Source organism: Oryzias latipes, chromosome 7 (genome assembly GCF_002234675.1).
Source record: "Oryzias latipes chromosome 7, ASM223467v1".
Taxonomy (NCBI): Eukaryota; Metazoa; Chordata; class Actinopteri; order Beloniformes; family Adrianichthyidae; genus Oryzias; species Oryzias latipes.
The window spans coordinates 26,326,095-26,450,488 of NC_019865.2; the positions used below are offsets into that span (position 1 = coordinate 26,326,095).

Here is a 124,394-nt window from a genome sequence, read left to right on the forward strand (position 1 = left end):
TTTGATCATTCCCTCGTTGTACGTCCTGTAATGTTATTGAACACTAAGTTGAAGCGTTCTCCTTAGCCAAGTGACATGTGTGAATGCTTTATGAACACTGCAGCCGAGTCGTTTGCAGAGTACCCCCACCGCAAATTAGCTTAGCTTTGTTTTGCTTAGCCTGTGCAAGTTGTGGCTGCCTGTGAGTGTGAGTGAAGTTCAAGCCGGTGTCGGTTCAAGCTAGCATCTATAGCCAATGATCTGTAGGTTGTTAACATGATTCATAAGGAACTAAGGGGAAAAGCATGCCGGATTTACAGCAGCAAAGAAAGTTTAATAAAAAGTATTGATTTGGAGACGGGGATTTGTTTAAACACTGATGCTATGCTATGCTAACTAGCTAGTTGTTCCGTGTGCTGCCTTTATGTAAACGCGATCCGGGTTAAAGTTAGACACAGCATTTTCACAACCCAGACTTTAAGACTGGGTGGATATGTGCAACAAAGTTAATTCATATGACATTCATCATGAAAACGGCATTTTTTAAATATAACATACATGAATCCACTGTTGAATGAAAGAAGCCTCATTAAGTTTCTAACGTTAGAACCCGTATTGTGCTGACCAGCCCTGTGAGATTGTGTCAGAGTGACAGCCACTAAATTCCCCGTATCTCTACTTCCAATGACGTAATGACAAGAATCCCAAACATTATGTTTTTAGGCTGTTTTGTAGTCGATAAGTAGTCACAGAAAGGGTGGATGGGAGAAATCAGCTGTCAACAGTGATTTGAGTAGAAGTTACTGTAAGTATTACACACAGGCTTCCTGTGATCAGTGTCTTGTCTCTGATTTTTTTTAAAGGTGTTCTTTAATACAAGCTCAAGTAATCATAGCAAGAGTGTTTTAAAAAATTCCCCTTTCATATATTTGAAAATTATGTAATTTAAGATCAGACAGCTAAATTATCTAATCCATGTTTGTTGTGTTTTTATTTATTCTCTAGGAATTACTGAAGCGTGACAGCGTGACAATCTTTTGTTCCTCGTGCCATCAGGCAATACGACTCTCTGGCAGGGCATCTTACAAGTAATTTCTTTTAATTTTACCCACTGATTTTCCAATTATTTACCTTTTTTTATCAATCTTTTTATTTTGTAATATTTCTATTTGTAATGAATGTGTGTTTGTGTTTTTTTTAAGATGGCCATTTAAAAAAAATTTCCTCAGGGATTATTAAATACCCTTTTATTCTATTCTATTTCATATTTTATCATCCTATTGTATTACTGTTTTACCTGTCAATTGGGAATTTAGCATTTTTGCCGCTGTAAATATCTGTCAGTTGAAAGTATTTGTACTTGTATTCCATAGATCTTGTACCTGAGAAGATAGCAGACAACAACTGTGCAGACACCCACTTGGCCTTCTTCAGTGACGCTGTGAACGTTTATGGCTTTCCTCTGAGGTATTCATGTCATTCATAAAGAAATATTTTATTCACATATCAGGCAGTATAAGTACTTGGTTATTTGTACAAAAATAAAATTACTTTTTTTAGACTCCTCTCCATAAACAAAGGCAACTCTAAAACTTTCCCCTCATGAATAACATTTTACCCCCCCTTAACAGTCTCTCTCACCTCCTTTTTTTCCTCAGTGATACATGTAACCCACTCCTGCAATTTTTTTAACCTAGAAATTCTACTTATTGGCATCATGCATAAGAACATTACATTTTAAACTGATGTGTACCGTATTGGCGATGCATTTGTAATTATGTGTTTGAGACATGATTTTCATGTTATTGTCAGGGTGAGAGGAGATCACGGAGGAGAAAATGTGGGCATAGCCGAGTTAATGCTCACAGTACGTACAACTGACACAAACGGCTTCATTGTGGGAAAAGTGTACACACAATCAACGGTGAGTTGAACCTAGTTTTAGAAGCTTTAATATATACACAGGGCTCCAGACTGCATCCATTTGGTCGCATTTTGCGACCAAGATTTGAGAGTGTGCGACTGAATTTTACACCCAGTCGCACATGTGCTACCAGTAAATTTGCCTCCCCCACCCTCCGTATTTTTTATACATTAAACATGAAAGGAGCACGTCAATGATCGATGAAATGAGAGATGAAATCATCAATGAGACGCGAGCGAACACGCACGCAGGCAGACACACACTCGCGCGAATACTCATGAGACTGGAGCACACGCGAGCACACACTCGCGTTTCATTGAGTGATGCCTGAGGCGGCCAATGCGTCTGAGAAGAATAGGGAAAGTCATTGCAAGTGGCTAAAATGTGTGGAGGGGCGGGGCCTAGAGATAATCGAGCGCGTAAACATCCGTGGGAAGGAAACGGAGACAAATATCATCACAACCTGATATGTGCGTCTGAGCTATGAGCAAGCGAACTATTGATTCGTTCTTCCGACCTGCAGCTAGTGTACCAGTGACAGAGTGTACAGCAGGGGTCTCAAACTCGCATGAAATCGAAGCTGCAGCGAGACTGAAAGAGACCAGGAATTAGGAATTGTCCTTAACATTCAATTTCGTTTTAATATGCCTCTCCCCCTAAGTATGAGCTGTCTTTTATAATTATTTTAATGTTTTGTAATGGATGTAGCCTTTTTTTAATCAGTTGGTATTTTAAATTATTTTAATTGATCGGTGAACTACAAAAAACCCATCAGGACGCATGTCCCATAATGCATTGTTTTTTAGTCTGTAGGGCAACTTTTAGTCAGTTCAATACTAAATTTCCAGCTGCATTCGCTCTGATTGGGGTCTTGCTTCCACCCCTTTCTCGTGATATTTTTGTTTTGATTGACAGGTGATGTTGGAGCAAAAACAAAAATATACGTCACACACCAGGTGATCTGTGCAGCGTTGCGTCCATCTGGGTGATCTCAAACACGCTTATTGTGCATCTTGGCTGCACCTATTTGGTGTCACCAACATGAATTTCCATCCTCTAATATTTACATACATTTAAGTATTATTTGAAACTGTGAAATTACGAAAGGTTACTACGGTAATCACTTGTTACTAAAAACTTTTTTTTATTCTAAATGTATGGTATTTTTTTTACTATTTTTACTTAGTTGTACTGTCGTGACAGCGATGGTGCTGTCAGTTTACCTTCATGTTGCATCTTCAAAAGTGCAGAATAAAATGTGACACTGAATTAGAAACAGCACATTGTAATTTCTGCATCTATTATTAAAGTATTTATTAGTAATACAGTGGAAATTAGTAGATTTGGTTAGAATGTTGATTTACGGTATGCGCCCCTAAATTTTCTGGTTGTGCCCCTAAAATTTTCAGTTAGGGGCCACTATGCTCCTAGTGACAAAAGTTAGTCTGGAGCCCTGATACATAAAAGTGAATGATGTATTAAAAATAAATCTGACAATATAATATTTCTTTTTGCTTTTTTTCAAATACAGGATTGAGCTCCTCTGGTGTGATGTCTTCATGACTGTTACTGGTTTATATTACAACATCCTGCTCTCTCCTGAGGACGAAGACTTTCTCAATATCAGTCACATCACGTATTCTGCTGCCATTACATTTTTCTACCATGCATTCAGGCCAGTTTGGATGTCTTTAGTGACGCGTGGGACAGCCATCCAATCAGGACGGAGCAAAGCATGACACCAAATCAGCTGTGGCAGTTGGGCTTGACCCAGAACCCTGTTTCTGATCCCCGGGTAAATGCTTTATTTAATCTCACTGTACTGGACAACTGATTTGTGTGCAGTTTGACTAAAGTGGAAAGTATCAAGAAGAGTATCATGAAATCATAATGACTACAGTGAATTTTCATCGAAAATGAATGAAAAGGATTATTGTTGTGTGGTGCAAACAATTTCCCTAAATTGTTTGTTTGTAGGAAGAATAGCACATCTGCAAATTCAAAATGCATCACAATGCATGGCATTATGAGCCATCAGATGTACTAATGTCACTACTTTGTTAAGGTTCACTTATTTGCAAATTATAAACAGTTATGGAGATATGAGGTCTGCCTGCCAGCAACAATATAAGTTATTATTAGTCGGTCACTGTTCCTACATAATCTAAAACACAAAAAAAACAGTGCTGTTCATAAACAGTATCTTTTTTTTTTTTGTCAGGGTATGCTGGTTCCAGAGATTGAATGGGAGGAGAGTGGATCCATGACTGAACCTCATCCTGGGATCAATGTCTTGGTATGGGACAGTCCCCTTTTGGGTCCACAAATGTTGGAACTGCAAGACGACATCAATCCATTGTGGAATTCAGACCGTTTGGGAGTGGACCTACATCTTTACTGTCCAGTGTGTTTAGAACTTAATTTAGGCGACATAATTACATACAGAAGAAGAGAGACTGAGCGGGGCAAGACAGAGTTCAAATCAATACTGCTGTATTGTTCAAGGGACTTCATTGTATGTAAGGAAGTTATGAAAATTAGTTCCAGTTTAAATAAAATTCAAATCAGTAGAGATCCCACATTTGCTTAAATTTTGATGTTTTAATCTGTCCATGTTTTCACTGAATTTTACTCTGCAATAAAGGGTGAATGTTTGCACTTTGTTGTTCTATGACCATCTTTTGTTGTGTAGTATTTAACCAGCTATAAAACCCAGAGAGATGAGGATCTTTTTTGCAAGGGTGACCTGGCCAAGAGGTGTATATGTATATGGTTACAATATAAAATCAATGACATTTGAGTTATTAAAAAAATAAAATTAAGGTCAAGCAAAGTGACTTCGGGCTGAGCAGGGGAGGTGTATTGGGTATCTGTGATTGACAGTGAGATGAACTTGAGGTAATGTAGTCCCACTGCGTGGTACGGAGCAAAGTGATGCCAGTTTCTCCACAAAACCTGTGGAAGTTGAAGATTTTTCTCCTCCACCTTCATATGATCAAAACCGTGTCTGAGTGTTGAAATGACGCTAGCATGAAAGCTAAGAGAATAACGTACAATCCCGAGTGAAACATTCATTTTAAATCTCATGACCAGTACAGAGTTCGATGGATTCAATGTCAACTGCATTCAACCACTGTTGCCTTGCTTCCAGGTCCACTGAAAAGTTGCACAAGCCAGTAATTTTTGACAACCGAAGGCAATAAACCGACAAGCCATGCTAAGACTAACACGCTAACGACCGACTGGTACAGAATCAAATATGGGCGGGGCTTTTGCCACCCGCAGAAAGCGTAGAGAAAGTGTAAGGGGCCATTCGATTGGCTAAAAGCGAACCCGCCTGCTTTGCCTATGAGTTTGATTGACAGATTCACTAGCCAATGGTGAGATTAGTTGACCCGCTCCGTCAGATGAGTCTCAATATTCACCGTAGAAAAATCTCTCACACACACGGGGAGATTCACAAACGAGAACGGGATTTTGAATGCACAGTCTGCAATTCGAATGATCTGTGAGTTCACATCACATGTGTACCTAAAAATCATGTTTGTGAAGCACCTACTGTGTATTTCTGATACATTTATTGTGAATTTCTAAAATGTTTTTGTGAAACACAGTGTGCACATTTGTGAGAAACACTTATTGTGCATTTGTAAAACATTTAGTGTGCATTTGTGAAACACAATCTGTGTGTTTGTGAAACACAGGGTGTGTATTTCCGAATTTATTTTTCACGTTTGCATAAAATGACATTTGTGAATCGGAGCGTGTGCATTTGTAAAACCGGTTGTGTGCATTTCTGATTATTGAGACTGAATTAACTCCATAGAGAGTGAACTAAAAATGCATTTCTACAGAAAAACTTAGTTTTCTCCTGCATTTTAATGAGAAATGATCTCTTCGTGCTTTAAATGCAGACATGCAGCTAGATGGCTGCAAACGGACAGGATCAGATGATCATCTTTGTTGTAGCAGGACAACAGGGCCAGGGCTATTGAGCAGCTTTATTATAAATCATATGGATAAACATTTGAAATAAACATATTAGATTAGATAAATGCGTTCTCCGCGACGTTCCAGGCGACAGCGCGGCGGCTCGCGGCTGTGGCGGACTCAGCCCGCTGAGGAACGGCTGGCCGCTGACGGAGCGAGGGCGTAGCGTGTCGCTGGTACGCGACACCGCGGCCAGACGCCGAGCTCCGCGGAGGAAAGAAGAAACGAGGATCCCGCTGACCGACGGCGGAGCACGCCTGTCGCTTGCGGGTGCTCAGCGCTCGTCCAGCGGCATCCTCGGTCTCTCCTATGGCCTCTCCTTCCTCCGCGGACCTCGGCGGCTGGCAGCGGTGTGACACCGCGCTATATATGCCCTCGCTCAGCGGCCAGCCGCCGAGCTCCGGAGGAAATAAGAAGCAAGGATCCCGCTGACAGACGGCGAGGTCTACGCCCTCGCTCAGCGGAGGAAAGAAGAAGCGAGGATCCCGCTGGCCGACGGCGGGGCACGCCTGTCGCTCGCGCATACCCAGCCGTCGCTCAGCGGGCTGAGTCCGCCACAGCCGCGCGCCGCCGCGCTGTCGCCTGGAACGTCGCGGAGAACGCATTTATCTAATCTAATATATTTTTTTCAAATGTTTATCCATATGATTTATAATAAAGCTGCTCAATAGCCCTGGCCCTGTTGTCCTGCTACAACAAAGATGATCATCTGATCCTGTCCGTTTGCAGCCATCTAGCTGCATGTCTGCATTTAAAGCACGAAGAGATCATTTATCATTAAAATGCAGGAGAAAACTAAGTTTTTCTGTAGAAATGCATTTTTAGTTCACTCTCTGTGTTCATACAAAATGATTGAGAGACTTGCTGTCACATTTGAACGTTTATCATAAGAGTTATTGAAGCAGGAAGTGTGAATCTGTGAAGATCTTTCTAACTTGACCAAGTTCTCCGAATCCAGCACTCTGATTGGTTGACTCCGTCTCCTCCTACCCTCCCTCCCCCCCTAGTCCCATTATCGGACACAGATCACTTTTGACTCAAGTTTCTCGCAAGGAATGTGTCAGAAGTCAGAGCACAGTTGTAGCACACCTGTGATTTGCGGCAGCAGATTGGAGCACACGGAGAAGCACATTTGAGCAGTTGGAATCACAGATTTGAAGTTGTAACTCTAAATGAACACATGCAATTGGAAATTTGTCACTTCACAGCAGAAGATTTTTACACACAGATGCAGATTTTTGATGCACAAGTATTCACATTCTATATTACAAGTTCTCAAATCAAATCTACAAGTGCGTTCTTTTTGACACATTTTTACCTTCATAGCCACAGACCATCAGTGTTAAATGAACAGTTGCAGCTAAAAAAGTCAGTTGAAAACGTGTTGTATCTTTGGCGCCCCCTGCTGGCGCAGATGTCACAGACGTTTTTATACTACACAGAGTTAAGAAAATATTTAACCTTTTTAGTTAGCAGACGTCTTTTTAAACAATGCTAGTGTTCCTTAAGGTTACTAAAACTATTTTTTACTCTATAATATGTACACAGACTGTCTTGCAGTACGGCTTAAATGCAAGCTAAGTTAGGTAACCAAGAGGGAGGAACTTTAAAAAATAAAAATTAACATTATAAATTTGATATAAGAATTGAAAGTGAGAAAAAAATGTGGACAGAAATTTGATGTTCAAATAAGCTAATCACAACAAAGTAAAGTTCAGCTATATTCTACACATCTATTGAAAAATGTCAACAGCTTTGCTTGAGGGAATAAAAAGCTGTTGGTTGAAAACCCTGGAAAGTAAAGGTTGATCAGCGCTCTCAAATTGTCCTTACAAAAAGTCTCTAGAAATACACTACATTACCAAAAGTATTGGCTCACCCATCTAAATGACCAGAATCAGGTGTCCTAATCACTTGGTCTGGCCACATGTGTTTAGAATCAATCGCTTAGGCATGCAGACGGTTTTTACAAACATTTGTGAAAGAACGCAACAAATCTAGTGGTGACATTTCCTCGCTCCTAAATCTTCCACAGTCAGCTGTCAGCTCTATCAGAACAAATTGGAAAAGTTTGGGAACAACAGCAACTCAGCCACCAAGTGGTGGACCATGTAAACTGATAGAGAGGGGTCAGTGGATGCTGAAGCTCATAGTGCAAAGAGGTCAAAGACTTTCTGAAGTCAACTGCTACAGATCTCCAAACATGTGACCCTCAGATCAGCCCAAGTACAGCACGCAGAGAGCTTCATGGAATGGGTTTCCATGACAGAGCAGCTGCATCAAAGCAACACATCACCAAGTGTAATGCATTGGATGCAGTGGTGTGAAGCACACCGCCACTGGACTCTAGAACAGGGGAAACACCTTCTATAGAGTGATGAATCATGCTTTGGTTTGGAGGTTGGCAGGAGAACGGTACATTTCTTACTGCATTGTGCCCAGACTGAAATTTGGTGGAGGAGGTATTATGGTGTGGGGTTGTTCTTCAGGACTTAGTTCCAGTGAAAGGAACTCTGAATGCTTCAGGTACCAAAACATTTTGGACATTTCCATGCTCCTGACCTTGTGGGAACAGTTTGGAGCGGGAACATGAATGTGCATCAGAGCACAAAGCAAGGTCCATAAAGACATGGATGACAGAGTCTGGTGTGGATGAACCTGACGGGCCTGCACAGAGTCCTGACCTGAACCCAATAGAACACCTTTGGGATGTATTAGAGCAAAAAGTGAGAGCCAGGCCTTCTCCACCAACATCAGTGTGTGACCTCACCAATGCACTTTTGGAGGAATGGTCAAAAATTCCTATAAACACACTCCTCAACCTTCTGGACAGTCTTCCCAGAAGAGTTGAAGCTGTAATGGCTGCAAAAGGTGAACCAACATCAAATTGAACTCTATGGGTTAGGAATGGGATGACACTTCAGTTCATATGTGAGGCAAGGCAGGTAGTATACTTTTAGTAATATAGCGTATGTTTATTAGACAAAGAAGAATCTCAGCTATAGTATAACTATCTTTGATGATCCAACCCCACCCCCACCCGTTGACCTGACACCTTTAGGACGGCGCTACAGGTCGATCAATTCACACTCCAACACACTCCCAAACAGTTTCTTCCCCTGGGCCATTCAAATGCTAAACCCCCCCAAATGATCCCTCTGTAAAATGGACAAACACTGAACACATAACTGTAAATCACCTTTTCCCTAATTCTATTTATCAATTCATTTCTTGTATTCTATCACCATGTTTCTTGCCTTTCGTCTTGTGCTGTCTCTTTTTTCTTTCACTCTATTGCCCTGTGCACTGCTGCTGTCAGACCACCCACAGTTTAACTGCTGCTGGCAATGATGTTTCTTCTATTCTCTTCTATTCTCTTCTATTCTCTTCTATTCTATTCTATTCTAAGCTAAATCAGGAAATTTTATTTTACAATCTTATTTTACAAACGGAGGAAATCCTGATGAAGGCAAAGTTTTGTAGTTTTACAAGACAGAGAAATCTGGCACAATACTGACAAAAAAGTCAACCTAGTTCGATGATGATGACCACATCAGGGACCTCTCCTGCATCTAACCCCTGTTTCATCCAGTGCAGGACTGTCATAGGCTATAAATGATATAGTTACGCCGATTTTTCTGTGTCACAGTCGTGCAGCAAAAACTCCTTTTTCCTGTTTTAGCCAAGTGTTCGCTGTCATTTGCTCAGGCGTTGGAGGTGTGTGTGGTGTTGGAGTCTCCGGGTAAAGAGCCTCTGTGATGAAAGCTCCCCCGACAGAGCAGCAGGCGGAGCTCAGGTGAGACGCTGCTGGAGAAAGCGGAGTAGATCCACGGGTTGGTGCACGAGTTTAGGCTGGCCAGCAGCATCAGCAGGGTGAAAGCTGCATCTGTTGGAGGAGGAGGAAGATTTTTGTCTTTGGAAATAATAATAATAAACAAAAATGTGGAGATTTGCATGCTACTACAGTTTTTCTCATTTAGTCATTTGGGCGTAACCTAGTGGCAGTTTCCTGTTCATTTCCTTCAACAGCAAATGCTTTTGGACACAAAGCAATTGATTAAGTGCAAATCTCTGCAAAATGATCTCTTTAGACTTGCTTTGGATCACCATTCATTTGCTTTGACCACGTGTGTCAAAGTTAACTGTACTTGTTCAGGCTGAAAAGTCATTGTTTATACAACTAATAATCTTAATTTTATTGCTTGTATCATTGCACACTAATGTATTAAACATGTTGTCTATTTTTTTGACATTCATTATAAAAATATTTTTATTTTTTCCTAGAAAATTTCCATAAATAACTCTTCTAAGGTGAACTGATGAAAAGGGGGGTGTGAACTAGCAGTTGAAACAGATGAGTAATTTGCTTTTTCTATGAATATGTACGGATCACTAAAGAATACAAATGTGTTTCTAGGTTTTCATTCTTCTCCTTAGAGTTATATTTACTTCAGAAATCCTAACAAGTTTAGAAAGAAAGAAAAGAGATAATCCACAGCTTCTATAAAGTCCCACTCTAATCACATTTTAATCTAATTTCTAAGCATTCCCCTTGTTTTTTTTTCTCATTAGGATTGGGCCATTTTTAGCCAAAATAAAACAAAAAAAAATGTGTTGTTTTGTTGAACATAGTTTCTGCAGAGCAGCAAGAGTTCAACTCTGAATTGTGGGCAACACATGGATGATAGGAAACAGTGGCAGGCTTACTCCACGCCAATGGTCCCGTTGGCGTGGAGTAAGCCTGCCACTGTTTCCCATCATCCATCTGTTTAGACTCTCTCCTGTGAGCTTCCAGCCCCTCACAGCCCCAACCTAACATTAGCAGTGCAACAAAAATGGCCATTGATGTTGGAGCTTTCCAGTCGTAGAGTTTTAAGCCAGATTCCAGCTCAGGCGAGGAAAACAAAGACGTACACGGATCTAATCGTCTACAAATGGATGAATCAGAATGGAGCGGAGCAGCTGTTTGTCGGTACGACGTCACAACTATAAGCTTTTTCCAACCACATATTGCATCTGCTTCTGATTCATGAAGATTTGATTAAAGAAAAACTCAGAACTGCAATTTTAAGCCTAAATATTTTGAATTTATGTCCTCCACCATGAGAAAAATGCTACACGAATGTGTTAAAAACAACAAAAAACCCAATTTTCATTGGAGTGGGTCTGTACATGTGAACTGGACACAAATTTGACAAAGCTCAAAATGTGATTTAGGTTATTCCATAAACAGTTTTGGGTAAGAAAAAAGAAAGTTTACTTATCTTTGAACTAAATTGAAATAAGGTGCAGCGATCACGTATTACTGGATGACAGCAGTTGCTCAGTGTTTGCTGAATAGCTGGTCAAAGCTTCACTTTCCAGACCAAGCAAACATGATCTCTTATGGAAAAACAACGTTTTCCCCGTTAGCCGTCTGCTGTTTTCAGATCAAAGTTTAGAGGGTCTCACCTGTGGAGTAATTCAATGTAGAACCCCCTCTGCCTATATTGCTCCTAATAACAGGCAAATGTTAGGTTTTGAGCTGAAAAGGATGCTTTTCTGCAAAAGATACGCCAGTCCTTTGTTTAATCTTTTTAAAGTTAGATATTTGTACAACAACATATGATTTTTTTGTTTTGTTTTGTTTTTTGGATCGGTTTATTTCATAAAGAAAATCCTGTCAATTTTAAAAATCTACACACAGTAGAAACAGGCGTGGGGGTCGTGTGTTCACACACCTCTCTGGGGGGGGTCAGGGTACCAGGCGGCCCACATCTGCACGCTAAAGAAGGGCGCCCAGCACACCGAGTAGACCACGACGATGACCAGGGTCATCCTCACAGTCTTTGACATGGCAGCCGTCACCTGTCCACCTTGGGGGGCCTCAGGTGGGCGCATGGAGCTGGCAGCAGGGGGCGCTCTAGGGTCAAATGGCAGGACTGAAACTGACAGCAGAACTTGTGTTTGTTTTGTGTTTTCAGGCTTCTATTTGCTTCATGCCTAACTAACAGAAGCTGGATATTTACATTTCTTGTATTTCTTATATTCATTTTGCTGTATCCCATTTAAAATACTTGAACACCAAGTTACCTAAGGGAGGAGTCTCAGTCCGTGTGGACCTGCGTGGGCCCATCGGAAGGTGTTGTGAGGTGGATCTTGGGTAAAAACTGTCAGAATTCCTATGATCTTTGAACATAAAAGAGGAGACACCGAGGGGGAGGCAGAACCTCCCTGCTCCTCCTCCCTTTTCCCGAACATTTCTGCCTCCTCTGTGGGATGGGGATTTCCTGGACGGACGGCTCTCTGATTTCAGATACAGGTTGTGATGAATCTCTCTGAAGATGCGCACCTGAAAAAGAATTGAAACTTGTATCGGAAAGGGAAAACACATGCTGATGAAAGGGCAGCATGTCCGATTTGACAGCGCACCTGACAGAAAGCAATGATGAGGACGGGAAGGAGGAAGACAGCCAGGGTCATCCAGGTAACGTACGCTTTCAGCCCCCAAGACTCAGCAAAGTTCCCCCAACATTCATACACACCTGGAGCCACTTCTGAACGGGAGAAGATGAAAACCTGCACAAAGAAACAAATCTAAATCCTTTGGTCTGATTATGTGTTTGTGATTTTGACACTGTTTTGTTGTTTTTCTTGTTTAGTGATCGACTGAACGACTCTGCTTATTCAAGATTTTGCCATTAGACTACTGCCTCCACATACTTTAACAAAAACTCCATCAATCAATCCATCTCTTACGGTTTGGATGGATTGATTTCCTCTTATTTTCAATCACAAATTAAGAGAAAATTAAACACAATTTAGTGCTTGAAAAAGGAGTGGGTAGAAAAAAAACATGATAAATTCCCATCTCCTAATCTTTCCTATTTTTACACACACACTTTAACACATTCAACACATAATCGTTATTCATATGACCACATAAAGAATTTGAAAAAATTAAACGTCAAGGTATCAAACAATGTCACAAAGTCCTGATTGTCCAAATATTTTCCCATTAAGGCTTCTCATTTTCTGATTTATATCTTTTAAAGGGTGTAAAATCTTAAAACCACAGTTTGTACTTTTTAAAAATTGTGTCACATTTGTACTCATTTTGATAAATTTCCTTCATGTTATGCTACAAACTCACCCCACAGACAGAAACGCACAGGCTTTTTGTGTTATTCATTTTCTTTAAAAAAATTCTTCTCTTACCTAAGACAGTTTTTTAATGTGGAAATGTTTTTTTTATTACAAATTGTTTAGATTGTATTATATTTCTCAATGACAAACAGGTCCAAATCCTGTGGCTGCAACAAAACCCAGAAATCATCATCTGTTCCACCTCATTAACCCTTGTGCTGTCCTAGGCACTTTAACATTGGGAATTGGGTCATCTAGACCCACTAGACAATGCACTGAACCAGCTTTTGCTCTTGATTAATAATATTTAGGGAAGTGTTGCATATTTCGAAAGAATAAAGGAAGATTACCACATTTCATCAGGTGATTTTCTTAAAATTTAGATTTAAACACTTTTTGTCACTTTGTGACATTCTCGGTAATGAACTGATGCTTCAAAGAACAAAAACATCATCTAAGAGTGAATTGTCCCGGGGCCGTGTGGTCCTACCTGAGGCAGACTGAGCAGCAGTGACAGCCCCCAGGCCACAGCTATGGGTGTGTTCCACCTCTTTGTGGCCCAGCTGCGATGTGCCTGCAGGGGGCAGCAGATGGCATAGTGGCGGTCCACCGTCATGGCTACTATCATGTATGAGGATGCAAACATCCCGAGGACCTGGAGGTATTTCACCAGGCGACACAAGAAGTCAGGACCAGGAAAGCGGCCCTTGGCGTCCCACACCAGCTGGGGTAACACCTCCCAGAGAAAGAGCGTGTGAGCACGGATGTTACATAAGTTCTCACCAGTTTTGTTGGAATCAAACGTAAAAGCACACTTTGTGGACAGGGATGAATTTCATGTAAATATTTATGGTGTTGACAAATGTGTGTTTTTTACATGTTGCATTTTTCTGATGATGGAGGACATAGGTAAAGAAATTAGGCATCTAATTACATTTCTGAGTCTTTTTTCATTCAAACCATTGGGAATCAGGAGCAGACGAAAAAATGCATTTGAAAAAAAAACAACCTAATATTTGTGAAGCAAAGAAAGCCTCCCCATGCTTCAGTTCATTCTGATGAATCCACTTGTAGACAAATAGATCCATGTACGTCTTTGCACGACTGGGTAACTCCAATGTTGCTCTCCAGTTTTGTTTTGTTAGATTGGGGGTGGGAGGGGCTGTAAGCTAGAGGGAGAAATTGTAAACAGGTGGCTGATGAGAAGTGGGCCAAGACTGTACCCCTAGACTCAAATGGGGCGCAACACACAACTCAGAGGACGAATTTATCACAAACTACTGCTGTTTGGCAGAAACGATGTCCTACAAAACAATGCAGTTTTTGTAAAATTAATTTGGCAAAAAATGGCAAATTCCTAATTAAAAAAATCACTGGGAACACTTTTTAGATAAAAGCTGATCGGAGTGGGACTTTAAATATATTTCAGAATTACGTAAGTCCTAAAAGATTTAAGTGTGCGCACAGACTCATCAACACACCAGCAATCATTGTGTGTGTCTTTGTGTGTATGTCTGTGTGTTACCTGGAACAGCGCCACCACCAGGTCAGCCACACAGAGGTTGAGCATAAACTGGTGCAGCGGGCTGTGACGTTTCCCCCGCCGTAGCAACACCATCAGCACCATCCCGTTGCTGAGCAACGCCATCACGAGGATGACAGCCAGCACCACCACCTCAGCCACGGCCAGCAGAGCGTCCCGCTCAAAGATTGTAGCGTTTGAACCCACAGGGGTCTCTGGGATTGCTGTCCCGTTCACAGATGGGTACCTCTGTGTTGCCATGGAAACAGGCACGCTAGCTAAAGGAGGAAAAGAGATTGTAAAGGAAACTCTCCAAAGTTTAGCATCTAATTAAAAGACTTTATGATTTATAATATTATATGGTCGCAAAGTTTTCTTCGTATTTAATGTGAATGAGGAATTTTTATTATATGGGTTTAAAATGTAAATGATAATTGTAATAGCAGGTTTATAAAAAATTGATTCTGATTAATATTGAAGGTGATGAAGGGAAGAAGTTGAGGGTAAAATGTTTTTAAAAACTCAAAATGCGGGGGACCCACGCAGCCCCCGTCGTTGGGGACCCTCCTGGTCCGGGGGTCTCCCCCTCTCTCCTGGTCTGGCTGGTTGGGCTGGGGGGGATCTGGTTCCCCTATACGATCACATGGTTCACTTTGGCAGCGTGCATGTAGCTCCACCCCCTCGTGCACGTGCACACTGCTCCCTTTCTGCTTTATCCCTCCTCCCAACCCACAGTGTATCAATGGACAGATGTCTTCTGCTTATCTTTGTGTCAGAATTTCACGTTTGGAGGTAATATTTGTCTTTCTGCAGATCTGGTATAAATGTTACACAGCTTAAAATAATAACCTATTCAAATTAGCAACTCTGCACTTGTATCCTTTCACTTTCTCCCCCTCCCTCTTTATTTCTTTTTTTTCTACTACCCCCCCCCCACACACACACACACACTTTCCCCTCTCCCTCCTCTTTAATAAAAAACTTAAAACAGAAAATGTACTGAATAAATTAAAAAAATGTAAAAAAAAAAAACAGAAAAGGGGTTCATACAAATTTATGCCCTGGTTATCCGACGATCCATAACCTCTTTATGTAATAGTGAAACCTGTCCAACACAAAAGGCCTTCAGCTCTAATCTGTTTGCTCAGTTGTTGGACAGATGAAGTTTAAAAAAACAAAAACATTCTTACTAAATCGTATATTCCAGCCAGAGCAGTGAGCTCAAATTCTTAAAAACGTTGGCTAAACATTTGAACAAAAGGAAAACAAAAAGAAATCTCATCAAAAACAACTTCAGTGTTGCCACTAGAGCGGCGCCAATCTGCAGAAATGCAGAGAAGCTGCAGCTGTCAGCTCTTTGTTTCATAATGGATGTGTGTTTTTGCAGACAGAGAGGACAAGGTGCCAAGTTTACATCAAGCTAACAGAAATCCAGTACAAACACATCCAGTGAGGGGCAAACAACCTGATTGCCTCAAACAGAGAGGTGACTGTTCCTGCCTGTTTTGCAACCCTCGCCGAGGCAAAAAGCACCTCTGAGGTCACAGCATGGGGGGAGTTCACTCCAGGAAACTGGGCCAAACAACACAGTGGGCAGATTACAGCTACTAATTGAGGCACTAGTTAGGAAGGCTGTCTAACTATGAGTGCTGGAAAGTAATTATTCAGCATCCGTTCTGGACGGAGCACAAACAAGCCTTTATTTGGAGGCAGAGTTTAAGCTTAAGTCATCCGAAGATTTTGTCCCGGTGTGCTCTGACTTGACCCCTCATATTAGGAGGGGAATCATTATCACCTGGTTAGCACTCATTTTTTTTCCATCATTTAACAAATGTATAAATGCAGTATAACTTTTCTATTTAAAAAAAGCCAGAAACGGTAACCATCCTTAAAATAGCTTCTAGAATGATGTTCATCCAGACTGGAGTTGATTACATTTCAATTACCAGACGACCAAAACACGGTGGAAATGGAGAAGGGCTTTTGATTGGGGCTCATTGAAATTCTGGCAAACCTTTCGGCGCCTCTGAAAGGGGGAAGCGGTTCTCTGCCAACATTATACAACGCTGGTGGTGAGCTTCTGACCTCGACTGAGGACATGGTTGAGAGGTGGAAGGAATCATTTGATGATCTCCGAGGCGGGAGTGGGCCAATCCATCACCAAAGCTGAAGTCACAGAGGCAGACGAAAAGCTCCACCAGGAGCAAGAACCTGGAGGAGCCCTGAGTATGAAGTCTCTGGGGGTTTGTTTGACACACCCTTGTGGCTTTGCATGGCGCTCAGAGAAAGTGGCTGAGTTGGCAGACGAGGATGGTGGTGTGTTGAATGTCTGCTTCTGGACACCAGGCAGGAGAATTTGGCTGATAGTTGATTCTCATCGGGTCAGCTCTACATTTTACGGAAAGTGCTGACAAGTTCATGGGAAATTGCCAATTGGATCCACGTGTTTTGTGGATTTGGAGAAGCATTCCATCTTGTCCTTTATTCTCTCTGTATAACCATATTGGGGCCTTGTGGTTTGAAATGCTGGCAGTAAGGCCTCAGTCACATGCACCCGTCAGGGTGCTGCGGGTTTTCGGGTTAGGGGGTCATGAAGAGGAGCATAGGTGTGTCTTGCAGTTCCCTGGAGGTTCGTACGACCACCTCAAAGGACATCATGAAGATGGAGCGTACCATTGCTGTGCGTGTGGTAAGTGCATGAGTGATACTGACGTACGGTGTCCATACGTCACACTCTAGTTGTTAGTAGGGTGAGACTACTGGCTCCTTACTGACTGCACATATAGGACACCTGTAGGATGTTCACTACACTCTGATTGTCCAGCCTTTCTTTTTAAAAATGGCTACTGATTTTATTGCTCAGCCTCTTACAATACTTTTTAATCTGTCAATACAAACTCATGAAATTCCTTCCATCTGGAAGTCAGCTTTTGTTACTTCTCCACTTAAAAGGAGGTGACCCAGCAGTTTTAACCAACTACAGGCCAATCTCCAATTTGTTTGTCTTGTCAAAAATTCTTGAATCTCTTGTATGTGATCAACTTAAAGAATTTTTATACTCAAATGAGCTTCTCTCAACATTACAGTCGGGCTTCAGGAAAAAGCACAGCACCATTACTGCTGCTACAAAAGTGATAAATGACATTCTTGTTGGTCTTGACAATGAGCAGTACTGTGCTGCACTCTTTATTGATTTGTCAAAAGCTTTTGACACTGTGGACCACGTCGTGTTGAAACAAAGACTTATCAGTTTTGGCCTTTCATATCGTGCAGTCTCCTGGCTCACAAATTACTTGAAGAACAGAACCCAATGTGTTAGACATGATGGTTTGTGTTCTGCATTCTTAAATGTACTCAAGGGGGTGCCACAGGGTTCTGTATTAGGACCCTTCCTATTTGTCATGTATATCAATAATTTATGTCAAAATGTGTCTCATGCAAATATGCATTTTTATGCCGATGACACTATTATTTATTGCTATGACCCATCCCCTGCCACTGCTGATAAATCTCTGCAAAAAGCTTTTGACACGGTACAGTGTACAGTGTAGAGTATACGGTACATTTCTCCAGCTAAAATTAATGGTTAATGCAGACAAAACCAAATTAATGCTGTTCTCAATCTCAAGAACAACACCACAGGGTTTCCTTACAGTTTCCACTCTGGAAGGAAATGAAATTGAGTTGGTTCACGTGTACAAATATCTGGGAATCTTGATTGATGATGCACTCTCATTCAAGCCCCACATTGAAAATCTTGTTAGGAAACTGAAATTGAAACTGAGTTTTTTATTTCGAAACAAGTGTTGTTTTTCATTAGGGATTAAAAAACAACTTGTCACAGCAACTTTTTTATTCATTTTAGATTATGGAGACCTTTTATATATGAATGCGACAGCTCAGTGTTTGAGTTAGATTGATTCCGTGTATCATGCCGCTATAAGGTTTGTAACAAACTGCAAGGCCTCGACTCATCATTGTGAACTGTACTCTCGAGTGGGATGGTCTTCTCTGTCAACCCGGAGGTTCACACACTGGTGTATTTTTATTTACAAATCACTTCTTGGACTTTTACATTCCTACATTTGCAGCCTGATCAAGCTGAGGACTGTGTAATCATACGGACTGCCCTCAAATGACCATCTATCGCTCGCTGTTCCATTTGCTCGTACAGAACTGGGAAAAAAAGGCCTTTGTCTTTTCTGCCCCCTCCACATGGAACACTCTACAAAAAAGATGGAAATTAAAAGAACTCATTCCTCTGAATATTTTTAAATCCAGGCTGAGATTGGAGGAGAAAGTGACTTTTAACTGTACCTGTTTTACATAAGCTCTCATTTTTATTGATTTTATGTTTTTAATGTTGACATTTTTATTGTAAATGTAATTTATTGTTTCCCCCTAGCCAAGGCTCCCTTGAAAAAGAGATTCTTAATCTCAATGGGACAATTCCTGGGTAAATAAAGGTGAAATAAAATTTTCTGAATTCTAGCAGCCAAGTTGAATCCATGAAGCACGTACTTATTACTTGAACAGCACTAACAGGCTCTTTGCGCATTCCGCTGGATTTCGACGGGGCGTAAAAAATGAAAAATCTGTACGATGTGCCTGCGTCTCATCTACTTCACCCTTACTTACCCTTGCATGTTGTGTAACCCTTGTGCTATCCTAGGCACTTTAACATTGGGAGTTGGGTCATCTAGACCCACTAGACAGTGCTCTGAACCTTTTTTCTTCAATGATTTGTGATCTTCACTGGTGTCCATGGATTACATGAAATCTTTCCACCTTTATCCACCTTTGTCATGGTAGGGAGAACACGTCAATGTAAGGGTGGGGTCATCTAAGATAGCACAAGGGTTAAGTGTTCGCTATGGCCTGTACAAAGGGGCTGCCTGATCAATGCAAAGGTGAGACCCTGTGGATACATAAATTGTTTTTTTTTTTTGTTTTTTTTTACTGGTGCAGTTTTAGTTCTGCTTTTCCAAAACTATATAATAACAAAAATATATAGTAATTGTATATTGATTTAAAGCTGTTACATCCCATTCCCCTCACACTTTTATCACAATTAAGTTTTTTTTTTCTCTCTAACACTGTACAGCACTTCGGGTCTCTATGGACAATTTAAGTGCTTTATAAATAAAGTTTCTTAGTATTACTGAAAGTAAATCCGATTTTATTGCTGTATTGATGAGTGTCTGTTAAAAGTCTGTGCAATTTTTTTCTAATTACATTTCATTTTCAATTTTTACTTTCAGAGCAAAGCTCTTTGAGATTTCCTGCCAATATTTGCATCAATAACACATTATTGGGTGATATCTTTCATTTTATGGCAGAAAATTTAGTTACAAGTGCAGATTAATATTACATTTAGAAATAAAACATCAAGTGTTATAAAATATTAACAAGTGAATATATTATCAATTTCTGTGCAATCCAAACAATCCATCACATTGATCAGAAATCCTCAGAAAAAACAAGCAAACACTAAAAAAGTCACCCTGTTGCACACATCCCCTTAAAATATTGTAAACAAAACGACAAAAGGTAAAATAATCCAATGAAGGAGATTCCGCCCGCCAATAAAATAAATATTATGTAAAGAACGTAAAATATGGAAATAAACCAACAAACAATTACAAGGTTAAGAGAGAAAAAAAAAGAGGGTTAACTAAAAAATAATGTATATTATGTCACTTCACGTAAATATCTTACAAAAACATTTTAGTTTGACTTTTTAAATGTCCACAGAAGCAGAAACCCTCAGACCCTCAAAAGGAAGCGAGGAGCACATTCATTCACATTCAAAAAAGCAAATGATTTCACTTTAGAACAGTCTGGGGGCTGTTGGGGATCCGAGACTGCAGTAAGGAAACAGGTCTGAGCAAAGAAACCTATTTTTATTCATTCAGAACTCAAATTCAAATGAATCTGACAACATTTTCTTTACATAAATACACTTTCTTCACATATTTAAACAGTTTCCTGATGAATAATTCAGGCCATCTGAGTCCAGACTTGACAAAATCTGCGTAAAAATAATGGCGTATGATGTGTTTGCAGCCTCAGGCAGCCACTGCTAAAAACGGACAGGGCAACACTTTGACTAATTCTCTGGTTGGCGGCCACTTAAGACGCACAAACACATGCTCTCATGCACAAGATCATTACTTTAATCATAATAGGACCCGTTTAGGTCTCCCATTAACTCGCAACAACAGTTGCTATTGAGGAACCTCAAACCTGGAAAGGTTAAATTATTAGTTTTTCCCTAATGAAACAGTCACATTTATTGACTAAAAACCATTCTAGGATTTAAAGATTATTAATAAACTAATATATCTGTTTTAATTAACTCTTTTTGTTGAGCTGTGTTTCTTCGGTGAGACATGATTTTTCATCACCGATACCAGAAATTCAAGATCCTCAGATCCTTTTTTTTTATATACTGCTGATATATTTTCAACAATAAAAACACGTTTGAGTGTCTTCTTGTTGTTTCTAACATTACGTTGAGCATTTTGGGGTTATTTAATAGAGTTGAAGTGAAAAACATCTAGAAGCAGATGGGGCTCACTCACCTTGACCTCGGGGTCCTGTGAAGGGTCTGAGGGATGCAGGACAGCGTGCTGCAGCTGCACACACGAGCTGCATCCATGCTGGGCTTTCCATTCACTTATTTCTCTCACGGTGACCTCTTCCAACTCTCACAACCCTCTCCTCCCCTCAGCCACCCCCCTCGTCTCACATCCCCCCTCCCACTTTAATCTGTCCAGTTCGTGTAAAAAAAATAGGGTGCAACTGGAGCTGGAACCCATATTGTGATGAAGGTGTGGTAGATTGATTCCCTTGCTGAAGGTTTTGATGAAGACCACGTGCTGCTGGTTCCACTTTGATGAATGTTTGTTGTCGGCCCTTTTTAAAACCATCAAAGAGCAGCACGGATTTAAACGCACAATTGCACGAGCGGCTGATGAAGACGAGTGGGAGGACTGGGAGGCTCAGATGCTGAGGCAGGTGTGAGGGGTTTGGTAGAAGAGGAGGATGTTGAGCCCCCGTTTTTCCTCACCCCCCATCTCCCTTCATGCGTCTGTCCCCTGCATTCCACCTCTCCACATTGCTAGATCTCCCACAGGGCAGTAATCTGTTTTCTCCCTCTTAATCGCTCAATTAGAGGAGCCAGTAATTACAGAGGGGCCTGCAGAGGCGTCTTTAAGCGTGTGCACAGAATCAGAGGCTCGCTAGCTAGGCTGTGCTCTCTCTGAGCCGTTCAAGCCCCGTTCAAACAGGAAGTGCTCTAACCTGAGACTTTCTCCAACAACGACTCTCTGCTCCCACAGCTTGGCCATGATTTTCACAAACACAACATCACTTATCATTTACATCATGCCAGCAGCAGCCAGCCGTTGCCTCCCTCTTAGTCCCAAAAACAACTCGCGTCTGTCCAGAGAAAGACAGCCTCTCTGATGTTGAGTGTTGGACGGCCAAGTTTCTGCTCCAGCGGGATGAAGAAAGTCAGAAGCTGTGGTTTTGGTCTCACTGAGAACAGCATGAAATTTACCAGCTGTTTGGCAGATTTGCTGAACTCTCCAACTCAGCTTTCCATTTTCATGTTAGTAGAGGTGTGTCATGTTCTGAGGTAGTAAAAATTATTTTAAACATTATATCAAAAACTACAAGATCATTTTTTATTAATAATAAATAATAAACTAATGACTAAAATAATAATAGTTTCAGGTTACACACCAAGAAATGCTGCAAATATATAACTTTCAGTAACTTTTTTAAGTGGAATTGAATAATAAAGGACAAAAACTGAAAAAGGAAGCAGAAGAGAAATAATAAATTTGGGGGGGGAAAACTGTGAGAAAACTTAAAATTTCCCTTTTCAAGAGGGTCAGTCAGACTTTCCTCTGATGCATGAAGCTAAAAGGTTGCAGGAGACCAGGGACCGCTTGAGAAGCAGAGCCGCTTTATCAGTTGTTTTCACATCATGTTTCTGGTGCTGCCATGTCTGGTTACCATGGTGACGTGGAAAGGGAACCATTCTCATCTGTATCCTGAGATTGTTAAAGTTGTGTGACTGCATCACGTCTTTCTAGCCTAAAAAGTAACTTCTCTGGGAAGTCTAGGTTCAGGAATCAGAGGGATCCAGCCATGGCTGGTCCTAATCTTCGGTTAGAAAACCTCTTCTCTGAAAATGACTTGACTTGGATCGTTTTGGTTTTTTGGGGGGGGTGGACTGAAGGAGGAAAACAGCTCAAACTAGAGAAAATACTTTGGAAGAATTTAGTCTTTCTGGTCTCAGAAGCACCATGACTTTGTGGGGTGACTGGGTGCCCTATCCCTGAACTGGGTGGGAGTGCTGCAGGGGCATCTGGGCTGGGTAGAGGGGTGTGGGCTTCTTGGGGCATCAACCTGGCAGATAGCTTGATACTCCCCGTCCACCATGTGTGTGTGGCAGGTCTGGGCCCCACTGGCCCCAAACCCGCCCAGAGGCCATTCACGCCGCCCGCAGGCCGCCAATCCTTGCCCCAAGCCCATGTCATTTGGGTAGGGGGTCGGCCTGTGACAGACCCTGTAGGCAGACTCTGCTCCCCAGGTTCCAGAACGGCGGCGTTCCCCCACTCCTGGTTTTAAAGTGTGCATTAGACAAGTAGGGTTGTGTAGGTGGATGCTGGAATACCACAAACAACAAACAGGTGGTGTCTAAACCTCGCCCCACCCAATAAATGAAATGAATCCTTGAAGCATAGTCACACTTTATTCCAAACGGTGATACACTCACAGCACAGGGAGGTTGGCTGTTATAACTCAAAATAAAAACCTTGATGTTGAAATAGATTTAATTTATTTAGACAAAATGTCAGACGTGGGAATTCAAAAAAGAAATATTCAGAGTTCTTTTTTTTGTAGTTTTGATTGAAAAAGATTTTTATGAAATGAAATACAGACACACTCAAACCCTTTCAGGGTCACTAGGTTCCTGTTGGGCACCCGTTGGGCACCCTGAACAAAACACCCTGAACAGGTCTCCAGTCCGTCGCAGGAACAAAGTTAATCCATATTTAAATGTGAAGAGTCAAAATGGCCGCCTCTGGTGTTAAACCTCTAGAGCCATTTTTTGACCAGTGAGAAGTTTTAACAAAATTTAAACTTCCTTTAGGGAAAAAAAATATATATTTGAATAAATTCCTTGATCCTCTCATTATTTTCCATTTTCAGTTTATTTATCCAGCCCAATATTTACAACAATAGTCATCTGAATACTCAATTTATGTGCAGATCTTAAAATGTACCCATAATATTATTCCCTACCACACATCCTTGTGAAGATGTGTGCTTCAAGCTTGAGCTTCAATCTGACAACACAAAGTTACACAACTGTCAATCTTTTATGACAGTAAATTCATGTAACCCGTGTGCTATCTTAGATGACCCCACCCTTACATTGATGTGTTCTCCCTATCGTGACAAAAGTGGATAAAGGTGGAAAGATTTCATGTAATCCATGGACACCAGTGAAGATCACAAATCATTGAAGAAAAAAGGTTCAGAGCACTGTCTAGTGGGTCTAGATGACCCAACTCCCAATGTAAAAGTGCCTAGGACAGCACAAGGGTTACAAGGCCCTCTCAGAAATGTTGCTGTACATCCGTCCAGTTTCAGACTTAGCACTTTGGAGGCCTCAGGTGAACAAAAACACGGGGCCCTCTGTGGCAGTTGTACTAATCGCTTGAAAAAATCAATTGTTTACCTAAAGGATAAAACGTTTGTCTGATAATGTCTATACTGGTCCACTTTTAGATGGCATCAATGACAAGAATACGTATGTTTTGATAAGCATTTAAAGGCTGAAATCACATTTAAATGTTAAAGAAATGTATTTATATATTTTTTTTTACCTAATAAACGTTGAATTTATTAAATAGACTAGTTTGTTATCAGTTTCTAGTAAGAACAAATGAAGATCTTCTGTCTTTATTTTATTTTGTCAGGTTTTAGTAAAGAAGAAAAAAATGAAAATCTTAAACGGTGGAATAAAAAAGTAACCTATGGAGTGGCGTCAATGACATTTTTTGATACATATTCTCAAATTTACCATTTTCTGTCCCTCTTTTTGCTATTCCTCTCCTTTTCTCATTCTTGACTTTCTTTATCTTATTGAGTTCCTTTGTTTATATTCTTCTTTTTCCTGTTTTGTCTCCTTCCTTCCTGGACATTAGTTTTGTTTTTGTTTAAATTACATTGTTAAGAGTTTTGGTTGAGGTGGTTTTCATTTTTTTATTGCATCAACAGTAAAATGATAAGGATCATTTTCACCGCTTCATCTTCCCGTGTTTTTTTTAGGTTTCTTCAAATAGTTTTTTTTCTGTCAGCCAACTTGCTGTTGACGGAATATGCCATTTCTGCGGACGGATGGGGGAGGATGAAACACATGAACAGTCTGATGCCATATTTTTTAAGACAGAGTTAAATAATAAGGGGTGTGGAAATAATTTTAGATATTTTAAGCAACCTTTGCCTAATGTTAATTCTACCCCTGCATCCGTCTTCAAGCTGCTCTTATTAGGACAAATCCAGCAGCAGAACATATCGGTTTTCCTTCTAAATGCTCTTTTTCTTTCTTCATCTGTGTGCTGAAGCCTTTTATGGCTTTGCTCTCACTGCTGTAGCAGGATAGTCTCTGACATTTAATGAATGGATCGTCTCTGTAAACTCCAGGCTCTTCTGATGTTCTAAAACATGGCAGGTTGATCCATTTTTGTGATCCCACATTGTAGACAGGAGTAATCTGGAACAGCTCTGTAGGTGTGTGTGTAGGTAGAGTAGATCTAATCATTAGCGAAATAAAGAAGATTGTTGTCTCTATAGACTGTATGGTGTAGCTCCAAAAACATTTCTGTTCCTCTGGTTGGTTTTATTGCAATTCCAAAGACAAAATCTGTGCAGTTTTGAGAGTAAAATAATTTCTGTCATCAGGCATCACATCTACTGATGCTGCCATGTTTCCTGTGTCCTTTTTAAATGAGCCATACTTTGGACGTCTAAGGTTTGATATTCATTGTCTTTGTAGAAAACACAAATAGGAAATTCTGTGTAAAAATGTTTTTGTTTCTCATGTCAGTGTTGCTTTTAGTTTTGATCAGCGTGTTGTGCTTTTCTACAATCTTTGGTACCAACTGGCTCTCCTCCAGAGAAAGTCTGTTATTGTAGGGTCCCTTCACAACATGGCCTGTTGTGTGCAAACAAGACAAGTATGCCTCACTGTGGCTCACAGAAGAAAATGCAGAGCTGCACACTCACACAATCACACATGCACACCGAGGGACAATTTAGAATAACCAATTAACCTATGAGGCATGTGATTGGACGGTGGGAGGAAGCCGGAGAAAACTCACACATGCACTAAGGAGAACATGCAACATGGAGACAAACACTGTCTCACCATGGACAACAACACTATTTCTGCACATTAAGGTTTTATCCTCTAGCTCTGTTTCAAATGGAGATGGTCTGAACCATCAACAACCTGCACCTGTTTGAAACGCAAGTTTAAAAATGTGTTTGGGTTGTGATAAATCAGGATCATTTACAAAGGCTCAAAGAGGACGAGTGCAGCAGAGCCTCGGTTCAGGACACAAACACACTTCCGAGCAGGGAACTCTTTATTGACTCGACTGTTTAAAACTGTTCAGTTCTCAGAAGGAGAAGAACGTGCATCACTTCAGCCAGAAAACAGCAGATTTTATCATCAAAACAGTCAAACAAGCATATCTCCTAAAACAGAAACATCCACCACACAAATAAAGAGAAAACAAAATGACTGAACACAACAACTATTAATCTGATTCTATCCCTGATTAAAATCCAAACCACAGACACCTATAATCTTTAGCAGCTCCTTTCAGCTGCTCCCTTTATGGACGCCACAACCAATCACAGGCGTTCATTTCGCTCCTCTGCATTTTCCTCACTCCATCCTCGAACGCCCTTTTTGGTCTTCCTCTAGCCTTCTTCCCTGACAGGTCTAACCTGAATGTCCTTCTCCCAACATCATCCCTGTTCCTCCTCTCATCGTGCTTCTATCTGCTTCCCTACGTTTATCTCCAGAACATCTACCATGATCTGTTCCTCTGATGGATTCATTCCTGATCCTGAACATCCCAAAGAGAACCTCAACGTCTTCATCTCTGCTGCCTCAAGCTCTGCCTCCTTTCTCTGTTAGAGTTTATAAATCAACAACATGAATGCTCTCACTACAGATCACAATGTCATCTGCAAACATCATGGTCCACAGAGATTCCTGTCTAACTTCATCTGTCAGTCTGTCCATCACCATGGAAATGAGAGCTGATCTTTTGTGCAGTCCCATGTCCACATAGACGCCATCGTCAACACATTTTAAAAAAACTCAGTACAATAGTTTCCATATTCAGTTCGATTTCAAATCAATTGTATTTGTGAAGCCCAAATTCACAACAGCAGTCATCTCGATGGGCTTCGATCGGTCATTGAAAAGGTGAAACATAAACTCAAAAGGATCATAAATACATAGAGTTCAATAGGAAAATACTAAATTGAACTAACAAACTGACTGAGCTACACTGGCATCCCTGCCCTTAGACCCTCCTTCGCGGCATATTGATGGATAGTTTAGGTTAAAATGACTTTGATCTTTGTACAATAATTCCTTGCAGAGATAATTTCCCAGAGGAAATCAAAGCCCTTGAATCTGGCTCATTGAAATAAAATGAGCCGTTTTTGGATTAACTTAAAAAAAAAAAAAGAACCAGATCTTTAAGTAGGCAAATCCCACCTGCTATAACCACACACCACTTCTGTTGACATACTTGTGCTGCTGCACTCACATCAAAGTCTCAGTTTTAGAAAGAATCTTAATAGTTTTTTAAAGGGTTAAATTATCCAACACTCATAATGAATGCAAGCTTGTGTGGAGACGCTCATGTTTGATGCTACTCTTTTCCTGTGTGCTCTACATGTTCAGCGTTTGGGGTCCCTCCCTCTGAACAGCATCCATGATGGACTGAACCACGTCAGAGGTGGAGCTGTGGCCTCCCAGGTCAGCCGTGTGAAGCTGAGGAGCAAGTGTTGGACACATGAGCAAAGAACTCAAAGTGTCATAAAATGGTTAACTAATTGAAAATGTTGTCTTTCTGCATAAGAATGTGTTGTTGCGTGGTTTGGTAACGTGTCTTCAGTCGTGGCTCACCCGGGCCTCAGATAGAGTGGACAGGATGGCTCTGCGGATGACCTCGGCGTAGGCGTGAAGCTTCAGGTGATCCAGCAGCAGACAGGAGGCCAGCAGCATGGCTGTGGGGTTCGCTTTGTTGCACTTTGCAATGCTCTTTCCAGTGTTCCTGGTTCCCTGTGTAAAATTAGAGATATTTTTTATTTTACAGTGGGGCAAAAAAGCCAACAATTGTGCAAGTTCTCCAACTTAAAAAGATGAGAGAGGCCTGTCATTTTCAACATAAGTTTACTTCAACCACAAGAGACTAAATGAGAAAGAAAATCCAAAAAATCATATTATCTGATTTATAAAGAATTTATTTATAAATTATGGTGGAAAATTGTTATTTGGTCCCCTTTAAACAAGCAATATTTGTGGTTCTCCCAGACCTGTAACTTCTTCTGTAAGAGGATCCTCTGTCCTCCACTAGTTACCTGTATTAATGGCTCCTGTTTGAACTGGTTATCTGTATATAAGACTTCTGTCCACAACCTCAAACAGTCACACTCCAAACTCCACTATGGCCAATACCAAAGAGCTGTCTAAGGACACCAGAAACCAATCTGCTGACCTGTCAGGTAATGGGGTCAGGGCAGTTTTTTGTTAGGCTTTGTGTTCCCTCTCCGGGGGTTGTTATGCTTTTATTTAGTTGTTTCCGGTTCTCCTGCCGTTCTACCTTTTCGCTGTCTTTACGTTCTCCCATCTTCCTCATTGGTTTCACCTGCACTCCCTGATGTCACCTGTTGTTAATGACCGTTTGTGTATATAACCAGTGTCTCCCCTGTCTTTGTCACTGGATCGTTCTATTTGATTTACTCTCGAGTGTTACGAGTTCCAGTTCTTCCACAATTAAATCAGTCATTCGACTATAACCTGCTGCTGTCCTGCGTTTGTGTCCACGCGATCGTCCTGACATGACCTGCACCAGGAAGACTGAATCTGCAATAGGTAAGCAGCTTGGTCTGAAGAAATCCACTGTGGGAGCAATTATTAGGAAATGGAAGACATACAAGACCACTGATAATCTCCCTCCATTTGGGGCAAGTTCTCCCCCCGTGAGGTCAAAAGGATCACAAGAACGGTGAGCAATAATCCAAGAACCACACGGGGGATCTAGTGAATGACCTGCAGAGAGCTGAACAAAAGCTACCATCCGTAGCACACTACGGTGCCGAGGGGACTCAAACCCTGCAGTGCCAGACGCGTCCCCCTGCTAAAGCCAGTACTTGTGCAGTTTGCTAGCGAGAACTTGGATGATCGAGAAGAGGACTCAGAGAATGTCCTATGGTCAGATGAAACCAAAATAGAACTTTTAGGTAAGAACTCTGCTTGGTGTAGAAAGAATGCTGAGTTGCATCCAAAGAACACCATACCTACTGTAAAGCACGGGGGTGGAAACATCATGCTTTGGGCCTGTTTTTCAGCAAAGAGACCAGGACGACTGAACCTCCTTCCATCATCAAGGGCATTGAAGAGTAAACGTGGCTGGGTCTTTTAGTATGACAACAATCCCAAACATACAGCCCAGGTAATAAAGGAGTGGCTTCATGAGAAGCATTTCGAGGTCCTGGAGGGCCTAGCCAGTCTCCAGATCTCATCTTCTAAATCTTTAGAAGGAGGTGAACTGTGTTGCCCATCGACAGCCCTAAAACACCACTGCTCTAGAGGAGATCTGCATGGAGGAAGGGGCCAAAATACCAGCAACAGTTTTGTGAAAATGTTTGACTGCTGTCAATGCATTGAGTTGAATTTTTGTTATTAATCAAATAATTATCTTCCACCATAATTTACAAATAAATTCTTTAAAAATCAATGTGATTTTCTGGATTTTTTTTCTTATTTTGTCTTTAATAGTTGAGGTATATCTATGATGAAAATTACAGGCCTCTCTCCTCTTTTTCAGTGGGAAAACTTACACATTTGGTGGTTGACTAAAAACTTTTATGTCCCACTATATTTCTAAAAAATTTCAGATGAAAATTAAGATGAAACACAAAACTTCAAGTGTAGTTTATAAATGTGTTACGTTCACAACTTTTTTTTTTTATAAATGCCAACTTGGATATACACACTTTGTGTTCTCATCATTTCTCATGTTTCCCTCTATGAGATGAAATATTAGGCTGCTCTGTATTTCTGCTGTCATCTAACTGTCTCTGGATCTTTGCTGTGGCAACTGTTTGTTTTGGTTTTTATTTTTTTAAACCAACATTCAGATGGTTAAAAACCTGAGAACAAGGCAAAAATCATCTTGCAAAACATCTCAGACACAACACATCAACTCTGGAGGCAAGATCACTAAACAGTTTAGGAACAAAGGCTCTTGTTTCTGAAGAAACAAACTCCTTAGTTTAGCAAAAAACTGTATTTTAGGGAGACTCATTTTGATAGTCATCTTTCTGTTCCCCTAATTGTCTTGTCAATCTTGATTCTTCCAGATTTTAGATTGCTTCTGGGAAACCAGAGAGCAAATGACAGGTGAGGTCTGCTTCTATACCCTCTGACACTCAACAGAACACATTGACTCCAAATGATGATGGTTTCACACCAACATCTCAGTACTAAGCACGAGACTGAAAATGTCAGGGCAACAGAAGAGGCAGGAAGCACGAAGACTTCACTACCACATCCACCTAATGATGATGACAAACCGTGAAAGGATGACGGTCTCAAGATCTGAACTCTGGGCATTAAGCTCATGTTTTTGCATTAAATGACAAAATGTTTGGGAAATGTAGTGAGTTTGAATTTTTGTCTCACTGTCTCAAATACAGCGTAGTCCGTCCCATAGTTGGCCCCTGGCACCAGTCCTGGTCCACCAACCAGCCCAGCACATACATTGCTCACAACGTTGCCATACAGGTTGGGCATAACCATCACATCGAACTGCTGGGGCCTGGAAACCAGCTAACAAACAGACAGAACAGGTTTACAGCTTCCTGTGACACAACAGGATGTTTAAGTCTTTTATCTGTGAAACGTCCTGAACATCCCAGAGGAGTGGTCCACCACACAGCTTTGAATTGGGTTCAGGACAAAGGAGGAACATGCACAGACATGCCTGCATGGTGGTGTTGTCCACGATCATGCTGTCGAACGGGATTTCCGGGTAACCACTAGCAACTTCTTTACAACACTCCAGGAAGAGGCCGTCACCCAACTTCCTGTTCCAAGAAAGAAAAGGGACGTACTTCAAACATGTAACATAAACTGTGTGTAAAGCCTCAGAGACTAACATTATGTTGGCTTTGTGCACAGCCGTGACTCGGCTGCGTCCTTTTTCTCGGGCCGTCTTGAAAGCATAATCAGCGATGCGTAAAGATTTGTTCCTGGTGATGATTTTCAGACATTCAACCACGCCCGGAACGTTCTGCAGGAATGGAGGGAAAGAGTCCACGTGTTAGACAGGGTTACCTCTGCTGCTCTGGAGTAGAAACAAAAGAAAAGGTGTCATACTGTTGCACACACCTCATGCTCCAGGCTGCTGTATTCTCCCTCTGTGTTTTCCCTGATGATCATGATATCCACGTTACTGTGCCGCGTTCTGACGCCAGGCAGAGACTGGCAGTGAATCACGTTAGCATACAGGTCAAGAGTGGTCCTGCAGTGACAAGATACATGCGAATCAACAGAGACAAGGCTTTTCAGGAGAAAACTGTAGCTGAAGAAGACTCACCATAGCAGGTTGTTCCTGGACTTGTACGACGCAGGCAGGTTGTGATTGGTCTCCATGTTTCCTGGTTTCACAAGAACATTTATAACTGAATGGAACCCGATGAGATACATAGAGACATCAGAAAACCAGGTTTAACGTTCCACTTCCACACAAAAATAAAACCCCATTAATCTACAAACAACAATGATTGACGTTCAAAAAGGAAACTGACTAAAGAGGGAGATCAGTGTTGCCTGCATGCACAAAGAAAAACACAAGAGCATTGGCCTCAAATCTTCTGAAAATTGCCATTGCTGGTTTAAAATGCATCAGCCATGTCCTGAACTGTTGTTGTCAATTATCTGTCAATCTGTGCATCTTCCTCCAACAGCCCCGCCCACAACTCAGAGGGAAATTTCTAGTGAACTCCTGCCGCTCTGCGCAAACCCTTTCCAGGAAAACGGCAGGTTTTCTTTCTTTTGGCTAAAATCAGCATAAGCATAATTAAAAGATGCCAGGGAACGCTTTGACGAAAGATCAAAAGATGATCTGAGTGGGACTGTAAAGTTTTAATTAATTTAACTAAAGGGATTCAAGATGATATGTGTGTTTTGTATGCAGTGCTGAGAATACGTTGCAGAACTATTTGTTGTTTGACTAGATTTTTACATTAACCATCTATTTAGGTTTTTCTGGGGAAAAAAAACATGGAGAACACAGACTTGTCGGACAACTATGAGTCCAGTCACCTTTCAAAGCAACGCCATTGCGTCTGATGGCCATTATGGCATTGGTGATATCATCTTCCCCCATCACAGCTGAGTCCACATTGACGACCTCAAAGTCCACCGGCACACAGCAGAACCTGATGGGGAACACATTCAGGTATAAAAGGGCTCGGTTGTGTCCGTGTGTGAAGAAAGCGGATCTCACCGGAAAAGCTCCTGAACGTGTCCGCACAGCTCTGGTCCGATCCCGTCTCCAGGAATCAGGGTCACCGTGTGCCGCCCTCCGTATTTGGCGGGTGGAGGCTGAAACACACACAAACTGTTGGTTCAACCTCATCAGAACATTTCAAAGCCTCAATCAGACAAAGTAGTTTAGCGTTTACATGCTAATGGAAGATCCAAGCTGCTGTACTCACTATAGTCTTGTTTGGGTGGATGGAGGAAGGGGAGATCCAAACACAGGAGGGAAAACAGGAATATTTATGTGGTAAAAAGAAAAAAAGCCAAACAGGAGGGGGGGGCAGTGAGACCTGCAGCTTCATGCCACAAGCACAACACAAAACACTGTTGAATATGTGTGCACAACAAACAAAAACATGTTTTACAGGTTAGGATCTCCAGTCAGGAAGGTCAGACGGTAAATACGTGTGGATATCTACTTAAGCATCTGAAGTAATCTTGTTTATTTTGTGAGTTGGCGTCTTTTGACATCATTACTTACAGTGTAGGTTGATTGTTTTGCCTGGTGACATTTTCTTACAGCAAAAACCTGAGGAAACATGGACACAAAACACTAGTTGTGTGATAAACAAAAACAGGGTGGCTAAAGTAAATTCTACTCCTGTAGCTTTACTTCAATTGTGTTTGTGGTAAAGTCAAAGGAAGTCATGGAAATATATATTCAAGTAAGAGAAAAAAGCTTTCTTAAAGGTTTTTATTGTTTTTAACATGTTTTTATGGCATTTTTCTGATGAGGGAGGACATATAATAAGAAAATTTAGCTCAAAATTGCATTTCTGAGTATTGCTTTATTTAAATCAGTGCAAATCACGAGCTGACAAAAAGACGCTGTTTGAAAAAGACTGTAGGTGTGATGTAGCTGCTACAATGACAAGCAATGAGCTTCCTGCTTCGCTCCAGTCTGATCATCCACCACTAATAATAATAATAATAATAATGGATTGAATTTATCTGCGCTTTTCCAGACGTTTAAAGTTCTTACAATGTGTCCATTATTCATTCATACGTGGTGATGGTAACTGCTGATGTAGCTACAGCTGCCCTGGGGCAGATTGACAGAGTCGTGGCTGCCATCTCGCGCCTACGGCCCCTCTGACCATCACCGGGACATTCATGCACATGCACACACCAGTGGAGCCACACTGGAGGCAAGGAGGGTGAAGTGTCTTGCCCAAGGACAAAATGACAGTTGACAGGGGGGAGCGGGGATCGAACCCTTGGTTTGGGTTGCAAGAAGCTCTAAGGTAGTGGGAGACAGTATAGAAATATGGATGATGGGGATTGGATGAGTCGCCCACAACTCAGAGGCAAATATCTAATGAACTACTGCTGCTCTGCAGAAACTATGTCCTAGAAAACCTCAGAATTTTACATTGTGGCATAAAATAGCATCATTTAAAATTTAATATTAAAAGACCACTGGGAAAAATTTAAAAATAGATCAAAGATGATCAGAGTGGGACTTTAAATGCTCAATATGGTTTAAAATAGGCCTGCACAATATAACGCAAATTTATCGGTATCGCAATATCCAGCTATGCAATATGCATATCGCAAAAGACGGCGAATATCGCAATAAATCGTAAACCTTAAATATGTTGAAACAATCTTATGGCAGCTTGAAGTATTTAACGAATCAAATAAATCCCTTTATGCTTTGACCAATCAGATGGAGGCCGATTATGTTAGATGTTTGTCAGCTAGTAGAATTTTTAAACTGTAGCAATGAAATGGGAATGATGTTTTTGGTTATTTTTCTATTTGTTTATATATTTATATATATATTTCCTCATATCGTGCAGCCCTAGTGTCAAACAGATCTGATCAAATCAGCTGAACAAAAATAAAAATGAATGACTGAATGATGGTGTTTTTAATGTTTGATACAATAAAAAGTATTCTTAGGAGTACTCTTTTGAAAGTATAACTAATTACCCTTAGCAAAAAGTATTTAAGTTTGCTACAAGTATATTTAGTCTATACTAAAAGAGAAGCAGTATACTATAAGTTTACTTTTAAATTCTATTTAAATATTGTAAACTAAAAATGTTCCAATAGACTGAAGGAGTTTTCAGTTTACTTCATACAACACATACGGTCTATAGTGGCTATACTTCTACTCAAATATATTTTATAAAATAAACTTTTTGCAAAGGGTAACACCATAATGTATTGCCACACAGACACGCAAACACTCTTATGTACTTTATGACTCTAAAGTGATGTTATTTAATGTTTGTGCTTTTCTTTGTTAAATTACTACGTTTATGCGCATGTCATGAGACAAACTTTAAAAACTGGTACACTGACATGTTCTTTTTTTTTGTAAATGTGTTTTTGGAGCAGAATAAAAAAGTGCAGCCGAGTAAACTTCATAGAAATTTGCCAATAAAGTAAAAAAAGGAAAGAGAATCAAACTTTAAACTGCGGTGCTGAACGGACAGCGACGGACAGCAGCTAAAGCTAGCTCGCTAGCTGACCTGACCCGCTTATCCAGAGTCCGGCTGTTCCGCTAAATTCCCCGTTAAACATTCACAAGTCAAACACAAGAGTTCAGCGGTTCACTGGCTGACGGAAAACACCTCGCTTACCTGCGGGCACCGGTTGCTGAACACGGGTTTCAGGGCGCGAGGCAGAGAACGCAGCGCACGCGCCGTCATGTTGTCTGCGCGTCAGCGAGGAGAGCTGTGATGGACCGAGCGATGGACCGCGCGCTGCTAATCCTCTCCGCCTTTGTTGTTGTTGTGTCTTTGAAACATTCAAAAACTAATCCGCGCTTTAACTGTTTCAGACCACATAAAAGGAAAAAGTAATTTTGAAAACCAAAACCCAATTTCAGACCAAAACTATTTTTTCTGCGTAGCTGCTTTGGTTAGTTTCGAAAGGAAAAAACGGGATTTCTTCCAAGAAGTCAGTATCATTCAAGTCAGAAAGTAACTTGACACCCGTCACACCTGTATTGTGCAATATTCTAAGAAAAATATTCAAAATCATAGAAGCACTTTATTATTCAAACGTTTCAATGTCTTCACATAGACAAACTTGAGAGCCACAAAGACTCACCTTACACTACTTTATTTCATTAAAAATAACCACTTTATTTATGTTTTTGCGTCCATGAAATACAGCTTTTAAATATTTGCAATTATTAAATCATAAAAGTGTTGTGTATTTTTTATGAAACAATTTAAACAGCAGAACACAAAAGTTATTGTCAAAATAAAACACACAATTTGTCAAATAAGATCATCCTGCTGCAGAAGACTTACTTGAAATTGCAAAGAAAGTAAAGTCAGACATGGCATTTTCTATCATTATCATGTTAATGCGCCATCATCTTTTGTCTTCTTTGTAATCAAATATTAAACAACATGTAGAATCTTTTTTTAACTATAAGTGCTTGAAGCTCATTCTAACAAAAAAACATTCTGAAAGTACATGGAGCCCTTCACTATCTTGAATCTAAAAATAAATTACAAAACTTAGTTAACTAAAGCAAATTAGCCAAAACTGCAATTTTTTTCTTTATTCAAATTGCTTGCATCTTTCTTTTAAGCCAAAGAGCCACAATGGAGGGATGAAAGAGCTGCATGTGTATCTAGAACCTCAGGTTGCTGGCCCTTAAGAACTCTCAATTTTCAATGACATCTAGTCAACACTCATTCAGGCACATGTTCTAGGGTCAACAGAACCGCAGAGGAAAACAGTGACCAATGGTCAGCCCAGAACCACAATGCAGTAGTGAGGATGTGGCAAACACTACGGCTCATCACAGATCCAATCCTGTCGGAGCTTGGATTTATTTTTGCTCACCTTAAGGTTATTTGCTACGTGTAGATTTCTGTTAGAATTTCTAGCTACTCCATTCATTCTGTGTATAAATGAGAAGGAATCAAGTTGAAGTTACAGGGATCAGAGGTGAAAAGGGTAGAGTACTTTCAAAACGTTTGGATCAAGAGTCCAGAACAACAGAGAGTTGGGAAAAGAGGTGGAGAGGCGTGTGCGAGGTTTCAGGTGGTAAAAGTGAATTAAAGGAAAGGTGTAGAAAACTGTGGTGAGAGCACCCATGTTGTTGATTTAGAGGCTGTTAATTTACTACTTCTTTAAACTAAATGTTATATACATGGATGCAGGGTTACAAAGATTTCTCCTACATTTTGGGGGATTTATTTCTGAGTTGAAAATATGCATACTCTCAAAGTGTACCATACAGTGGAACGTTGTACTTTTTATCTCTTGTTAATTTTTAAAACTAGTCTCCGTTCACAGTTTGTTAACCGACAATTTCCTATTGATCACGACGGCAAGCTAATTGAGTGCAACAATTTGAAAACCTGTTTACCTGCAATCATATAGTTCAACACAAGAGGGCGACAAACTCACACAAATTTGAATCAGCTGGAAAGGCGCCAACCAACCTGTTACATCCAACGCATTTTGAATTTCTCTAAAATTTTCTTTACTAAATGCTATTTTATGATAAGTCAAAACTAAATAGAATGCAGTTTTTTTAGAAACCTTAAAGTCCAATGCCAAAAATGTATGTTCTGTATCTGCTTTTTGGTTTCTTTAATAAACCAATTCTGGGATTAGTAGTCTTTACAAAGAAAAAATAAATGAATTTGGTATTAATTTATTTGCAGACCAATCAAATACATTTTACCCTCTTGCTTTTTAACCTCAGACCATTTTTTATACTGGTGCTGGTAGTTGTATTTTTTCGCTTCAACGAAACAACTGGTTTTGGTTGACCGCTTTTCGTTTTTCAACTCCATTTCCCAAAATCCACCACGAAAATGCCGCCTCCTCCCTCACCACCCTCCCACTGTATTGGGCCGCGAGGAAGTCGCAAGATGGCTGATGTCGCTTGGAAGTAACGTTCCCCTCTGCAACATGCAGCCGTGAGTGTGGAAGATAGCGAGGGAGGCACCATCGGGCTTTTGTTTTTATTTTCTTTTAGTTACTTTTCTTTTATTTCGTCAAACATCCATTTCATTCCGCGTCGTGTCCGCCCCGGACTTGTCTTCGGGAGTTGACGCGTCACATCACGCCGGGACCCTGCCAGCAGCTAACGGCTAACCTCTGTTAGCAAATATAAGTACAGCCACCCAGACTACCAGGCACATGCTTAACTGTTTTTTTACACAAAGTCCGACAGCGGGGAGGCAACAAATAACCATTTTGAAAAGCACCGGAGCTTCTTAGAGCTCGTGAGGTACAAATGTGAAGAAAAAATCGCTGAACGAATTTTCAAGCTTCTCGTGAGAACATTATGTCCGCCAACTGGCCATCCAGCCTGTGGGTCGCCGACTAATACGCAGTATTACGGATCCTAACGTGCACTAACCAGCAAAAGTGTCATTGATGTCGATTTCCAAACAAAATCCACCTTCGCGATTCATGCTTTTTTGTTGCTGTCAGACATATGCGATTCGAAACCCGGTCTCTCGTCGAGGCTAAATAATTATGGGAGCAGGAAATCTGTTGAACTTTTTCTGGTCGTAGGAAGCAACACTGGCCTTTGCTGGCATCCAACCAAAAACCCCAAAGGATGGACACTAAACCGAGTAGCCACCGTCTAAACTGAGAAATTGACATTTCAGTAACTCGGATTAATTCGCATTGTCAGAGTCTATTGCACATTTTGTGCGCTAGTTTTCCAGGCTCGGGTGCCTTTTTTACGTGCTTCTTCTGTGGCGTGAACTTAACCACAGTTTTTTGTCACTACATCGGAGACGAGTTAGCTTGCCTAAGGTGCACAGCTAGCTCCCGTCTCCCCTACAGAACATTACAAACACGGCGTACAGAACGTACTTAGACCCCGCTCCCGGCCAGACACACCGGCTTAACAACACCGTCATGGGAGTGCAGGGCTTTCAAGAATACTTGGAGAAGCGGTGTCCCGGGGCCGCGGTCCCGGTGGACCTCCTGAAGCTCGCCCGCACGGCGGCCCGTCAGCCCCCACACCACCATCACCCACACCACCATCCACATCACCCTGGGCCCATGCCTCCCCCGCCTCCGCCTGCCAGGATCCTGATCGACGCGGACTCCAGCCTCCAGCGCCTGTACGGCGGTTACCAGACGGACTGGGTGTGCGGAGGCGAGTGGAACGCCATGCTGGGCTACCTGGCCGCCCTGTCTCAGGCCTGCTTGTACCAGGGCTGCCTGGAGCTGGTCGTGGTGTTCAACGGCACGTTGGGGAAGGAGCGCTGGCCCGAGTGGGCGCGGCGAGCGCAGGGCCAGAGACAGACGGCGCAGCTGATCGTCAACCACGTTAGCAGCAAGGCCACCCCGCCTCCCCGGGCATGGTTCCTGCCCCCGGCCTGCCTCAGCCACTGCGTCCGCCTCGCCATGTTTCGCTTCCGAGTGCGGGTGAGAAAAGTGATATATCGGCTGTGTGTGAGTTTGCTTTGGTGTGGGGCTGTTCACTTTACATTTACCCTGTCATGCTACACGCCGTGGTAGCTGCTTACATCACTCACCACCTTTTTTTTTAAGTTAACTCCTTCCAGTTTTGGGGGCAGATGAAGCTGCCACTATCCTCCACTGACATGAAACCCAGCTTGGACTAGCTGTTCTGCACAGATTCAGTCCTAGTTTGGCTAATCGGGATGACTGTTGTAATGTATGCACTGTAGATGGTCTGCAGGGAGGAGAAATGCATCCAGAGCAACAGATTTGTTTGACTAGTCAGCAGCTGCTGGCGAAGAATCCCGTAGGCATCACAAGATGACCTAATCTAGCCTAACTATTACATAACATAAACTGGATGAACCTTTTCATGTATTGTTAAAGAGCTGCTCAGAAGAATCATTATTTCTCGGCCCCCTGTGTTTCTCAATGGTAAAATAGTGCCACTGTAAATCCAATGTGATCTTCTGTTAGCTCAGGGGTCTGCAGCCTGAGGCTTCGGAGCCACATGTGGCTCTTTTACCTCTCCTTTGTAGCTCTCTGTTTGGTTAAAGAAAACGTACAAAGTTTTTCTTAACAAGTACTTAAAAAAAAACAACTAAGACTTTAACTCAAATAATCAGATTTTCTGTTTTTGAAGAATTCAAGGATTTAAAGTGCAGCTTATGGTTTGAAAAATACAGTAGGGGTCTCTTGATTAGCTCTGATTTAATTTGGGTTTGTAAGAGTTACAAATTTCTGGTTGAGGCGTACTGCAATAGGTAAAATAAACTTTATTTTTTAAAAATTATTATTTTTTTTAACACTACTGACATTACACTACTAACTTCTACATAAGCTACAGTGAGATGATCCTTTGTCACACACACAGGGTGTGTTTTATTTTTGAAAGGAAGTCATACGAACCTTTGTCAGAAGTTATATAAACCATTTCATATATTGAACTATTAAAGACTACTAAATCTACTTTCTCTTTATGATTATGTTTTGTTTATGCCAAAAGCAATAGTTCATTTATATATATATTGTAATGGTAACAATAACATAAATGCAAATCAGTGTTTTCTTTTTTAAAGGGTGAATTGGGACTTTATGGCTCTGATCGGGGTGTGGTTGGCCTGAATGGCCCTTAAGTGTTGAAGGTTGCAGCCCCCTGTGTTGGATGAAAATTTATGTTAAAAAAAAAACTAGTTTGGACAATAATACACTTTTATTTATTAAAGTAGAAAAGCTGTTGGTCTTATCTCAGGGAGAGAAGAACACGGGATTGTGACATGGGGGGGGGGGGGGGGGGTCATAACTGCACCAGTGTCTTTATCACTTCCCTTTTGTCCATTTTTTTAAACCTCTGTGTCTTCTTTTCCATGTGCTTGCATGCCTGTGTAATTGAAAGCTTCTTCCATGCAGCATCTCCTAAAAAATAAATGTTGAAAACAACAACCTGCCACTTAAAACTGCTATGTGGTCGCTTTTTCAGTTTTATCAACGCATAATGTAAGCTAGCACGCTTTGCAACGTTGCATTGTAAAAAAAAAAAAAAAAAACAGAAAGAGAAAGAGAGAGATTGCTGGTTTTGATGCTCCTGGTGTCTCACCTCTGCTCGTATTGCACCTTCACTAAATAAACCCAGTGCTGATTGTATCTGTGCAGCTTTTGCTTTGGACATTTTGCAGCCCCTGAAGTCTTGCTGTAGAAGTTTGTTAGAAATTTACTCTTCTTGCTGTTAAAGCTGGTTTTCAGTTTCACCGTTTGTTGCACTTAAACATGAAACGGTGCAAACTAATCTCTCATCAAACCCTTTTTTCATCATTATCTTTATTCTGCTCCATGTTGCACTTTTAACTAACTGGATAACGTTACTTTTAATAAATTGGGTCAGATGTGCTGGTTTTTACTGTGATGTGTAAAAAAACAAGTGACTAATAACTGTAATCATGAAGGTCCACATGCAGAGCTGTCATTTCCTTCTGCAGTTGTTTTCTCTGTGAAGGAAATGAACATGTTTTCATTTATGAACCTCTGCTGTAGGATTTTTAATTCTTGCTCTTTTAGCACTAAAATGACCTGATCAGAAGTCCCAGTCAACTGATGTCACTGTGCCATGGCATCTTGATTTAATTCATAGGACGCCTTTGTCAGGTTGTTGGTTAACCGGCTTCATCAGATTCTGCATAATTCCACCATTAATCAGTTAATTACAATTGGATTCATAAAGTGGCAGTTCAGAAAGGCTCTCAGGGGACTCGTCTCATCAGAAGTCCACTTGAATGCAGCGGCACTGTTTCTGATCTGTTCAGTTTGATGCTGCAGTTTTACTGTCAGTTTGAAATATTCTGGTATATGTTCTTTATTCAGAATTCACAAAAGTTTTCTGCCTAAACTGGGTTGCAGGAAAGTATCTATTGAAGGCAGCCATTAAGTGGGGCTGAGCCACCCCAACAACAAAAACTCCCTCAATGACCATTAAGGTTTACACAAAACCACTTTTTTTTATTTGATTTGAACAAAGAATATCTGAGCATCAAACCAAATAATATTTTCTCCCACATTTAAATACCAGTAGACTGTAACGTGTTTTAATGCATCCTCAGTAGGAGATGAACTGACGCAGCTGTTTTTCCCCTCAACCAAAAGAAAGTGTGAGCAGCCATGAAGAAGCAGTCGACGAGTATCATGTCAGGATCTGTAATCTGTTATCTGCATGTGGAGTTTGGGTTTATTATAGTCCGTTTTTGAACGGTTTTTGCCCGCTGTTGCAGTTTTACTCTGAAACCTCTAGAAAACTGGGGTCCTAAAATGTGTTTTCAGACCTTTCGACTGCCAACATTTATGGATAATCAGTCAAGATTGATGTCTCACAGATGATTCATTTCAAGTTTTGCGTTGAACCTAAGTTTTCATTCTTGTCTTCAGGTTGTGCAGACTTTAGAGGACCACCACCAGGAAGTGCTGTCTCTTTACAGGGACTATGGGTTTGCCGGCCTCATCGCTCAGGATTCCGAGTTTGCTCTGTGCAACGTACCGGCCTACTTTTCTTCCCATGCGCTCAAACTGAGCTGGAATGGCAAAAACCTGACCACACACCAGTACCTGCTGTCTGAGGCTGCCAGGCAGCTCGGCCTGAAGACACACCACCTGTCACTCTTTGCTGCTTTGCTGGGTGAGGACAGACACATACATCTCAACTCAAACATATATCAAACTAGTGTCTTATTTTGGTCTTTTTTTAAGCCAGAATTTCTTCCATTTTGTCATTTGCTGGGTTAGCAGATCAGTTAAAGAGGTTCTCTTGTTGCAGGGAATCATATTCTGCCTGATGAGGACCTGGCTGCCTTCCACTGGAGTCTGCTGGGACCAGAACACCCGCTCTCTTCGCTTAAGGTACTTGCTGCTTTTGGATTTGTTGGAGTCTGCTGCATGTTGTAGAAATCTGTAAGAAGACACTGGATTTGTTTCCCATTCTGTGTTTGCACCAGTGCTTCGCTGTGCTTCGCTGTGCTTCTTTCCATAACTTGTAGCTTTTCTATCTTTACACTCGACATCTGCACTGTTCCAGCACTTTAATCCTGCAGGAACAGATAGATTGGGGAATGCGGCACATCCCTGTTTTGGTGGTTTTGCTGCAAGCATGCTCAGAAATGTCTAAAAATGGTGACAGGGCTGTTTCCGTCAACTTCTTTTGATGCTGTTTTGTTGGTAAAAATGTGTGAAAACGTAAGAAATGAGCCGTATGAAGCCCTTCACACTGATGACTCTTCATCATAACAATAAAACAACCACTGAAGGGTTAAGTCCGGTTGTGTAATTTGCACTTTTTGGTCTTGTGATGTGAAATCAGCTCTTTTTTTTTTTAGAGTAAAGGCACTTGCATGGAAAATTGAGTTCTGTACCAGCGTTCCAGAACAACAATGTATTCAGATGGATCATTTCTAATTGTAGTTTTGCCTGGTGGGACATTTTTCTGTCATTCTTTACATCTTGAGGTGACTAAAGTTGTAAATTGGCGCTGTACTGAACTCTGTTATATCTTATTTTTCAGAAAAGTGAAATCTTAAGCAGGTGTAAAGGTTTTTACCGCTGATTTAAAATAAGGTGTACTTCAAAATAACTTTAGACCCTTATTGCTATTTGCTGTACCCAGGGCTGGGCGATGTTTTACACTATTTATTTTTTGGGGAAAAAAAAGCAAGCTCTCTTGCTTTTTTGCGCTCCCGTTTTTCGGAGTGGTCAGTCCGCTTGTCTCTCGCTAAGCGCAGATGTGAAAACAGCAGCAAAGCAAATAGCTGCTACTCCCACGAGGCTGAGAAAACAAAAACACATGCACACGTGCCGCGAGAAGTGCCCCCCACCCCTGGAGCTTCTGCTAGTTGCCTCCGTGTAGCTTCAGTTTAAGCTGATGAAGCGGCGGAGCATGTAAGGACTTTTAACAGGATCCAGGAAAAACTGGAGGATAAACCTGTTGGACTTACAGCAGCAACAGAAAGTTGAATAAAAGTGTTGATTTGGAGACAGCGGTGCGGTTACACTGCTATGATGCTATGCTAACATGCTGTTCCGTGTGTCGCCTACATGTGATCGCGGACCGGTTTAAAGCCAGACTGTTTTTTACACAGAGAAAATATAGCTGTACCGTATTGCCCCCCTCTCAGCATAACTCTTGTCTGGCTGTTTCAGGTGCGAGCCCATCAGCTGGTGCTGCCGCCATGTGAGGTGGTCATCAAAGCCGTCTCAGAATACGTCTCCTCCATCAAGGATTTGGGAAACCTCGACGCCATCGCCAGAGATGTTTTCAAACAGTCACAGGTAGGCTTAAAGAATCCTTTTCCTGTCATTTGAAAGCATTTAAACAGATAAGTGTTAATGCTCTGCTGTTCCTTCGTTTCCTCAGTTGTTGTTTTTTTTTATCACATTTTTGCTGATGCAGAAAAATTATACAGCTGGTGATGTTTTGCTTGAGTCAGCGTCTGAAAGTCTTAACACTTTCCGTCTTTAGCCTAGTCTGTTTAGTTTAGTTTTGCAGTTACCTACTGTATTTTAGGACTGATTTCATGTTCTTATACAACTACCGGTATGAAGCCAGTTGAGACAACTATGTCTCATGACTATTCATGTGTTCAATTCAATAAATTGAACACATGAATTCTCAACCAAAGCTCTGTATCTTTTGCGAGTTAAATTCATGTAGAGAACAGCAGAACAATCAATAGCTTTAATCCAAAGTGTTTTTTACTCATCACATGTCATGTCAGTTCTGTGAGACCAGCAATCAGGACGTCTTCTCTGCACATCGCCCAGAACCTCCTTTCAAAACCACTTACTTACATCTGTCCTGCAATAAGGAGCAGCAGCAGGAAGTGCTTTGTTTGTCGAACACGTTTATGACTTGAAGTGACGATCAACGCCACCAATTCTCTCCAGACGCAACCTTAAAAACCTCTGACAGCTAGGAGGTTGATGGCCTTGTTTGGTCTAATCCAGGAAAGTCAGAATGTGAAGACGTGTTTTTCCACCATGGCGTGGCTTCTTAAAGTCTTCCCCATGCTTCTATGGTAATGAACAATTGAGCTTTACTAGTAACTAGGGTTTATTGAACTGGAATGATGGCGTGATCATTTTTTGCTGACATGTGTGTGTTGTCCGCTGTGATTCACCTGGTCCTTTTTATGTTATAGTAAAATAAACCTACCATGCTTTAATCCACACAGCATTTTCCAATATCCATATAATCGATTACATTTTAAAACGATTTTCTAATTTTCTAATACTTTAGGTCGATTCGATTAACCACACGCCTCTGACAGATGGATCCGGTTGGTTCGTGGGACTGGAAATCCATCCATTGAGTAATCTTTAGTAACGAGAACCATATTAGCCAAAGTTACTAGCTCAGTTAAACTAATATCTAGAGCATGAATCTATGAAGAGAATCATTTTAGTGCAATCCTGATGGATCACTTTATTTCCAAATTATTAACACATAATCTCTCTCAATCAAATTAGATATTAGAAAAGATTCTGTGCTGGTCTGGAATGATGGAAACTCGTGATTTGGGATATTAGTGATCAATGTTGCGATGAAAATGTAACTTGCGATGCATGAACAAATAGCAAAACAACCAAACACATCATTTCCATTTCACTGCAGCAGTTTAATTTAGATAAGAGTCAACATAACTTAAATTATACTCCAAATGACCCTCGTCTACATAGGCCAACATCTAACATGAAAGGGCTTCATCCGATTGGTCAAATGAATAAAGATATTTATTTGATTCATTAAATAGTTTAAACTGCCATAAGGCTGTTGTAGCACATTTAAGGTAACCATTTATTGTGATATTTGTGATATGCGTATTGCGTAGCTTGATATCGCGATAGTGCTAAATTTATTGTGCAGGTCTAGTCTGGAATCTAAAAGTTGGAAAAGGGTTGACGGAAATGTTCATTTCATTTATTAGTATATCATAAAAGATCCAGACAAATCTTTAACAAAATTTAATACCAAAGGTTTTTTTCTTTCATCCCTTTTTAACAAAAGCCAGTTACCTAATGTATTGGTCTTTGTCATTTTAATGTTTTATTCACATTGTCAGCTTCTTCTTTTTCTTATGCCTGTGGATTTTATGCGTCTTTAAACTTAATATTTTGGGTGTTTTTTTTTATATTACACAGGTCAGTTGCTCTAGCTCTTTGGTATTTATTTATTTTAAAAGTACTTTAAGTTTGTAGTAACTTATTTTCCAGACATGGTAAAGAATCTGCACGTCATTTCTCTCTGTTGTCCTTGCTGTAGACAAACTCGTTGACAGTTCTCTGGTTCCATACGTACGGCTTTAAGTGAAAGTCTTCTTCCTTTGCAGTCGCGCACAGAGGACAAAGTAGAGCGATTCAAGAAAGCTGTGGACTACTTCTCAGCTGCCTCCAAACCACGCTCGCCCAACATGGGGCCCTCCTCCTTTATCTGTGAGTACTAAACAGTTCCAAAAAAGGACAACCGCCTTTTTCCCCCCAAATATTAACAATTCTTATGGCTCTCTTTGTGCTCAGTACCTGGGTTTGGACCCACTCCTTTTGGGGGACCACCTGGCCACATGGGACCCATACAGCCTGGAAAGAATCAGGTAGATGTGTTCGCCTTCAGTTCTGACCTGCTGTGTGTTAGAGGTAAGATCGGGCCTAAAAAATCCAGCCCGACCCGACACAGGCCCGCGGGCATTAAAGCCCAACCCGGCCAGAACCCGACCAATTAACTTGATTTGCAGGCCCAAGCCCGAAGCAAACCCGAAATTTCAATTTATCGCATAGTATTTTTGGCAGAAAGAAAAGGCAAGATTTAAGGTTAAAATAATCAACATATTTTTATGATCATGATAAATGCATTTGCACAATGAAATAACACTGGAACACAGAATAAGAGGCCAGACAAACAGAGTGAAAGAGAGATCTTGATGCGCACTCGCTTAATGCGGAGAAATTCTGCAGCCGCGGTGCACGTTTGCCTTTTCAGTTCCCCTGTCTTAAGTTTATCCTTGACTTCTTGCTGCTCCATAATCGGGGATACCTAAACAAAATAGATGCGGGCTTGCGGAGGGAAGATTACATTCACGACACGTGCGCAGAGCTGCAGGTGGCCGGCGCCCCCCTCTTTCTGCCAGTTGCTGGACCACAGTGTATGTCAATCAACGGCGGGCTGGTGACTGGTGGGATAGAGGGGGCGGGGTCTACCTGTGTATGTGCGTTCGGTGAACGTTCTCCCTCTGAGTAAGAAGAAGCTGGCTGTGCCTTTCGGTTCGTGCGGTAACCGTTCTGACATACAGGATTAATAAAGAGCTGTTTGACAACCGCCCGTCTAAGGAGCTTCTTTGCAGCCATTACAATATATTTATTAAAAATGTCAGCGAGAGAGAAGCCCAGCCCGACCCGGTCGGGTTCTGACTCGGGCTCGGGCTTAAGATCTTACCTCTACTGTGTGTTCATGGCACACCTGCAGGGAAGTGGATACTTGAGCTGTTTGCTGTGGATTTTGTCACATCTTTTCTCCTGATGCTTAAAGAATGCCATCCCCTCACCTCTCCCCTTTTTGTGTTTTTCTTCCTTCTTCGACACATTCCCACTCCTCTTGCCAAACCCAGTTCCTTCCCCCCCAGGTTCCAGGGTTAAAGCCTCCCTTTCAGAACGCTCCCTTTGGACCTGGCCCCGCCGCTCTGTTTCAGGCCCCCCCGCCGCCATCCCAGGACTTCAATGACACACTGACAGGAAAGATGGGCTTCTCTGACTGGTCAGCCCCATATGATTCCACACAGGGGGGTAGTCGATTACCAAACCATCACACCAGCACCCAGCCTGGTCCTTCTCCGTCTCCTTCCTCGTCATCAGATGGAGAGGAGCCCAACGACACCAACGCAAAGTAAGCTTTCAGCTCTTTATGATCAGCCAAACACCTAACAGGAAACGCCAAGACAGACGGGCGGAAGAAACTGTGACGGGTTCATTGAAGAATCTCATTATGCCAAATCATTTCAACACTGACCAAAAATATAAACGCAACACTTTTGTTATTGCTTCCATTTTTTAATGGTATGAACTCAAAGATGTGAAACATTTTCCACATACACAAATTAACCAGTTCTCTGAAATATTGTTCACAAATCGGTCTAAATCTGTGATAGTGAGCACTTCTCCTTTGCCAAGACAATCCATCCCACCTCACAGGTGTGCCATATCAAGATGCTGATTACACAGCATGATTATTGCACAGGTGTGCCTTAGACTGGCCACAAGAAAAGGCCACTCTCTCTGCTCACTATCACAGATTTAGACCGATTTGTGAACAATATTTCAGAGAACTGGTTATTTTGTGTATGTGGAAAATGTTTCACATCTTTGAGTTCATACCATTAAAAAATGGGAGCAATAAGAAGTGTTGCGTTTATATTTTTGGTCAGTGTAATTCCTCCTTTTCTAATTGACAACATTTCACAATAAGAGATGTAAACATCTTCACTTAATCAAACCAATGCTAATTTTTTTTGCTTTCAGAAAATATACATTTTTTAATTTCAATTAATTTTTTATGAACTCTGTTTGAGAAAACATTTTTGGTTTTCATTAACTGTTAGGTGCAATGATCATTTAAAGAAGTAAACACTTTAAATACATCCAGTTTTGTGGAACCGTCCATCTATCGAATGATCCATCGATTTACATTTTTCGTTCTTATACAACTGCTATTCGTTATTTTACTTTTTTTATTTTATTTCCCAACTAATGACTAATCTGCGATGATCCAGTATAAACTGAGGGAAGTGACTTTAACAAAAAAAGTAACAAACAAAATAGAAAAGAAGTGGTCCGCTCCCGCACTTAACTAGTGAAGTGGACTGGCGGAGCGCGGACTTCCAGCTTTGTGTTTGAGGGGAAGGGGGGGGGGGGTGCTTTTTTACATGAGCGGTATGTGTGGGAGATTTAAGACTGCGATCCGTCCCTCTAGGGGTACGAGGCTACGAGCTACCGAACTCAGAACCGGGTCTAAAAGTGTGTCTGAGCACAGCTCGGATCGTCAGCACACACAGGGGTTTGAGCTTCAAAGCAGAAATGTCGCTCAGTCCTTAGAAAACAGTCAAACAATGACGTGGATTTGTGTTTCCAGTTGTGTCCCGACTAAATAAAGGCTGATGTTATTCCCACATGTTTACGTGCAGCGCCACCCAAAGCTAATGTTGTTAGCCCGTGTTAGCATACTACTAATCCTTGCTTCTTTCCGGCTCCGTCCAGAAAAAGCACTGATCACACGGATTAAAATTCAAATGATGAGCGAACAGGTGTTTCATAATAACCGTAACATTATTAAAAGCACGTTTAGAAGATCGTCTCGTATTTTACCGAGCTGGCATGTCAATGAATAATGCCGCTTGGCGCTGTTTAACATCGTTTTGTATTGAATTGTTACATTCAATAAAGTTTTTGGGGAAAAAAAGCCGCTCGGCGGAATTTCCCCCCCCTTCCGTTTTTCAAACCCTACTGCGCATGTGCGAATGATTTATTCCGACTGATAGTGTGACCTTAGTGAACGTTTTTATATTCTGAAAACATTTTTCTGGGCCCATGAACACGGTTGGATTCTAATCCGACCATTGATCCCATCAAGATATTTTGTACATGTAACCGCGGCTTATGGTGTCGACTCGCAACGTGGCGGGGGCGTGGCATCACGATGGTGGTCTCTCCATCGGGATGTCAGTCACCCATCACGATGGACGATGATGGTCGTCCATCGGCACAACCCTAACGTACAGTTTAGCTTTTTAAATAAATCTTTTTGCAGATTGTTTTGTCATTTCTTTCACTGCTGCTCTCCTGCTAATTCCACTTTCTCATCAGCCATTTGACAGACAAGCCCTCCCGGTGGGAGGAACCTGCCGGAAGAGGGGGCTCAACCTCTGCCGACGGTTCCCAAGGCAACGGGAGCAGCTCAAACATTCCGTCACTGTTGTCGATGGCGACACGCAGTCACATGGACATAACCACACCCCCACTGCCTCAGGTGAGCCTCACCTGGTCCAATTAGTGTGGACTCGTGCCTCTGTTGAGGACTAGTTAGTTAACTTGCTCCAGATGGATTTATGTTTACATGTCAACAGATCTGTTACGTAGCTTGACTTGTCAGTCCAGACCCGAATACTAGATTTTCTTTTTCTAAAATACCCCCCCCCCCTCTTTTTTTTTATTTTTAATCTTACATTTCAGGTCAGTGCTGAGGTTCTTCGTGTAGCCGAACACAGACACAGAAGAGGACTGATGTACCCCCAGATTTACCACATTCTGACCAAGGTAAACTATTTTGCCAAATTAATGTTTGTGGGATAAACCATAAAAACTAGGGATACATGTCTTTTAGTTGGTATTTGTCCCTTTGCCAATGTTCTCTATTCTAGAACATTTCATTAGGTGTAAAAGAAAATTAAGGGAAAAGCAGTGTGAAACCCAATTTTCAATAATTAAATGAAAATAAGTTTGATGGGATTTTAAAAGGAAAATATCATAAAGAAAAGAAATGGCCTTGTTTAAACTGTTTGTCTCCTTTCCTGTTTCCTCCTTTCTTCTCTTTCCATCTCCTCATCACTCAGGGGGAGATGAAGATGCCAGTGTGTATAGAGGACGAGTGTAACTCTGAGCTGCCTCCTGCCTCTCTGCTGTTCCGTGCTGCCAGACAGTACGCCTATGGCGTTCTTTTTAGCTTGGCTGAAACCCACCGTCGCCTGGAGAGGCTCGCCCTGCGCAAAAGGACTCCCCTAGAAGGTGTGTGACTTGAATAAATGTACAGATGAGGAGAACCACTTCAGATGTGAATGGAAATGGTAGCTAAGCTTCACCTTCAGCACCAGTATGTCCTCTGTTAATCTGGTCCATGACTGAAACACGACATGACCAGGGCTTAGTCACAGCAAACTGTGTGAATCACACTTCAGTGCTGGGAGGATGAGAGGTGGGAAGGCAGTGAGCCAAAGAAACTCCACTAACTGATGAAGGTAGACTTTGTGCAGAAGCACTTTTACGTTAGAAAATATAAACAATCACTGCACTGTTTAAACACTGAGGGGGGGGGCTTCAGCTTTAATGGGAGGATCAATTCCTCACAACAAAATCTAGTTGTACATTTTAAAATGACATTAACTGAAAAAAGGATGCGAAGCCAAAACAGTTTGGCTTCCTAAAGGCTGATGACCTGTTAAAATGAGCGAATACAGAGGATTGGCTTTAGAATTAAAAAAAAACTTTGATTTAAATAAACTTTAAAAAATATTTGTACATGATCATCATCTGTGATTCTGTTATGAACTATTAATTTACAGAAAATTTAACAAAACCCATAACAAGTGTCTCAAAATGCACATTAGGTTAACAAAATATATTTAGGTAGTATAAACAAGACCATTTCATGTTTGATTGATTGGTTTATATTTTATATAGATATATATATACATATATATACACACACACACACACACATATTTTCCGTTACTTGCTGCCGATCATCACATGACAAAAGCTAATGTAGAAAAGAGGGTTCCTTTATTATTCGCTATTTCAGCAAGTGTTTTTTTTAACAAACTTTTATCCATAAGGCTCCTGAATATTTAAGTTCTAGAATGTATAAATCCATAAATATTGTTACAAATTATGACAAAATATCAAACCTGTTGCTATATGTCCAAGACTGTATTGTTATAAACTGTTTCCTGTCTTTACAAAAACGTCCCAGCTACAATGAAAGTACACAGGCCTCTCACAATATGATATGACAGTTGGAACCAACTATCATAAATGCTTAAATTGTGAAGTATGATCAAACAATATTAACAGACACCCCAGCATTTCACTAACTGGTAAGAACCTGCATGGAAAAGTGGAAAGTTAGTGTAGTTTGACTCAAGAGAAGCTTCTCCTCTACTTCACTGACATCAACATAAGAGTTTCTCTGTTTTTGCAAGAAAAATAAAATAATATACAACAAAACAGAAATAAGTTGATGTGAAATTCTTTTATTTTATCTTTTAGAAAGTTAAAACGCCTAAAATATTTAGAAATATACTTTTTGTAGTTAAAAAAAGCACAAATTGGAATCAATAAAAACCACATCTGGTGCAGTTGTTCTCAACAGACAAAAAAAATGGTCTGTTTAAATAAAAAAAGGACCTTAACTCTTTCATGGAGACATGCCTTTCATGAATTCATCCGTGTCACAGTTCCTCCCGTGATCGTCAAAGAGTGGAGCAGCGGGAAGGCCAAGTCTGCCCTGACTCCAGAGCTGGTTCCTGCTCTGTGTTTCCGAGAGTGGACCTGCCCCAACCTCCGGCGCCTGTGGCTGGGTCGCGCCAGCGAGGACCGCTCCAGGAGAACCCGGGCTTTCCTGGCGTGCCTTCGCTCCGACTGCCCAGCCCTTCTCAACCCAGCACAAGTCCCACAGCATCTACTGCTCATGTGCTGTGTGCTCAGGTATCATCAGCTGCAGGAACAGATGTTTTTGGAAGAATGTACTTCCGTCTGGGACAGCAGGAGGCTCTTCACCCTTTACTTTGCTTCATCTGTTACACTCTTGTAAAATCTACTGAGCAAAACTAACTGTATGCACAATCTTGAATTGTCTGTGAGGTTTGAAATCGGAACAGGAGACGGCCAGGAGAAAAACTACCGTCACTGACTTTGCATGAGATTTTTAGTTGCTGAGAAACGACACATTTTTAGTTCAGAGTGGACAGAATTTCAGTTTTCTTTAAGCTCCAGTTGCATATTGACAAAGGGACACTTCATTAGGATCACTTGTAAAGGCCCGTACACACCGGGACGAATATTCGCCAGGCGTTATTCGCCAGCGTTTTTCGCCACGTTTTTTGTGTTCACACCCAGGCGATTTTCGCTGACGATGAGCCGAGTGAACATGCAATTTCATCCCCTGACATTAGATGGCGCTTAATGTAAACAGAAATACTCCTGTACACAAGGTGGCGCTGCGCAACTTTACGCTTCTTAAAGTCGCTTTTCACTCAGAAGAAGAGAGCAAGTATTTACGCGCTTGTCAGAATAATACAAAGAAAACATGAATATTTCAGGCACCAGTAGCTCCAACTGGTGCTTGGTTCGGGGATATTTTAGAATGTCCGTCATTATTGCTTCGCGGCAGTGTAGACGCTACTTGGCGTCTATCTTCTTCGCTGGTATGTGTGCTCAGCAAGGCAGTTTTGTGTTTGAGCGCCTCCAAGTTGTGTTTTACTGTAACTTCAGAAGCTCCAGACACGTGTGCAAAAGCGCCATTCTCATTGGTCGAATAGATTTCGACGCGACGCGTCGGAAAAAAAAAAACGAACCCGAGGCGTTTTTTTTTTTTTGACGCTTTGGCGCGTGGCGTTTTTTCGCGTCGGTTTGCACACTCTCATTGGTGCCCTTTGTTTTTGTTTTTGTCACGAGGCGTTCAACGTCGGCGAAAATCGTCCCGGTGTGAACAGGCCTTTAGTGTTTAAGGAAGTTGGGGAAAAAACAGATTCTTGTTCCCACATAAAGACGACCATCAAATCAGGGTGTGTTCCGGTCTTTCTCAAAGTCTTACAGTGTTGTTCTTTAATTAGCACTCATGTTGGAACGTTGCTGGTTGTTTGTTTCTAAATGTGAAAATACTGGACATTTTTTTAAAGAAAAAAACACACTTAAGAAGAAGGATTTAGCAAGGAATTCAAGTCATCCAAAGTATATGTATGTTCAGGGTAGGAAGGGATTCTTCACCATACAGATCGTCAGTGTTTGGACATTTAGAACAGTTAGATACTATTCAGCATTTAGTTTCACTGTTAGTGGGTCTGATTGTGTCTCAGAAAAAATCAGAAGGAATGTATGAAGAAGTTGTCAAGAAATAGATATTTTTAGTGGCCTTAAATCTTTTTACTATAAAAAACAGACAGAAAATGAAATTCAGGACATTTAAGTGTAACATCTTAACAGTGATGGTGATTAATTATCAATAATTATCTCATATTTATCAAACACCAGTGTTTCTGCATGTTACAAGCAGAAACAGGCATGTTGGTGCCTTGCATAAAACAACTAAAGGAGAATCATTTTTACTTGGTAAATGTCCAGTTTGTTTAAGTTCATTTATTCCGTGCATCATTTGAGTGTATAACTCTACTTACACCAACATATATAATTGCTCAAAGTCACACAGGTTACTGCGCAGGGGAATTTCTCAAATTTCAGGTGAGGTTCAATTGAAAATCAAGAAATCCAGATTTCCTTTTAGGGATGAGTGTCTCAATAACAACACTGTCAATTACATTTTGATTCACAAATTAATACGTTTAAGATGAGATTAATTTGTCAAATTTTCATCCCAAATCAATTCTGTTTGGTTTGGCAAAACACTTTTTGCTCACCATCATGATTTATAATGAACAAAGGTTGAACGATCATTGATAAATATGATACTCGTTCCTATATTTATTGAAATATATTTAAAGCTAACAGTAAACAGCGTTTTGCCCAATACAAAATGAATTACTTTAAAGAAAAAATGATAAGAATTATTCATAACTATACATTAAAGGGCCTATATATTAAGTCTTTCAGAGTAAGCTACATTCATATACATGATAATATGACATTTGGCACACTAAAGAACTGTTTTTAATGAAGTTAATGAAGTTAGTTGGAAGTTAGACAACTTGACCTCTGACGCTCCGCCTCGCGTCCTTGTGGACACCACCCATTTCATGATGTCATCTCAGAGCCAGCCCCAGCAGCGTGTCTGCGTGTTTCCCGCGAAAAAAAACACATCCAAACGTTTGCAAAGATCTACGGGCGTGTTGTGGAGCCTTACAAAATCATTTAGCCGATCACCGCTAGCTCAGCGTAGAAAGGGTTTGTGTGTTACCCTGGGGTGGGGCTGGCAGCACAGACTCTTCCTGGAAGGGGCGGTTCCTCTCTCTCATGCATATGAATGCTAGAACCCACTTAATTTTGTGGTTTGGCAGGGGCTGTGGTCAGAGAGCAGGTTTTTAGAGGAATACTCAGAGATGTGTTAACGGATCAAAATACCACTTCGGGGTTGTTTATAGGAATGAATATTATAAAACACGTAAAAAGCTCTTAAAAGCGCTTAAAAAGCATGAAATAGGCCCTTTAAAAGTAAATGTGTATCTTATTTAGTTCAGATTATTGAACACATTTCTAACTAGATGTTACCATCTGTCATCCACTTCTTCTATGGTTGAATGCTTTTGGATTAATCTAATCTAATTAGTGAATCTGTAAATTGGCAGGAATTATGTCTGGATTAGGGCAGACAAGTCTTGTGAGAGGATGCTGGTCTTAAATGTGGTTATGAGCAGTTAATAAGTGAAGCTGCTCTGCATTTAATAATGGTAACTAGTTCTAAGAGGTTTTTTCCTGCTTCTGTCAGTCCGGTGTACAGTACTTGATGATGGAAACGTCACGCTCTGGTTTTGTTGGTGCTGATGGTTTTTATTTGGTAACTTAAACTTACTGCTGACTGTGATCAGCAAAGAGAATGTTGTTTCCTCTCAAAAAAAAAACTTTCACTAAAAGCATTGAGTGGATTATAAGACTAAATATTTAGTAAATTTCGCAATAGCTTTTATTCTATTCTACTTATTTAAATGGTGCAGAGCGCAAAACGGCCCAATAATGACAGCGGTCTTGCAGGCCTTAATTATACATGTTGTCCTTGTTGTTGGCTCTGAACAGGAGTTTACAGGCTGAAGAACTGAATCCTTGGTGTTTTGTTTCCTCTGCGGGGCTTTCTCGGAAAGTCGAAAATAGCAAATCCCTTTCTAGTGGCAACTAAAGGTTTTAGCCGATTAAATTGTCAGGCCGCATGTCTGATCAGATCAGGCAAGGATTTGGACCCTCTACTTTTTTAAATTTTAAACATTGAATTTCGGTTTGGCTTTAGTACTGTTGCTCTCACACCTTTGCTGCTCTCCTGTCAGGCTTTATGAGCTATAATGTGATGCACAAACCTGTCATCGTTTGTCCTGTTGGAGCTGACGCTGTCCCCTCCCCGTCAGGTACATGATGCAGTGGCCTGGAGGAAGGATTCTGCAGAGACACGAGCTCGATGCCTTCTTAGCCCAAGCTGTTTCCAGTCAGCTCTATGAGCCCGACCAGCTGCAGGAGCTCAAGGTGAGACTTCCCTTCACTTTGGTGAAAATGCCTTTGCTTTAATATCTGCCACTTTTTTCTTTGGCTTGATCGTTTAAAGTAGTGGTGTTGACTTTCAGAACAGACAGAAACTGTAGCAAGGCATCCGTGAGGTTGGATGACTTGTTAGATGTCAAAGAGCTAGTTAAGCTCCTTAAAAGGAATCTTTTGGAGACCATTAAGTTTACAATGGAGTCCTTATTTGATCTCACTTTTGGTCATTTTCTGTCAATCTATCAAAAACTGAAAACATTTTTTTACTGAGCTTTTTTTTGCTGGTTTAATGTTTTTTATAGGAGATTTTTGTTGTCAGAATTGTCCTTAATCAACCTTCAAATGATGGTTTTCAGTAGTTCTCTAGATTTGAACTGTGTTGAAACTATTCAATTACAAAGAAGCTGTAACACGTGTCTTAATTCTGTTAAAACACACATTATAATACAAACTGTTGGTTTTGTATGTGAAGATTTGTTGAGCATGTATGTTTTTAAAGCCCAGCTTGTCTTTAAGTAAACCCATAAACAATAATGCTTGTTATTATTTATTCCTGTCTGTTTGAATTCGGACCTTTTGGATGTGTGTGCGTTTCCTTTAAGGTTGAGAAGGTGGATGCCCGCGGCGTTCAGCTGGCTGCTCTTTTCATGGCCGGTGTTGACACAGCGTTGTTCATCAATGATGTCTGCGGGCAGCCGTTGCCATGGGAACACTGCTGCCCCTGGGGTTTCTTTGACGGCAAGCTATTCCAGAGCAAACTGGCCCGGGCCGCCCGAGACCGGGCCGCCCTGCTGGACATGTGCGAGGGGCAGGTATGAAGCAGTCCATGTGCCAGTGGGGGGCGCAGCTATTGGTGTGACGGATGGAAGCTGACACAGTCAAAAAAGGAGGAGAAAGGCTGAAAGAAACGTTACGCTTACTTAACCCTATTAAAGAAGTGTCTTACTGTGCTGTGTGGTTCAGGTGAAGCTCCAGATGTTTGCTTTAACCTCAGAGTCGGCACAGATGTGATGTAAAGAGTGTTTGTGATGCGTTTTTGTCCTCAGCTGACCCTGTTCTGTTCTGCAGGAGGAGCTCGTGTCAAAGGTGGAGAAGATGCGCCAGGCAATCCTGGAGGGCATCAACCTGTCCCGCCCTCCTCCCCCTCCCCCTCCCCTTCCACCTCCTGCCTTCCTCCCCCCAGCCATGGTACCCCCTTTCTATCCCCTGCCCCCTCTCTACCCACCCCGCCCTATGGGCGGAATGCCCCCTCACCATCACCCGCATCATCCGCATCACCCTGCGCAGCACAGAGCCCGCGCTTTCCCAGGTACAGACGTGCTGTCAGTCCACCTGCTGCTCGTATTAAAAATGCTGTAAATGATTTTATTCAGCCTCTTCACAGAGAGACATGGTGGTGGTCAGATGTGAATGTTGCTGCAAACTCTGTTTTTTCCCCCCAAATCATTTAGATTTGATCTTTTATTGGGGGAGGTTTATGTCAGTCGACAGTAGGGGTGCATTGGCAAGAGTGGCGATACACTATATTTTTATGGAGTATGACTTAGAAAAAAGCTCTACCTGAATATTAATACGCCTTTCTTTGTAATAAAATGGTAAAATGTATTTTATTTAATGATTACAATGTTAAGCACTGCAACTGTATCTCATATACAAGTTGCTTTTACCCAAACAAATACATGTTCCTTAATGGAACAGTCAACATTGTCTGACACAGCAAAAATATTTTATGTAAAAAAGAAAAAAATTGAATGAATGCCTTAACCAATAAGGTTCTAAAGGTTTGATTGAGGAAATAAAGTGCATGTTGATTTCAACATTGCTTAATGTAGCTTCTCCAGTATTTTTAAAGCCTGAACGGTGCTTTACAAAGAAAAGTAAACGCGGATTTCACCGCTCATCGCCAAGACGTTGGCCTTTTTCTTACAGCGTTGTCCACATCACTCTGATCCACCAGGTCACTGAACTAGAATCTATTGCTGTGAGGTTCTGACAGCATTTTGGCTGGTGCTGCACTGCTTCCCTGCTTCGCTTGTTCTTATCTGAGACCGCTACAAAGCACCGCAAACTGTGTTTTTATATGATCCTGGCTGCAACATGGCGCAGAGTTTCGGTTCGGTGCCCATCCAAGTAAAAACTAAGTACAGTGATCCCTTGATTATCGCGGGGGTTACGTTCCAAATAGAACCCGTGATAAGCAAAACCCGTGAAGTAGAAACCTTTATTTTTTTTACAATTATTATACAATGAAATACACTATTATACATTGAAAAGAAAGAACAAACCATTTAACAGGCTAAATCAATTGTTTTTTAAACAAATAAAAGTACTTTAGAAACGTTTTTTCAACAAATAACTTCTGTAGTGTGCTGTCAAATAATAATTTCAATCATCGATAAGAACAGAAGGCTTTAAATTGCGGAGATTAGCCCCGCCCACCGCGACCCGAGTGGATTAAACGGAAGAAAATTTAAAATGATTATGAAAAAAATAAAAAAGTACAGTGGGACAGATAGTGACTCCGGTCTTCTTTTTCACTGCTCTTCATACTGAGCCGCTGCATCCTCTGCAGCGTTTTTTCCTTTTGAAGCCCGCGGTGCAGCTGCAGGTGTGTTTGTTCGGGAGAGGAACATAGTGATAGGCAGTTGTTGTCGCTCTTTTTTCTTCTTTGCTAAAGATCCTTATACACCGACATGCCCCCATCGATTATGTTGGAGAACTGTAATGAACGGCTCATCAAAGGGTCCCATTCTTGAGCTACTCGCTGAGTGACTTTTTAGCCAATCAGAATGCAGAACACAATGCACAATCCAAATCCGTGAAGTAGCGAAACCGTGAAAAGCAAGGGATCACTGTAGTGCATTTCTTATAGCAACAAAAACTGCAAGGCTGACGGAACATTTTACACAAGCTTGTTCTTGTGAGATCTTGTAGTTGTTTTGTGTGGTGTAGAGCTGCTCAAAGAGGCTCAGTGGGGGGTGATGCCAACAGCCGCTGAAGGACGCTCATAAATAATAAATATCGTCTTGACAGCATTTTAAATCAATACAAGTATCGCCAAATGAAATGTCACAATATATCGCCAAATCAGTTTTTCCCTACACCCCTAGTCGACAGTGTTTCTTTGCAAATTTGTTTGCCTTTTGACAAAAAATTTAATTTTTTTGATAGAAAAAAATGTTTACCTAGTTTTGATGAGCCAAAAGTCTACAAGTTTCTTTCATATCAGAGAACAGTGATACGCTTAGCTGGGCTCCTCAACAAAAACCACAAAAAGGGGCCTGGCAGTTCCTTGAGGACGAACACTGGGGTTACAGTCTGCTGCTTAAAAGTGAAGAGGAATTGCACCTTTTGTTGCCCTTTAGCAAACTGACAGTCTCTTCCCCTCCCCTCAGGCATTCAGTCCATCCCTCCTCAGGGAGGGAAACTGGAGATAGCTGGCATGGTGGTTGGCCAGTGGGCTGGGAACAAACCATTTCGTGGGAGAGGGGGTTTCAACATGCAGGTAGTGTCTGTGGGAGCAGGAAAGGGGTGAGTAAGCAGATTATCCGTTGTTCTTTAAGGTTTTTGCACAAATTAAACAAAAAAAAACAACTTCTGAGCTGGATCAGTTGTAGAAAAAGTGTTCCGAGGATCACAGATCTTCATCTCTTAGCCCTACAGTTGGTTTCTGGGTTTTACGTGTTTCACTGCCACATACACCTGCCTTATTTCACCCTCAATTTTTTGTGCTCATGACTGCATGTCTCATTTTTTGAAGAAAAAAAAAACCCTTAAATATTTTCCATAAAAAACAAAACACACCTATAATTGAGGTCAAATCCCAGCTGGTTTATTTGGATAATATATAATACACAAAACTACATAAAATAGCATTATTTACTTGTCACAAAAACTAGGAAATTATAATTAAGTTGTCGCTAGATAAATGTGTGTCAGTCATTTGAAAAACAGGATACACAATAAGTGTTTAAAATACAATAATTATACTTATAAAGGAAAACCCCAACTGTTCTTTTGTAAAACGCCTATCCCCACATTTAAAAGAAACATCGGTTTGAATCCTTTTCATTCATCTTCTTGACCGTTTATTCCCTTTCGGGGTCACGGGGTTGCCGGAGCCTATCCCGGCCACTTGGGCGTAGGCAAGGGATGCCCTGGACTGGTCGCCAGTTTGTCGCAGGGTAGAATATCTTCAACCACCCATCCATTCACTCTCACACTCACACTTATTGGACAATTTAGAGTTGCCAATCAACCTACGAAGCATGTTTTTGGACGGTGGGAGGAAGCCGGAGATCCCGGAGAAAACCCACGCATGCACGGGGAGAACATGCAAACTCCACACGGAAAGGTCCCCTGTTGATGTTGTGTTTTTCATGTCCCCCAGCCGGGACTTGAACCAGGGGCCTTCTTGCTGTGAGGCAAGAGCGCTAACCACTGCGCCACCGTGGAGCCCGGTTTGAATCCAATATTCTAATTATAACGTAGTGTAATGACTTCAAATTCCACTCCAGTCATCTTTTCTTAGTAAAAGCGTTCCCAGTGGCCTTTTAATTATGATTATGCCGTTTCAGATTAAATGAAAAAACCTGAGTCTGTTTCTAGGACAAAGTTGGTGCAACTTAGCAGTAGTTCATCAGATATTTGCCTCTGTGTTGTGGGCGGAATATCCCATCATTCCTCATTATGGCGAGCAATGTCGGCGCAATCGAGCCATACAGTTTTGATCCAGATGCCAGCTCAGATGAGGAAAACTTGGACGTTAATTGATCCATTTGCTCATTGTCACTTGAATGTATCAGAATGGAGTGGAGCTGCTGCTGCGTCACAACAGAGAGCTTTTTCAAACTGCATTTTTGCATCTGCTCTCATTTATCCCCATTTGAATATAGAAATGCTCAGAAACGCAGTTTTAATCTTAAATTATTTTATACATGTCCTCCAGCATGAGAAAATACAAGAACATGTTAAAAACACCATTTTCATTGGAGGGGATCTTTAAAATGAAAGAGTGAAATTTAAAGCATGTTCTTTCTAACAAATTGAGAAAAGAGCTGGACTAACTGGGACTGAACAACTCATTCAAGTTCATGAAGGAGTAGTTCTGTACGCGGTGCAGGTCTGACCTGCCAGATCTTCAATGGACTTTCACTACATCATCATGTTGCTTCATGGCTGCTATTCTTTCAGTAATGCAGTGAGTTTAGTAGTGGGTAAGCTCTCTGAAACGTCTTTGTTCTTGCTTTTCTCAGGAGGGGTAAAGAGACTCCAGCTAAATTAAAGGGAGGGAAGAAACCAGCTGCCAACAGAACACAGGTATGGCTTCAAAGGCACGTGCCAAATATTCCCAAATGCTTTCTTTTCTCTCTGTTAACGCTGTCCTTTCTGTCTTAAAAGTCATCACCCCCCCCATCCAGCAGTCCCCCAAAGCCCTCAGAGGAGGAAGGCTCTACACCAGAGACTGAGACTCAACAGCTGAATGGCAGCTCAGCAGCCTCCGCCATTGGCCAGCCCTTGGAGCTGGCCTCTCTGGTCCAGCCAATCCAGTGTGCCTTAGCCAGCAGAGACAACCAATCAGAGGGGGTGGAAGTGGAGGCCCCCTGTTGCCTTGACGACTGCCCGTCAGATGAAGCGCTACAGAAGGAAGAGTGACAGCGTCCTTGCTAGGATGCGCTACTCTCAGAAAGTTATCTGTGTTCGACTGCCTTTCCCTGTTTTCGTAGCCCTGTCTGCTAGCTGTGCCCCGTCATCACATGGAGCAGGAAGTGAGCCGAGGGCCCCCCCCTCGGCTCCGAGCTGCTCCATGTGATGGACCGAAGCACCTAGCCGTTGCTCCCTTTTATTTTTCTCATGTGGTTTTACATTGTTTAATGAAGAAAGGTCTTCTCCACGAGTTCGCAAGCGCCCCCACCCCTCAAAAAGATCCTGTATTTCACTCCCTTCCACTCAGAGCAAAACCAGCTAAAAGCTGTGTCCCCATCACGACCCACCAATGAAACAAGGCCCCTCTTTTCCTGTTTAACAGGAGAAACTGTACAGTTCTTATTTAGCGTTTTATGATGGTCCCATGGTTTGAATCTCTGCACACTGACGTGACGCTTGTGATTACAGTGACTTTTAGGATGTGGTTTCCAAGGTCATAGCTGCTAAGCCTGGTCGCTGTACATGGTAGTTGTGCATTGATGTGATTTGTTGCCATCTTGTGAGTTGTTTGTCTTGCGAGGAGCTGCTCAGAGTTTGACTCCGGGCATGCGGGTATGTTTTGAACGTTAGTTTGTGAGCAATTTTAGGCACAGCTGCTGCATGAACGGTGTCAGCATGTGTGCTGGAAACAATCCCCCCCCCCCAATAGGTTGGTTGATAACCTAATCACTGGAGCACTGCGGAACCATCACAATGAGAATGTGCTCTCAGATTTTGACCTATGTAGCATAGCCTAGTGTTTATTTGCTCTAAGAGACCCCACGAATTTATGCACCTTAAGCCCTAAAGTATGCAAGATTGTCCCCTCCCCTTTTGTCCCAAAGCTTTGATTGTATTAACCCAGCAGAAGCACTTATTGTTGTATTTAAAAAATAATGAATCAGAGAAAGCCCCTATACCGCTGAATCGACAGCCTGACAGGGGTGTCCCCTGCGCCTGAGTAAATTTTCTTAAGGTATGTAGAAATACATTTAAAGGTAGAGATCTATTTGAGAGACGTCAGAATGTGAACAGAGTGGTTTTCAAAATAATAGAAGCACTTTGTTTTTAAAAAAAGTTCAACCACACTGGACAGTCCTCTACCAGTTGAGAAAGAATTATTCAAAAATGGCAAACTCTGAGGCACCTTTTTGACTTTAGGCCAAAAAAAAAAAAACAGACTAATAATGCTGCCCAATGAAAAGGGAGACGGATGATGAGGTCAGGGTGACTGCTGCCAGGCAGCACTCCCCTTGAAGCGACCTCATGCATTCAGACAAGACTTCTCAATGAAGCTCAAAGGATCCTTGAGCAAAGACAAGTCAAAGACTCATAGGAATCATTTCAGATTTCTAAAAGTTTTTTTTTCTTTTCCAAAGTGTACATTGTTAAGGCTCACCTCCTAAGACAGCAAGTCCTGGAAAAAGGGTGTGGCACCCAAGCCTCACCACTCTGGTGACTGAACATCTGTTGTCATTACCGTAGCCCGACACTGAGAGCCCAAGATCTTGCCTCAACACGACTCTGTGGGCTGCACCGCCAGTCACATGACAAGGGAGTGGAGGCCGTACAGCGGACCCAAGCGTGCCGCTCCAAACCTTAGACTTCTAAGATATGGAAATGTTTTATCAGAGCACTTATGTTTGTAGAGAATTACAGTCCCCCCTAACCCCTCCCACAACGTAGGTTTCATCTGACAAACAGAAGTAAACGCTTCCCACCGATAGCTGGTAGCACCGCTGCAGCTATAGACGCAATAGACCGACAGATATTACCTGAGAGATGCTCACCATGAACATTGCCGTCTCTCAAGATTTACTAAGAAATGCTGAAAAAATGGCAAGTTAGAAGCACCTTATTTTCTCACGACGTTGACTTGCGATCTATCGTGTGCCACGAAATTGACACGGGAAAATTTCTCTCTCAAAGTTAACAGTTTTGAAGGAAAAACAAAACCCGACTCTGTGTGTGTTAGAGTAGTCACGTCAGACACCCCCTCAGTTTAGAAAATGTGACCATTTACAGATGACCTGGCTGGGATTGAAGATCTGCTCCCGTCTCTGCGAGACTGAGCCACTTCGCCGTCTCTTACATCAACATTGAATGAGATACAAGGTTTAGACCTGTCATCCGTTTTTGGTAGGGAGTAACCCGTTCAAGCGCTTTAGGTGTTCTAGGTAAAGAGTAGATAACCACACCGAGGCTTAATACAAGACTGTAAAACACAAAGACACCAAGACTAGACTAGAGAATAAAAGCTCAACTGGCCGAAATGTTATCTAGGAGTCATACACAACTGATTTCTACCGACATTAATGCAGTTAAAGTGTACGCGACAGTACATCGTTTGGAGATAGCTTATCTGCAGCGATCCGGAGTGTAATCTGGTAGACGATGCCCTCTCTCGATTCGCTCGCCAGATAACAGTTGAAGCACACACACAACAGAACACAAACACTCATTCTCACACACACATGAAAGACAGATGCATTTGTTACCAGCAGCATTCTCCCTGCTTTTGTGCTGAAGTGGTTTTTGTGCAGTTCGAGTTCAGTGGAGTTGCCGTCGGTTTCGTCTCAGATCATTTTGGTAACAACGTCACACTGACTCAAGAAATCCCACGCTCACATGCATGGATTAAAATGACACGGTTTGGGGTTCAGGCGGGCATGGAGCCTGCCAAACACTCACGCGCACACACACATATACACACAGCACACTGGTATTGACTCACATACTTATGTGTTAAATCCTAAGTTACACAGTAGCTAGTATGGAAAAAAAAAAGTCAACACGACATGATGTAGTGTCCCTCTTTTGTCCTCGTCTGTTTTTAGTTCATTAGGTATTTGATCAGTGATTTTTATGCTTGTTATCCTAACGACCCCCCCTCTACTCACTAGCTTCTCTATGCCCTCAAACCACCCCCATAGTTCCCTGCAGAGCACATGCATCTATTCACACACACCCACTGATGCTCAGTAAAAGCATACATGCACACGAGACACAGAAAGACAAACACAACACGCACACACAAACCCTTCCCGGCGCCCCTCTTATTTCCGTTTTTTTTTCTCTTTCCCCCCACTTCCTGCTCTGCCGCTCTGTTAGCCCGTTAGGATCGTTTCTATTGGCCGTTTTTTCTCTTTGGGATGCCCCACCCCCTAATCAACCCAACTAACAGTTAAAGGTTATATTAACGTTGATAATCAGTTTCTGTATGTATCTAGCCAGAATGGAAAAAAAATCTGAAAAAAATCTAAACTCTTAATCAAATGTGCAAATGTGTTTTTCTTACTATTTTAATGTTATTACATCTTTTAATCTTCTACCATTGCTTCAGTTAGTACTGAAATACGCTTAGCCAACCTAGAGATTTGATCTGTAATGATTGCCATTCTCCTTACCTGTATTCAGTATGGCATCTTTAGACCACTTCACCGTTTCTTCTGTATGTAGGTAAATATTGCCCATTTATTGAATTGAAAATCGTCGTCTGCACTATGTTTGATTCACATGATGTCCCCGGAATACGATTTCTCTTTTCTTTTTTGAATGAATCTGAACTCTGCGCCCTCGCACAAAGCATCAAAACATCTCGTGTTAAAACCTGACAACCAAAGTACACCTAACATCCATTTCCCATAGTCCTTTGCCTGTGACTCACTTGACAGTTCCCCCCTCAAGTAACTTTTGTCTCTCAGAATTATGATTACCGGTATATATGGTATAAATATGAAATGACAGCACATGTAGTTTAACTGACATGTCTGTGAGATGATTGCATTTTCATACAGTGGTGGTTGTGGAGATGCAGATTAGGAAAGTCAGCAAGTATTCAGTTCTGTGGATGAAACTAGGAACCCGTTTGTGTTCTGGCATTGTGGGCAAATCCACGTCTCCGAGTTCTTCTGATGGAATCAAGATATGGTGGGCTGTTCTAAGCAAATGTAGTACACTTTTTGACTCCGGAATTGCACCGCTCTGTAGTTACAGAAGTTTCTACGCCCCAATCTGTCTTGTAGTTACTGTGTTCAAACCCTTTTTCTCCCTGGAATCAGTTCGGTTGAGTGAACAGCAGAGGCTGAACTTTGCCTGCCTGCTGGAAAATCTGCATGGAGTCAGAAGAAAATTTGATGTTTATTTGCTAATTGGAAAAAAAATCAAACAACTTGAATAGTTGTTAAAAGAAGACTAACTTAAGAAAACATTTCTTAGTAGGAACTTCACGTTTTTTGAGACCCTCACATAAATTGAGTGACCGGTACATTTATTAGTAGAATGTAAATCTGAGTCTTTACACCAGATGTTCAGCTACGTTCAACGTATAACAAATTCTAAAGCACCTTATTGTTACAATTAGGAGAAGTCTTAAATTCAGTTCATAGAGCCGAGTCCCAGGATAAACGTGTACGGTGACGTGTCGTAGAAACAGTATTATTGTCTGTTAAGCAGGAAGTTGGATAGAGTCATTGAGAGGAGCTGCACCTGCCCTGATCTGTCAGATCTGTGCATTTCACTGCAGTTTCTTCTTTTTTGGAATAACTGTTTGTCCGTCTCTACACTGCCACCCCCCCTAAAGTTTCTGTACACCAACACCTCCACTCCCCTCGCCCCGATGGCTGAGTCCCATTGATTCTCGGTCAATCCTCAGCAGAATGTGTCCTGACGAAAAAGAACCTAAAACTTACCTGTGCAGCAAAAAACATAAAAAAAAACAACAAAAAAACAAGGTTAAAATGTATCCATAATATAATTGTTATAGAAATATAATCATCATCCTCATTATTGCTGTTATAATTATGGTTGGTATAATTTGTCATCGTTAGAATTATGAAAGCACCAGACGGCTTGAAGAAAGGTGAGAAAAGAAAGATGGTTTTTTTTTTTCTTTGGATTTTTTTTTTATTTTATTTTAAATTTGTCTGGCTGTTGGTGGTCTGATCTCACAGAAGGAGGGGAGAAAAGGTCCAGAAAGAGACAAAGATGGCAGTCATGTTTGTACTGGTTGGGAAACGACTTACAGTGCTGAAATAAAATTTATTCTTTTAGTAAAAAAAAGTATTTATGGTGTCCAGTGTCTTGATTGGTCAACTTCAGATCCCGAACATTTCAATATGGGGACAGCTGGAAGAACTAGCCAAAGACCAGTCTGCCTGGAGAGCTCTTGTATGCGGCTGTGACAAATTGCATTACAACTGCAAACTAAGCACGGACAAAATATTTAAAACTCCATTTACCATGTTAATGAAAAACGGAAGTTGAATCTTTTAGGTTTCTACACCAAATTTTATTTAGTATAAATTAGTACAATTATCTTGTATGGTTTAGTCCATATAAAGTAAAACTTTTTAGGCAGTGAAATCCTCTCATCTATAATAAAAGTAATAATTCATAATATAACTCAAAGGTAGCCTGTTTTTCTGTAATTCTGACATTAAAATACAAATTAATATTTTGAATATACAATAAATAAATACAAATTCTTTGCACTGATTCATTGATATGGTACCGATGTTAATTAATTCTGTAGTAAAAAAAATGTATTAAGATTATTCATAGGACTATAATTTTACTGTAGTAATGGTTTTTAAAGGGGGCACTAGAAGTCGGCCGGGCGGGCTTCTGAATCTCGCGATACTTGCTCCTCCCAACAGCGGTCAGGCATCAGCCGCCACAAACCCACTCCGCTTGGAAAAATGGCGAAGATGATACGGGAGCCGCCTGGGCAACACGGAGGTTTGTGGCGAGCCGTTCTGGGTTTTGACTACCGAACGGACCGCAGAATTCAAGAAAAACCAAAAGGATTTTGCCTGGCAGTTCGACCGCTAAGACCGCGACAGCTGCTGGTCAGAGGAGGTCGAGAACCGCCAATTCCAGCTAACTGTCAGCTAACGGGGCTGGTTTAGTTAGCTAACACCAGGGATACTCGGTTCGTTAGCTTGTTGCTAGCTTAATTTCGATTTTTAACACAATTTTCTGTTTTTCCTAAACTGACTTCGTCTCTTTGACCGGGTAATCGTCGTTCTACAGCTCCATACCATCGGGCAGTGTCCGTATTATTAGCCTGCTGCTATTTTCACCCAGCTGAAGAAGAAGGAAGAAAAACGCTAGCAGGTCTCCTGATGGCTGTTTGCTTTTCATGAAGTCGATCCACAATGTTCCGTGTCAGACCCGCAGTTCCATGCCATGGATTTGACCCTTCTTCAAGGACAAGTGGCTTCTGCGAAGAGGAGTTTATGATCGTTAGGCTGATGGAAACCGGATTTGTTCTGTTGTTGTTTCTCCATGACAGATGTGTCATGATCAGACACAGAATCAACAAGAAGCTGGATGATGTCAAGATCTCATTGAGATGTAGGGGAAAAAATGGGAGCTTTGGGATGAGGTAGTAGTTTGTATAGTTTTAGGATCACACCAGATCTGGGAGATAACTATACAGCCTACTGTCTTTCTCAAGGCCACCAAATCTCCACCTTCTACAAGAATGCAGATGACTTACATTCTACTTCCTGATTACATCAACTGGAAATTAGTTTTTGGGGATTTATTTTCCTACTCTTAAGTTTGCTGTTGTTACGCGTGCCCTTTTTTTTTCCAATGAATGACCTATTTGTTCTGTAAACGTTTAATAGGTTCTGTTCAGACAAAAACAACCTGCTTGTCCATTTTGAGCTTTAAAATTGACAGTTACAAGTTTTTAAAAAAGAAACGACAAAGAACGTTTGTGTGAGCTAGAGAAGATGTGTTTGAAAAAAAGAAGTAGTTGGTTGGGTGTGGGATATTGTATATTTAGGAATAAAACTGAGTAACCATCACTGATGTCTCCTTATTTTCTTGAAAAATGTCTGAGATTTTCTCTCCCAGCTTTTAGAGGTAAAATGCTGTGTATTTTAATAACATATTTATGCATTACTGGTTTTATTTTTTTTTAAGCAAAGCTTTTTTTCAAAGACAGTATTGTGCTGTGAAACAATAAAACTCATAAGAATTGCAAAGCTTAAATTGCAGATTCACATGCCAAATAGTATTTAGAATTTATATTTAAATTTTTGTTTTGAAAAGTAAAAAAATAAGCCTGCTTGTACCATCCTGCTTTTTCACTATAACAAAAGGACGTTTTATTTATAGTAGCATTTTAGGACTTCCAAGGACAAAGAGAACATAGTGACAGACTGATGCAACTTTTTTTTTTAAAGAAACTTAAAACGAAATATAAGATTTTATAGATACACTTATATTTTGCTTCAAAAATGACAATAAAATGAGGGAATGTATCTTGAAAATGTGTGTATTTGTTAGGAAACCGTTCAATGCTTTAAAAAAATGGTTTATCGCAGTTTAAATCAAGGAGGCTTCGGTTGGTCTCCTCATTTGACCTCTCAAAACAGTTTTAATTGGATGATGCGTTTTTATAGGGAGGGGCGTGTCCTTAAAAGCTAATCACTGATTGGTTCAAGTGGAAGTTCTAGGGCAGAGGTTTTTCTGGCACAAAGATGGAAAATCTAAGAGCTCTCACACTGATTATACGTTTATTTTTAAATAGCCTTGCAATTTTAACACAATTTATTAATTCCGTCCATTTTGTACTGTCTTAGTAGTATTAGTATAACATTTTATTTTGATTTTTTTTTTAAATATTTAATGTCTTTGTTGGCAGTCGATGTTTTTTTTCAACTTTTCAATAAACATAAAGTACAAAAATCGTGTATTTTGCATACATTGATTTGGGTTAAAGGGTCTGACTGCAAAGTAACCACAATCACTCAGGTGGAACTGGTTTTCTTTAAGAACGGATTAAAGAAAAAACTTTGAGGATTAACACATTTAAAGAACATATTGACCAGTTCATCCAAAACAAAGCAATGACAATGATTTTAATGTTTAACACAAAATAATGACAGCAGGGGACATGTGGTAAAAAAAAAAGACAAGTTAGCAAATGGTAGACAAAGAACGGATCTTTCACATATACGATCTTCGGTGTGACGTCACCTCTCGGGACAGCAAACATGGCGAACATTCGGTGTGTGAAGGTAAGAAAGAGCCACAGATTTGCTTCTCTTTTCTCGTGGCGTCATTTACATGAACACATTTCAGGGCAATGAAATGAAGATTTAAGCCTAACGCGGACTAGTTTGTTAGTTTGAAGCATTTATTTCCATTCGCCATCTTGTTTTCTGTGGAGTCCAGAAGTTCGACAGACAGACAGGGAAGCTAACATGAAGCTCAGTGATGAACCTCATAGCTGGACTCTGCAGAACAGAGGTCGTTCAAAAGGTCGACAAAGCTGAGGGTTTGATTTAAATCTAATGACTTCTCCATTATTAATGCTTACCCAAGTAAAAAAAAAAGACTTTATGGACTTCTGTACACCATTTACATAATTTTATGACATTTTGTGTTAACATGATAATGATGATGCAGTTCGAGTAAATAATTGTCTCCCTAAAGACTTTAAGCCCTTTACAAATGGGAATAGGATTATCTACGTCAAAGGGCGAAAAATGCAAATAAAGATAAGATTGTGTTTACTATGTATCAATCCAAAAACAAACATATAACAATAACGATTTGTTGATTTTCTGATGTTGCTTTTGCCTGATTCTGTAATTATTATTATTGTTACTATTATTTTTAAAAGACAAATACAGATCAGTATTCTTTTATTTACAGTGGGGCAAAAACAAAACACTTGTCCCACTTAAAAGGCTGAGAAACGTCTGTAATGTTCACCACACAAACACTTTACCTGTTAGAGACAGAATGTAAAATATAAAAAGAGGATTGAGGATGAATCTTTCACCATATGATCCCAAACGCATCACCCGGAAAACCAGGGGTTACATAATAGTATTTTAATGTTCTGGAGTGGCCTAGTCAGTCCTGAGTCTAATAGAGAAACCATGGAGGGAGTTCAAAGTCTATGACCTCCAGCAGCATCTGCAAAACATCCCAGCTCTTGAGAAGATCCGGATGGGAGAAAGGACCAAAGTAGCACCTGCGGTGTTAGTATTCCTGGTGAAGACTTACTGGAAACATTTGGACTCAGTCGTTAAACCAGGGTTACATTGCAAAGTATGGAGAGGATTTTTTAATGACTAAATACACATTTCCTGCAGCTTTTATACAAACATTCCTCAAAAACAATTTGATGAGATTCAGTGAGTTTTCTTTTTTCCACTCTGTCTCACAGTTGAAGTGCATCTATGATAAACATTACAAACCTCTCATCTGTTTAAGTGGGACAACCTGCAGGATCTGTGTCTAATATACTTTTTTCCCCATTGAACAAATATGTATTTTTGATCAAAAACCAATATCTTTGGGCTTTAAAAAGTCAGCGTTTCTGGGCATCACTGCCAAAATACTCGATCTTTTTTAATTTATTAATGTTAATTTTTTTCTACTTGTTATTAAACACATTTGATTTAAATACAAATTAATTTTTTAAACGTCCGTTCTCAAATGGTGGAAGGTACAGACATTTAAAAAGAGTTGCTCAGTTCTCTCCCTTGACTCATCCCATTGAAGAATTGAAGTCTGTCTGTGTTTGGTAGGGCATGGTTGGCCTGGTTACGGGCGGCGCCTCTGGTTTGGGTCGGGCCACAGTGGAGCGCCTGGTGCAGAGCGGGGCGTCTGCCGTCATCGTGGACCTTCCTTCCTCTGATGGGGAGGCCGTGGCGGCCAGCCTGGGGGAGCGCTGTGCCTTCGCTCCGACAGACGTGAGTCTTCCTCTGAGATCCGGTCACAACATGTTCTGTTGGTTGACATGCTCTCATTAGGAAATGTTACTTTTTGTTCAGGTCTGTCTGTCACTTTAGTTTTAGTGTGAACAAACAGTTCAACATAATTTGCATTTTAAACTCTTCCATATGTCAGATCTGGCAGATTGGCTGTAAATTGACATAGTAAGAAAATAGCAGTTCAGTGTAACTGCAGCACACATTTATTCAAAATTAAAGCTAAAGTTCATAATGTTTAACCCTTCTGCTATCCTATGATAAGCTGAAAAGCTGGAACTCCCTTCTTCAATGTCTGTTTGTTTTAAGGAAATCTAAATTCAATATTTTAGTAAACATAAAGAAAAAAATTAGAGATTTGTGCTTAACCCTTGTGCTATCTTAGATGACCCCACCCTTACATTGACGTGTTCTCCCTACCATGACAAAGGTGGATAAAGGTGGAAAGATTTCATGTAATCCATGGACACCAGTGAAGATCACAAATCATTGAAGAAAAAAGGTTCAGAGCACTGTCTTCTGGGGTCCAGATGACCCACCCCCCAATGTTAAAGTGCCTAGGACAGCACAAGGGTTACATGACAGAAAAAAGAAAAGAAAAAAAGTCTCTGCTGTAATGTCCTCTCCGTCCACTAGAGGGCAGTCATAGGTTTAATGTTGGTTCTAACTTTGGCTCCATTGTGCCTAAAAATTGGAACCCTTTAAAGACATGAATGGTTTGCCTTTTCCAGGTCACGTCAGAAGCAGACGTGCGATCAGCCGTGTCTCTGGCCAAAGAGAAGTTCGGGAAGTTGGACCTTGCAGTTAACTGTGCTGGCATCGCCGTGGCGGTCAAAACATACAATTTCAAGAAGGACGTCCCTCACAGTCTGGAGGACTTCCAGCGTGTTATCAACGTGAGCCGAGCAGAAAAAGGAAACACAGACATGTGGGTTTCAGATCACGCCTCACGCTGCTCTGCGTCTGTCCTGACAGGTGAACATAGCAGGAACCTTTAACGTGATCCGCCTGGCTGTGGGGGAGATGGGGAAGAACCAGCCGGACGCAGACGGACACAGAGGCTGCATCGTCAACACTGCTAGCGTGGCAGCTTTTGACGGACAGGTACATTCACAGAACCAACGCTTTAAAGTTCAGCCTTCTTTCAGATAAGCTGCTTCATTTCTCGGTTTCTCTTTCAGGTGGGACAAGCAGCGTATTCTGCATCAAAAGGCGGCATCGTGGGAATGACGCTTCCCATAGCTCGAGATCTGGCACCTATGGGCATCAGAGTTGTTACAATTGCACCTGGTTAGTGCTCAAACCTGAACCTGTTCTATGTGGCTGGGAAACAACTACCAGTACTCACTTTCATTTTAATGAACTCCAAACAAACACTGTTGGGTATTCACATGAATCAATTGTTTAAAACAAAAAACAGAATTGATATTTTAAGATAATTTACTGCAAAAAATGTGAAGCAATACATGAAAAACTTGAAAAACAGTCCAGAACGTGAACAACCAGATTTAAAGATGCATTTATTTCATACAACAATCTGTTTAGATGTCTGTATGAGGCTGTAGCTGCAGCACCAGGAGGAGTACAGAGATTTAAAATGATTAAGTCTATCTGCAAAAGCCTTGAATTGGTTAAAAAACACTTGACATTAAAACCTCTTTTAGCTTTTGGTGATTGTGTATTTTTATCTATTGATAAAAAGAAACAAGTGTAATATTTTAATATTAAATTTATTTCAACATTTAGACACAGAACAGCAACAGAAAAACCCTGAAACCTGCATGGAAAACATCAGTTTACACACTAATTAGGGCTGGGTTGATAAAATCGATTAATCGATCTGAATCGATCTAAACTTAACAGATCAATTTTCCGGTGATCTAACACTCCTCTCGTGAGATTCGGTGAGATCGAGCTTTGAAACAATCGTGGTGTTCAACTGTGAAACTGCTAGACAGTTTTCATGGCACATTACTGATATACTCTGATACATCTACTGTGTAGTTCTAACAATAACAGCAGTGAAGCTAAAACCCACTAGCTTGATACTAACAGATAATGGAATTTCCCATAGGGCGGCTAATGCTAACGTTCGTTTGACCTAAACATACATCTCTGAATAAAAGAGAAGCTTTATGGACTCACAGGCAGGAATTTCCCAAACTCTGTTAAGGAAACATTTTTTAACTTACTATTTTTTTGGTCTAAAGCACAGTAATTGTAGCTCAAATCTTCTGGAATAAAGTGTAATGCTATAGCACCAGCTCCACCTAGTGGCCAAACAGAAACGCCCTCCAGGAGAGGCGGAACGGTTATTCTTGTAATTTATTTATTTATTTATTTTTGTTGGAGCTTCTCTGTTTGAGAACGCATGTAATACTGTCTGGTGTAAATGATCTCATTGATTTATTATTTCACTAATAACTTTTACAGTATGTGAACTGTATCAGATTAATATGAATATCTTTAATTATGAATGTACTTCTATACAAATATGTCTAAATGTGTAAACTGTTTAAATTCAAAATGGAATTGAATCAAATTGAATCTAGCAGATCAAAAAATTAAAATTAATAGTAATACCCATTCTTACAACAAATGAGTCAAATATGCCACTATTTCTCTAAACAGGACTTTCTACTTGGTGGAAAACCTTTTGCTGACTTTCTAAAGTCAAACGTATCAAAAAATTTTGCTCACATGTTCAAGTTTTGTTATCGTCTTTGCAGTAATTTGTTTTTTTTTGTGACTGAGATCAAACCTTCAGCCCCCTCCCTGGATTTTCTGTGGGAAATCTTGAAAGAAAGTTTTAACTCAACATTTGGTGAATCTTTGGTGACTCCATTACTGTGGTGCAGCTGACCCACTGCATCCATCCATCATCAGAACCTGCTGACTATTTCAGGGTCACAGGGCTGCTGGAGGAAACCCAGCTACTGTTGGGTGACAGAGCAGTACACAGGTCACCGGTCTGTCACGGGCTCACACACTCACATGGATTTATAGGGACGGTGTAGAGACACTAAATAACCTATGAAGCAGGCTGTGAGACTGTAGGAGGAAGGCAGAGTGGCCAGAGAAAACCCACACATGCATGAGGAGAACAGGCAGACTGCATACAGAAAGACACCAGCCAGAGGCCAGAACGCTAACCACTGCGCCTCTGTTCAGCCCCCGTTCAGCCCCCGTTCAGCCCCTTGAGCAGAAAAACGCCTTTCTCCTTCAAACATAGTATTGATGCCAAATAAGCGGACCTGATCTTCTCTGAGTCCTTCAGATGTTCCTTAGGAAACCTGCACTCCTGCTTTCTCATGTCTGTTCTGTGAAAAAAGGTTCCAGTGGTTTTGGTTGTCTGCAGATCAGCTTGAAGATCCTGTTTTGTATTTTCAGACGACTTCTCATCGTCCTTCTGGTCATTTTGGGCCTATTCCCAACAGAACAGTTGTGCAATCACATGACTCCGCCCCTTTACTCCAGATCTCTAGTGAGATCTCCAGACCGAAGGAGAAGTTAGGAGCCGTCCTGCAGAAAGAGTGTCCTGTTAAAATCACAGACAGGAGCCACGACTTAAGCTCTTTAAAAGATGAAATGCTTACGACACTCATTCAAGTCACTTCCTAAAACGTGTGGTTTTGTTGTTATTTAGTATCGCACAGCTCAGCACATGGAACCATTGCTTTCAGCAGATCTCTGCAAAAAAGATGAACAAGCTAAAGATTGGAACTCAGAAATGAGCTAAAGGAGGAAAAATGATCTCCTCCTTGTAGAGGAGAAGAAATGGGAAATGCTCGTTCTGCCGCATGAAGCTGGAAAATCAGCAATTCTCTGCATGGTGACAGTCAAGACGGATGCATTTTCTCTAAACATTTGTTCATTCTGTAGAATGATTGCATTGCAGTTTGTGAAACGCAGTGATTTTTAGTAGAATTAAAATGGGCATAACGTTTTGTGAAAGGTCTTTTTGAAGCTTTAAATTAGGTTTCCTTTATGCTGTTGTGAATCGTTTTGAAGCAACATTTACTTTCAGGAATCCAGACGTTCTTTTAAATTTCTGATACTGTTGTTTTCCAGAGTTTGTGAATGGATTTTCTTATTTAACATTGGCTGCTTTTTATTTTTTTTAAATATTGAACTTTCATTTCCTCTTTGTAGCAGATCATATGATTTTAAAATGTTGGTTGTCCTGTGTATTAATCAAAAAAAGAAGTGGCCTCATGGTTCAGGTCTACTGAGTCATGTTGAACCTAAAGGCTTTATTCGGTTCATCAAACTGGAGGGAAATGAAGTGTGAGTGAGTCTGTCGGTTGGATATAAACTGGACTTTCAATGATGGCACCTTTTAAATGAGCTTAATGTTACATCAGCTAACAAATCTGTACCAAATGATCCATTATCTTTTATAAAGAAAGAATGAAGAAAAGACTTTTGGATGAGATGCAAACTGACGGAGGTATCCATAAATTCTGTCTGCAGGACTGTTCTCCACTCCTCTCCTCGCCAGTCTTCCAGAGAAGGTGCGCTCCTTCCTCGCCCGCCAGGTGCCCTTCCCGTCACGCCTGGGAGACCCCGCAGAGTTCGCCCACTTGGTGACGTCGATAGCCGAGAACCCCATGATCAACGGAGAGGTCATCCGGCTGGACGGAGCCATCCGCATGCAGCCCTGAGCCACAGCCAGCACTTTAACACAACTTCACCAACTGCCTCTGGTTCACGTGTGTGTCTGTGTGTTTGTGTGTGTGTGGCTGTCGGCCATGTTTCTGCTGTAGAAAGCCGCACATGCCGGAACTGTCATTAACCACATCGACATTTCTCTGTGAGACTGAACTGCCAGAATGTTCCTTTGAATAAACAAATGAAATCACAAAGTAGTTTGGCTAAAAACTGTTTTCATGTGTTCCAAATTCAGTAGGTCTGTGGTCTTTATCTGAGATTTTCAGCAAACGTAATCAGATAAAGTTGGTAATAAACATTGGGATGTACGATGTAGGGTTTTTATTTGAAACACTTGCTGTCCATCCATGCTATTGCACATTTTTGATTGTGTTGCTGTCGGTCATTAACATGTCTAACATTTTATATTTTTGTGGAAAACATTGTGCAGCAATAGAATTTCCAAATCAAAATGTTATTCTTTATGGTATTGATCCTCCTAATATTCCTATCTTTAAATAGTACTTAATAGTTTTCCCCCCCAATGCATACATGCAGAAAATAGGAAACATAAAATGAGACATGTTGAACATCCTATCCACCAAGATGAAATATTTTTGTTTCATTCTTGTGTTGGGCTGAAGAAGACCCCTGGTTCAAGTCTGGGATGGGGAACCAATGGGAGACTGTTTTGCGTGGATTCTCACCGTCTTAAAGCGTGTTTCATAGGGTATTTGGTTACATGTGTGCATGGGTGTTTGATTGTGGCCCCTGCGTCAGACTGGCGACCTGTCCAGGGTGTCCCCTGCCTTCTCCTACAAGTGCCAGGATAGGCTCCAGCAGCCCTGTGACCCAGAAAGGAACAAAAACAGGTTTAGAAGTTGAATAAATCATCCCTGTGTTGTGCAGAAGTTCAGCTTTGTCTGCAAAATGTAAGAAACAAATGTGGAAAAGTAAAGAAATGAAAAAGGAATGTTTTATATGTTAAAAAAAAGAGCAAGAAGAAGAGTTTTATTTTTTCAAGTAAAGCATATACATTACAAGCTTTTTGGATCATGATAAACAAAACACAAGTTTTGTAGGCAAATGGACAGGAACAAGTTGATCAAATGTTTGAGTCCACTCAAGGGTTCACCCACACATCATTCAGGAAAACACGGCCATTTTTCACACAAACATGAGCTCAAAGTTCTATTTAAATAAGCATTTGGTTATAAAAAAAAATGATGACCCTCATAGAGACTGTGATGCAGAGACAGGAGGCAGAGCTGGAGGTAGCAGAGATGAAGATGTTGAGGTTCTCTTTGGGAGGGACCAGGATGAACAGGAGCAGCCCATAGTAGATGTTGGAGATAAAGGATTGAGACGGTTTGGACATAAGAAGAGGAGCAGTGATAATGTTGGTCAATGGATGCTGAGGTTGGAGCTACCAGAAAGAGGACCAGAGGAAGACCAAAGAGGAGGTTCATAGATGTTGTGATGGAGGACACGGTGAGAGAGAGGAGGTTGCAGAAGAGAGGATCATATGGATGATTTGGATGTAGGTACACCTAAAGGGAGCAGCCTAAACACAAGGAAGAATTCTAACGATTTCACTCTGGTTTCCAATATATCACCTACTCAGCCTTTACTTCAGCGTAAACATGATTCTTCCTTTCATCTTTGCTCATTTTATATTATGCTAAACCATTTTTTTTTTACAAGAGAAATCTCTGAAAGAGGCAGTCTGTCCTCTTTGTTCCTTTTTAACCCGTCAGGCCTGCAAGAGACACTTTTTAATGATCATTTCAGCCTGTTAAACAAGACAAAGTGAATGTCTGTGAATGACTCAAACTTACCTGTGTGACACATTGTCATGCCCATTGTTCACCTGAAGCCCTGAAAAACATCAATATGACAAAATGTAATGAAAAAAAAGAAGAGATGAAATATCTCAAACTGTAAAAAATAATTAGCAGACGGACTGAAAAGCCTCTATGAGGGAAAATTAATTGGGTTTAGCACAGGCTGGATCAGCGGCCAGTTTTATGTGAGGCCTTTTTATCATTTCCTGTTTGTGATGATACAGAAGAACCATAAGCAGATCTTAGTCTGGTCTCAATCATTAGTTCTCAAACACCATTTACTGCTGCTTCTGTTAATTAAGGCTCACTTACTCTGCTCATTTTTTGACCATCTACACCCCAAGTTCTCTGAAATTTCCTGTTATGAAGATGCTGATGTCCTGCAAACCCTTGTTAGCCTTCTGCTGGATGTCACCACTGAGTTTGTAAGAAATACTACTCAATGGAAAGTTCCTGTTCCCTCTATTCTGAAGTCACATTTCTCTATCCACAAAGACACGTCTGTACTTCCCTTTCCTCTGCATTGGATGCTAGTGCTCCTTCAGGAGTGGAGTGTCTTTTTGGAGGTAATTTACTTGATGTCCTGCTTGTAAAATATAATCCTCCCCTCTGACTTTAGGGACATTGATCTGATCTTGACCTCATATGACAATGAATGTCAGCCAGCACAAAGACATGGAAACACGTTTTTGTGCTTCTTGTAGGTTTACCTTCCAGCTGAAAAGAATCTTTTCTTCCAGAGGACAATAAAAAAAAGAGCTAGAATAATCAAGACGATGATGATGAAGGACACCCAAATCAGATGAACACCTGCAGTGATAAGAGAAAAGAGCAGCTTAACTTTACTTATCAGTGTTACATTGATACGTTTTCAAGGCTGTAGATTTAGAGGAAAAGTTTAAACACCTTTAGGAATAACTTCTAAGATTTGCCATGAAAACAATTTAAAGTGTTAATCAATATTGGGTTTCCTGCAATAAGGCTTTGTGTGTCATTCTAAATGATTCAATTTTAGGTGACATTACTTTTTTATTCTGAAAATTGACAACTTACTTGTGTTCCATTTTAAGCTAAGAACTTCCTGCCTTGAACAAAAAAAAAAGATTTTGGATAGTTGGGTGTTTAAAACATCTGAGCAGTAGTGTTAAAAAAACATGAACTAAACATGCTGCTGCATTACCATTTTATTGGAAATAAATACTGTATACCCTGTAGTCCAGGGGTGTCAGTAGCAGGCCTTGAGGGTTGACCCTTTGCTGGTTTTTCAGAAACCCTGTATTTTCTGCAGTTGATTACCTGGAACAGGTATGTTTTGCCAATCAGAAGCTACATTAGCAGCTTAGTTTGAAAACCTGCAGGAGCTGGAGTTTGACACCTGTGCTTGTAGCCAATCAGGACCTGATTAGGACATGGTCTCTTCCTGTCACTACCTCCTTATCTGTCCTTTTGTTACTTCTGAATCCTCAGCTTTACTCCCAATGTTGATTTATGTTTGTCTTCTGCTTCTTTGACACTTCTGAGTCTCTCTTCACACTAACAGACGTTGACTTTGATATGTTAATGTTTGTACAGCAGTGGGTACAATAATGGAGGTTGACAACCCTGCGGTGTGGGCAATTCTGGAAAAAACTGACAGGAGCAAATGAACTTAATGCACACAATAATAATATAAGAGGAGTGGCTTTTAGGGAAGAAAGCAGGATTTGGTAGATCAGCTCCAAGATTACTGGACACCTACAGATAAAGTAATCAGGCCCAGACTGTTTTATCATGAGGCTAAAGTACTCAGTTAACTTAGTTTCTAAACTAGTTCTTACATATGCATATAAAACCCACGCCTAGTAAAGGCTTTGACTCATTGAGTCCTTTATTTATACAGCTGCTTTCAAACTTTTATATACCCACTATGATGAGAATAAGGTTTCTGGTGTTTTTAACATGTTCCTAACATGTTCCTATGGCATTTTGTGATGATAGAAGACATATATAAAGAAAATTAAACTAAAAATTGCATTTCGTAGCATTTTTTTTATTCCTAATGTTGCGAGCAGTCAAAAATTGCGATTTGTATAAGAGCTTATTGTGACGCTGGTCGGGTCACAAGCTCCCTGCTCTGCTCCATTCCAATGCATCCACTTGTAGACGATTCATGCATGTCTTTGTTTTCCACGTCTTACCTGGCATCACACTCAAAACTGTACAGCTAGATAGCTCCAACATTGCCCACCATTTTTGTTGCACCGGTAATGTTTGGTTGGGGGTGTGAGGGGCTGTAAGCTAGATGGAGACCATGTACAAAGATGAATGACAGGAAGTGGAGGCAGGGACTCTACTCCAAAGGTCCTGCGCACAACTTAGAGGCAAATTTCTATCAACTCCTGCTGACCTGCAGAAACTATGTCCTAGAAAAAGACACAGGTTTTATAATTTTGTCTAAAAATGACATCATTATAATTAAAAGACCACTGGTAAAGCTTAGAAAATGGATCAAAAGATGATCAGTGGTAAAATGTAAATACTTTTTGATAAAGCTCATAAATTTGGACAGATGTTTTCTTTCAGCTCTGTCTGTTAACTATTAACCATTTACTGAAGCGATGTCCGCATGAGTCTTTTCTTTCAAATATCCTCAATCCTTTCACACAAATCATGTTGCTGCTAAAATTTTAAAGCTAAGAAAAGAGTTTAAAGAAATGTTGTCCTGACGGAATTAAACTAGGATTTTCAAAGTAACTTAAGTACATAAAGATCAACATTTTGGAAGCGTTCAATTAACTTACAGTACCTTAAAGTAAGTCTGACTAAAATGAATCATTGTTGTATAACAAAAACTGTAGTTCATTTTTGATTAAAATCCACAGTTTGGCCTAATTGCATTTATGCTTTGTTATTTAATTTCTAGCTTGATTGAGAAACACAAAGACAGTAACGACAACAATTATGATGTTTTACCTAAATAGTCAGGCGGTTTTGTTGGAAGAATCTCAGTTGAGTTTGTTTCAGAATCTGAAAACAATCAAAACCAGCAAAACTGTCTCAGGTTTATTTAAAATTGACATAAAATGAATCTGCATAAGCAACAGTTAACTACAACCCTAACGTTTTATGTTATTAGGGGAATACTATTGTATGATACAAGATTCTTTCAGAATGCAAAGTTTTCTATTTAGAATTGAATCATATCATAATTATCTACGTTCTCAATCAGCCATGAATGAATTGTTGAAACTGCATGATATCAATACTCCATGTTTGGATAACACAAGGCTGTAAGAGACGAACATGAGATAGTACCACGTTGTTTTTGATGTGGCAACGTCAAAAGTTCTGTCCTGTTGTGATCAAATGAAAAATTGACTACAAATTAAAATTAAATATATAAAAAAATCTATTTTGTTTAAAAAAGACACTTTCATTGAGAACCTTTTAGTTATTATGAACTCAACTTTTGATGACTTTAACAATGAGACTTACTTTTTGCAGTGGGGAACTCCGGATAGTCTGTCATGTAGACAATGATATGATATTAAGTTATGACATAAAAGTGAGTCTGACAAAAAATACTTTTAATTAAAAATAATTTGACATAAAACAAACTTTTTTCATCATCAAGATGTGAAAAAATTATGTTTTTAAGGAAAAATAACTTACCTGCAGTGTAATCATAGTCATAGTAATATACCCCTGTGGTGTCTAAAACAGACGCTCCTGTTGTACCCGGATGGAGAAGACATAGCACTCCTGCAATGGTGTTAAAGTATAGCTTAGTTTCACACGGACCACAGAATAACTTTGTGTAGATGATGACTTTCCTCACCCTGGTCCTCAGGGAAAACTGTCCTGCCATTTTTCAACCCTACCCTCCTCAAACACATCCTTCCTTTGATGACTGTCATTGTCAGGCTTCTGAGGAGCCTGATGATGAGCTGAATCAGGTGTGCATAAGCAGGGCAACATGGAAAACATGCAGGACAGTGTTCCCAGAGGATCAGGGTTGGGAAACACTGTTCTAGAAGATGTTTTCACAACAATAATTATACCATTTTTTAGCTATTTTTTTGTTTTTGTACCACAGTATCTTCCTCTTTGCTTTGTTTTTTTGTTCTTCTTAGAGTGTTACCTTTTGCCATTAGATAAATTTAACACCACAGTGAACTTTCTCTCTTCCTTTCCAAGCCTCCACCTTTCAGTCCTCAATTTAAAACAAATCCAGAATGACCAAATGCTGCAGTTCCACCAATAACCACTAGTTTAAAAAGAGATCAGTCTCCTAGACATCAATAGAGACAAAAACCCAGAGAGAACCCTCCCACTTTTTGTCTAATCAGAGCTAGACATCTTGTGGAGTTTCCAGAATGCCCCCCAAACCAGGAGCATTTGTCAATAAACACAATACAACTGTACAACATCAAGAGGACTCTAAGAGCCTTCATAGGAAACTCTATGAAGCTGTGGAAAACCACCCTTGAAGCCAATGGGAAGCCACTTGCATAAGTGTCCATAAAATGTGGTATATACCAAGGTGAAACTCTGTCCCCACTGCTGTTCTGCATAGGTCTGAACCCTCTCAGCCAAAATATTCGACAAGACTATGTATGCTAAGAGCGAGCGTGACATTGACTCCCTGATCCACACCACCAGGATCTACAGTACTGACATTGGGATGTCATTCGGGCTCCAGAAATGCAGCCGGATGGTGACAAAGAGAGGCAAGGTAGTCCACACAGGAGGGGTCTCACTCCCAGAAGGAACAATAGCAGATATTGAGGACAGTTATCTTGGAATTCCGCAGGCAAATGGCAACGTGGAACAGGCAAAACAATAAAAAAAGAAAAGCTGCAACAGCTAAATACCTCCAAAAGAAATGTTAGTCCTGAGGAGCCAGCTCAATGGCAAGAACAAGACTGAATTGATTTCTGTCGTTTCCGTTGGCTTCATGAATGAACATCAATGGAAACTAAAGAACATTTTCTTCTGTTTTTCAGATTGTCACATAAAACTGAACAAAAAAAGACAAATGGTTGTGTACATTACATCTGAAATATTAATTATATATGAGAATAGCAGAAGAGTTTAGATAAAATCCAATGAGCTAAATAACAACACTAGTCTAATTAAGAGCAAACCTTAATTAGCTAGATGGTAGTTGTTGCTAAAACTTTTACCTCTCAAACAGTTAATTTGGTCTTATTTGGCACATTGCAAGTGTTAACTTTAGACACTGCCTGCATTCCGTTATCCTTGGAGTGTTTTAATTCCTCTCCTTTCTAAACTGGATTCAGATGTTTCCTTTGATCTTTTGTCAATTTTCTACAACTTTGAATGGACTTTTCCGTCTGTCAAACCCCCAGAGTCAAGATGAGTGAGATCAAATCCAATCCAATCCAATCCAATCCAATCCAATCCAATCCAATCCAATCAAACTTTATGTATAAAATAGCGCTTCTCATGCATTTGTGCAGCTCGAAGCGCTTTAACATTAAAAACAGAAAACACAGTATTACAGTAAAAACCCAACCCACCCTTCACCCTTCCCACTCCCCTCCGTTAAAACATATTACCAATGACCCCCACGTACAATGAATGATGACTATGTAACTGTAAAAATAAATAAATAAATAAATAAATAAATAAATAAATAAATAAATCAATAAATCAATCAATAAATAAATAAATAAATAAATAAATAAATAAATAAATAAATAAATAAATAAATAAATAAATAAATAAATAAATAAATAAATAAATAAATCAATAAATGAACAATTAAAGCTACAAGTAGCATTTAGCGGGCCCGAGCACGTGCGACCGCATGGCACGAGCGACCGCCCCGTGAGCAACGCCCTGCTCGAGCCATTCTCGTCGTTTTTTCTTGTCCATTCTGGAGCTCCAAGCTAATGTTAATACGACAGCAGCCTGGGGGGGGGGGGGGGGGGGGGGGCTGTAATCTGTTGCCTTAAGGGACAAAGACTTTTGCATATAGCATGAAAAAAATTCAAGCAATGATGATAATTGCTATCACTGTCCCTAAGGATGAGAACAATAGAACTCATTCAATTTCCACTACAATGTCTAGATGAGTGTCAGCTATGTCTGATAACTTGGCCAATTAGCTGGACCGGGATCTTGCAAAGTGCAGGTGGTTAACGTCCAGTGTGATGAGTCTGTGGACGGCAACAGTACAGCATAGCTTTTGGTTTCCACAAGAGAAGAACTCCTGACACATCTGCCCTAACAGACAACTACAAGAGGAGTTGAAATGTATAACACGGTGAAGGAGTTTTTGTGCAGAAAAAGGTACAATTAGAAAAGCTGGTAGCAGTGACTGCAGATGGGACTCCTGCTATGATCAATAGACAAACAGGTTTCATCACTCACTGTAAAGCTGACCCAGACTTTCCAAAATGTCTGCATTACTGCTGCGTCATTCACCAGCAGGCCTTATGTGCAGAAGTGATTGGCTCTGGACATATAATGACTCTTATTCTGAAAATCGTAAACAACCTCAGCTGCAAAGCAAAACAGCACAGGATTTTTAAGGTGCTATTGGAGGAGATGTCTGTTGAATATGGTGAATATGAACATTGTGAATCTGAACTTGCATTCTTGACTGACATTACTGGAAAACTAAACCACTTGATCTGCGAGCTGCAAGACAATGGCAAAACTATTTTTTTTTGACCAGCCTGCCTGAGCCAGTGTTTTTCTTGTGGGGATCTTTTCTGCCAGGGCTTGTCAGCTTGGTCAGTGGATGTTGCTGCAGTTGTTTCCCTTGCTGGGACAGCTGGAGTTAAACACAGCAGCTCACGGCTCTGAAGTGGACCCCGTTGCTGTCCCAGTCTGGATGGGCACTGTGGCGATGTTCCAATGGCCAGGCTGGCTCCTGGTATAAAGAGATTCCCAAATACCATTTCCTAACCGCAGAGCCAAGGATGTGTTTACATGTTTAGGTCAAAAATGTGATGGACAGCTTCATGTTGTCTTTTGATGTAAGTTTAAACCTAAACATGCCACCCTGTTATTAATCCAGTTGATATGGTTCTCCATCTGTGTCTAGGTGATAGAAAAGCATTTTTTTTTATATTTAGAGCTCTAAGCAAACAAACAGTTGTCTATATAAAAGAGCTTTTACAATTGTGCACTTTTAGCAGGTCTCTGAGTTCATGTGACCAATGTATGGTGGATTTTCACAGACCTTGTTTAAAACTGAAGGTGAGAGAGACTTAGAGAAATGGCTTCATTGTTCTGGAGTTCTTTGTTTCATCCACAGAAGAGTAGAATTGGTGATTGATTTTGAAAAGCTGCTGAAATAGTATCTTTTTAAAATTGCAATTTCTAACTTGGGTTTTACATTTTGTGTTCCATTTTTTGTGCTTTAATTGGGAAGCATTTGTTATTTGTTTGGTGTTTTTAAGGTTCTGCAAATATACACATCATTTTTTAGAGACATTTGTTATCAGTTGTGTTTGTTGATTTGTAGTTTAATTTCATTGGATGTATAGATGTCGTGTGGGGGGGAGGCTCGAGAGCAGGTAGGACCCAGGCGCAGAGACGGGAGGCAAACGGGTTCAGGGCAAGTGGGTTTATTTAACTAGCAAAAAGCGCTGCAGAGCAGGATGACAAAACTAAAAACAAAAACTTACTGTGGCATGGCAAGGGACATGGACGCCAGACAAGAAGACGTGATCAACATGAGCAGAAGTTAATGGACCAGCACAGGAGGAAGGGAGAGACAAGACTTATATACAGACAGGGCAGACAAGACACAGGTGAACACGATTAGGGCAGATGGGGACCAAAGGAAGTAAAACTCAAGAAACATGACAAGACAGGAAACCTTTCAAAATAAAACAGGAAACAGAACCAAACAAGACAGAACAAGAACTAAAGCGAAAAACAAGACAACAAACTGAAACCATGACAATAGAAAGGAAAAGAAGTTCAAACATTGATTATAAAAAAGGATATAAGAGATAAAAAAAAAGAAAAAGGAAAAGAAAAAAGATAAAATATTGATTTAATTGCATTTTGAATGAATAAAAAACAATGATTAATAGAATCAGAATCAGAATCAGAAATCAGAAAAAGTTTTATTGCCAGGTTCAGTAGAGCGCACTTTACAAAACGAGGAATTTGACTTGGTGTATAGTGCAATTAAGAATAAGTTAAAAATTAAGTTAACAACAACAACACACTATATACAGTAGAGTAAGGTGAATTAAAGTGGGAGCACAGATGGGCTGGGATGGTGGGGCCTGTAAGTGGCACCGACAGTCCTTTGGTGGGCGGGGGGGGAGGGGGGGTCACCTGGGGGAGTTGGGGTACTGTTCAGCAGGCTGACTGCAGTGGGGAAGAAGCTGTTCTTGTGGCGCGAGGTCCTGGTCCTGATGGACCGGAGCCTCTTGCCAGAAGGGAGGGGCCGAAAGAGATTATGTCCTGGATGAGAGGGGTTGGCTACAATCCTGGCTGCCCGCCTCCAGGTCCTGGAGATGTGCAGCTCCTGGAGAGACGGGAGGTGGCAGCCGATCACCTTCTCTGCTGAGTGGATGACGCGTTGCAGCTTGGCCTTGTCTCTGGCCGTGGCCGCAGCGAACCAGACTGTGATGGAGGACGTGAGGGTGGATTCGATGATGGCATCGTAGAAGTCTACCAGCATCTTTTCAGGGAGGTGAAACTTCTTCAGCTGCCTCAGGAAGTACATCCTCTGCTGGACCTTCTTAGTGATGGAGCTGATGTTCTGCTCCCACTTGAGGTCCTGGCTGATGATGGTTCCCAGGAAGCAGAAGGACTCCACAGAGGTCACCGGGGAGTCACAGAGGATGACAGGGGGGAGGGGGGCTGGGGCCTTCCTGAAGTCCACTGTCATCTCCACTGTCTTCAGAGCATTAAGCTCCAGGTTGTTAGCGCTGCACTATGACACCAGCCTGGCTATTTCACTCCTGTAGGCCAACTCATCTCCGTCAGAGATGAGGCCGATGAGTGTGGTGTCGTCAGCAAACTTCAGGAGTTTGACAGACAGGTGACCAGCTGTGCAGCTGTTTGTGTACAGGGAGAGTAACAGGGGTGAAAGGACACAGCCCTGGGGGTATCCGGTGCTTGTGGTCCGAGTATCTGAGACGAGCTTCCCCAGCCTCACATACTGCTGTCTGTCCGTCAGGAAGTCTGTGATCCACCTGCAGGTGGAGTCAGGCACATTCATCTTGGAGAGTTTTTAATACTAAAGATGTATGAAAGACATACCGAAAAATATGTCTTTCAGTGTTTAACTGGCTGTCTTTGGATTATGCATGCCTGAGTAATGGCCATTCTTACTCCTCATCTCTCTGTTCACTGCTTGCTAATTTACATAGCAGGGGTCCCAGCAGGAGGGGGCGGGGTTGTAACACGACTCCTTCAGCAGAGCCAGGCTGAGAGAGGCTTTGACATGTAAGATGTTAGATGTTAGAATGCTAGATGTTAGAATGACCAGTTCATTGTATATCTATGAAAATATTCAGGGAGCTATGGGACATGTTCAGCTATAGGTGTGTGAAAATTGGTGTCGATTGTTGAAACATAAGTTACCATAAAAAAATGTTTGTTTGGAGTCTAGACAGATTTAACACAGGTTTTTGGATGAAAAAGGATTTTTTATAAATCATCTGTTACACTTTTAAGTCTGAAAAAAATATGGAAGGCAGCAAACACAGATCTCTACCGTTTTTAATTTTTTTGTGCTGATATTTGAAAGATAAGTTATGCAAAAAAATAGGTGTTTGCAGTTTTGCCTAAAAAGACGTTTTCGGACCTTTTTGGATCAAATGTTGTCTAAAAGTTCACCTGTAACTTCAATCATTCTGAATTTTTTTAGGAAAACTAAACCACTTCAACTGTGATCTGCAAGGCAATGGTAAAACTATATTTTTTATGGAACAGCCTGCAGTGTTTCTTGTGGGGATCTTTTCTGCCAGGGCTTGCCGGCTTGGTCGGTGGTTGTTGCTGTTACCAATCCAGTTGATATGGTTCTCCATCTGTGTCTAAGTGATATAATCAGAATCAGAATCGTTTATTGTCATTGTACATGGGGATACAATGAAATTGCAGCAGCCTTGGAGTGAAGGAGTTACATAAAATAAAAATAAAAATAGAATAGAAAAAGAAATACTGTATTTACAACTCTTAACAAAAAATGAACAATATGGACAGAAACTGTTAAATATTAAATATTTGTGAATAAAATAGAAAGGAATTACATGAGTTGCTGTGAGCACAGCTTAATAAATATCAAGTTATTGCACAGTGACCCGGTTAGACAGTCAGGATATTGCACGCATTGTAGTAAAATTAGAGTGAGGTGTGGTTGGTGGACGTATGTGCATTCCGTATGATAATTGCCTATGGAAAAAAGCTGTTTCTTAGTCTGTTTGTCCTGGTTCTGATGGACCTGTACCTCCTTCCAGAGGGCAGCAGTTCAAACAGAGGGAAAGCAGAATGAGTGGAGTTAGTGGTGATGCTAGTCACTCTGCTGAGGCAGCGAGACTGGTAAATGTCCTTCAGTGAGGGGAGGGGGCAGCCGATGATCCTCTGCGCTGTCTTTACCACTCTCTGGAGACTCTGCCGTTCTGCTTCAGTGCAGTGGGAAAACCACACTGTGATGCCATAGGACAGAATGCTCTCAATGGTTGAGCGGTAGAACGTTACCAGCAGCTCCTGGCTGACGTCGTTCCTCCTAAGTTTTCTCAGGAAGTGCAGGCGTTGCTGGGCCTTCCTGATGACAGTCATGGTGTTGTTAGACCATGTGAGGTCAGCAGAGATGGTGGTGCCCAGGAGGGTGAAGCTGTGGACCCTCTCCACACAGTTTCCATCGATGTAGAGTGGGGGTGGATCTGTTCTGTTCTGCAAACTGGTGGGGGACGAAGATTGGAGGGAGGGAGTCTTTGATGTGTCCCAGGAGCAGCCGCTCCAGACACTTTGTGATTACAGCAGTGAGTGCAACTGGGCGGAAGTCCGTGAGGAAGGCTGTGGATGAGGACTTTTTGAGTATCGGGATGATAGGGGATGACTTCAGGCAAGCAGGGATGAAAGCCTGAGCTAGCGACAGGTTGAAGATTTTTGTGAAGACCTGGGAGAGTTTATCGGCGCAGGCCCGCAGAACCTTTCCGGGAACTCCATCAGGTCCCGCCGCTTTCCTGGGGTTTACCCTGCTGAACATCCGTGCCATCCGTGCCACGTCCATAAAGGCATTGTTTTTATATTTAGAGCTCTAAGCAACCAAACAGTTGTCTATATAAAAGAGCTTTTACAATTGTGCACTTTTAGCAGGCTGAAAAAATTATCTTTTTAAAATTGCCATTTCAAATTTGGGTTTTAAAATTTGTGTTCCATTTTTCTGTGCTTGTATTGGAAGGATTTGTTATTATTTTGTTTAAAAGTGCTACATATTGTATATACACATAATTTATTTAGAGAAATTTTCTATAGGTTGTGTTTTTTGGTTTTGTAGTTTAATTTCATTGGATTTATATTAAGGAAAAGAAGTTGCAGCATTGATTAAAAAAGGATAAAAGAGACATTTACTGTCTAAGTCTTATGTTACATCTGTAGAACTGTACTGAGAGTTGGGTTTTGTTTTGGAGCACATTCATATGTTTTGTTTGTAAAAAAAAAAAGATAAAATATTAAGTTAATTGCATTTTACATGACTAGAAAAGCAATGATTATTCATAAAAATCTATGAAAGACATACAAAACAAATGAAAAAGAAGTCTGCCCTCCCTCTTGTGTCTAAACTATTGTCACCTCACTTCTGGGTTAGTTAGCATATAAACAGGCAGCTGGTGTGTGTGTGTGTGGGGGGGGGAGGGGGGGGGGTGAAATTTGACTCCAGCAACAGGAAAGATTGAGGAGCAGGCTGCAGCATGAGGAAAAGACTGAACCATGTAAGAGGAAATGACATCCTACAGTTGACCAGTTCATTTTATATCTGTAAAGAATATTCAAGAAGCATTTAGACATGTTCAGCTATATGCGTGTTAAACTTGGTGTGGATATTTGAAGCATAAGTAATTTTAAAACACACTTGTTTGGAGTCCAGACGGAAAAAGCACAGGTTTTGGGATGAAAAAGGATTTTTTTAAAATCATCTGTTTCACCTGGACTTCTGAAAAAAATATGGAAGGCAGCAAACACAGATCCCTACATTTAAAAAAATAAATGGTGTTGATATATGATGATTAAGTTATGAAAAAAAATAGGTGTTTGTAGTTTTGCCTAAAAAGACGTTTTCGGACCTTTTTGGATTAAATGTTCTCTAAAAGTTCACCTGTAACTTCAATCATTCTGAATTTTTTTAGGAAGCAGTAGCACATAAATGCCTATGAAAGTTGAATTCTTGGTGCTGATAACCTAAACAGAATTTATGCTAAAAATCTTTGTTCAGTCCAAAATTTCATTAAAAAAATCAAGTGATGAAGTTTCTCGTAGACCCTATAGTGTTACATATCAAAGCTGGAGGTTATTAAAGGCATCTAATTCTGAAATCTCAGCTTCCTGAGACAAACGGCTGATTTATAATAAATTTCTATTATTTGGGTGCACATAATCGACCACTTCCTGTTACGCAGGCACCGTCAGGTGTACACCCATGAAACTTTACACGATGAGAGAGGACCCTTCTGAGTATCTCCAGTTTTAATTTCATGCACATCGGACAAAGCAAAGAGAAAATACAGGGCAGAATGTGCCCAATGCAATAACTAGGTGGCGCTATAGAGCTCGTCCAAGATTGTCATATCCATGGGTTCAGAATAGAAGCTTCATCATATCCATTGAATTTCAGTGAGATTGGACAAGGAATGTGCACGTGAGAGCAACTTTTGTGTGCATAGCGAGATGCCCAACTTTGCCGCTCTGTCACGACCACACCCCCGCATTGAAAGTTATGGTTTTTTGTCAGAGTAAACTTCAATGGCTTTTCAACAGGTGGACGTCATTTTCAGGTGTGTCGGCTCATCCTACTTGGAGCAGTGATGCTCCAAGTCTAACATGTCATTTCCTCTTGCCAGCAGGTGGCGCTACACTTTTTCCAGATTCTTTCACTGCAGATGTGTTCAGAGTCAGACTACAATCATGCATATCAATTTTGGATCAGATTGGATTATGCATGGCTGAGTAATGGCCATTTTTCTTTTCATGGCGTGTTTTCGAAACAACGTCGAATTTCTACGCGCCGCCACGGTCACAAACAACCATAAAAACTTAAAAGCTTCGCAATTTAACATCGGACATGTGTCTAGTTTACAAAACCAAAGTTTGTAGTCATTATTCACAAATCTCTAGGAGGAGTTCGTTCTAGAGCGAGGCCTGCAAATGTCCAAAATAGAGCAAAAATGACATATTGACCTCAATATATCAGACTTCCTGTGCGAGTGACAGGTGGGTCCTTTCAGACTTTTTTGTAAGTCTTCATCTGAAGAACATGCCCTGTAAAAATCAAGCTTGTACGTTAAAGCGTATGCGGGGCGTCGGGACAAACGTCACTGTAGGTGGCGCTATCGAGCCGTTTTTGTGCGCCCATGCCAATCTCCTATAAAATACGAAATTTTTCGCGACTCCTGATGTGTGTGCCAAATTTGGTGAGTTTTGGGGTATGTTAAAGGCCTCAAAAAGGCGACTCTTCCGGTAGAATAATAATAATAATAATAATAAACATTCGAATTACAATAGGGTCCTTGCACTCCGTGCTCGGGCCCTAATAAAGAAAGAAATAAAAAAACAAGTAAGGCTTGGCTCTACTGTGAGGAAACAGTATTTGGGAATCTCTTCATACCAGGAGCCAGCTTGGCCATGGGAGCATCGCCACAGCACCCACCCAGACTGGGACAGCAACAGAGACCACTTCACAGCCGTAAGGCTGCAAAGTCAAACTCCAGCTGCCCCAGCAAGGACGACAACCGCGGCAACAACCACCGAGCAAGCCGGCTAGCCCTGGAGGAAAAGATCCCCACAAGAAATGCTGGGACTAATATCATGATAAGTTACTAAAATTGAATACAATAGATGTATATGGAAAAAATATAAAATTGAGAATAAGATGCATAAAATGAAATTAAATACATAAAATAGCCTATATTAAAACTAACAGAATAAATTAGCAGTTAAAATCAACTAAAAGGGAAATTGGTGGGTATTGAGATTATGGAAACACATTTACTTTGATGCATACTCCTATTCTTTTCTTTCACTTTTCAAAAAATCCAGTAAACCCAAAAAAGTATATTACGTTAATAAATTAAAACAATTTTTAAAAATGTATTTATTTATTAGAAAGCAGCATTTAGTTTGTGTGGTCTGGAATCAGAAGCAGTGAGTCTAAGCCCCTCCCCTGCCTCTCTACCTGCTTACAACCTCTGCAGCTGTTTATTGTGGTAGGATGATGAGGTAGAAAGTAGCATTAAGGGTCTTGCCCAAGGACCCTCACTGGATTATGTGAATAGCTCATCATTATTATGGTAATTGCCCCATTAATAGGTCATTCCACCCCTACATAGTGTACTTTTTATTTTTTTAAATAAAGTCATGATTAATAATCGAAATTTTTATTTATCTATGTGTAGATATATATGCATTTTTTTCGTCTTATTTAGTATTTTTTGTTTTGATTTGATTGCCTGAATCAACAAATTCCAATACAACTTATATTCTTGGTAACAGTGCTATTTCCTCCCAGAGTTTGACACATTAATCTGTTGAGTAAGGAATAAGATCCTTAGTATAATAACATCCCAAAAAATGGCTAGAACAAGATTCTATGACTTTTGACAGTTCTGACAATCTTTGTAATGCTCTACTGGTTTGTCAAAACCCTTCATTAAACACCAACACCAGTGACGGAATTCTAACCCTGAGTTTGAGGTTTAGTCAAAACGAAAGTACAGAAGGAAAAACAAAATTGACAGGACCTGTCATTTTTCTGTGGTATTTAACATTAAAAAAACCCCACCGAAAATCAATTTGATTATAAATTCAAGTATAGTGCAAATACAACAAGAGAAAGGAAACATGTACTTACTGAGAAGCAGAAAACAAGCCACAGTTCCTTTCATGTTGGTCTGATGTTGAAGAGCTTCCTTCTTCTCTGTAGCCACAAACTCCTCTCACAGCAAAGTTCCTCCCCTGAACACAAGACCCGTCTCTCTTTTTTTTTTTTGTGGGTTTCACGTCTGAACTATTTGGTCTTTCCGTTTTTTGTTGTGATAGAAAAAAAAAAGCTTAGTCAACACAACTGGAAGAAAAATCGTTAAAACTGTGTTGAAACAGAAAGTAAAGTCTGCTCTCAACATTAAGCCAATACATCTTTACCTCACAAACAAATCACAGAGAAAAGGCTTTAAGTTTAGGGGGGTCGGTTTTTTCATTGATAAAAATCACAGGGCATCACACCATTTCAAAATAATAAAAAATAAATAAAACATTCACTCATTCTGTCACGGTTTGGGTTTATTTGCCTTTGTTTCCATTTTTGTTCTGTCAGGTTTGGAGTTTCTGTTTCCTGTTTTATTTTGAAGGGTTGCTGTATTGTGTCAGTTCTAGTTTTACTTCCTGGTCCCAATCTGTCCTAATTGATCTCACCTGTGTCTTGTCTGTTCTGTGTATATTCAAGTCCTGCCTTTGCCTTCCTCCTGTGCTCGTCCATTCACTCTGATTCCCTGTTCGAGTTCTAGTCTGTTAGTTTGGCTGGCCTGCTCTGCAGTGGTTTATGGTTTTTTTTGGTGATTAAAGACTTTGACTTAGAACCAAATGTCTCCTCATGTTGACTTTTTCACAAAGGTAATCTTCTGTCTCTTTCTTCTCCACCTCTCCATCCTTCTCCTTTTATTCTGTCACTGAAAACACGTTGAGAAGAAATGTATTTTAAAGTTAAGGAAATACTAAACTGTCAAATACTGTTACTGTCAAATATAAATAGCTCAAAAGCTAAAAGGAACACCCAAACAACTCAATGTTATTTCAGGTCAGTCCCACGTCAATCAATCTGTCTGATTAGGAAGCAACTCTGACTGAAAATCAATTTCACATTTTATTCAATTGGAATCGACAACAGGTGGAAACAATTGGCGATCATTAAGACACCTCCAATAAAGGAGTGGTTCTTTAAGCGGTGACCACAGACAACTTCTCCGTCCTTAAGTCTTCTGGCTGATGTTTTGGTGACTTTTAAATGGTGAAAATGTTGTCACTCCAGCGCTTCCATCAGACAGAGTCCAAATGCATCCTCATGCAATACAGTGCTAGACCTCATGTGGCTGGAGTGTGTCAGCAGTTTCTGCTAGATGAAGGTATTGATGTAATGGACTGGCCAGCCTGTTCCCCAGACCTGAATCCAACTGAGCACATCTGTGACATCATGTCTGTTCATCTACCAATGGCAGGTTGCACCACAGACTGTCCAAGAGTTGGCAGATGCTTTGGTGTGGGAGGAGATCCCTCAGTAGAGCATCCACCACCTCTTCAGAATCAGACCCAGGCATTGCAGGAAAGATATATGGGCACGTGGAGGCCACACTCACTACTAAACCTCATTTGGAATTTTTTCAAAGACATCATATTAAAGCTGAATCAGCTTATAGTGGGTTTTTCCACTTTGATTTCTGAGTATTATTCCATGCCCAGACCTCCTTAGGCCAGTACATTTAATTTCCATTAATCATTTTTTTATGGTTGTCTTGTCAAGACATGCAACTAAAGAATAAAACATTTAAAAATAATATTTCAACCGTTTGGTTATAGGATGTGTTTTCAAAGTGATTCTTTATTCTTTTGAGCAGTGTAGTTAAGTTTAGTTTAGTTACAAGTGCAGATTCATATGCTTTGGTTTGAAAATGTGAACAAACATGATAAAAAAGAAGAGAAAAAAACCCTCTGGACCGACTGAATTACATTACTTTGAACAAAAGTAAAGAATGGTCCCTGCAACTTAATGATGACCTGTTCTGGGTGTTCTCCGCCTTTACCCAAGAGTAAGAGGGATAGGCTCCAACTACTCTGTGTCCACAAATGGGATTAATACGATTTGGAGAGTGGATGAATAGATGGATGGATGGATGGATGGATGGATGGATGGATGGATGGATGGATGGATGGATTGTTAATACATAACAAGAACAGCTGAAGCCCCATCACAGAGCCCCCAAAGATATTTTTTAACTCACAGATTCATAAACCCAAGTCTTGCTTTATTAGGATTTTATTCAGTCTTAGATATGTTTCTAAAATCAAAATAAACCAGGATTTTATTACTTATCGGTTTATTTCAACAGTTAAGGTTTGGTGGAAATAATGTATAATTTATTTTCTGTAAATTGAAATCTGTCTGTTCTTATAAATGAAAAAAATTGTAATTTTAAAACATATAAGGTAGAAAATATTTAGAAAGGTATAAAGTTACAGTAACAGGCAAAATTGTGGGTCTAATTTTTGGGGTTTTCCAGAGACAGAAATTATTTTTTCATAAAACAGGCAGTAAAATCTGTCATTTGATTAAGTTTCAGTTCAAATTTTAGGGAGAAATCTTTAACTCTGTGTTTCAGATTTCTAAGATTTTTGATCCCAAACACATGCAGAGTGACTGATAAGCAAGCAAACAAACAAACAAACACTTTGCAGTTTTTCTGTATTTCTTGGTCAAAAACTCTATGCTAACATTGATGTATATATAAATAAGATTACATTTATATTAATGCCTGCCTTACATTATTGTAATTTACGTATATATTCGCTGAAACCCAAGTCTCTGACATTACTCTTTCTAAAGGCCAAAGATTAAGCCTTAAATTGGTCATTCATATTGATTGTAGTTAACTCTGCACACATTAACACTTGAAAATTGGTGATTGGGTTGAAAGAAGTATAGGAGAGAATTCTGCTGAGTCATACATCAATTAACCCCCCCACAGTAAAATAAAACTTTATTTTAACCTGATTAAACCAGAACAGCTGATTAAATCCATCCACTTAATTTTCCTTGTGTTGAAAATAAAATATTTAGCAAATGACATAAAAATGATTTTTCAAACTAACTTCTCAGGAGTTAATTTTTTGGTGGAAAGCTGGATTTTTTTTTCTGAAACCAGCCTCCAGTGGTCTTTTGAGGAACTGCTGCATTTGTTATTTCCTGGTTATTTTTAAATTGACAAATAGAAGTTGATGCAGAAGTGAGCAGGGGCCTGTTTCAGAAAGGAAGTTAAGTGTAAACTCTGAGTGCGTTAACCCTGAAATCAGGGAAACCCTGGGTTATCCGTTTCAGAATGGGAGGTTTGTTAAACCAGAGAAAGCAGAGTAAGTCAAACCCGTTTCTGAAAGAGAGGTAACTTATACTCGGAGTCAGTGTCCATGGTTACTTACGCTGTGAACCTAACCTGGTCGGGAGCAGGTTTTATTCTCTAAACTCAAAGTTTCTGCCGGTCCCCTCCCCTTTTTAAAGACGAAGCGGTATTTTTCGCTTTAACCTTCATTGCCCAAATTTCCGTCACACAGAGGCGGTCTAAGTGACAAGAATGGCTTGTCCTTTTTTGGAGGACCCAATAGACGAGGAGGCTGCATCAATTCGTAGAGAATTACATTTACGTCGTGTGAGGATTTTGAGACCTAGACTCGATTTTTTGTCATTTCCCCGTACGTTTTTGTTTGAGCGTTACCGTTTTTCGTTGCAGTCAATTACATATAAACAATGAAAACAACAATAGATATGTATTGCTATGTAGATGTTTCATATTTCAAATATTGTCAACAAAGCCTACATCCATGACATGCTGAAATTTGACCTGATTGAATTATGTTTTTATACTTCATTTTTAGCTGCTGCCATGTTCTTTTAATTCCTGCAGGATTGCATCTACATGAAAATGAAATCAGGGACATTGAATTAGATTAATGTAACAATTACTTTTTGGAAACACAATTTTCTAGCACTGCTTACTTTCTTAATCCCATATAGACCTATACCACTTGATCAATACAAGGGTAGGCAAAAGCTCACTTTTAAAAACACAATTGCATGTATTAATATTAAACTGACCAACGTTTGCAAGAGGGGAATGTTAACAGAAAAGTCCTCTAAACATTACCAACGTTAAATGCATTTTTCCCCCAGATTGGTTCTGTACACTATGCAGCATTTCATGCAGTTACACCAGGAATAACACTTCAAAAGTACACCTAAATATCGCCATTTTTTATTTCACACCGTACGCTATTTAAAAAGTTATTACAGCCAATATTTTATAACAATGATTTAAATGCAAACTTAGGCATTAACTTGAGCAGCTATGTTTTCCCACGCTAACTGTCTCTGTTTTGCAGATGCAGCGGTGTTGCTTTTCTTCCGGAATATGTGCTCATATTCACTGTAACTCTGCAGCAGCACGTCAAGTTCAGCTGGCGAAAGATATGCAGACCTCTTTTTTTCACGGTTGCCATGGTGACTCGTAATATCTGCGCTCCATTGATAATGGCTTCTAATAGTCGCGGTGCGCATGCTTACCTCCGAATCAGTCTACTCAGAATTGATTAACCTAACTCCGATCAGCTTCTCTGAAACAGAAAACTCAGAGTTGTTAATCTCTCGATTAACCAACTCAGAGTTCAAGTTTAACCTCAGAGTTGGTTGAACCTCCTTTCTGAAACAAGCCCCAGATGTGTGTAGATGAAGGGGTGTACAGCTGGACAGGGCTGACTGTGATGAAACACAAACTCAAAAACGCGTGGTAAAATGTTCAGCAATTAAGGCTCTCGTTAATGAGCTGGACAGATTACAATCAAGTAGAAATGCCAAATTAAACAAAGCGGCTAATTAGGAGATAGGGGTTAATATTGAATCATGATAAAACACAGGTTAAACGTGCTCTTGAGCAGCTGATTGAAATGAGAGATGATGTGAAAAATGTGCATAATGCTTTGTTGGTTCTACTGCCTTGTGATGAAAAAGAAAAACACGATATATGGTTTAAAACAAAATTGTTGTCTGTTAATGAGTGTATTGCTAATGAAAAATTATGGGTTTCACAATAGGATGAAAATGTTACAGGAGGATATTCTGTGGATAAAATTAATCCTGAAGATAGTATTTCTAATATTAGTAAACATTCAAGCCACAGGAGCCAAGGGAGTGGCAGGTCAAGCACCATATCCTCTGCTGTCAGAAAGGCTGCTGCAGAGAAGGCCGCACTTGTTACTCGTCCAGCAGCTTTAACAGCCAAGCATGCTTTGGAGGAGCAAGAATTGCAGATAAGAAAAAAAAAAGGAACTGCTTGATTTGGAAGCTGAAATAGCTGCATCAACTGCTAAATTGACTGTTTTACAGGCTTCAGATCATGAAAGTTATTTTCAAGGTCCCACTGATGGCATGAATTCTTACGCGGAGAAGGAGAAGCAAAAAGAATTCATCAAGACATTAAACCCTTTGGCAAAGGAGTATCAATTTGAGCTACAGAAACATACGTGTCAACTGGATTCAACAAAATTGTCATCTATATCCACCAAAGGATTATCAAAGGATGTGCGACCTAAAGAAATGAATCGACTGACTGCACCAGCATCACAGCCTCCATACAGCTAGAATGAACCACATCAGGAAATTGGATTTGGGACATCTCAACATTTTCAACATCAAGAAACAGCTCAATCTTCAAATCATCAACAAATCAATCTTAATCAGCCTGGAGAAATACTCACCATTATGCACAGACAAAATGCAATAACAGAAGCTCTGGTGCAGCAGCAACATCTGATGACTCTTCCGTCACGAGACATTCCAACATTTGATGGAGATCCTCTTCAATACAAGACATTCATAAAGGCTTTTGAGCAAGGAGTGGAGGAAAAGGCTGCAAAGGCAGATTGTCTCTACTATTTGGAGCAGTTCACCAGAGGTCAGCCATGTGAATTGGTTCGCAGCTGTCAGCACATGGCTCCAGAGCGTGGTTACAAAATAGCAAAGGATCTTCTTCAAAAACATTTTGGAAACTAATATAAAATTGCAAGTGCCTACATGGAGAAGGCTCTTAACAGGCAAGTAATAAAATCTGAGGATGTGAAAGCACTTCCCAAGCCTATGCTTTGTTTTTAAGGGGATGCTGTAATGTGATGCAGGAGCTTCAGTATATGCAGGAACTGGACATGCCAATAAACATGAGAGCTATCATGTCAAAACTGCCAAAATGAGGGAGCAATGGAAAACCATAGCTCACGACATAATGAAAACAACCAATCAGCCAGCTTCTTTCGTGGATTTGGTTGTGTTTATCGAACGACGTGTCAGCATACTCTTTGATCCATTGTTTGGTGAGATAAGAGAACCAACTGGTGTTACTGGAATAAAACCTTTTTCTGGCTTTAAGTCACAGCCCAAAAGCAGAATAAAAGGAAGTGCGATGGCCACCAAACACTTATGGAGACGCATGAGAGAGCTAGTGAAACAGTATCAGAACCAGAAAAGGAAAAGAACCCTAAATGTCTTTGCTGTGAACGCTGTCATACTTTGGAGGAATGTAAACAGTTCAACAGAAAGAAACATAAAGAAAAGATTCAACTCTTGAGAAGCAAAGGGGTTTGTTTTGGATGTCTTTGTGTGGGACACATGAGCCGTGAGTGTATCAAACGTCTGACATGTAAAATCCCATGTAAAATCCCACCCAACTGTGCTTCACATTAAAAACAGTAGTTGCCTGGGTTCTAAGACTGAAGGTAGTTTTGATGGATCGGTGCCAATTAAAGAAGCAGCTGAAGGCTACCGTGGATAAAGGCAGTCAGGAAAACTCAAGAGGAACTGAAAGGAGTTGCATCATCAACATCAAAGTGCAGAACTCTGACACTGGATGAATTGTCGGCTGCAGAAGACGCCATAATCTGTTAGTGTCAGAGACTGAAATTCGGACCAGAGAATTTGGAAAACATACAGTGAGCCGCCAAAGTTCTATATATCGATTGGACCCAGTTCTGGAAGACGGGCTTTTGAGAGTTGGAGGAAGACTGAGCAGAGGAGCAATGCCAGAGGAAGCAAAGCACCCTCTGATTCTTTCTAAATACCAGCATATTTCCAAGCTCATTCTCAAGCACACTCATCAGAACTTGGGTCATAGTGGACGAGCTCACACACTATCCAAAATGAGAAGAAAATTTTGGATTACAAATGCCAACACCGCCATCAGGACTATCATTAGCGATTGCAGTTTTTGTAGACGCTATAATGGAAGAGCTGTGGAACAAAAAATGGCAGACCTGCCAAGAATGAGACTCCTTCCCGATCTACCACCATTTACAAACGCAGGGGTAGATTACTTTGGACCGGTGGAAGTGAGAAGAGGAAGGTCGACATGCAAACGTTATGGGGTCATATTCACCTGTATGGCAAGCAGGGCAGTACATCTGGAAGTAGCAGTCTCATTGGATACAGACGCGTGCATCAATGCCCTACGTCGTTTCATCAGCAGAAGAGGACAGGTTGAACATCTGACTTCAGATAATGGAACCAACTTCATCTGAGCAAATAGAGAACTTAAAGAGGCTCTCAAAGGGTTGAATCAGGACAGGATTCAATGATCCATGGCTCAAGTTGGAATCCATTGGAATTTTAACCCACCAGCAGCTTCACACCATGGGGTGGGGGAGGGGGGAAGCATGATTCGCCTGGTGAGGAGAGTTCTCACTTCTGTTCTACATCAACAAAGGCTGGATGACGATGGACATCATACAGTGTTCTGTGAAGTAGAGGCCATTCTGAATGACCGTCCTATTACTAAGCTCTCGGATGATGTAAACGATCTGGAACCTCTCACTCCAAACCACATTCTTCTCTTGAATGCAAAACCAGCGTTGCCACCAGGCTTGTTTGAAAAACATGATCTTTACATCAAGAGGCATTGGAGACAAGTACAGTGCATTGCAGACCTGTTCTGGAAGAGATGGACGCAAGAGTACTTACCGTTGCTTCAAGAAAGACAAAAGTGGAACGAAAGAAAAAGGAGTTTAACTCCAGGAGATATCGTAGTGATCATGGACTCTTGGAAAAGTTCTAGAAGTTTTTCCTGGCAAACGAGGACTAGTGCGCTCTGTGAAATTGCAGACAAAGTCCAATATAATTGAAAGGCCAGTCACAAAACTTTGTTTGGTTCATGGGGTGTAAACTGGTTGTGATGTAATTTGTTTATCATGGCACTTTATGGCTCCATTCTGCTTAAGGTATGAATAATTGTGTCAGTTGTCATCAACAATTAGGGGCCGGTGTGTAGGAGCCATAAATGTGATTGTAGTTCATCTTACTGCCAGTAGGGAGATTCTGTATGTAAGGGAAGACGTCAAAGTGTTTGTCAGGTGTTTTGGCCCGGAAGGGCAAATGGTTTTGACCGCAGTACCGCACGAGTGTAAGAACACAGGCTGGTCAATGTCACACGCAAGTATGTATGCAAAATGACAGAAAATAAATGTCAATGTGTCGCCATACAAAATGAGAGTGGACATTTAATGACTGGAGCAAACAGATGCGCGTCAACCTCACCCTGGGTCAAAACAATCTCAGTAGCTGAGTTGTAGGCTTAGCTCCTTCCTTTCAGTAGAGAGGAAGGTCTAACAAAGACTCCTCTTCCTCAGATGAAACTATGTTGAAATGTGGTGACCTCCATCTCTGTTAGAAGATTCAGAGGGGGTTTAAGGATCATTGGTCACCATCTTCTTTCCATTCAAAACATCAAGACATTCCCAGCTCCTGCTGCATCTGCAGAGCAATGATGATCATCTATGACTTCTCCAGCATCAGTCACCACCTCATAAGCTTCTGCCTTCTGGAATCATGTGCAGAATTTGAAACAAAACAGCGAAAAACTGTCTTTTTCCTTGTCCAGTTGTGCATCTACAGCCCTCACCTGCAGAAAGTAAATCCAAACAAGATCTATTTTATAAATGCAAGAGGTTTTTTTCCTTTGTTTAACATGGCAGCAGTCTTCTTTTTTTCTAAAGAGCGGGAGACCCCGCATTTTACAACTGCACGCCCGCAATCCTAACTAAGCCGTGATCTTTAGCGGTCACTTCCCCTTTGCGCTCCCGCCTGGGTTTGCATGCAGTGTTAAGGGGGCGTTTTTGTCATTTGGGGGCAGAAACCTTTCTTGTCAATGTGATTGGTTGAAATTTGCATGTCAAATCCGGCGAGGCAGCGGGGCAGAATGAATAAAAACCTTTTGGATGAGATGCAAACTGACGGAGGTATCCATAAATTCTGTCTGCAGGACTGTTCTCCACTCCTCTCCTCGCCAGTCTTCCAGAGAAGGTGCGCTCCTTCCTCGCCCGCCAGGTGCCCTTCCCGTCACGCCTGGGAGACCCCGCAGAGTTCGCCCACTTGGTGACGTCGATAGCCGAGAACCCCATGATCAACGGAGAGGTCATCCGGCTGGACGGAGCCATCCGCATGCAGCCCTGAGCCACAGCCAGCACTTTAACACAACTTCACCAACTGCCTCTGACTCACGTCTGTGTGTGTTGTGTGTGTGTGTGTGTGTGGCTGTCGGCCATGTTTCTGCTGTAGAAAGCCGCACATGCCGGAACTGTCATTAACCACATCGAAATTTCTCTGTGAGACTGAACTGCCAGAATGTTCCTTTGAATAAACAAATGAAATCACAAAGTAGTTTGGCTAAAAACTGTTTTCATGTGTTCCAAATTCAGTAGGTCTGTGGTCTTTATCTGAGATTTTCAGCAAACGTAATCAGATAAAGTTGGTAATAAACATTGGGATGTACGATGTAGGGTTTTTATTTGAAACACTTGCTGTCCATCCATGCTATTGCACATTTTTGATTGTGTTGCTGTCGGTCATTAACATGTCTGTATAATCAAAGCTGAACTGTTTCATTTCACTTTACTTTGGGACTGGAGGACTGAGGTCATCTCAAGGCACTACATGGAAAATAAAAGATCCTCAAATGAAGTTAAACAATTATTGGAATCTCATTCGTGAAACCAAAATCAAAATTGTTAGAGTTCGGTTACACTATGTTACACAATAATTATCTTTTTATGCTGGTAATTGTCATTTTATATTTTTGTGGAAAACATTGTGCAGCAATAGAATTTCCAAATCAAAATGTTATTCTCTATGGTATTGATCTTCCTAATATTCCTATCTTTAAATAGTACTTAAATAGTCTACAGTAACCTTTGTGCTATCCTAGGCACTTTGACATTGGGAGTTGGGTCATCTAGACCCACTAGACAGTGCTCTGAACCTTTTTTCTTCAATGATTTGTGATCTTCACTGGTGTCCATGGATTACATGAAATCTTTCCACCTTTATCCACCTTTGTCATGGTAGGGAGAACACGTCAATGTAAGGGTGGGGTCATCTAAGATAGCACAAGGGTTAAAACATCCTGCCTCATGTCTAATATTAAAAGTGATGAGTCAACGGAAAGTCAGATTAGAAAGTAAATTAATAAATAAAAAAATCAGACAAAGATGAGCATTAAAATGTGATCATCCTGATCCTGATGACTTTGTTCCAAACCTAAGAAAATAGAAGCTGGGAAAAATACATTTCTGCCCGTTCATTATTTTTGAAAGACCACTTAGTTGATCAAAGCATTCTACCATAAATAAGAATTCAGATTTTCTACACAACACTAATCTTTTGGGCATGTTTTGGCCTATCCCATCAAGGGTCGCCCAGGGAATCGGCTCACTACTGAGTTGTCTTGAAAAGCTGGAATTCCCTTCTTCAATGTGTCAGATAAATGCATCTGTTTGTTGTAACCCTTGCGCTATCCTAGGCACTTTAACATTGGGAGTTGGGTCATCTAGACCCACTAGACGAGGGTTAAGGAATCTAAATTCAATATTTTAGTGAACATAAAGAAAAAAATTAGAGATTTGTGCTTAAAAGTCTGTAACATTTCATTATTTCTTGTGCTGCTTGTCAAACTGTCTCTAAAAAGTCTTAAGGTCATGTATAACAAACAACTATTAATAGTTTTTTTCACCAATGCATACATGCAGAAAATAAAGGAAACATAAAATGACACATTGAACATCCTATCCACAAAGATGAAATGTGTTTGTTTCATTCTTGTGTTGGGCTGAAGAATACCCCTGGTTCAAGTCTGGGTTGGAGAACCAATGGGGGACCGTTCTGTGTGGATTCTCACCGTTTTAACCCTTGTGCTATCTTAGATGACCCCACCCTTACATTGACGTGTTCTCCCTACCATGACAAAGGTGGATAAAGGTGGAAAGATTTCATGTAATCCATGGACACCAGTGAAGATCAGGAATCATTGAAGAAAAAAAAGTTCAGAGCACTGTCTAGTGCAGGGGTGGCTAACCCTGGTCCTCAAGAGCCTCAATCCTGTCTGTTTTCCAGTTCTCCCTAGACTGCTCGATAATGATAACCAAAATCAGGTGTGTTCAGTCAATCAGGATGTGAAATCACTTGAGGCAGCCAATCAACAGCAAGCTGGTTAAGGAGAGCTGGAAAACAGGCAGGGTTGAGGCTCTTGAGGACCAGGGTTAGCCACCCCTGGTCTAGTGGGTCAAGATGACCCAACTCCCAATGTTAAAGTGTCTAGGATACCACAAGGGTTACAGCATGCTTCATAGGGTATTTGGTTACATGTGTGCATGGGTGTTTGATTGTGGCCCCTGCGTCAGACTGGCGACCTGTCCAGGGTGTCCCCTGCCTTCCCCTACAAGTGCCAGGATAGGCTCCAGCAGCCCTGTGACCCCAAAAGGAACAAAATCAGGTTTAAAAGTTGAATAAATCATCCCTGTGTTGTGCAGAAGTTCAGCTTTGTCTGCAAAATGTAAGAAAAAAATGTGGAAAAGTAAAGAAATGAAAAAGGAATGTTTTATATGTTAAAAAAAAAGAGCAAGAAGAGTTTTTTTGTTTTTTTAAGTAAAGCATAAACATTACAAGCTTTTTGGATCATGATACATAAAACAAGTTTTGTAGGCAGTTGATCAAATGTTTATTTGAGTCCACTCAAGGGTTCACCCACACGTCACTCAGGAAAACACGGCTATTTTTCACACAAACATGAGCTCAACAGTTCTTTTTAAATAAGCATTATAAAAAAATCATTGTTGGAAAAGGTGGACTTTTTAACACAGTTGTCAATAGGAAAAACCCCCCCTTTTTTAAAGCTTTCAGGGTTTTGGAGGGGAACTGCAACATTTAACGTTTCTGGTTGACCAGAGGAACTGTGAGGTTACAGGGAGCAGAGGTGAAGGAGGTTGTTCATTCTTTAGGATCTACTATTCAGATCAACAGAGAGCATGGGAAAGAAGTGGAGAGGAGTTTGAAAGCAGGTTGGAAGGGGTGGAGGAAGGTTTCAGGTGTGATGTGTGACCAAAGAGTGGCATCAAGAATGAAAGAAAAAGTGACTGTCTCATAGAGACTGTGATGCAGACAGAGGAGGCAGAGCTGGATGTAGCAGAGATGAAGATGTTGAGGTTCTCTTTGGGAGGGACCAGGATGAACAGGAGCAGCCCATAGTAGATGTTGGAGATAAAGGATTGAGACGGTTTGGACATAAGAAGAGGAGCAGTGATAATGTTGGTCAATGGATGCTGAGGTTGGAGCTACCAGGAAAGAGGACTAGAGGAAGACCAAAGAGGAGGTTCATGGATGTTGTGATGGAGGACACAGTGAGAGAGAGGAGGTTACAGAAGAGAGGATCATATGGATGATTTGGCTGTAGGTACACCTAAAGGGAGCAGCCTAAACACAAGGAAGAATTCTAACGATTTCACTCTGGTTTCCAATCTATCACCCACTCAGCCTGTACTTCAACATAAACATGATTCTCTTTGTTCCTCTTTAACTCATCAGTCCTGCAAGAGACATTTTTTTGTGATTATTTCAGCCTGTTAAACAAACAGTTAACAAACAGTTAATGTCCGTGAATGACTCAAACTTACCTGTGTGACACATTGTCAAACACATCGTTCACCTGAAGCCCTGAAAAACATCAATATGACAAAATGTAATGAAAGAAAAGAAGAGATGAAATATCTCAAACTGTAAAAAAATAAGTAGGAGAAAGACTGAAAAGCCTTTATGAGGGAAAATTAATTGGGTTTAGCACAGGCTGGATCAGCGGCCAGTTTTATGTGAGGCTTAGTTATCATTTCCTGTTTGTGATGATACAGAAGAATTATAAGCAGATCTTAGTCTGGTCTCAATCATTAGTTCTCAAACACCATTTACTGCTGCTTCTGTTAATTAAGGCTCACTTACTCTGCTCATTTTTTGACCATCTACACCCCAAGTTCTCTGAAATTTCCTGTTATGAAGATGCTGATGTCCTGCAAACCCTTGTTAGCCTTCTGCTGGATGTCACCACTGAGTTTGTAAGAAATACTACTCAATGGAAAGTTCCTGTTCCCTCTTTTCTGAAGTCACATTTCTCTATCCACAAAGACACGTCTGTACTTCCCTTCCCTTTCCTCTGCATTGGATGCTAGTGCTCCTTCAGGAGTGGAGTGTCTTTTTGGAGGTAATTTACTTGATGTCCTGCTTGTAAAATATAATCCTCCCCTCTGACTTTAGGGACATTGATCTGATCTTGACCTCATAATGATTGTCAGCCAGCACAAAGACATGGAAACACGTTTGTGTGCTTCTTGTAGGTTTACCTTCCAGCTGAAAAGAATCTTTTCTTCCAGAGGAAAGCAAAACAAATAGCTGGAAAAATCAAGAGGATGGAGATGGCGCACACCAGAATCAGACGAAATGTAAGAAACACACCTGCAGGGATAAAAGAAAAGAGCAACTTAACTTTACTTATCAACGTTACAGTGATAGGTTTTCAAGGCTGTAGATTTAGGAGTAACTTTTAAGATTTGCCATGAAAACAATTTAAACTGTTAATCAATATTGGGTTTCCTGCAATAAGGCTTTTTTGTGTCATTCTAAATGATTCAATTTTAGGTGGCATTATTATTTTATTCTGAAAATTGACAACTAACTTGGGTTCCTTTTTAAGCTAAGAACTTACTGCCTTGAACAGAAAAAGATTTTGGATAGTTGGGTGTTTAAAAACGTCTGAGCAGTAGTGTTAAAAAAAAACAAAAAACAACTCATGAACTAAACATGCTGCATTACCATTTTATTGGTAATAAATACTGTTACGCTGTAGTTCAGGGGGGTCAGTACCGGGCCTCGAGGGCTGACCTCTCGCTGTTTTTTTCAGAAACCCTGTCTTTTCTGCAGTTGATTACCTGGAACAGGTATGTTTTGCCAATCAGAAGCTACATTAGCAGTTTAGTTTGGAAACATGTAGGAACTGGAGTTTGACACCTGTGCTTGTAGCCAATCAGGACCTATCGCCGATCACTACTATCTAACTCCTCATCAGTGTTTTTGTTACTTCTCAATCCTCAACTTCACTCCCAATGTTGATCTATGTATGTCTTCTGCTTCTTCGCTTTTCTCGTCAACACTTCCTTGTGTGATTCTCTCTTCACACTAACAGATGTTGCCTTTGATGTATTAACAACGTTTGTACAGTAGTAGGTAAAATAATGCAGCTTGACAATCCAGGGAGTATGCGGTGTGAGCAATTCTGGAAAAACCTGCAAAAAACTGACAGGAGCAAATAGATGAACTTAGTGCAAACAATAATAATATACTAAGAGGTTTGGCATTTAGGGAAGAAAGCAGGATTTGGTAGATCAGCTCCAAGATAACTGGACACCTACAGATAAAGTAATCAGGCCCAGACTGTTTAATCATGAGGCTAAAGTACTCAGTTAACTTAGTTTGTAAACTAGTTCCTACACATGCATATAAAATCCACCGCTAGTAAAGGCTTTGACTCATTTATTGACCTTTTGGCATTGGTATTTTATGATGAAGGAGGACATATATAAAGAAAATTAAACTGAAAATTTCATTTCTGCATATTTTTTTATTCATAAAATCAGGTTTTATTCCTGTCTTGCACGCCCATGAGTCGAAGTGTCCTTGGGCAAGACACTGAACCCCACCTTGCCTCTGGTGGTAGGGAAGCCTCTGTGTTTGGCAGCAGAGCCGCTACCAGTGTGTGAATGTGTGTGTGACTGAGTGAATGGGTCTGTGACTGTAAATCGCTTTGGGCCTTGTAGGTAGAAAAGCGCTATATAAGTATACACCATTTACCATTAACGCTATTCATAATGTTGCGACTCCGCAGCAGTCAAAAAGTTGCAATTTCAAAAAGAGCTTATTGTGACGCTGGTTGGGTCACAAGATCCCTGCTCCGCTCCATTCTGATGCATCCATTCTGATGGGCGACAGTGGCTCAGGTGGTTGAGCGGGTCGTCCAATGATCGAAGGGTTGGCGGTTCAATCCCCGCTCCCACCAGCCAAAATGTCGTTGTGTCCTTGGGCAAGACACTTCACCCTCCTTGCCTCCAGTGTGGCTCCACTGGCGTGTGCATGTGCATGAATGATCCCAGTGATGGTCAGAGGGGCCGTAGGCACGAAATGGCAGCCACGCCTCTGTCAGTCTGCCCCAGGGCAGCTGTGGCTACAACTGTAGATTACCATCACCAAGTATGAATGAGGAGTGAATGAATAATGGACATAATGTAAGTTCAATTTTGATTTCAATTAAGCGCTTTGGGTGTCTTGAAAAGCGCAGATAAATCCAATCCATTATTATTATTATTATCCACTTGTACAGTAGACGACTAGCTGTTCAACGACTACAGTAGATGAATAGCTCCAACATTGCCCACCATTTTTGTTGCACTGGTAATGTTTGGTTGGGGGTGTGAGGGGCTGTGAGCTAGAGGGAGAGCATATACATAGATGAATGACAGGAAGTGGGGACAGGCTTACTTGGTCCTGCGCACAACTTAGAGGCAAATTTCTATCAACTCCTGCTGATCTGCAGAAACTATGTGCTAGAAAGCAACACAGGTTTTATAAATTTGTCTAAAAATGACATCATTATAATTAAAAGACCACTGGTAAAGCTTAGAAAATGGATCAAAAGATGATCAGTGGTAAAATGTAAATACTTTTTGATAAAGCTCATAAATTTGGACAGATGTTTACTTTCAGCTCTGTCTGTTAACTATTAACCAGTTACTGAAGCGATGTCCGCATGAGTCTTTTCTTTCAAATATCCTCAATCCTTTCACACAAATCATGTTGCTGGTAAAAGGTCAAAGCCAAGAAAAGAGTTTAAAAGAAATGTCTAAACTAGGTTTTTCAAAGTAACTGTAAAGTACATAAAGATCAACATTTTGGAAGCGTTCAATTAACTTACAGTACTTTAAAGTAAGTCTGACTAAAATGCATCATTGTTGTATAACATAAACTGTGGTTCATTTTTGATTAAAATCCGGAGTTTGGCCTAATTGCATTTATGCTTTTTTACTTCATTTCCAGCTTGATTTTGAAACACAAAGACAGTAACAACAACAATTATGATGTTTTACCTGAAAAGTCAGGCTGTTTTGTTGGAAGAATCTCAGTTGAGTTTGTTTCAGAACCTGGGAACAATCAAAACCAGCAAAACTGTCTCAGGTTTATTTAAAATTGACATAAAAATGAATCTGCATAAGCAACAGTAAACTACAACCCTAATCTTTTATATAATTAAGGGAATATTATTGTATAAAACAAGATTCTTTCAGAATGCAAATTTAGACTTGAAGCATATTATAATCATCTTTTTTTCTCCATCAGAAATGAATGAATTGTTGAAACTGCATGATATCAACACTTATTTTGGGTTGTTTTTTTTATCAACTCCATGTTTGGTTTACAACAGAACAAAAGGGCATGAGTTAGTACCAAGTCGTTTCTGATGTGGCAACGTAAAGAGGACTTATTAAGTTCAGTCCTATTGAGATCAAATGAAAAATTGACGACAAATTTAAATAATATTTATAAAATAATCTTTGTTTCAAAAAGACATTTGTCAGCTAGAAGTTTTTAGTTATTATAAACTCAACTTTTGATGATTTTAACAATGAGACTTACTTTTTGCAGTGGGGAAGTCCAGATAGTCTGTCATGTAGACAATGATATGATATTAAGTTATGACATAAAAGTGATTCTGACAAAAATACTTGTTATTAAAAATACACAAACTTTTTTCATCATCAAGATGAGAAAAAAATTATGTTTTTAAGGAAAAATAACTTACCTGCAGTGTAATCATAGTCATAGTAATATACCCCTGTGGTGTCTAAAACAGACGCTCCTGCTGTACCCGGATGGAGAAGACATAGCACTCCTGCAATGGTGTTAAAGTATAGCTTAGTTTCACACGGACCACAGAATAACTTTGGGTAGATGATGACTTTCCTCACCCTGGTCCTCAGGGAAAACTGTCCTGCCATTTTTCAACCCTACCCTCCTCAAACACATCCTGCCTTTGATGACTGTCATTGTCAGGCTTCTGTAGAGCCTGATGATGAGCTGAATCAGGTGTGCATAAGCAGGGCAACATGGAAAACATGCAGGACAGTGTTCCCAGAGGATCAGGGTTGGGAAACACTGTTCTAGAAGATGTTTTCACAACAATAATTATACCATTTTTTAGCTATTTTTTTGTTTTTGTACCACAGTATCTTCCTCTTTGCTTTGTTTTTTTGTTCTTCTTAGAGTGTTACCTTATGCCATTAGATAAATTTAACACCACAGTGAACTTTCTCTCTTCCTTTCCAAGCCTCCACCTTTCAGTCCTCAATTTAAAACAAATCCAGAATGACCAAATGCTGCAGTTCCGCCAATGACCACTAGTTTAAAAAGAGATCAGTTTAGACATCAATAGAGACAAAAACCCAGAGAGAACACTCCCACTTTTTGTCTAATCAGAGCTAGACATCTTGTGGAGTTTCCAGAATGCCCCCCAAGCCAGGAGCATTTGTCAATAAACACAATACAACTGTACAACATCAAGAGGACTCTAAGAGCCTTCATAGGAAACTCAATGAAGCTGTGGAAAACCACCCTTGAAGCCAATGGGAAGCCACTTGCATAATTGTCCATAAAATGTGGCATATACCAAGGTGAAACTCTGTCCCCACTGCTGTTCTGCAAAGGTCTGAACCCTCTGTGCCAAAATATTCGACAAGACTATGTATGCTAAGAGCGAGCATGACATTGATTCCCTGATCCACACCACCAGGATCTACAGTACTGACATTGGGATGTCATTCGGGCTCCAGAAATGCAGCCGAATGGTGACAAAGAGAGGCAAGGTAGTCCACACAGGAGGGGTCTCACTCCCAGAAGGAACAATAGCAGATATTGAGGACAGTCACAAGTACCTTGGAATTCTGCAGGCAAATGGCAACGTGGAACAGGCAAAAAAATAAAAAGCTGCAACAGCTAAATACCTCCAAAAGAAATGTTAGTCCTGAGAAGCCAGCTCAATGGCAAGAACAAGACCCAGGCAATAAACAGCTACGCACTGCCAGTTATCAGATACCTTGCAGGAAAGATAAGATGGCCAGAGGAAGAGACACAGATAATGGATGTTAAGACATGAAAGCTCCTCACCATACATGGAGGGTTCCACCCCAAATCCAGCACCCTGAGACTGTATGCTAGCTGCAAGGAAGGAGGCCGAGGACTAGTGAGCGTAGCAGCCACTATCCAGGATGAAACATCCAAGATCCATGAGTACATCAAGCTCAAGGCCCCAACTGACAGTGTGCTCAGTGAATGTCTCAGACAATGGAGGGCAGAGGATGCAGTGCTGGAGGACAGATCCTCATAGGAGGACAAATCCCTGCATGGGATGTACCACCGGACCATAACTGAAGTGGCTGATATCAAGAAGTCCTACCAATGGCTAGAAAGGGCTGGCCTACAGGACAGCACCGAAGCGCTCATCCTGGCACATACAGGAACATGTGTGCAGAATTCGTACCGGAAACCCCAAGGTCAAAATGGGTAACTCCTCCGAAAGTGGTAGAGAATGAGAGAGCAGAGATCCTATGGGACTTCCAGATATAGACTGACAGGATGGAAACTGCAAATCAACCAGACATTTTGGGATGATAGGTTTGTACGCGAGAAGACCCCGCTATATACAGTTTTTTATATATATAGGGGCGACAGTGGCTCAGGTGGTTGAGCGGGTCGTCCAATGATCGAAGGGTTGGCGGTTCAATTCCCCGCTCCCACCAGCCAAAATGTCGTTGTGTCCTTGGGCAAGACACTTCACCCTCCGCGGCTCCACTGGTGTGCGAATGCGCATGAATGATCCTGGCGATGGTCAGAGGGGCCGTAGGCGCGAAATGGCAGCCACGCCTCTGTCAGTCTGCCCCAGGGCAGCTGTGGCTACAACAGTAGCTTACTGTCACCAAGTATGAATGAGGAGTGAATGAATAATGGACACATTGTAAGCGCTTTGGGTGTCTTGAAAAGCGCAGATAAATCCAATCCATTATTATTATTATTATTATTATATACGCCCATTTGGGACAACACAAGATGGAGTAAATTATGTGCTACTATTAAAACATGCATAAAAAGCAGCAATTTTGATGGCCAATGCCATTAAAAATGCCTTACAGTCTTTCTATCATCAAATATTATGTCTTATTATGTTTTCTAATGTCTCACCGACTGTTTGATTACATTGGTGCCAGTTTGTGACCCGTTTAGTTTTTTATCTACTTAAAACAGTCATTGGTAATACATTAGGTGAGGCACTGGTGCCTGTGCCTCAAGGCAGAAGGCGCTGGTGATCCCAAAGAATGTGACTCCGTGGCTAAAATCAAGTGCAGCCAGAGGCGGTCCTGGCTAGTTTGATGCCCAGGACTAAACACTGGATGGTAAATGGTGCTTTCTACCTTCCTCAAAGACCCAAGCGCTTTACAGTCACAAACCCATTCAGCCATTCACACACTGGTGACAGCTCTGCTGAACTGGCACTAACCGTCCACCAGAGGCAAGGTGGGGTTCAGTGTCTTGCCCAAGGACACTTTGACACATGGGCAGGCAAGGCAGGAATCGAAACCTGCAATCATTTGATCAGAGGTTGACCGCCCTACCGCTGCACCACGGCCGCCCTGGTATCCTCACCCCCCTTTTCAGGTCCGCCTGCATTCATACAAACACAAAAACAAAATATCATTCATTATCTTTTATTAAGCACATAAGTATAGTTGTATATAATTCACAATTAAGTTACAGTATGCAAGTTATTTAACACTTAACACGCATCAGTTTGTGCTTTCTCTTTAAAGGCTGGCTGGCTCTGGTAAAACTTGCCACATTTTTCTGTTTTTTATTGAGCTGAACACAACCCAGACAAGAATTATGAATGATTTAATTTCTGTCGTTTCCGTTGGCTTCATAAATGAACATCAATGGAAACTAAAGAACATTTTCTTCAGTTTTTTTAGATTCACATAAAACTGAACAAAACAGACAAACGATTGTGTACATTACATCTGAAATATTAATTATATAAGAGAATAGCAGAAGAACTTAGATGAAATCCACCAATAAGCTAATTAACAAGACTAGTCTAATTAAGAGCAAAGCATTAGCTAGATAGTAGTTGTTGCTCAAACTTTTACTCCTCAAACAGTTAATTTGGTCTTATTTGGCACCTAGCATGTGTTAACTTTGGACACTGCCTGCATTCCTTTATCCTTGGAGTTTTTTTTCCTTCCTCTTCTTTCTAAACTGGACGCTGATGTTTCCTTTGATCTTTTGTCAATTTTCTACAACTTTGAAGAGACTTTTTTGTCTGTCAACCACTCAGAGTCAAGATGAGTGAGATCAAATCAAATCAAATCAAACTTTATTTATAAAATAGCGCTTCTCATGCATTTGTGCAGCTCATTAAAAACAGAAAACAAAATATTTCAGTAAAAACCCAACCCACCCTTCACCCTTCTCACTCCCTTCTGTTAAAACATATTACCAATGACCCCCACGTACAATGAATGATGACTATGTAACTGTAAAAATAAATAAATGAACAAGAAATAAAGAAATAAACAAACAAGTAAGGCTTGGCTCTGCTGTGCGGAAACAGTATTTGGGAATCTCTTCATACCAGGAGTCAGCTCGGCCATGGGAGCAATGCCACAGCACCTACCCAGACTGGGACAGCAACAGAGTCCACTTCACAGTTGTAAGGCTGCAAAGTCAAACTCCAGCTGCCCCAGCAAGGACGACAACCGCGGCAACAACCACCAACCAAGCCGGCTAGCCCTGGAGGAAAAGATCCCCACAAGAAATGCTGGGACTAATATCATGATAAGTTACTAAAATTGAATACAATAGATGTATATGGAAAAAATATAAAATTGAGAATAAGATGCATGGAATGAAATTAAATACATAAAATAGCCTATACTAAAACTAAAAGAATAAATTAGCAGTTAAACTCAACTAAAAGGGAAATTAAAAGGTGGGTCTTGAGATTATGGAAACACATTTACTTTGATGCATACTCCTATTCTTTTCTTTCACTTTTCAAAAAATCCAGTAAACCCAAAAAAGTATATTACGTTAATAAATGAAAACAATTTTTAAAAATTTATTTATTTATTAGAAAGCAGCAGTTAGTTTGTGTGGTCTGGAATCAGAAGCGGTGAGTCTAAGCCCCTCCCCTGCCTCTCTACCTGCTTACAACCTCTGCAGCTGTTTATTGTGGTAGGATGATGAGGTAGAAAGTAGCATTAAGGGTCTTGCCCAAGGACCCTCACTAGATTATGTGAATAGCTCATCATTATTATGGTAATTACCCCATTAATAGGTCATTCTACCCCTACACAGTGTACTTTTTATTTTTTAAAATCAAATCATTATTAATGATCGAAATTTTTATTTATCTATGTGTAGATATATATGCATTTTTTTCGTCTTATTTAGTATTTTTTGTTTTGATTTGATTGCCTGAATCAACAAATTCCAATGCAACTTATATTCTTGGTAACAGTGCTATTTCCTCCCAGAGTTTGACACATTAATCTGTTGACTAAGGAATAAGATCCTTAGTATAATAACATCCAAAAAATGGCTAGAACAAGATTCTATGACTTTTGACAGTTCTGACAATCTTTGTAATGCTCTACTGGTTTGTCAAAACCCTTCATTAAACACCAACACCAGTGACGGAATTCTAACCCTGAGTTTGAGGTTTAGTCAAAACGAAAGTACAGAAGGAAAAACAAAATTGACAGGACCTGTCATTTTTCTGTGGTATTTAACATTAAAAAAACCCCACCGAAAATCAATTTGATTATAAATTCAAGTAAAGTGCAAATACAACAAGAGAAAGGAAACATGTACTTACTGAGAAGCAGAAAACAAGCCAGAGTTCCTTTCATGTTGGTCTGATGTTGAAGAGCTTCCTTCTTCTCTGTAGCCACAAACTCCTCTCACAGCAAAGTTCCTCCCCTGAACACAAGACCCGTCTCTCCTTTTTTTTATTTTTGTGGGTTTCACGTCTGAACTATTTGGTCTTTCCGTTTTTTGTTGTGATAGAAAAAAAAAAGCTTAGTCAACACAACTGGAAGAAAAATCGTTAAAACTGTGTTGAAACAGAAAGTAAAGTCTGCTCTCAACATTAAACTAATACATCTTTACCTCACAAACAAATCACAGAGAAAAGGCTTTAAGTTTAGGGGGGTCGGTTTTTTCATTGATAAAAATCACAGGGCATTACACCATTTCAAAATAATAAAAAATAAACAAAACATTCACTCATTCTGTCACGGTTTGGGTTTATTTGCCTTTGTTTCCATTTTTGTTCTGTCAGGTTTGGAGTTTCTGTTTCCTGTTTTATTTTGAAGGGTTGCTGTATTGTGTCAGTTCTAGTTTTACTTCCTGGTCCCAATCTGTCCTAATTGATCTCACCTGTGTCTTGTCTGTTCTGTGTATATTCAAGTCCTGCCTTTGCCTTCCTCCTGTGCTCGTCCATTCACTCTGATTCCCTGTTCGAGTTCTAGTCTGTTAGTTTGGCTTGCCTGCTCTGCAGTGGTTTATGGTTTTTTTGGTGATTAAAGACTTTGACTTAGAACCTTCTGTCTCCTCATCTCTGCATTTGGGTCATTCCTCAACTGCCCCCCCCCCCCCCCCCCCAGCAGGCTCAGACCCCATTAACCAGACTCTGTCTACCCATGCCTCCACCCTGGACCGACAAGGACAGATGATCGACGCTCTGTCCAACAATCAACAGACCATCTCGCAGCAACTAGCACAGCTCCAATCTCTGCTTCAGACCATCGCTGACGCGACGCACTTACCTTCGGCTTCAGCTGCTGCTCCTCCTCCTCAGCCGCCTCCTGTGAGTCCCTCGCCCGTACATGAAGCACGTATTCCTAACCCGGATCCATTTTCCGGAACCACCGATCACTGTCGTGGTTTTCTCCTGCAATGCACTCTAGTCTTCTCGCAACAGTCTGCCATGTATTCCTCGGATGAAGCCAAGATCGCCTTCGTCGTTGGTTTATTGCGAGGTCGGGCTCTGGAATGGGCAGAAGCCTTCCTGGCTAATCGCAGCTCCGCTCCATTATCTTTTCAAGCCTTTTTTTGGGCATTTCAAACAAGTGTTTGAAACTCCAGAAAAGTACCACGACTCCTCCAGGAAACTGCTAAGTCTCCGACAGGAGAGACGCTCTGTGGCGGAGTACTCCGTTGACTTCCGCATCTTAGCCACGGAAGCAGGTTGGGACAAGCGAGCCCTACAGGAAGTGTTCTATAACGGATTAACAGATTCGATCAAAGATGAACTATTGCATTATGATAAACCGGACTCCCTTGAGTCTTTGATTACACTTTCCATTCGGATTGATAACCGCCTCCGCGAGCGCCGCAGCTCTCGAAACTACAAGTCCCAGCTGGCCTTCCCGAGACCCACGACACGTCCGGTCACGCCCCCTTCTGTTTTTTCTTCTGTCGATATTCCTGCTCACTCATTAACCCCTGAGGAACCGATGCAGCTTGGTAGGACGCGTTTAACACCAAAGGAAAGAGAGGAGCGTCGGACAAGAGGAGAATGTTTTTACTGTGGCAGTAAAAATCACCAAGTGGCAGTCTGCCCCCTCAGGCCAAAAGAGAGAGCCCTTCAGTGATCATGGGGACACTGAAGGGCACTGTCTCTGACTCTCAAACCCCAGCTAGAACTGAATTCCTGGTCACTCTCTCTTTTGGTTCCTGGTCCCGATCCATATCCGCCCTCATCGACTCTGGTGCTGAGGGCAACTTCATCAATAAGAACCTAGCCCTTGAAGCTGGACTAACTCTCCTCCCCCTGGACCCCTGCTTAAAGGTCAGTGCAGCTAACGGACAGACTCTAACTCTGATTCAGCACCAGACTACTCCTGTTAACCTATGTTTTTCTGGCAACCACTGTGAGTCTCTCCAGTTTTATGTTTTTCAGGCTACTTCCTGTCAAATCATTTTGGGACGTCCATGGCTTAGTTTGCATAATCCCCACATTGACTGGCAGACAAACTGCATTATAAGTTGGAGTCCTTACTGTCACTCCACCTGTCTTCGCTCTGCCCTGCCTGATTTACAGACTACTGATTTGCCACCTGTTTCCCCAGACCTGTCTGGCGTCCCTCCTGTGTATCATGACCTTGCAGCGGTGTTCAGTAAGCAAAGGGCTTCCACCCTTCCTCCTCACAGACCGTATGACATTGCCATAGATCTGCTCCCAGGTGTCACCTTACCTTCTTCTAAACTGTACAGTCTCTCCAGACCAGAACTCACGGCCATGGAACGGTACATCAAGGAGTCCCTCGCTGCGGGCATAATCCGACCATCCTCTTCTCCCCTGGCGGCTGGCTTTTTCTTTGTGGAGAAGAAGGACAAGTCTCTGCGGCCCTGTATTGACTACCGTCATCTCAATAACATCACGGTAAAGAACAAATACCCCTTGCCGTTACTAAATTCAGCCTTTGAGTATCTCCAGGGAGCTTCGGTCTTTACCAAATTAGATCTCCGTAATGCTTACCATCTTGTGCGGGTGAGAGAGGGAGACGAATGTAAGACAGCATTCAACACACCTTTAGGCCACTTCGAGTACCTGGTGATGCCTTTTGGGTTAACCAATGCACCAGCAGTATTCCAGGCACTCGTAAATGACGTGCTCAGAGACTTTCTTAATCGGTTTGTGTTTGTCTACCTGGACGACATTCTTATTTATTCCCCCTCTCTCGATTCCCATGTCCAACATGTGCATTTGGTCCTCCAAAGACTCCTCGAAAACAAACTGTACATCAAGGCGGAGAAATGTGAATTCCATGTCCCCAAGATCTCGTTCCTAGGTTTTGTTATAGAAAAGGGTCATGTTAACATGGATCCCACGAAGGTCGCTGCCATTAAGGAATGGCCCCGACCGACCTCCCGTAAAGACCTTCAGCGTTTCCTTGGTTTTTCTAATTTTTATCGTCGCTTCATGCGCAACTTCAGCAGCATTGCACGCCCCCTAACGTCTCTTACATCTCCAAAAACTCCTTTTTTATGGAGCCAAGAAGCTGAGGATGCCTTCAACCTTCTCAAGACCCGTTTCACCACCGCCCCCGTGTTGGCCCAAGCCGATCCCTCTCGACAGTTTGTGGTGGAGGTGGATGCCTCTGATACCGGGGTGGGGGCAGTCCTCTCCCAACGCTCTCCAGATGGGAAGCTTCACCCGTGTGCATTCTTTTCCCGCAAACTGTCACCCTCCGAGCGCAATTACGACGTTGGTAATAGGGAATTGCTGGCCATTAAATTGGCTTTGGAAGAATGGCGCCATTGGCTGGAGGGTGCCGAACTTCCCTTTATAGTCTGGACAGATCATAAAAATCTCGAATACATCGTTTCTGCCAGAAGACTCAACCCTCATCAGGCCCGTTGGGCTTTGTTTTTCAGCCGGTTTAATTTTACTGTCTCCTTTCGCCCTGGGTCACGCAACGTGAAGCCTGATGCGCTCTCCCGCCTGCATTCCCCTGAAGAACCAGAGACCTCCTCTAGTCCCATCCTCCCTCCGTCCTGTGTGCTTGCCAGTCTCTCCTGGGAGATCGAGACCGCCATCCAGCAAGCTCTGGCCACTGATCCGGACCCCGGAGGTGGACCACCCAATCGCCAGTATGTCCCAGCTTCGGTCCGGTCTCGAGTGTTGACTTGGGTCCATGCGTCTCGGTTCTCCTGCCATCCGGGGTTCCGTCGGACTCTACTCCAAGTCCAGCGGCATTTCTGGTGGCATTTCTGGCGGCCAGTTTCCATCATCTCAGACACTAAGGCCTATGTGGCTGCTTGCACCATTTGCGCCACCAGCAAATCCTCCCATCAAGCTCCTGCTGGCCTTCTTAATCCACTTCCTGTCCCTTCCAGACCTCAGTCTCACATAGCAGTGGATTTCGTCACTGGACTCCCCGCCTCTCAAGGGAACACTGTCATCTTGACGATTGTGGACAGATTCTCCAAGGCTGCTCATTTCGTGGCGCTGCCCAAACTTCCCACTGCTACTGAGACCGCCAGGTGCCTCACTGACCATGTTTTCCGGCTCCATGGCATTCCCTGTGACATTGTTTCTGATCGTGGCCCCCAGTTTTCTTCCCAGGTCTGGAAGAACTTTTGCCAGGGACTGGGTGCCACGGCCAGCTTGTCCTCTGGTTTCCATCCCCAAACCAATGGCCAGACCGAACGCACGAACCAGGATTTGGAGTCTGCCCTTCGATGCGTTTGTTCCCAGAACCCCAGTTCATGGTCTAACCATCTGAGCTGGATAGAATACGCCCATAATAGTCTGGTCTCTTCCGCCACAGGAAGGTCCCCTTTTGAGGCCTATTTGGGCTACCAGCCCCCTCTGTTTCCCTCTGAAGAGGTTGACTTAACTGTTCCCTCTGTGGCAGATCACATCAGACGCTGTCGCAGGGTCTGGTCGGCGACTAGACAGTCGCTCCTATGTGCTACACAGCGTGCTAAGACCTCTGCTGACAGGCGCCGTTCTCCAGCTCCCCCTTACGCTCCTGGACAGGAGGTTTGGCTGTCCACCACGGACCTTCCCCTTCATACAGAGTCACGGAAGTTGTCACCTCGCTTCATCGGACCCTTCATTGTGGACTCTGTCATTAATCCTGCCAGTGTCAAGCTACGTCTCCCACGCTCCATGAAGGTTCATCCGGTCTTCCACGTCTCCCGCCTCAAACCTGTGGTCTCCAGTCCGCTGTGCCCTCCGTCCGGACCCCCTCCTCCCGCCCGGCTGGTGGACGGCCATCCGGTCTACACTGTCCGTCGCCTTCTGGATGTGCGTCGGCGGGGTCGTGGCCTCCAGTTCTTGGTGGACTGGGAGGGCTATGGCCCGGAGGAGCGTTGCTGGGTGCCTCGTTCGTTTATTGTGGACCCTGCTCTGGTGCGGGAGTTTCGCCGCCTGCACCCTGACCGTTTTAGTCTGCCGGGTGGCGTCCCTTGAGAGGGGGGTCCTGTTAGGATTATGAGCTCCTCCCACTCCTACCGGGGAATAATCGCCTCACCTGTTTCCAGTCTCCTCATCAACCTTCAGCCTACTTATGGACTCCTCACCTTCCAGCCGATGTCAGTCCGTCTGCTCTCAGCGGTAGAGTACTGACCTATGCTAAACTCTAGACCTTGTCAAAACCATTTCTATGCCTATGCTCATGCCTATGCCAAGAATCCTAATCCACTGTTAATCTGTTTCCTTCAGACATTGCCTCCAGCATCCTCCACACCTTTGGTCTCATCTGCCGTCCAGGATCCAGCCACCTAAGCCACCACCACTGGGACTGATTAAAAACTCTTTTTCGCCAACCATCTCTGTTCTGTCCTGCTTCTGGGTCCAGCCTCGTAAACTCTAACAATATGTAGTTGTAGATTTAGATAAGTTAATTCTTCTATAAGAGTTCTGGTAAACCGCCTGTCCGTCCTGGGGGAGGATCCCTCCTTCATGTGGGCACCCCTGAGGTTTCTTCGTTATTTTTCCAGAATCCGTTTTTTTAGGAGTTTTTCCTTACCGCAAAAGGGGGGTAAAAGGGCAAGGATGCCAGTATAGCTTAGTCAGTTTGTTAGTTCATTTTAGTATTTTCCTATTGAACTCTCTGTATTCATGATCCTTTTAAGTTCATGTTTTACTTCGAAGCTCACCGAGACGACAGTTGTTGTGATTTTGGGCTATACAAATAAAATTGAATTGAATTGAATTGAACAGTGCAGGTGAACTTTTCCAGATTCCTCTTATTTCTGGCAAGATGGTTGGATAGTTCAGTTGGTTTAGTTCAGGGCTGGCACACAGGAAATCAGGGCACAATTGCCAGGGGTGCATTGAGCTTTTTCTAGAATGGGTTCTTGGAAAAGACCTTTTGAGTTACTAATGAATTACTTTAATTTAATGGCTTTTGTCAGTAACAGAGGAACGTAATGAATTACAGTTCAAATTTCTGTATAAATTATACTGGACAATAGAAATCCTTATGTTACTTAGGTTTTGTGGGCTTTGACATTTTCTCTTTAAATGAAACGAAATGTAGGTTAATTAAAAAAAACTGAGTTGCTGGCAGATACCAACATGCAAGTGCAGAATTTAGGATCAGTAAAAATACAAATATGCCTTCATTACTGCAGTCACATTGCTTTCCAAACTGGCTCAAAATGAGAAAAAAAATATGCTGCAAGGAGTCCTCTCATCCCCGAGGAGCAGCAAGTGAGCTGCAGAGGAGAGACCCGCCCCATGTACTGATGTGTCGGTTGTAAATGAAGCAACTTTGAAGTCAGCTCTTTGGTGTGCAGACAGGAGGCAACTCCTTCCTAAGAGTCGTTTTTTCTTTATTAATTTATCCTTTGCTAATATATTTTTCTCTTTAACCTGCATGTGGTTGGTTTTACCAACCAACGAAGAGCACATGGTGAACCGAACGCCAGAGGAGGAGTTCAGGAGTTCAGTTCATTCCCAGCACAACAGTGCAGAACTTTGCACAAATGACAAATGTAGAGAGAGACACAGATGCAACTCATTGTAATGGAAAACCTAAAGTCAGAGAAAATGAACATGGAGGCAACAAATAGTTCTTTGTGTTTTCAAGAGTTGCTTAATTTCAGATTTAGTAAATATGAATAAAGGTGTAACGTTTTTTTTTTTCCACATAGAGCAGTAGCATAGAGTGTGGTGTATTGTAATAGACAGCTGTCATTATCACCACCACTAATAGATGGTGCTGTTGACTTCTATGACAAGAGGAGTTACAGAGTAAAGCTGAAGTGAATGCTCTTGCACTGAAAACTGTCCTTATCGTCTGTCGTAACCCTTGTTCAATAGGCACGTTAACATTGGGAGTTGGGTCATGTAGACCCACTAGACAGTGCTCTGAACCTTTTTCTTCAATGATTTGTGATCTTCACTGGTGTCCATGGATAACATAAAATCCTCTCCACCTTTATCCACCTTTGTCATGGTAGGGAGAACACGTCAATGTGAGGGTGGGGTCATAGGATAGCACAAGGGCCAATAAAGAGTTTCCTTGACAACAGCCCATGCTAAGGTAACATGACATAAAGTCACAAGATGTTGTACAAGCTGTTCTGTGGACGGAGACTGCAGCTGAGCAACGCAACTAAGATAGCTTAGATTAGCACACACCGTTTCTGACGGCATGGAGCAGTTCAAACCGCCATCACCGTTGCTGCTCACCGGCAATCTGTCAGTGACTTGGCGCTGGTGGGAACAAAGATTCCAGTTGTACATGACTGCGACAGGTTTGTTGGAGAAAGATGAAAAGGTTGAAATAACCATTCTTCTTCACACTATCGGCGAGGTAGCGCAAGAAGTGTACAACTACCTTGCAATTTCCCTGGCCGGAAATGCACTAAGAATGGAGGACATTCTGAAAGGGTTCAGAGATTACAGTAGCCCGTAAAAACGTTGTTTTTGAGCGCCATCACATTCTGGTCACATCCAATGATGAGAGGAATAACAGCAGATAGATTTGTCACCGAGCTTGTCAAAAGAGCAAAAACTGTGAGTTTGGAGCTGATGAGGAATGCATGATCAGGGATGAGTTGGTGTTAAGCATAAATGACACAAGACTGAGAGAGAGACTGCTTCAAGACAACGACCCCTCTCTTTGTAATGCATTACATTTATGCAGATCAGCAGAAGTGGCCAAAGCACAGATCCAGGCTATTCAGTCAACACCTGTGACCCACAACACAGCAAGTGGATGTGTTAAAGAAAGCACAAGGACACAATAAATCAGCACATGGCAAACACAAAACAAGCAGCAACAAGCAAGTGGTTTGCACCATATGTGGCAAAAAGCATGAGCCTCGACAATATCCAGCTTATGGAGCAACGTCTCACAAATATGGAAAATAGCCACTTTTCCAAAGTAAGCAGACTTCTTCACTGGTCCACTTTAAGACAACATCACTGTCAAGAATTCAAATGTTTTGATATACATTTAAAAGCTGAAACCACAATTAACTGTTAAACACATATCTACATAAATTTTTCTTGAAAAAAAAAACATGTATTGTATTGTATGCACTAAATTGTAACACTCACATTCTAGTAGATGCGGGGAGAGCTTCTGTCTTTTCTTTAATTTGTCAGTTTTCACTACAGTAAAGAAGGCAAAAGAAACAAAAATACTTGAACAAAAGAACAAACCAGTAGTGTCAACAACAATATAACTAATGTTGCATTGAAAAATAAATATTTTCTACCCCTTTCTTTTCCCTTCATATCCTTTAATGTCATTTTTCTCATTTTTGACTTTCTTTAGTGGTTTGTTTCCCTGTTTCGTCTTCATGCACTTTTGGAAGTCTGGCAACAAACGCCTAGCTTTCTCCTTGCCTCTTCCTTTTTTCACAGCTGGTCAAATAACTATGCTTTATTTCACCACTTTTTTTCAAAGTTTCTCTGTTTGCTAACTTGCTTTGAATGGAATTGTCCATTGCTGCTAAGAAACGGGGAGGGATGACACTCTCACACAAACCAGTCTCATCCTAAGCTGTGTAGTAGCTACGTTTGTCCACATGGAAAAACGTAGCAGTTTCACAAAAATGCCCCCTAAATTGTGAGATGAATATGTTTAATTTTCCACAACAACCAAGTCTCATATGTAGCTACTAAACATTTTAGGATGAGACTGGGTTGTCTCACATGAGCAGTCTTGTGTCATTTCAGGGATTTGGATTCATATTTGAGACATTTTTATTAAGTGTTGAGCTAGTCCGTCCTGTTTGCAGGTCTGCCCCTACTTAAATTTTGACTGCAAATAAGTTTAGGTATTTCCAGGTAGAGACAACTATACTAAGTGGCAAAATAAGTAAAACTGTACTTTGTGAAAAATATTCAGCAAAAAATAAGCTTAGTCCTGTTTTCTTTGTAAAAAAGACCTCATGTTGACTTTTTCACAAAGGTAATCTTCATGTCTTTCTTCTCCACTTTTCCATTCTTCTCCTTTTATTCTGTCACTGAAAACACGTTGAGAAGAAATGTATTTTAAAGTTACTAAACTGTCAAATGCTGTTACTGTTAAATATATATTGCTCAAAAACTAAAAGGAACACCTAAACAACTCGATGTTATTTCAAGTCAGTCACACGTCAATCAATCTGTCTGATTAGGAAGCAACTCTGACTGAAAATCAATTTCACATTTTGTTCAATTGGAATAGACAACAGGTGGAAACAATTGGTGATCAGTAAGACACCTCCAATAAAGGAGTGGTTCTTTAAGCAGTGACCAAGGACAACTACTCCTTTCTTAAGTGTTCTGGCTGATGTTTTGGTGACTTTTAAATTGTGAAAATGTTGTCACTCCAGCGCTTCCATCAGACAGAGTCCAAAAGCCACACAAGTAGCCCAGGTAGTGCAAGTCATCCAGAATGGCATATCAATACAAGCTTTGGCAAGAAGGTTTGCTGCCTGTCTGTGTAGTGTCCAGAGCATGGAGGCGCTATCAGGAGATAGGCCAGTACATCAGGAGATTTGGAGGAG

General features: G+C 41.1%; 4 protein-coding genes and 1 long non-coding RNA gene across 8 annotated transcripts; 2 read left to right on the forward strand and 3 right to left on the reverse strand.

The window, feature by feature from the left end:
- Positions 1–8,844: 8,844 nt before the first annotated feature.
- On the reverse strand, positions 8,845–21,576 carry LOC101170270 (vasopressin V2 receptor-like). Of its 2 annotated transcripts, none has more exons than XM_020704328.2 (7): positions 21,125–21,576; positions 14,544–14,818; positions 13,509–13,754; positions 12,305–12,451; positions 11,966–12,224; positions 11,614–11,820; positions 8,845–9,779 (listed from the first exon to the last, which is right to left on the reverse strand). In XM_020704328.2, exons 1-7 carry the CDS (start codon positions 21,213–21,215, stop codon positions 9,598–9,600), a joined length of 1,407 nt encoding a protein of 468 aa, XP_020559987.1. In that variant the 5' UTR covers positions 21,216–21,576; the 3' UTR covers positions 8,845–9,597.
- A 1,712-nt stretch (positions 21,577–23,288) lies between these two features.
- On the reverse strand, positions 23,289–35,434 carry LOC101156895 (isocitrate dehydrogenase [NAD] subunit gamma, mitochondrial). 3 transcript variants are annotated; one of them, XM_004071050.4, is made up of 12 exons: positions 35,013–35,434; positions 32,903–32,950; positions 32,598–32,603; positions 32,387–32,484; positions 32,203–32,318; positions 31,475–31,535; positions 31,267–31,399; positions 31,035–31,168; positions 30,860–30,962; positions 30,559–30,705; positions 27,778–27,933; positions 23,289–27,642 (listed from the first exon to the last, which is right to left on the reverse strand). In XM_004071050.4, the coding sequence occupies exons 1-12, from the start codon at positions 35,079–35,081 to the stop codon at positions 27,541–27,543; spliced, it is 1,173 nt and encodes a 390-aa protein (XP_004071098.1). In that variant the 5' UTR covers positions 35,082–35,434; the 3' UTR covers positions 23,289–27,540. The 3 variants fall into 3 exon arrangements, with proteins under 3 accessions (XP_004071098.1, XP_011475935.1, XP_011475934.1); XM_011477633.3 differs by lacking the exon at positions 32,598–32,603; XM_011477632.2 differs by lacking the exons at positions 32,903–32,950; positions 35,013–35,434 and having other exon boundaries at positions 32,598–32,894.
- A 1,802-nt stretch (positions 35,435–37,236) lies between these two features.
- On the forward strand, positions 37,237–66,288 carry fam120c (family with sequence similarity 120C). The gene is made up of 17 exons (XM_023956934.1): positions 37,237–38,796; positions 41,749–41,995; positions 42,134–42,216; positions 43,510–43,638; positions 45,696–45,798; positions 45,883–45,956; positions 46,968–47,242; positions 49,216–49,378; positions 49,582–49,665; positions 49,962–50,133; positions 51,582–51,831; positions 55,413–55,527; positions 56,142–56,351; positions 56,608–56,848; positions 58,935–59,070; positions 60,795–60,858; positions 60,940–66,288. The coding sequence occupies exons 1-17, from the start codon at positions 38,281–38,283 to the stop codon at positions 61,192–61,194; spliced, it is 3,117 nt and encodes a 1,038-aa protein (XP_023812702.1). The 5' UTR covers positions 37,237–38,280; the 3' UTR covers positions 61,195–66,288.
- Positions 66,289–69,159: 2,871 nt separating this feature from the next.
- On the forward strand, positions 69,160–75,835 carry hsd17b10 (hydroxysteroid 17-beta dehydrogenase 10). The gene is made up of 6 exons (XM_004071024.4): positions 69,160–69,260; positions 70,785–70,949; positions 71,699–71,863; positions 71,943–72,071; positions 72,149–72,257; positions 75,441–75,835. Exons 1-6 carry the CDS (start codon positions 69,237–69,239, stop codon positions 75,629–75,631), a joined length of 783 nt encoding a protein of 260 aa, XP_004071072.1. The 5' UTR covers positions 69,160–69,236; the 3' UTR covers positions 75,632–75,835.
- Positions 72,682–75,434, reverse strand: LOC110015393. Its single transcript, XR_002290587.1, has 2 exons — positions 74,564–75,434; positions 72,682–74,489 (listed from the first exon to the last, which is right to left on the reverse strand). It is a non-coding gene; the product is annotated as an uncharacterized LOC110015393 (long non-coding RNA).
- Positions 75,836–124,394: the final 48,559 nt, after the last annotated feature.

Bases quoted from the DNA above. Each gene is read 5' to 3' on its own strand.
- hsd17b10 (XM_004071024.4), top strand. From the start codon at position 69,237: ATGGCGAACATTCGGTGTGTGAAG. The intron at 69,261-70,784 runs GTAAGAAAGAGC...TGTGTTTGGTAG, and splicing joins CGAACATTCGGTGTGTGAAG to GGCATGGTTGGCCTGGTTAC. The intron at 71,864-71,942 runs GTGAGCCGAGCA...CTGTCCTGACAG, and splicing joins ACTTCCAGCGTGTTATCAAC to GTGAACATAGCAGGAACCTT.
- LOC101170270 (XM_020704328.2), bottom strand. From the start codon at position 21,215: ATGGAAAGCCCAGCATGGATGCAGCTCGTGTGTGCAGCTGCAGCACGC. The intron at 14,819-21,124 runs GTGAGTGAGCCC...TTCCTCCTTTAG, and splicing joins CACAGGACCCCGAGGTCAAG to CTAGCGTGCCTGTTTCCATG. The intron at 12,225-12,304 runs GTGCGCTGTCAA...ATTCTTTTTCAG, and splicing joins TCATCATTGCTTTCTGTCAG to GTGCGCATCTTCAGAGAGAT.
- LOC101156895 (XM_011477632.2), bottom strand. From the start codon at position 32,723: ATGAAGCTGCAGGTCTCACTGCCCCCCCCTCCTGTTTGGCTTTTTTTC. The intron at 31,536-32,202 runs GTGACTGGACTC...TTGTGAAACCAG, and splicing joins CAATGGCGTTGCTTTGAAAG to GAAACATGGAGACCAATCAC. The intron at 27,643-27,777 runs GTGAGCCACGAC...CTTGCTCCTCAG, and splicing joins CCACTCTATCTGAGGCCCGG to CTTCACACGGCTGACCTGGG.
- fam120c (XM_023956934.1), top strand. From the start codon at position 38,281: ATGGGAGTGCAGGGCTTTCAAGAATACTTGGAGAAGCGGTGTCCCGGG. The intron at 43,639-45,695 runs GTAGGCTTAAAG...CTTCCTTTGCAG, and splicing joins ATGTTTTCAAACAGTCACAG to TCGCGCACAGAGGACAAAGT. The intron at 55,528-56,141 runs GTGAGACTTCCC...GTTTCCTTTAAG, and splicing joins ACCAGCTGCAGGAGCTCAAG to GTTGAGAAGGTGGATGCCCG.